This window comes from Sturnira hondurensis, unplaced genomic scaffold (assembly GCF_014824575.4).
Source record: "Sturnira hondurensis isolate 20B ecotype Veracruz unplaced genomic scaffold, ASM1482457v3 Scaffold0000648, whole genome shotgun sequence".
NCBI lineage: Eukaryota > Metazoa > Chordata > Mammalia > Chiroptera > Phyllostomidae > Sturnira > Sturnira hondurensis.
Window position 1 is genome coordinate 13379332 of NW_028073279.1, and position 135617 is coordinate 13514948.

Here is a 135617-nt window from a genome sequence, read left to right on the forward strand (position 1 = left end):
TCGTTTTATGGATATTTACTAAATTATACACTTCAAGTATGTGTGGGTTTTTGTAAATCACTCTGCCTCAATAAAGCTTTTAAAAATTATGCAATTTAAACACAGTGACTTTACCTACTGGTAATCAAAGTCTAATCAAGATCGTGGACTCTCCACAATCACTTTGACAATATTTCATCTTAGAAGTGAAGAGGAAGCTAGAAAGTTATTGGATAGAGACAAGCCTGACATTGGAGAAGTGGCTAAATATTTTCTTCCGGAAAAAAAAGAGTTTAAAAAACCAGGCTTCAGAAAGCCTGGTCACTGGGAGCACAGACAAACTGAATTCCTATCCCACTGAGAAGCAGGAAAGAATAGGAAGCGTGAGTATAATTTTAGAATCCTCCAGATTTTGCATCAAATTTGGAATTCATCAATTCTTGGTTGTGTGATTTTGATAACTTATTACACTTCTGGAGCTTCAGCTCCTGTTCTGTCAAGTGAGTGCAATAATCCTTTTTTTTTCCCCTAAAGGGTGCTGTGAGGGACACTTAATGTATTCTGTTAGGTGACAGATATATTAAACATTCAATAAACACTGGTTAATTTCCCTTCTTTTCTCCAAAGTCTTTTAAGTCTTTTCTGCTTTAAATTTTTCCTGAATATTTGCAAAGCATTATTTATTCAGCCACTTGTTAGGTACTTTCTCTAAATCATAAACAAATCAAGCATGGCATTTATCTAGAAAGAGCTCACAGTGTGGTAGGGAAGACCAGTGTATAGACAAATACTATATGGCCATCTGACAGCCAAAGAGTAGAACCACAAGGAGTAGACTGACCAATTTTGCTTGGATGGCTTAGGCAAAATTTTTCAGAAAGGGAGTTAACAGTAGGCCTTAAAAGATGGGTGGAGGCCCTGGCTGGTGTAGCTCAATGGACTGAGCGCGGGCCTGCGAACCAGACAATCGGGGTTCGATTCCCAGTCAGGGCACATGCTTGGGTTTCAGGCCAGTTTCTGGCAGGGTTCCCTGCAGGGGATGCACGAGAAGCAACCATACATTGACGTTTCCTTCCTCTCTCCTTCCTTCCCCCTCTGAAGATAAATAAATAATAAAATATTTAAAAAAAACAAAGTTCGTGTGGTTTTAAATGTGAAGGGAACACATTTCAAACGAAAATAACGGAAAGCTGTCCATCGCATTCACAGGCATTACTAACAAAGTGTTTTCTGTTAGTAAAACAGAAAAGCCTCATTAACTACAAAGCTCATGCTCCCTAATGTAAATCCTCATCCACAGACATTGAGAACTACAGAGACCCCCACAGCAAGAGTTGTTACTGAATAGCAAGCTGCCTGGAAATTCCATGACTCACCCAGCAAGGCCTGACCATTCTACACAGTCTTCATGTCCTGGATTTTGCCCAGGCTCTGGGAAGTTAACTGCAAGAAGACCAGACCCTCAGTAGTTCAATCTTGGAGAAAGAGGTTCTTCCTTCTACCAGGTTGTCCTACCCACAACCCCACAGGCTGCATCCAAGGACAGTTATGAATGTGGCCCAACACAAAATTGTAAACTTAATTTACAATCCTTTTGCCTCATCAGTTTTCATCAGTGTTTGTATATTTAATGTGTGTCTCAAGACAACTCTTCTTCTTCCAGTGTGGCCCAGAAATGCCAAAAAGTTGGACACACCTGTGAGAAATTCCATAACCAAGTTTGTGTTTGTCACAACATTAACATCATTTAAAGGCCTCTCCCTTCTTTGGCTATAGGAAACAGAAATTGCTAGTCCCTTGCACATGTCAGATATGGAAATGAATATTAGACATCATTTTTCTGAACTGTTTTCAGAGGAAGTAAAACTAGTTATTTGCCTCTAATGAAACTGCTGAGCACCTTAGTGAAAAGTACCAAATACGCATAATCATACCACAACCAGCAAATCTGAAACATCTAGAATCAGATATTTTGCAATATACATCAGGAGCTATGCATTGAATAGATCAGTAGAGGATCCTTCCCCTAAGCTAGACAGGTTAATGTGATGTACAGTCTCAGACGGCAAACTGTTCCGCTTCCATTGCCATCCCACCACATCTCCTTTCTCAAAGAGTGAGCGTTCTAATATGCCGGCTTGATTTGGAGTTGGCTGGATGTGAGAGGCGTTCATGAATATCTGCAAGCACCAAATTCTTTAGTTCAAGACTTGCGCTCATTTTACTGCAATAGACTGCTTTTGAAAGAATGAGCATGCCTTTTAGAGGGGACTTGAGGAAACTAAATCCAGGACTGTTAAATTTTGGTGGGGAAAAAGGGGTAGGATTAGGAAGAAATATGAGTCCAAGGTTATCCAAGAATGGAAGGTCCTATAAAGAAGAAACTATAACTAGAAAGAGCTAAACAGAGGCAAAGGAAAGAAAACTATGTGCTTGGCACTGTGCTTAATCACAGCCCATGATAGCCAGTGATGATATCTCCATTACAAAGATAAATTGAGACTTCAGGTAGTGAAGTGTCTAGTCAAAGAATACTATTAATACAGGATAGATAGGGATTGGAATTAAAATAAATCTGATTCTATAGCAAATGCTCTTAACCTTCTAGACTAAAACAAAAAATACAGGTAACCAAGTTATTTATATCGTGTACTCCACAGAACATACAGCGAATACCACACAATGTAGAGCCTAGTCAAGACTGAGCAAGTTACTCTAACATGCTCCTCTAACCACTTGGACACCACCTTGAATGAGTGTTAGATTGGAGTCATTCAAGAAACCTGACGGACGCAGCAAGCTAAGGAGAGCAGGGTCTGTTCGCAGGAATAAGAGGGAAAGTAAAGCCAAATGAGGGAGGTTAAGAAGAAAGTGGGGCCAACCAAGGGAGGTTGGGACTTGCTTGGTTGCTCTTAGACCAGGATTTTTAAATACAAAAACCTGTGGTTGGGGTATTAGAGTCTGATTGGCTAGATCTGGTTGCTGGGTGAAAGCTGCATCCTGTTATGCCAGACAAGCCCACCCCAGACCCTAATCTTCCTGGGTAGGGTTTGCAGGCAGCTTCCCATGGTGCCATTTTCTTGCCTGGTGATTTTCATTCCTCCTAGGCCTGCCTAGATCTAACAATGAGGAATAGAGAAGGCATTTAGAACAATGGAGCATTTAAACTAGGAATCGCTATGCAAGGCCACATACTTCACACTGACACAATTGATACACTGTGATTAGTCAATTAAAGGTGATTATTCCTGCTAAGCTCCCAGGGTTGCCACTTCTTGGAAGGATCAGATACACTGTAGAAAATGAAGGAACTACATTCTTTTCTATATGAACTTACCATGAAGATACTTTTCCCTTCATTAACTAAACACATATGGGGCCATATACTCCATGACAGAGAAACCTCAACTAACCATGGAAGTGATGTGTGAGCTAAAATCAGAAGAGTTAACTGGGAAGCAGAGTTAAAAAAATATTCTAAGCAAAATGACAACCTATACAAAAGCCATCAGTGGTAGAATGAAGCAAAGGGAAATGCCTGAACGAGACCTTGATACTATATGACAGCCACTTGTCACAGCCAAAAGCACTCTACAAATTCGTTGCATAAAAATAAAAAGAAAACAGAACTCTCAACCTTCGGTCAGCCAATTGGTTTAAAGCATTCTGCCCAGTGTTCTCTGCGCAGTCTTACAAAGTGACCTGATTTCTCTTCCCAACACTAGTTCATTATCCAGTAAAATCTGCTTTCCATATTTTGGCTGACTTTCCATAAGACCCTCATTCTGGCTATTTTAATGTCTCAACATGGTTGGAAGTTACAAAGTTTCACTCGGGTCCTGTCACTATGCCCTCCATTACCGCCGACATAAAAAGGCCATTTGATGGGGATACCGCATACTGAAAAGGCCATGGTGCTACAGGAGCACATTACTAAAACATGTGACTAATTAAACTCCTACACAAGCATTTATAAAGAATTTAACCTGTTCACACTCTCCCTTTGTGGGCTGCAGTCTTTGTATCTCCCTTGAAAGAAGGTTTAAAGATTTTCATAAAGCCATCAGTCTTTTATAATCTTCATAAAAATCTTATTTAAATAGCACTTGGTAGTTTACAATATGTTGTTAAGTCTATTCCTTTAATTGCCCCTCCCACTTTTACCAATATAAAGCAGACAAGAAAACTGCTCTAAATTCTATTTTACACACGATCAAACTGGGGCAAAGAGTTGTAAGTACTCTGTCCCATTTATTGCTGAAATAATCCCACTACCAAAGCTTAAAACACAAACGATCATATCACAGCAGTTAAGTATTTGAGCAGGGCTCAGTTGCATATATTTTTTCTTCCCACATAGCAGCACTGAGATCTCTCAGCAGAATTCACCTGGAACGCAGCTGGCGTAGAAAGTCAAAATGGCTTCCCTCATGTGTGCAGTGCCTTGGCAGAGAGACCTGGAAGGCTGAACTCAGCTGGGCATACTTTTTAATTTTACTAAGGAGTAATTGACCAGTAAAATGATACACATTTGAAGTGTACAGTGTGATGATTCGATACACATATGCATTGTAGAATGATTACCAAGATCAAGAAGACTTTCGACCACAGTGCCTTACACAGGGCCCCTCTAGCAGGATGGCCTCGAGCTAGTTCCCAAAGGGAGTGATCCAGTGAACGAGGTAGAAACCACATGACATTTATAACCTTACCTTGAAAGTCACATAGTCACTTCCCCTACTTTCTATTGGGCAAAGCAAACAAAAGCTCACACAACTCAAGGGGAGAAAGCACACACTCCATCTCCCATCGGAGATGGAAATATCGAAGGACTTGTGATGATGTTTCAAGACTGACAGGGACTCACAGGAAATATTGAAACTGCAATTTAAATCTGCAACTTTGACTCCAAACTCCACTCCCTTGATTCACTTGTCTAAGAAGCCACCAACACCTTGTAAGCCAGCAACGCTGGGCAAATACATGGGGAGAGAGGCTGGCAGGGAACTGTGGCAAACCAGAAAGCATCTAGACCTGGGGCTAGACCAAGAATCCATTGCCAACTTTGTCAGTCTGGCATGAAAATCTAGACTTTGATGTGAAATACCCCAATTTTTAATTATTAGTAAAACATTCAAAATTTTAATACACAGTTTGCACACAATTTGAATGTTTTTTGTTTTATTTTGAGGTAATTACTTGTTTTCTTCAAAGCATGAAGCCTATGTTACAAATTCAGGTTAGGAGTCAGGCAGCCTCAAGTTCTAATCCCAGTTTTGCCACTTATTAACTCTGTGTCTGATGCTAAGTCACTGAGGCTCTGAGAGCCTGTTCTTGTCTGTAATACGCAGATAATAACAGTCATTACCTCATAGGACTGCTGGGAGAAAAAATATCAGACTATGTACAAAGGAAGCCTAGCATAGTTCATGACACATAGTAGGTATTCAGTCACCCTTACTTACATTATGAAGGAAAAATATCCTCCCACACTTTCATAGGTAACAGTGTGAAGAACTTTCACCAGGAGTCAAAAGACCTGAGTTTTATTCTGGGCTCCATTCCTGGAGTAGTAATATCAGCCCTACCTTCCTCAACGTGCTGGGGGGAACCAGTACATCTGTGGTAAAACTACTCCTGATACTTAAGGCACAACCACAAATACTACGTAAGCCATCTAACATTCTGACCCCCAATAATTCGTCAGGTTCAGAAAAGCAAAGGGTGCATTCATTAGGAGCAAATCCAGGTAGCAGGTCAGCGATCAGGTAAACCAGAAGGAAGGAAGCCCCTACAAATCTGAGGTCCATCTCAGGTGGTGAATCAAAGAGTCCTTAAAAACAGCCATGGTCTATACAGAAGCTGAAGGAACAAGCAAGTAGCATGGTGGGCACTGGACTTAGAGTCAGGCCATTACTCAAATGACTGTACAGAAAGAAGTAGGTGCATGGGAACAGGGGACTAGAAAGACAGGGTGCACTATGGAATGGAGGAGGAGATGGGGAAAAATCGAGGCCACCAGAAAACACACCAAAATGGATCATTTGTTACGATGTGTGTGAGTTTCTGTGTGTCCCAGAACTCGTGAGGTTTAAAGTCTTGAAGAGCACATTTGGCTTCTATGCAGATTGGTGATTGTTTTCTTGTTTATTCAATGCACAGAAAGGTTAACTGTGCTAGTGACTGTGGTTGGGAAACAATTCTTGAAAAATGCTTTGGGAACAACAGGTTGGCAGTGTATGGAAACCATCTGCTTCCCACAAATGTTAAGGTAAACTTTCAAACTTGTGGGGTTAGCAATTACAGATTGTATAGTAGTTTAGTGGAGGGAAAATACATGCTGTGCTGGTGTAGACTTTCTGGATCTTCTTGACACCCAGCCTAAAAGGAACACCATGTTATAAGAAGGATGGTCTCTGGGCACATCAAAACTTTGAGTAAGTCATCTTTGTTTGTATGTATTAAGACTAACGGAACGAGAACATCACACAAGGGAATATAGTATTTATACTGAATGTCTCCTAAGTAAATTAAGCCTCTCTGGTTTGCTCTTGCCTTGACCCACTAATGGGAATGGGATCATAGATGGAAGATTTGTTTCTTATAAAAATATTCAGTTTACTCTACAAAGGAACATAAAATGCTGCCCCTTTGACCCCGTGGTGTGAGCTGCTCTCAAGAGCGGCAGTTGTGGTTGTTCGAGCTGCTTTGTCATGAAGTGGTGTGTTCCCCAACTCTTCTGACAGCAGAGCTTCCTGGCGGCCCCCCTCCACCTCCACTCTGGAGGAGAGAGATGGAAATGGCTAATGTGCTCCCAACTTAGCAAACTCTGTCAGGGCTGTTAATCCATCACTCTAAGAGGACTTCCCAAAGAGACAGGTTCCAGTGAAAATCATTCAGCTGAAGCTGAGAGAGAACGTTTTAAGCAGAGTGGAATTCAAAATTATGAATGGCAGCAGGGAGTGGACACAAATCATATTTGCTAATGGAAGTGAAAAATGTAATTGGCCCCTAGTGGTTTCAGCTTGAATAGCAATGCCTTATAATACGGAGGCCTTAGGTGGCTTATGTCCATTACTTAGTGAGGAATGGTCACATAAATATATGAATTAAAGTTTTAGGCTATCACAGCTCTATAGGTGATTAACACTCTTCACATAGCATTCTCATCTTGATTGACCATTTGTGATGCTTGTGCTAAGGTCCAGAAAAGCAGGGGGGAAATAGTGCTATCTACCTCAATTTGTATATGTGAACATCTTACAGAGATAGTGACAAAAAAGGAAACATAAACCCAGTCGGAGATTTCAGGGCCTTTAAAGGGGCACAGAATTTGGAATCAACAGATATTTGTTTGAATAGAGACCCTGCCACTAAATACTAAGACTTATGCTAGGGGTTGTGCTGGGCATTTAAACTCTGAATCACAGAATTCTCATAGCCAGGACTGGATGGGTAGCAAGGATATTCCCCTCATGGGATTGCTGGATGGGACAGACAGCTGCCTGTGTGTGTGATGGATTATCTATTATTCTCTTCTTCCTTATTAATCACATTCCAGTTTTGCTTAAGCACTTGTACACCTGCTGGCCATATGCTCAGGGAAAAAGGATCCTTCCCCAGGCCTAAGTGGCTTCTCTCTCAAACATGGTCACTCCATTGCCCTTGACAAAATCTGGTTTAGGCATAGTCATGTGACCAAATTCTGGCCAAAGACACCTATGAGGGGAAGAAGGCCTCTAGAAAGTGACTTACCCACATTAACATCTTGCATAGAACCCAAACCCATACAGACAAACTTCACTTTCCTACCTTAGGACAGTGTTAGCTCCATGTGACACCTGCAATTGCAGCAGCCATACGAGGACCATGAGAACAAAGCCAAGAGAATGTCAGAGAAGATCAATGATAGAATAAGTTCGTGAATTACCAGACAAAGAGCCATCGTATCTCTGGAGTTCTCATTATGTAGGATGATAAACTTACTGTGTTTCAGCTACTGTTCTGTACTTGCAGCAACCAAACGAACCCTCTCCAATGCAACATAAGAATCAAATAAGTGATGCCTCTGGAGGATTATACTCTAGATAGAGATGAACCAGAACAAATGAAGCTGCAACCCAACTTCACGTCATCTCAGTCTCACTCAAATGGTACTCACATGATCTGCCCTCTATTTACCATCTTAAGCATAGACTCACTCCAGAGGAAAACGACATTACTGAGAGCTTCTGTAAGTCCCTACACACAATGCCTTGTGTTCTATTAAACACGCCTGCCATACCAAGAAGTGGGACGAGGATAAAAACACAGACAATAGGAAAAGAACCAGAGGTGACCGGGTGTGGGTAGTCATCAGGAATGAACTTTAAATAACTATTAGTAATATGTTTAGAAAAATAGAGGACAAGTTGGAGGATGTAACCAGAGGACAGGAACCTGTAAAAATTAGATAGAAATTCTAGAACTAAGGAATATAATGATCCAAACTAAGAACTTCATATGGCTATAACAATGAATCAGGAATTAGGTCAACAGAAACTACTCAAGCTAACATAAGAAGAGCAAAAGTAGACGAAAATTTTAGAAGATATCATGAGAGACATAAGAGAGATGATCAAAAGTTCAACTATATAAATAATTGGAATCACATAAAGGGAAAATACAGAGAAATAATCTAAGACAATACATGTTTCCCTCACCACCTGAAAGTACAGCATTCCTACAAAACCTTTTGTAAGCTGAAATGGCATAAATTGAAAAGGCAATTACCATTTAATTATAATGGAAAAATGTTTAGTATTTCCACACCTAAAAGCAATCTACTACATCATACCAAATAACACACAAAACCTGAAATAACACGAACATACAGTAAAAGCAGGAATGCACAAGATAAACCAGAGAAAGCACAGATGCTCACAGGTACAGGTCAAAGCAACGACCGCTTGATGCTGAGATGCTCACTGTCGTTCCCGGGAAGAAGCTTGGCGGGAAGCTTGAGCCATTCTCCCTGCTCAGCGGATGTGCTGCCTTTATAATAATAGCTCACTGCGACCCAAAACACTCGAATGCGCTTTTCACTTTTTGTCTCTTTTTAAAAAGAGTGAAAATCTTCAGATTTCTTTTGGCTAGCAGAAACAGGCCCTAATGTAGGTCTTTCACGAAAGCGAAGTGGTGTAACACAAAATTTCAAACATGGGGGTCCTTGATTTGAGAGCTAACAGCTGAACATAAGCACAGGTTGACAAAAGATGAGAAGTCACAGATTAAAGCAGGATATATGCCAAGAAAATCATACCCCATCGTAATAAAACTATGCAAAACCATTTTAAAATCCACCAGAGGAAACACCTTCCAAGGAGCAAATAGTAAGATTCAATGGCCAATTTTTTTAATTAGAAAGTTTAAAAGCCATGAAATGATAAAAACACTATTTGGAGCAGGGGTGTCAAACTCATTTTCACCTGGGGCTACATCAGCCTTGCCTTCAAAGAGCTGAATGTCATTTTAGGACTGAATAAATGTAACCACTCAACAGTTACGTAAGAGCTCGGTGCTGCCACTGGGTAGAAACAAGGTGCAGGGCCAGATAAAACAAGGTGGAGGGCCGGATTCAGCCCACAGGCCTTGCGTTTGCCACCTGTGATTTAGAGTGCTTAAAAGAAATAACTATCAACCCCCAAAATTAAAAACCAATGAAAAATATACCTAGCAGAAATAAGTGTTCATGTTCCCACAAAGCATGTATAATGATGCTTATCACAGCTTTGCTATTAATAGCCAGAAACAAAACACCACCCAAATGGTTATCAATAATAGAATGGATAAAGGAATGAAGATATACTCATACAATGGGATACTACATGATAATAAAGAAAATGAATTATTGCATATAAAAAGTGAATGATTTCACAGACCTTATATTGACTAAAAGAAGCTGGAAAACAAGTAGATATTGTGTGATTCCATTTATACAAATTTCAAAAGCAGACAAGACTAACGCATACTTAGGGAACACAGAATTGTGTGAGAAGGAGCAACGCAGAGCTCTTTGGAGCCCTTCACACGTACAAAACCTTGATTTGGACTGGGCACATGGAAAATTCTACCAATTTCACATTTAAAATTCGTGCTTTTGAATGTATGTAAGTTATTCCTCAAAAAATTGTTTTATATAAACTAAAAAGGCAAAGTTTAAATACAACTATTTCCACAGAAGGTAATAAACAAAAATGCCTGCCAATAGAATCATACGGAAGTGTTAAATGTAGTTCTTCAGATGTAAGAAAATTATCATGGACAATAAAATCAAAATGCAGAAAGAATTAAGGTCAATTAGTAAAGACACATTAAGTAGAGACAGCTAAATGAGCATTGCCTGTACAAAACAGTAATAATGTCTTGTGAACATGACCATGCATGTAGCACTTTTATTGACAATAATAACACAAAATCCGGAAGAGAATAAAAGGCACATAAATGTTCTAAATCCTAGTAATGTCTGGGAAGTGGTAGAAGATCCATGGTAATTTATATTACACTGTAATTAGTTACGAATGCTTGTCATAATTTCTAGGGTACCCATTAAAATTACGGTAAGATAATATGTAACTGACAAACTCATTGAGGAGAAATAATAAAATGATAGACATGGCAGAGAAAATAGAACCCAAAAGTTACCATATATTAAGTGTAACTGGACTAAATATTTTAATTAAAGACAAAAGGTATCAGACTGAATAAAATGAAACACAGCAATATGCTCCTCACAACACACATTCTTTAAATATGAGGACATTGACAAATTGTAAAGGAAAGGACAACTTTTTAGGCTGGATTTCCACAAATGCAGGCCCTGACACAAGAATTTGAGTTGCAAATAGTTTAATATAGGGTAATGTCAGGATTATATGTAGGGAAGTGAAAAAAAAAGGAAGGAAAATGAACAAATACTGCACGCATGAGCAGTTTAATTCTTGGGGCACCTATAGCTGAATCCTGCTATGCATTGCTGAGAGATGGTATGGAATGTATATATAATAGGTGTATTAGATGAGGGGTGAGGAGGCTAAGGAGTTTATCCCTAAACTCCCATACTTTGTTGCTGAAAGGCTGAGCCTGGAGGACTACCCATTCTGCCTCCCTTAACAAGTAAATTAAATTAAAACTCTCAGGCAGAGTGTTGAAGGTGCCTTTAGAAGGACTCAGCCGGGTGCTTGGGCATATCCTAGAAAAGTAAATGCTGAGGAGATGTGAGCAAGAATCAATAGCTTCTGTGACAAGTGAAAGAATATACCATGAAACCCTAATTAAAAAAATAAGTGTAGCCATACAAATATTAGACAAGGTAGGCTTTATGACAAGACACATTAGGAGAAAATTTAAAAAGAATATCTTATGAGCTAAAAGGAAGATTTAGTACTGAATAATTAATGTGAATTCAAGTGTGTAGTATCAATATATGAGACATAAATTGACATAAGTAAAAGGCAAAGTAAATCTGTAATCATAGCTGGAAATATTAACACGCCTCTCTCAGAACACTAACAAAGATACTAGTGAGAAAAGAGATCTAAGAAACACAACGACACTCTAGAATGAGTTGATGTTATAGAACACAAGTGAAGGGAATAGTAAGAGAACACACATTAGTTTCAAGTGTACATAGAATGTTTATCAAAATTGACCATATTCTAGACCATAAAGTAAATCTTAACAACTTACAAATAATTGAAGTCATATACAATATGCCCTATAAACACAGCACTTTACAGCTATAAATAAGTAACAAAAAAGTAAATAGAAAATCTCTATAACTAAAGATTATGCAAATGATTTCTAAATGGCCCTTAAATACAAGAATAAACCACAATGGAAATGAGAATATACTTATACTAATTTATAATAAAAGTGCAACAGATCAGAACATTCAGAATGCTGCTGACTTAGAAGATAACGTATAGGCTTAAATGCAGATATTAGAAAAGAAATTTTTAAAGGCCAAAGTCCAATTAAAAAAGTTTAGTCAAAAAGTGGAAAGAAGAAAATTAAAGAGTAGAAATGCTGAAATTAAAATCATAGAGAACATGAATGAAGAAAAAGCAATTATTTGAACAATAAAATGAAATAAATGCCTAGCAAGAGTGAGCAAGGTGAGGGAGGAAGAAAGAGGGGGAGGGAAAAAGATAGAGGGAAAGAGAGAGAGAGGAGAAAAGAGGAGGAGGGGGAGGGGGAGAGAGGAGGGAGGGAGAGAATCCGTAATTTTTCAAAAAGTGTATCACAACATATTCTACACATTTTTTAAACAAAGAATGATGAAATGATAATATAAATAACTTCATGGTCATAAATTTTCAATTTTAAATGAAATTGTTAAATTGATTTTAAAAATAATAAAATTTTGTTAAAATGACAGAAGAAGAATAGGTAGAAAACCTGACTGATCCATTGCTATTCAAAAAGTTAAGTCTCCAGTTTAAAAACATCACCTAATGTAGAGGTCTCCTCTAGGCTCAGACTGTTAATTAAGACTCACCTGTTAATTTTACATATATTTAAGAAGGAGATGTCATCAATCTTGCACAAATTTTTCCAGATAATAGAAAAGCAAGTCCATTTTTATGAGACCAGCACAATGTTCATTCAACAATGTAGAAAGGATTTTACAAACTACAAAAATGCTGGAGAAATTTTTCTCAAGAAGCTGTAAAAATCCTAAATAAAATATCAATACATCCAATACAGTATTATGTAAAAATGATAGTACCAAAGACCAATTAGGGTTTATTTCAAAAATAAAAATTCCTGCTTGATTTAACTCTCAAAATTTAATTAATGTAATTTAGAACAAAATTGAATAAGAACAAAAGTAATATAATAATCTCAACAGATAAAAGCATTTGAAAAAATACAATACCCTTTACTCTAAAATTCCTAGTAAATTTGAAATATAGTAACTTTTTAATTGAATAAAAACTATCTTTTAAAATCTTATACCAAGTATCATACTTAAGAAAATATTGAATATTTTCTCCTTGAAATTAGAAATAAGACAATATTTTCTGCTACTTCCATTTCTAGTCAACATTGTTTTGAGTACTTGGCTGGTACAACAAAGGGAGAACAAAATTAAAAGTGTAATAATTGGAATGGAAGAAATTAAAATGTCTTTATTCAATGATGATACAATTGTATGCAATAAACAATCTAAAAGAATATACAGTTAGAATTAATAAGGGAAATTAGAAAGGTTAATGTAGAAAGTGTATTTTTATTTAGTAAAAATATGGAAAATAATATATTAAAAATAATAACATCATAAGAGTAACAAAGATATAAAATACTTAGGAAAAATTAACAACAGATGTGCAAAACACGACTATGAGACATTAGAAAAAAATGAAGAAAACTGAAATAAACGGTGGCTAAATGGGGGTACACACCATGCTGATGTACTAGAAAACTCATACTGTAAAAATGTCTATTTCCTTTAAAATGATTCAGTGGAATAGTATTGATTCAATAGTATCCCAGTCAACATCTGTAGCAGGATGAGTTAGTATTCTTTTTGTGAAAAATGACCAGCTGTTTCTAAAAATCATGTGGAAATGTAAAAAACTAAGAATAGCCAAAAAAACTTGAAGAAAACAATACTGAAAAATTTACCTATGAGATATCAAGACTTGTTCATATCTGCATTGATTAAAACATTGTAGTATTGGTGCACGGGTAGACAAATATGTCAAAAGAAGATGAGAGGGTTTAAAAATAAACCTATACATACACGGTTACTTGATTTTTGACAGATTTTCAGCAGTTCAGTCAGGAAATAACAAATTTTTCAAGAAATGGTACAGGGCCCNAAAGGTTAATGTAAAAAGTGTATTTTTATTTAGTAAAAATATGGAAAATAATATATTAAAAATAATAACATCATAAGAGTAACAAAGATATAAAATACTTAGGAAAAATTAACAACAGATGTGCAAAACACGACTATGAGACATTAGAAAAAAATGAAGAAAACTGAAATAAACGGTGGCTAAATGGGGGTACACACCATGCTGATGTACTAGAAAACTCATACTGTAAAAATGTCTATTTCCTTTAAAATGATTCAGTGGAATGGTATTGATTCAATAGTATCCCAGTCAACATCTGTAGCATGATGAGTTAGTATTCTTTTTGTGAAAAATGACCAGCTGTTTCTAAAAATCATGTGGAAATGTAAAAAGAATAGCCAAAAAAACTTGAAGAAAACAATACTGAAAAATTTACCTATGAGATATCAAGACTTGTTCATACCTGCATTGATTAAAACATTGTAGTATTGGTGCACGGGTAGACAAATATGTCAAAAGAAGATGAGAGGGTTTAAAAATAAACCTATACATACATGGTTACTTGATTTTTGACAGATTTTCAGCAGTTCAGTCAAGAAATAATAAATTTTTCAAGAAATGGTACAGGGCCCTGGCTGGTGTAGCTCAGTGGATTGAGCACAGGCCTGTGAAGCAAAGGATTGCTGGTTTGATTCCCAGTCAGGGCACATGCCTGGGTTGCAGGCCAGGTCCCCAGTAGGGGACACAAGAGAGGCAACCACACATTGATGTTTCTCTCCCACTCTTTCTCCTTCCCTTCCCCTCTCTCTGAAAATAAATAAGTAAAATATTTTAAAAGAAAAAGAAAAAGAAATGGTACTGGGTCAATTGGAAATTATTATGGGAAAAAAGTGAATTTTTATCTCTTCCTAACAACAAACAAAAATGAATCCCCAATGAACTATAAATGGAAATGTGAAAAGTAGATTACAGCTCCAAAATAAAAACAAAGAAAATGTCTTGCCCTGGCCAGTGTAGCTCAGTGGATTGAATGCCGGACAGCAAACCAAAGGGTCAGCTGTTGGATTCCCATTCAGGGCACATGCCTGGGTTGTAGGCCAGGTCCCCAGTAGAAGGTACATGAGAGGCAACCACACATTGATATTTTTCTCCCTCTCTTTCTTCTTACCTTCCCCTCTCTCTAAAGATAAATAAATACAATCATTTTTTAAAAACAAAGAAAATATCTCTATGACTTTAGGGTAAGCAAAGATTTATCAAACAGAACATGAATTCATCAATATAAAAGAAAAAATTTCAAATCAGACTATATAGAAACTAAGAACTTTTATATGTCAAAAGACAGTATTCAGAGAGTAATAAGTCAAATCACAGAATAGGAGAATATACTGCCATATGTATATATAGCAAACAATTTATATCCAAATTTTTTTAAAACCCTATAAATCAAGAAGAAAAAGAAATACTGAACAGGCATTTCATATTAGAAGATATCCAAATGGCCAATAAGCATATTAAAAGGTATTCAACTTTATTAGGCATTAGATAAATGCCAATTAAAATAAAAATAATATCACTAAATACCCAACTGGTTGGGTTAATCAACAAAAGTTCACTGACATCAATCCAATGCCAACAGGAGTCCCCAGTATGGAAGGTGGTAAAAGAAGAGATGATGTTGGTGAATGGTCTTCAAACTGAGGAAAGCAGCCTCCAAAGGAAACCAAAAATGCACTCCTCCAAGATAAAGAGGAGGTCTGCCTATACAGAGAAAGTATTCACCCTTGTCCCTGATTGGTCCATTTCTATGTAAATGAGGAATCCAAATTTTCCAGCTTGATTGGTCCACATAGCACTGTCCTGACACGTTGGAACCACATGTCCTGAATGGCCATTACAGAGGTACTCACTCTGCTTGGTGGGTAAAGATGCAAATGAGGATGGAGCTGCCTGGCTTCAATTGGACAGGAATGGTCTCATCCCAAGGGCTGAAATACAAATCCAGGAGCTCCTTTGTAAGGTTCAGCTCAGAAGGCAGGGACACAGTGCAGGAGGCTTGACAGCACAGCCTGTAGCTTTCCCCTAAAGTGCAAGGTGGTTAGAGGCCTCTGTAAACAATGCCTGCTAGACTCTGAGTATGAATTTGGGCCCAGTTACCCACAATGAGTCCTTTTGGTCACGTATATTCCTCCCTGGGGACAACAGTATAAATAAAATCTCTGACGATACCAGTTGTTGGTGAGTATGTGGAGGTACCAGAATGCTCATTCTCTGATAGTGAGAGAATAAACTGATTGAACTATCCTGAAAAGCCTGTAGTCAGTACCTAATTGAAGCTAAAGATTCATACTTTATGACCTAGCAATTCAGTTCCCAGGTACATAGCCAACACAAATATGTTTCTGTCTTACCTGTATATCCAAAGACAAACACAAGAATTCATAGCATCCCCAAACTGGAAACAATTCAAATGTCCAGTAATAGTAAAATGAATAAAAACAAATACTATACAGCAAGGAGGAAGAAGCTATTGCTACATTCGACAACATGGGTGAATCTCACACAAATAATTGAGAGAAATAACCCCCATATAAAAGAGAATATAATATAGGACTCTATAGAATAAAGTTCAGACACAGGCAAAACTAATCTAAGATACTGAAATCAGAGAGGTAATTACCTCTGACCAGGAAGAGGTGCCAGGGGATTTGGGAAGCACAGGAAATGTTCTTTTCCTTGATCTCAGTGCTACATAGGAGCACGTACTTGGTAAAACTCAACTGGTCATGTGTGATTTGTGCATAGTAGGTAGATAAAATGTATCAAACTAAAACACATGGCTATTCATATATTGTATAAAATGAATAATATGTAAAAGCAAAATGGATATACGTGAAAGTACTCTGACAAAGAGTACTGATTACTAAATTGAAGAAGCATGGTAAATGATCAAGAGATGCTTGATAAAGACCAATAGGAAGAAAGAAAGAAATGTGCAAATCAGACAAAGCCTGGTGGGGGGGGGTGGAGGAGAGAGGGAGGGAGAGGCCGACACTGCAATCTACAGGGATGTTATCCTTGGGTGACCCCTGTCCTGCTGGGCATCTGACTCAGTGACATAACCTGTACTTGCACAAAAACTTTACAACTGCAATGTTCAATGAACTCCTAAGTACCAAGCTCTGAGTTCTTCTTCAATTATGCCAACCAGGTATTTTATACCCATAACATAGGTAAGTATAATGATACATTAGAAAGTTTAGATAACTGTGCAAAGTCATAAAACTAATAAAGACAGTAGGAAAAATTTGAATCCCTTTGTGACTTCCAGACCATATTCATAACTGCCACTGTCTACCACTAACACAATAGTCAGTAGTTACCTATGTAGATATATCTTTAAAAGCCTAACTAGTCCTGGCTGGTGTAGCTCAGTGGATTGAACGCGGGCCTCCGAACCACATGATCGCAGTTCGATTCCCAGTCAGGGCACATGCCTGGGTTGCAGGCCAGTTCCTAGCAGGGGACTCACAAGAAGCAACCATACATTGATGTTTCTCTCCTTCTCTCCTTTCCTTCCTCTCTAAAGACAAATAAATAAAATCTTAAAAAAAAAAAGTCTAACTAAATCACAAGGCCTATGGATCTCCCACTTCCAAAACTGTCTTTTTGATACTGGTCTTCTTTTATCTTTTACAAACAGTGCAGATGTTACTCAAGAGAGGAAAGCTGACAAGACAGAGCAATGATTTGATTTTCTACAAAGCTGTCTGAAGTTGGTGCACCTGAAGTGTGTGCAAGGTGTGCACACGCAGGTGAATACAGTGGGGCTTTACAACAGTGCTGCCCACATGCACTAACTTCATAACTCATGAAAGAAAATATTCCTGCCCTAGCTGGTGTAGCTCAGTGGATTGAGCGCAGGCCTGCAAACCAGATGATCATGGTTCAATTCCCAGTCAGGGCACATGCCTGGGTTGCAGGCCAGTTCCTGGCAGAGGACACACGAGAGGCAACCATACATTGATATTTCTCTCCCTCTCTCTTTCTCTTCCCCTCTAAAGGTAAATAAATAAAATCTTTAAAAAAAAGAAAAGAAAAAATATTTCCTTTCTCTGGAAGCAAAGTATATCCCTTCCATCATGCAGAATGACCTCCTTCTTCTCAGCCTGGCCTTGGCCTCAGACTGACCTGACACCTATAGCGTCCACACCATACTGAAAACCTTTCTGTGCGACACTGCCCCTCTGCACTGCTTTCACAGACACACTGCTTGAGCTTTCACTGGCCTCATTTAACACATGGTCATTTGGTTTCTGGCTCTTCTGAAAATCTCTTTGAAATCACATTTGTTGTTCACTTACTGGCTGATTTTAAGGAATAATTTCAACTAACCCTCAACACATATTTTGAGGGAAGCTTATTGGATTCCCATTGTTGCAGAGGGGAGAGTGAAGGTCATAGCAGTGAAGGGGTGTGTGCAAGATTGCACAAATACTAAGGGATAAAGGCAGGATCTATCAGATTCTAGAAACCCGTCTTTCCTCTCTACCCACTGCCTCCATAAGGCCCACAGTTAAAGACTGGTATGAACTTTTTCCCCTTGACAAAGAGGAAGGAATAAGGAAAAACTAAAAAGCAGACAGAAACACATGGCGTTTTTGTGATCTGGGCCAATCCTGTGTACTTCAGTAGCCTTTAAAACATTACTAATGGAACTGCATTATAATGACTCAGGTTCATTTCATAATTATTCAGCTATACTTATGCATGCATTTGTTAGTAAGACCTTAGATGGCATTAGACGCCAGGTACTGGTCAGAGAACTGGAAACTCATATGGGATTATTATTATTATGACAGCGTGCTACCTACCCTTATTGACCTTTCCATCTAACTGTGATGATAAACAATTAAATTAGCAACATGATACAGCACACTGTCTGTTATGACAGGGGAAACTATGACCAAGATCATCAAGTAGAAAGCAAAATCATGATCAGAGTTCTGTTGTTAAGACGGCGTGAAAGTATAAAATATAACAATTTTAGATTTAAATCAAGATATTACTAATATAAGTTTGGGGCTTTCACAGGTATGTGTCTTAATAACAAGAAAAAAATTACTTTTTGGATGATACAAAATAAATAAGAGATCACTTTAACATGACTGACTACTGTTTTTGTTCTACAGTAAAATCAAAGCTCCCTAGCGTCTCTGGCTCCCCCTTCTGTGTGTAGCGGGGTATTGCGGAAAGAGCAAAGTCTTTGGAGGCACAAACACTGAGCATAAATATCAAGTGTGCCATTAGTTTTCCTAGCTTTTTATTTTGTTTCCATCAGAAAAAGCCACTCAAGAATAGTGGGCACAAGGTTGTCAGAACCCAGGAAGACTATATATACACAGTTTATATTATATAAACATATATACATAGTTTACACATGTGTAAACATGCTTTGTTACGTGTTCTACTAATCAGAGCTTCCCAGTGGCAAGTGCCAAAAAACTAATTTAAACTACCTGTAAAATTGTATTTATTGAAAACTATGTCCATACAAAACCTGCACACAGATACTTACAGCAGCGTTATTCATAATTACCCTAACCTAGAAGCAAACAAGATATCCTTCCGTAGGTGAATGGACCAGTAAACTGCAGTGCAACCAGACAGTAAAATATTATTCAGTTCTAAAAATATCTAAAAAGAAATAAGCTACTAAACCATGGAAAACGTGAGGGAAACTTAAATGTATATTGCTAAGTGAAAGAAGCCAATCTGAAAAGGCCACATACTATATGATTCCAACTATATGACATTCTGGAAAAGCAAAAGTATGAAGACAGTGGTTGCTATAGATTGGGGGAGGGGCAGGTGAATAGGTGGAACACAGAGGACTTTTAGGGCTGTGAATTCTCCGCATGAAGCTATAATGGTGGGTGCATGCCATTATAAATTTGTCTAAACCCAGAGAATGTACAACACTGAGGGTGAACTGTGGACTTTGGGTGATTATGGTATGTCAATGTAGATTTCATCAATTTCAACCAATGTTTCACTCTGGTGGGGGATATCGGGGCATGGGGGCTGTGGATATGTGAGATTTCTGTACATTTCTCCCAAATATTTGTGAATTTAAAACTTCCCTTTTAAAAATGTCACCCTGGCTTGTGTGGCTCAGTGGATTCAGTGTCAGCCTGCAAATCATGGGGTCGCTGGGGTTTGATTCCTCATCCGGGCACATGCCTGGGTTGTGAGCCAGGTCCCCAGTTAGGGAGCATGAGAGGGGCAGGTGATTGCTGTTTCTCTTCCACATCATGTTTCTCTCCCTCTCTTTCTCCCTCCCTTCCCCTCTCTGTAAAAATAAATAAAATCTTTAAAAATTTTTTTAAATGTCTACTTTATGATATTTACCCACTCCAATGACTAGAAAGGACATGGTGGACCTTACCTCATGGGCTCCGGACCTCGGGGCTTAAATGACAATCTGAGTGCTTTGCATCTCTTGCCATTGGTACTACGTCGGCTTCTTTATTTTTTACAGTAAAACAGTCTTCTGAAGTTTTCTTACCTCAGTCTCATTGACAACCCTACAGGAGAAAAAGTCTCTCTGTCTTTTGGATATATAAATTCCAGGGGCTCTGATTCGCAAGACCTTCATCCTGCACCAACCCCTTGAGTCAATTGATGGGCCTAGAGTAAGAGAATGGTTGTGATTGACTAGAACTGGTCAGACTTTTACCCGGTGGCGCCATGGAAGGGTCTGCGGGATTAGCAGCCCTGTCAGATTACTGTGGAATGCCTTTTGGGGAGGGGCGATTCTCAGAGGGAAGCAGAGTCAGTGTGCACAATTGTCAGTACACACAGTGCACTGACAATCTGCGGGTTTCTACAGACAGGCACCTGTAGCTCTAAGCCTAGATACTTCACTTTTTAATGTTCCACATTTATAAAATAAGGCACTGATAGGGCTGTTTGTAAGCAGTAAATAAACTAATCAACCCAAGATCCTCTGTACCCTAAACATGGAATTGCTCTGTAGATGGTAGCCATTAGTAATAACATTAATCTCCATCTCAAAGACGTGGGAACAAAGGCCCAGAAAGGTTGTGACTCTCCCCTGGCCACATCCACTGAACACAGCTGAGGAGATCACAAGGACAGAGCCTGGAGCCCTGCAGGCATCCTTTGTGCTCTGGGAATTATACAAGTGATTTATCAATGATGACATCTTGTCCCAAGGGATAAAAGGCTCACTTTTAGCTGTGCTTAAGGCCGATAGTATAATAATCATAATGTCTTGTGCTGCATGGTGCTTTTATTTTTCAAAGTGTTTCCCATCAATTACATCATTTTACTTTTAAATATCCCTATGAGTCAGGGAAGACATTATCACCATTAGTTGTTGTTCTTATTATTGATTTTTTTTAATGCTCTGCTTGTTATAGACCAAATACAGCCATTCCCATTTTTAAACTGTTTGTAATATATTTTTTCATGAACCCTGGTGCTTAGCTTTCTCTGACTTAATTGTTGTCTTCAAATTCAAAATGGCAAATTTCCTTGACAAACAGCAAGATGCCTTAGGAAGAGAATGACTAAGGAGGGGGGGAGTTGGAAAAAGCATTTTTACTACACACAAATGGATTACAAAAAATCTGTGTTTCCCAATCCTGAACTTTTGCAGAAGTTCAAGCCAGGAAAACCATAAGAATCTGTGAACTAGCTAACACCACAAGTCAGCAGCTGTTCCCATGCGTCCCAGGCAGTTGCCAAATGAATGCATTTCTCAATGTAAACAGAACCAATGGAAAGTCTAGGCCTCCTGAAAATCTTGAAACCTGCCAAACTACTCCAGCTACATGAAAATGAGTTCTTATCTTCTTTTCTCATTATACAGAGCAGAAAGTTTAACACAGAAAGGAGAGCTCTTGTCTCGGTAAAGGTCAGGAGCCCCAGATTCTACCATTCAGTTCTGCCACTGACAAGCTGTCTGATGTTAGGAAAGTGACAAAGGGTTGCTCCGCCTGGGAGACCACCTGAGGAATGCACCAGAGGGCCAGCATATTAATCCTCAAAAGAAGCTAGCCAGGTGAAATCAGAGGCAGAAGATTCTAGATGGAGCAAAGAGCATGTATATACGCATTAGCTTTGACAAAGATGCTAACAGGCATTCCTTAAGGTAGAACCTGTGGGAACTGACTGGCCAGAGACAAGATCCTTATTTAATTGTATAAGATAAGCAGCTACCATATAATAAAGATTGATCTTTCCAGGGAATGTAACTCTTTTTTCCTAAAACCATCAGTGTACACATCTACAAAAACAAAGCATACAGAGGCCTAGCTACTCAACTTCCTTTAGTAGCCAAAAATTCTTGAATGGGTCTCTCCAGGTAATCAGTTTCACAGCTCCGGCAGCACCTTATGGAAAACCTGATTTCACAGTCTGACTCAATCACCTCTAGTCAAATGTCTTTGAGCAAATCACTTAACACGTAGGCCTCAGTTTCCCCCCTGTTAAATGCTGACAGTCATAAACTGGTCCAGTCTTCTTTTCAACATTCCACCTAAGACCAACACATTGATGAATGGAGAGTTCTGAGGTGTCACCTCTTGCCCTATGGTTTTATGCTTTTATCATAAAGCCTGATTTTATCATCAGCCAGTCACCACTTTTTAAAAAAATGGAAACTTCCCTACATAATAAAGCTCTTGTGGGAATGGTAAGGGAATTGGGACCCACTTATAAAAACCAAGCAGCAAAATGACTTGGCTGTTGGTTCCATCCAGCCTGGGCTGTGCTTTGCATGAGAACTAGTTCATCTTTGAATGTAGCAGACTCTGCTTGCTTGCCCAGTGCTTCTACTTGAGGCACATATATTTTCCCTCAATCAAAGGAAAACAAATTGTCAATGGCATATTGCTTTGATATTTCAACCATTTGTTGAATTTCTAGCCCTCCAACATGTCTTAAACAGAAGCATGAAGCATGAATAGGCCAAACTAGAGAACCCAGTATTTATGAGCTTATTCAAACCTTGTAAAGATTTGATCAGCAAATATGCCAATTGATACACCATAATGTTTTACAACCGCAGTTGTCTTGGTCTATAAAACCTATTATAATTCTGAAGGGATTTCTGCTTTCCTTGCAGACATTTCTGTTTGTACTGCCATCTAGTGGTGTATATTACAACTGGCAGTTTTGCTGTGGGAGTTCCAGGAAGCAGATTTTTAAAGTGTGAGACACAAACTAATGATTCTGATAGGCATCTTTCTCCCCTGCTTCACTCATCTCACCATTCCCGTCCAAATAACCCCCCTTACAATGCGCACACACACACACACGCATGCAAGTGCGCGCGCGCACACACACACACACACACACACACACACACTATTCCAGCTGGAATGTATGATGCTTTAGTATGAATCATGCCCTATAGGTAGAATAGGTCCCAGAACTTTTTATGCTGAAGAGTCCTGATTTTTAATATCTACCAGAACATTACCAATGTTAGTATTTTTACCCTAAATTTGGTACCTCTTTCCAAAATCTCCACCAGCTTGAATGCAATACAGAGAAGTTTTTAGTCTTCTAACAACAGATACCCAGAAGTTGGTGATGTTGAAATGCCAGGATTGGTTCCTCAGGAGAATACTTGGCTGGGTAGCTCAGTTGGCTGGAGTGGCATCTACATCAAGATTGTGGGTTCAGTCCTGGGCAGGGGCACATGCATGATTCAGTGAATGCATGGGTAAGTAGAACAAACTGATCTCTCTTTCTCCCTCTCTCAAATCATTTTTCTAAGTTTTTGAAAAAGAAAGCAAGAAATAGTCCCAGTTATAACATATTAAAGATATGAAGAAAAAGTTTCCATTCTATAGAAACTTTATGGGTTCCCACAGAAATATTGACCCTAAGGCTGCCCAGTAATGTTGAGTCCTATCAGATCAATGATTTTCAACCTCAGGATGCAGCATGCCCACAATGAGCATTTGCTGTAGAGATGGGATATACAAGGTCTGTCTGGAAAAAGTCCAACTTCTGTTAATATAATAAAAATAGTTTGCATGGCATCAGTGTCACTTGGCAACCAAGGAGAGAGGACTAGAATGCACATTCAGGATCAACAACGACTTCACTGTACTATTCAGTGGGGGTGGTAGACGCTGTTGAGTGAGCATGTGTACTGTGTGGCTGTTGCATTCAAAATAACTCAGTGAGTAGACCAATGAATCTGCATCAAATTTTGCATTAAGCTTGAACATTCCTCCCTGGAAACTATTCAGATGATTCAGAAGGCTGCAACTATGGGCAACTGGTGATTGGCAGCTTCATCACGACAATGCACCCACTTATGCATCTCATCTTGCGCAGTTTTTTGGCAAAGCATCAAATCACCCAGCTGGCTCAGCCTCCCTACATCTCAGATTTGGAGCCCTGTGACTTCTCTTTTGTCTCAAAACCAAAATCGCCTTTGAAAGGGAAGAGATTTCAGACAGTCAATGAGATTCAGGAAAATCTGACAGGGCAGCTGTCAGATTGGCGATTGGAAGAACTGTGTGAGGTCCCAAGGTGCCTACTTTGAAGGAGATTGAGGCATCACTGTCCTATGTATAATGTTTCTGGTATCTTGTATCTTCTTCAATAAATGTCTCTATTTTCCATAGTGTGTGGCTGGATACTTTATGGACAGGCCTCATGCATTTTGAGTGCCACAATAAATGGAGTAAACTCCTGGAATCTAGTGTTCAGGGATTAGGGTTGCTCACTGCCCTCCAATTATCTGGACAGTCCTGCATAGTGAAGAATGTTCCACCCAGAATGCCAATAGTGACCCCACAGAGAAATGTAGCATTCACTTAAGGATTTGGATAATTCTTATTCCTTCTTTTATTCTTAATAGAGAATTTCCATGTCAGACCTTGGATTAGAACCTAGGGAACTGATAATTAAGACACAGCCTCCCATTAATTTCAAAGAATCCCTGTGGGTATTGGTGCATTCTGACCAACATACCAGCACTGTACTTTTGTTGATTTTCTTTTCTTTTCTCTTGAGGATGCGGTAATAGGCCAGGAAGCCACTTTAAGATAACACAGTCTTGCCACAGTTGCAGATGAGGGTACCCTCTAGGAGATGTGAATTGCTGGCCAAGGATGCTGGGGTCCAGAACACTCAAAGCATCATGTCCTCAAGAGACTCTAGCAGAGCTGCATTCTGATTCTCATGGTGTTCAGACCGAGTGGAGGGAAATACCCTCTCTTTTCTCTTTTGGCTTACGCTTTGTCACCTGCTAACCAAACAAAGCTAACATAAGATCACATACAGGCAACTGTGTATATACATTATGCATGTGTTCTACACCCTTTAAGTACAGGTTTCTCTGTCATCACCTTCTGACTAGGAGGTGTCTTCAGGAAGCTGTGGTCTATAATGGTTAGACTTCAGCTTGTAAGTGAAGTCAAACTGGGTGTCAGCTGTGTGTCAGCAAAGCCTGTGTCTCCTGTAACACATATCCACTTAAGCTACTCTGCAGATAACAACAGGCAGATTACAGAAATAAGTGCATACACTTTTTTCATTATGTGCTGTGGGTAGATAAACCATAAATAGCATTTCTTTCATTTGAAAGTAGTAAATGCAACAGATGGGAAATTTTCTGTTAATAGAATATTAGAAATCTTACATATCTCTATTTAGTTTGTAAATATAATGTTGTTCTAAATCATGGTGCTTTTTCTGCAAATGTGTGTGTGGTTGCTAGTACTATGGCTCATCGGTATCCAATCTTCCTCTCTCCCCAGGTTCCCAGAGACCATCCTTCTCAGCCCCCCTTTTTCCTTAGGTAGAGCCATGTTACTCATCTGGACAATGGGCTATTCTTTGACCACATATCACAATTTCTTGCTGCTTTTTTTACTTCCACTTATGTTATTCCCTCTACATAACATATTGTCTCTTCCCTTCTTACACGTCAAATTACTACCTATTTTTTAAAGGCCAAATTTATATGCTAACTCTTCCACAAAATCTTCCCTAATACCACTATTCTGAAGTAATTTTTGCTTTTCTTCAAATTTTTATGTTGATTTCTTATTAATCCTTTTTACTTTGTAGCTTATATTATGGTTATTTATGAGCACATTTTACCACTCCAATTGGTAATCTTGAGAAGGACATTTAAATCTGACTCATCATTTTATCCTCAGCACCTCAACCCAGTGCCTTAAAATTATGCTCAATAAACATTTAATGGATATAGATATATCAGTGATATTACACAGTAAGTTTTAGCATAAAATCCTATCAAGAAGCATTCCTTTTCTCAACCAGTTTCTTCTGCCCCCTCCCAAAAGAAGGAGCATCACCCTAACCAAGTCATGTGTAGTAGTGGGTGGGGATATTGGACACTGAAAAGTTTTACATCTACAATACACAAGGTCCCTCTTCTAGGCAACGAAGCACTATTAGTAGGTGGAACAGGCTTCCCCCTTTTCTCAGAAGAACTCAGGAACTAAGGAGCTTATGGCACATGGGCTTAGTAGCTGGCGGTAAGAAGATCGGAACGGGGAGAAGGCTAGCAGCAGCACTGATGTTTACTGAGAACATAGGGTATACCAGGACCTGTGCTAAGTGCTTTATGTATGTCTTATGACTTCCTCTTCCAAAGAACAACAGGGAGATTGCATATACCATCGTGAGTAGTGCATAGTCTGTAACCACACTGCCTGTGTTTAAACTGCAGCTTTACCACTAACTGTGTGAACTAAGACAAGGTACTTAACTTCCCTCTGTCTCAGTTTCCTTAATTGAGAATAATATGCCCTACCTAATAGAATTATGCTGATGGTAAATGTGTTAACTGAGTATAAAACTCTTAGAGAGGGCCCACATATGATGTGCATAATAGATACTGCTTTGAAGAGAGAGGGTGATATAGTTATTATTATCCTCCCTGAAGAAATTAAATTAGAATATTAAGACCCAAGGACATGCAAGTAATAAGTGACACAGTTGATATTTACACCCAAGCCTTCTGGCCTCAGAGTCAATGTTCTTAATTCTACTACCCTGCAGCCTCTCTGAAGCCCTCAGAGTCACTGAGCAAGAGTGTTACAAAGAAATCCATTCTCCCTCTGGCTGGGTGGAGGAATGGTTAGACAAGATAGCTTATGAGGTTCCTCTCAACCTTGAGATTTTGTAATTTATAGATGTTAAAGCTTAAAAGCAAGCAAGGTTCCTAACAATCCTGGGATCCAGGGCAGTAGTGACAAGGATGGTCTTCCTTTGGTTTGGAACTTCTATTCTGAAGTGACTCTCTAGAACCTTTTATTATAACCACATTTTCTCGGGCTTATTTTATTATACTATAAAGGTTAAATTCACACACTCCAAGGAGAAGATGCAATGCTTAAGAGTCAGGCAGATGAGAATTTGAATCATTGCTCCATTTATTTGCTGCAAGACCTTAGGCAAGTTGTCCAACCTCCTATCAAATTAACCTCTACCAGGTTCCTGCACCTCACAATTTTCTGGGTTCTGTCCTTCCCCATAGCTTAAGTGGATTTGTATAAATCAAGTTTGTACATGATTCTGCTGTTATCTCCCTCTCCTCAGTGCAGCAATTCATTGTTTCAGATTTTTCCTAGCCCAAACTAGACCAAATATATTTTTTCCTAGTAAATGAGACTAATAAATTCTGGGTTTAGTAGTCTCTCAAAGGAAATGATATTAAGTCATGAATTGTGAGGGGCAGCTTTCTTTCTCATGGTCTGGAGAATCGGAAAACACAAATATGTATAAAGAGAAAAGAAAAAAGGAGGCTGATTCACAAAGAGCAGCAGAGAAAGGGATTAGTAAAAGAAAAATCTTTGTATCCTTGACTGTTCTAGGGGCCTGGTTTCATTCCTACCCTTGGGTTCCATGAGAAATGCCCTTTTTTTCTAGAGTTGGCTTTAGAGGGGTTTATGCTATTTACCCAAGAGTTTTGTCTAATGCAATACCAGGCGGCCAGATTTCTCAACAGTAGAACAAAGAAAAGAATATACTCTTACAGAATCATTATTGAAACTGAATGAGATAGTATATCCAGGAAATGGCACACAGTAGACCTTGAATAAATAGTAGACACTACCCTTTGTTAAACTATGTTAACTTATTATAATTACTATTATTATACTATAACAAATTATCCAACTTACATTTATTTTCTTTCATGTATATAATATGTATTGATGATCTCATACTATGTGCCAGCACTGTGTTTGGAATTGGCTGTATGATGAATAAGACGCCCTCTACTGTCAACAAGAGCAACTGAGCAGGGGGGGAAGACACTAAACAAGTAATTACAACTGAGAGGGGTAGGTGTTAAGACCGCTGGTTGAGGAGAGAAAACCATCTGCTTAGGCACACTGAAAACAGATAGCTTCATGGAGTTTATCACACTCGGTCTTGAAAGTTAGAAATGGAGCCTTGAGGAAGGCATTTCAAGCAAAAACAGCAACCATTGCAAAGGCACGATGACTAAAACTCCATAGAAGGTTTAACTGCAGGTAACTTGGTGCACAGTCAGTTAATTAAGGGGGAGAGGGTTAGAGATGAGGTTGCAGAAGTGAGCAAGAGCCGAACCAAGCAGGCGGAATGAAGAACGTGTGTATTTTCCTAAGGAGGTACAGCTAACAGCGACAAACCCTTACCGTATACAGACACTATTCTGAATATTTGTTAAGTCACTTTATCCTTCCATGATGGTAGGCATTGGTATTATCCTAAAAGAAACAAAGTTCCAGAACAGCAAAGTGGCTTGCCTGGATAACACCATTCCAAGTGCAGAGCCAGGTTTTAGACTAAGACATAGTTGATATGTGTCTTTGTTTGGCTGCTACAAAAAAAATAATAAAAATTAACCAAAAAAAAAAAAACCATTAAGTGCCTTAAACAACAACAAAAATATTCTCATATTGTTGAAGTTTGGGAAGTCCAACGTCAAGGTACCAGTCAATCTGGATCCGGCAGAGAGCTGTCGTCTTAGTTTCTGTAGGTACAACTTCCAGCTGCATATTTACAGGATGGAGAGTGGAAGCTCTGGTCCCTTCACTTCCTTGTAAGGGCACTAATCCAAACAGGAGGGCTCCACCCTTATGACACCCTCTAACCCTCATCCAATCACTTCCAAAAGGCTCCACACTGGGAGTAGACTAGGGCTTCAACACACAGCTGAATGGTGGAGGGGGTGTGTGGAAGTGGGGAGGACATGAACATACATGGATAGCACACTGTGTGCCCAAAAAATCATATGCTGAAGTCTTAACCCTCTGTATCTGAGAACAGGGCCTTTTACAGCAATAAGGTGATTGCAGATGTAATTAGTTAAGATGAGGTCATACTGGAGTGGAGTATGCCCCTAATGCAATGCTACTTGTAGCCTCATAAAAAGGGCAAATTTGGACACAGATCTGCCTGCAGAGAGAACCCTATATGAACATGAAGGAAAGTTCTACAAGCCAAGGAATGCCAAAAGTGGTCAGTCAATCACCAGAAGCACAGGCTGAAACTATCTCCATAGGCACCAATTCTAGTGACCCCTTCTTCGACGTCTAGCCCACAAACTGTGAAACAATAAATGTCTGTTGTTTAGTCCACCTCCTTTACAGTACTTTGCCATGGCAACCCTAGGTCAATTAAATATAGGGCCCTGAATCAGCCTATCTGATCAGTATGCTACACAGTCCTATCTTTCCAGAGACGTGATAGCATCTTAAAGAGGAAAGAACCTTGGACATATTTACATTCTATTCTAAAATCAGCCTGCCCTTGCTTATCTCTTTACTTAAGTCCCTCATTAATCATAAAGATCATTGGCTTGTGTCCTGTATGTTTCTAGGGGAGGGGAGAGTGTAATGACCCCCGTTCTCTTCAACACAGCTCAATTTAATGTCAGTATTTGTTTCTCCTCTTTTTGACAGGGACTTCACTGCAAAATGTCTCATTTTTATAGATCTATGTTTAAACTGTTCAAAATCAGTGCTTTATTGCTTCCTGTTTATAAACTCATTCTACTTTGACTTATATAGGCAAAACCAAAACATTGGAGTCATTTTTTTCTCTTCCTTACTCTGTTCAATGGTAAATGTGAAATCATGAAGTTTTAGGAGAGGGCATTCTTTGGTTCCCTTATTACAGCCATTCATCTTTCTTTAGGGAAAAAAAAAGGAGAGAACTTACTCTATTGGATGAAGATGTTTCTCTGGAATCTTCCTCTGGTGACTCATAATCTAAAGCTGTTGAATTCAAGGAGGGCAGTTTTAACCACTGTATTTAATCTTATGGAGACATTTATTGCACAGCCTTTTGTTTTGCCTTGTTTGATATAAACCACTGGAGAGATATTCCCTGGTTATATCATTTTATGAAGCAAACTGTGAAAAAGAAAATCCCAGATAAGTAAAGTCCACTCCTACTTAGAATCCTGCCATAGAATGTGCACCCTCTAAGGGATCTACAACCTTAAAACAGTGCTTCGACTACATTAACAATAATAATAATAACAACAACAGTGGTTAGCTAACACCCACAGAAGAGGGAGGAGGAATGATGAAAAAGGCGACTTCTGCAGGCAGACGCACCTGGGGTTTCACTGCAGCCCTGACTCTTGTAGCTACGTTCCTTTGAGAACGTTACTTAAGTTCTCTCAGTCTCAGGTCCCTCATCTCTAAAATGGAGACATTAATTTCCTTATTTCATAAAATTCTTGGGACAATTAAATGAGATATTAAGTGAAAAGCTCTTAGCAAAGCACCTGGTACATAATAAATATTGACTAAACTTTAGCTGCTATTTTTATAAACAAGAACACGATGTATTGAATGCCTATTGTGTGCCAGAGCCTCTGTGAATGTTATCTCTAATCCTGATAGCAATCTTTGGGATGGTTACTGTTTAGTTCTACTTAAAAGAGTTAAATTGCTTTTTCAAAGTCTCTTGGCTAGGAAATGGCAAAGCAGATTCCCTTGGGTCTGAAAAAAATGTATCAAATTTCATCTGAATACCTCCAAAGTAAAGGAGGTTCTGAACAATGGAAGGCTCCCTCCAATGACATTATGTTCCAAGTTGGCAGCTACAAAGTTTTAAGTCAAGGTAAAATCAAAAGATAGTCTTTAGTAGTAGAATACCTGATTTGATCAAAATCAATTTACCCCTTCAAGCTTAATCACAGAATCTACAGCAAAACTTGGCCATTTAATTAACTGTATCCCATATATAAATCTTAACATCAAAAAACTGTGGCACATCTACACAATAGAATACCATGCAGTAAAAAGAAAGAAGGTGCTCCTATCCTTCATGACAGCATGGATGGAACTAGAGAGCATTATGCTAAGTGAAATAAGCCAGATGGTAAAAGACAAATACATATGATCTCACCTGTAAGAGGAACCTAATCAATAAAACAAACCAGCAAGTAAAATATAACCAGAGACATTGAAATAAAGAACAAGCTGACAGTAACCAGAGGGGAGGGGGGAGAGGGATAATAGGAAAAAGAAGGGAAAAGGTCATCAAGGAACATGTATAAAGGACCAATGGGCAAAGTCAAAGGGGAGAAGGATCAAGGGTAGGGGGTGGAAGGTGGGGGAGAGGAGGGCAGGGGAAGTGGTGGCAGGTAAATAGAGACAACTATATTTGAAAAACAGTGAAAAAAAATCTTAGCAACATGAAATTTAAGAGTCTCTGCATTAGTCAGGACTCTTTGGGTAAAGATTAATGAAGTCCATATCGAAGTAACTTAAAGGACAGAAAAATCCATCCCTCCTCTGTATGGGAATTCTAGAACCTACCTTCAAGCATAGTTGGATCCAGGCTCTTTGCCCTCCTCCCCTTTACCACAGAGGCTTCCTTTCCAGCTCTGACCTGGCTTCCTCTTCTCTTATTGAAAGAAAGTCAGTGAGTGTTGATATAGATATCTTCTAGTAGCCCCAGCATCTCACAGTTTAGTACCCTCAATAGATAGAATACTTCTTTTCCCTTCAATATCTGCATACCAGTCATTGATAAGAACTTTGGCTTACTTAAGACATAAGTATGATCAGTCCTATGATGAAGTGGATTTTTCAATAGCATTGAATTAATTTCCCATGGTTGCCATGATAAATTACCACAAAGTTGGTGGTTTATAACAGCAGAAATGTATTCTCTTACAGTTTTGGAGGCCAGACATGCCAAATCAGCCTCGATGGGCTAAAATCAAGGGGTGAGCAGGGCTCCTTCTGGAGGCTGTAAAGGAAAATCCATTTCCTTACTTTTTCTAGCTTCTGGAGGTGACCTGCATTCCTTGGCTCAGGCCCCCCCTCTTGAAATCACTCCTCACTTCTTGCTTCTGTGATCACATCTCCTGCTTCCTCTTGTGCAGTCAAATCTCCCACTGCCCCCCTCTTTTCTGAAAATACTTGTGATTATATTTAGGACTCACTTGGATAATCCAGGATAATCTCCCCATCTCCAGATCATTAACTTAGTCACATTTACAAAATCTCTTTTGCCACAGAAGGAAACATTAATAGGGCCCAGGGACTAAGAAGTGGACAGCTGGGGGGCCATTATTCAGCCTCCCACAAGCATAGTCCAAGAAGATACGAAAACTGATGCAAACAAATAGTCATACTTTCAGGCAAAGAAAGACACATTTTATAAGAGAGAAATCAAAAATTATACAGAGAATGGGGAAACCATTTTCGGCTTCTGGGATATGGTTTGGCTTCTTGACAGATAATTATAATAATGATGATAGCAAACACTGACATTGCTCACTGTGTGCCAGGCATTGTTTTAAGTGCCTTACTTATATAACTCAATTAATCCTCACCAAAAAAAAAAGCATCCACATTTTATAGAAGAGGAAACTAAGGTACAAAGATGTTGAGTGATTGGCCCAAAAATCACACTGAACTAGCACAGCTAGAATTTGAACCCAAGGTGACTATTCTTGACCATTTGATATGGAACTTAATGAATGGATAGCAGTGAGGCAAATGGACAAAAAGGTAAGGGGATTAAGACGTACAGATTCTCAGTTATGAAATAAATGAGCTAGAGGGATGTATAACAAGCCTGGGAGAAGTAGTGGAAGATCAAGCTAGAAATCAAGGTTGAGGTCAGGACACGGGAGACTTTGAAACCATGGGCAACCTCCATGGTTGATGGGAGCCCTTTGAGACATGTTAAAGGAAGGAGCTATCAGAATTCAGCATTGTGAGTGCTGGTAACAATGCAAAAAGACTGGGCCGGAGGAGTGAGAAGGGCGCTGGCCCATCTCCCCTACTGCCGTGGCATTTTGTGTATCACAGAAAGTGCCTGTGTATCTTGCCCACTAGAGAGAGAGCCCTGGAGGGGAGCAGACTATATCATGCCTCTCAGGCTTCATGCAGTAGATAACACAGTAAACCACAAACACAGTACAGTAGAGGGCAGGAGGCAGCTGGTGTAGATGTGGAGGCTGCTGATGCTGACAGAAACAAAAAATAACATCATTTTATAGTAAATTTAAAGTGCTTTTACCCACACTTGCTGAGGTCTTGAGCATAGTAGAAAGTATCTGGATATTTGTAATGTAGGTCTATGTTCAAATCTCAGTTCTGCCATTTGCCTCTGTAGTCCTCTGTGGGATCTTCGGAAATGTCTCAACACTCTAAGATTTGTTTTCTTAACCTTTAAGATAGAAATAAAAATTATTTTATTATAAATTTATTATAAATTTTGTTAACTTTTTAAGGAGGGATCTGACATAGTGATACAACTCAAAAAATTTTTTGCATTCTTCATTTTATCACCATCTTAACTTTNGTAGGTCTATGTTCAAATCTCAGTTCTGCCATTTGCCTCTGTAGTCCTCTGTGGGATCTTCGGAAATGTCTCAACACTCTAAGATTTGTTTTCTTAACCTTTAAGATAGAAATAAAAATTATTTTATTATAAATTTATTATAAATTTTGTTAACTTTTTAAGGAGGGATCTGACATAGTGATACAACTCAAAAATTTTTTTGCATTCTTCATTTTATATCACCATCTTAACTTTAGGTCCTTGTTACTATTATTCTCGGTTTTAAAGATGAGAAAATTGAATCTCAGGGGAAAGAAGGGATTTATTCAAAGCTCAACGGAGTAGCCTGGATTTGAACAAGTGTAAGACTTCCAACTATGCTCAAATCCCATAAAGGGAAACGAAGCTTAAGGGAAAGAGAGGGACGAGCGTGACTACAACAGGTGAGCTACCTCGGCCTCAAAAAAGGCGCTCAAAGATCCTCGAAGAAGCCCCAAAACGAAGATTTGAGAACAACTACTATGCCTATCAGCAGCCACGCACCTCGGGCACCTGTGGAGGAGGGACTCTGCCACCCCCAGGAGGATAGAAATTTGGTCCCTGCCCAGCAACAGCCCTCAGCGTCCTTAGTGATCTGAGCCGCAGCGGCTTCCAGTGATTGGCCAGAGTTCTGGGCTCCAATCCCCAGTCCCGCCTGCCCCACTTCCCGGGCCTTGGTGTGGGGCTCCTGGGGATAGTGCCTGCCGCACACCCTTGAGCTGCTTGGGTGGGGAAACGCAGCCTCAGCGGTAAGGACGCCCCCTCAGTTCTCTCCTTGGAAAGGACTCAGAACTGACTTGCAGATGCTAGGAAGAGAAGGAACCCTGCAATCATAAATTCTGCTCATTGGCGTTTCCAGGCAGCTTCAAAGGTTGCAGGTCCCGCTGGATGGGGCTACCCTTACAGAGCACGTCCTGGTGCTGACCACCCGCCAAGTAAAGCCGGGGTCTTGGGAAGAATGCTGTCTGAGCTATGAGATCCCAGCCCTGGAAAGGGATATGCTCTCACTCTCCACGGAACCTTAGTCAAACAGCGTACCCTCTCAGGGCCTCAGTTTTCTAGTCTGTAATGTAAGCGTTTGGATTAGAATTACTTCCAAAGGACTAAGGCTCTGAAAAAGGGAGTAGTCGGCCCGGGGCAGGGTTTACAGAACCTTAAATTCCCCTTGGCATGGACCCAGTTAAACAACATGTGCTTATCTAGCACAGGATCTCCATTTCAAATTCATTGGCTTGTTGCAAAAGCAGACCGCATAACAAAGCAAACAAATGAAACCCCTTCTTCCTATGTATGTTGCTTCTTCAGATGCGTTATCTCACCAGACTCACCCTGAGTCCCCTGGGCTTTATAAAAGCAGAAACTGAACATCAGAGCTGGATATAAGATCTTTGTGTGTCTCACTGAAGTCCTGGTTACCACTCTAACCTCAAAAAAAGTGCCGTTTGATGATATCAGTCACAAAGTGGGCTCAGTAGGCCAACTGTGCAGACCTCTTAAGCGGGAGTCCCAACTCTGCTAATTGCTGGTTACGTGATGCTGAGTTATTACATAACTACAGTATGCTTGTCCCCTCAACGTAAAAAAAAGAATGACGAAAGTAATTAAGAGTATTTTACTTGTGTCTTAATTGGTTGCATTAAGTGAGATAATATAGGTAAAGCATTTGTTCCACTATGTATTATTGTTAATGACAAGGGTGCGGCAGTTGCCTACTAGAAAGTCAAGGGGATTTATTTACAAGGATTTATTTACTTATTTACAAGGATTTGAGGGGTTTTGAGAAGAATCATGTCTTCAGTGTGGAAGACCCCCTATAGGTCAGATGCAATGCCTGAGACAATGGTGAAAATCATCAGAAGTAAACACTTTCGGTACCTCGTGGAGAAGCCCAAGATGTAAGTTTACTGTTTGAAAATATGTGTTCTGCCTGGACGATAATGAGGTCTGGGGCTTTTGTTAATCTAGAAATTTACATTTTAACAATGCCACTCACGGAAAATTAAGTTATTATGATGTAGGAATAGAAGTAAAATAGTGTTGATAACTTCCACACGTGCTGTTTTCCTGATATTTTTCATCTTTATAATTCCCATTACTCCTTAATTACTTGGGCTGATTTTCCAAATATATGGGAAATACAAGCATCGAGACATTTATAAATATTAATGGAGTATTGCTGCTTCTCTTCATCAGGTTTATAATCTACCACATGTAGTAATTTTGGGGGGAGGGGAAGTCATTAGTCAATTTGTTATGAATTAAAGGAGTGTAATTAATAATAAATTATAAAGTATAAGATTTTCACTTCTTATTCAATACTCCTCCAAGCAGGGGTTTCTCAGAGCATAACTAAGAGGTCTTCCTTCTCTTCCAAGCTCATCACAGTCACATTTAAGGGAGTTCACTCGTACATCTCTAAAATTTACTAGATGTTCGGCACAAAACAGCATGACTAGCTTTTCCTTTGAGACTTGCAATAGTTCACAAGGGAAAAAGAAGGTACCAAACTCATCATTCATCTTGTGGTCATGCTATTAAACAGTAGCTAGTCAATAACTGCCTTCCCCTCCTAAGATGATTTCTGTAGTCCTTTCCTCTATTGCAGAATTCCACAGGCCAAACAAAGAAACAAACAGAAAAAAAGAGCTGACCTCACTAAACACAGGTGCAGAAAACAGTGGACACCAAATCTGGCTATCAACAGAATCAACTGGAGTGTCCTTTCAAACAAAGATTTGGGGTCCAATCCAAGAGCTAATGAATCAGGATCTCTTAAGATAGAGCCCTGTTTCGGAGTGTAGGCTCTAGAAGGGCACATCCATACCATCTCCCCATAATCAGCATGTCAGCCCTGCAAGATGCCAAAGTGAGTGCTATCAGCAGTTAGTAGTGACTGCCACTGCACAGGAGTGAGCGTGGCAGCCCCTGAGAGTGTGGGATCCTGCAGAGCTAAGAGAAGTGAGTGAATTTTGGCTGTGTGCCCTCCTGGCCTTTGGCATCGCGAAAGTTAATTAATATGTCTGGCCTCGGAGTCTACAACTATCAAGTGGGGATAAAACACATCTACATAACAGGGTTGTTGTGAGGAACCCATGAGAAAAGTGTGCAAAACACCTTCCCTGTGTTTAACAGTGTATGTAACACACTTAATAAATGGTTCTGCTGTTGTTGTTGACGTAAATCTTTCCATGGATATAGACATTTCATGGGAAATCAAATCTCTTTCTATGAAACGTTTCTATCTCTCTTGTACTCTACACCTAGGAGGAAGATCACCTCTGTTTCGTAGATGTGGAAGCTGAGACACTGTGATTACTGTAAGATTTCCTGTCAAATGCTAGTTACTGTCAAGAAAATAAGATTAGTTTGTATACCCTGCTGAGTTCTCCTACCCCAAAAGCAACTTTAATACTCTACTAATTCCATTCCTCTCTGAGGTTGTGGAGGCTCTTTCATTCTAACCCCCTTCCCTTTTACAGGAGTCTAATAAGTTTCTACATTAGGTGAGTAGGGAAAGAATACTTGTCCTTTTACGTAGGGAAAATTTACCTTCATCTTATAAGAAGGTGCCTTTATTTTTCCCATTTATTCTTTAAACTAAGAATCCAGGTAATAAAAGAGTACATTAAATTAGCTACATTAATGGTGAAATGAAGGACACAGTTCTGTTTTTTCTATGACAACTGAAAAAACCCAGTTGTTTTTTATATTAACACCGGTATTTTTGTTTGCTTTCTATGGTTTGATGTTATGGATGCTGGAATCGCTTAGGACAATGCTTTGCTAAAATATTCCCATGTGGTTCAAAAATAAATAATTCTCAAAGGCCTCTAGTTGCTGAGGTAAGGGGAGACCCACCCCTGTCGTTCCATGCATGCCCCGAAATCCGCCTTAAAGCATTTCAGTTGTGCTGCCGCTGTACCTTTCAGCAACAGGCCCAATGTGGGTGTTTTCTTTGGGTTGAACAGTTGAGCCTATTAGTAAAAAATCTACCTAAGAAACATAAGTAAAGGCCCAAAACAGGAAGAATTCTCTAAAAGGAGAATCTGAATTTAAATGAAAAATCACAAATTTATAATGGATGGAACAAACAGAAATCTTCCCATATAATCACATCTAATTCAGATTCCTATAGGAGAGGGACAGAAGATTGCATATTTTGTTACACCTGAAAGTTACCTTAAATATATAAACTAGTACATTAATTTGCTAGGGCTGTTGTATCACAGTGCCCAAACTGGTTGGTTTTGACCAACAGAAATTTATCACCTCACAGTTCTAGAGGCTACAAGCGCTCCCTCGGAAGGTGTCCAGTAGGGATCTACCTGTCCCAGGTCTCTCTCCTTGCTTTAGTTATTTCTTTGGTTTGTGGCAGCTTAACTCCAAGCTTCACGTGGCACGTGTGGCATATGTGTCTGTGTACAAATTCCCTTTTTATAACCAGTTGACTGGATTAGGGGCCCTTTCTACTCTAGCATGACATCATCTTAACTAATTATACCTGCAATTACCCTACTTCCAAATAAGGTCACATTCTGAGGTACTGAGAATTAGGACTTCAACATATAAATTTTGGGGAGGATACAACTCAACCCATAACAACCAATCTTTGATTTTACAGATGAGAAGAGACAACTGAGGCCTTGATGGGCTTAAAGTGCAAACAATTATTAAGAACTAAGACTGGAATTGAGCTCCCTCCTCTCTCCATAATTTAGCCAGTACAATTATTGACAGATAAAGGGAAAATACTCAACACCTACTTATATGTTTTTTACAAGGTAGACTGATCTATAGGCTTCAAAGAGTGAAACAAGTGTCCCTTCATTGGTGGCCTCATCGCTTCATCATTTTCCCCCTGGACCACCACACCAGCATTCTGACGCAGCCCCTTGCCTCTAGTTTTCATTCTCTAATCCACCCACTAAAGCCTTGCTCCTCAAAGTGTGGTCCATGGACCACCTCCATCAACCCTGCCTGGGACCTGATTGGAAATGCAGAATCTCAGGCCCCTCTCCAGACATAATCATTTGCTAGGGCTGTTGTACGTCAGAATAAGTCAGAATCTGCATCTTTATCATTTCCCAGGTGACTCCTATGCAACCTGAGAGTGAAGGCCAGTTCTCAAGTGCCACCAGTGTCATCTCTCTGAGATGCAAGTCTAATCAGGTGTGACCACCCACTAGCCCCAGACTCACCCGTTCCCTCCCGCTGTAAACTCCCATAACCCTCTTAGGGATTATGACACTATGACAATCTCCTAGGCATTTCTGTCTCTCCCATTTAACTGTAAACTCCATGTGCACAACTGCACCNTGTTGTACATCAGAATAAGTCAGAATCTGCATCTTTATCATTTCCCAGGTGACTCCTATGCAACCTGAGAGTGAAGGCCAGTTCTCAAGTGCCACCAGTGTCATCTCTCTGAGATGCAAGTCTAATCAGGTGTGACCACCCACTAGCCCCAGACTCACCTGTTCCCTCCCGCTGTAAACTCCCATAACCCTCTTAGGGATTATGACACTATGACAATCTAGGCATTGTCATAGTCAGAACTATGCATTGCCTGTTCAATGCATAGTTCAATCTAGGCAATGCCTGTTCAATCTAGGCATTTCTGTCTCTCCCATTTAACTGTAAACTCCATGTGCACAACTGCACCCTTAGAACTGAGTACAAAGTTGTGTACATATTGAAAGGCTAATAAACAAATTAGAGCACAGTGGATGCCAAGAAACGTAAGTATCTAGAAAGACAATATTTAGTTGCTTTAAACCCATCTAAAGACCCATGTTGCTAACATAGCATGCACATGTTACTATGGAACCCTGTTGTGTTGTTACCTTTGATATCTCATTGAGAAGAGATATGCCAGGTGACAGAAGAAGACTATTCTCATTTTCTAAAAGGAGATGAAAGTAGGTGATAAAACCATAGGACTTGAGGCTTGTAGATAATCCCTGGCAAAATTATAGGCCAAAGAATTAAATATACTAGTTGTGAAAACAAAACACAAAGGTGCTGGTCACTAGACATTAGTGCATGTTGACTAAAAACAGACTATGTCAAACTGGTCCTACCCCCTTTACAATGAAGTTACTGCAGTCCAAATGAAGGGAGTGATGAAGACATGCTATTTAATTTCAGGGAATCATTGGGCACCTCTCTCTCACAAAGACTTGAAATAAGGCAGATAATTCTGGACTGGAAAGTATTAAGAATGGTGACATACCAGCATTGTGGTGATTGAACGATTGATGTAAACATTATGTGTTGGAGTTAAGGAAGTGGAGAGGATTTCTGTGTGACCCTGTTCTTAGTCAACATTCTTTAATCCACAATTGAAGGGAGACAGACAAACCACTTCAGTAAACATGCAGGTAGTAGACTGCTGAGAATGTTGATTTCATCATTGCAAAGATATATGCAAAGTCTGTCTTTAGATAAGACTACATGTGAGTGATTAAATGGAACAAACAATGGTTATATGGAACTGCTCCAGTTCCTGGTATAGAGGTTCTAAAACCCTTGCAATTTCCTAAGAGATGGAGTACCTGGAGCATTTTTGTTGTTCTAATACCTGTCATTGACCCTGGTTCCTGATACAGAGCTCTGAAGTCCCTTAGAATTTCCTAGATGATGGGGTATCTTTTGTTTTAATGGGGATATACTTAGTGGGTTCCTATATAGCTTCAGGATGGAGGCTGGTCACCTGAAAGTCCAGGCCATGATTCAAAGCTTGGAACTTTCAGCCTCACCCCTGCTCCCTAACCCCAAAAGAGAAGGACTGGAGACTAAGTTGATAATTGATCATAACCATGTAATAAAGCCTCAAAAAATCCTGAAAGAATAGGGTTCAGGGAGCTTCTAATGTGCTGAACACCTCTGTGTGCTGGGAGGGTAGTGTGCCCAGAGAGGCCATGGAAGTTCCATGTCCCTTCCCCACACCTTGCCCTATGCATCTCTTTCATTCGACTGTTCCCAAGTTATAGCCTTCTAAAATAAACCAGTGATCTAGTAAGTACAAGGGTTTCCTGAGTTCTAAGAGCCATCTAGTGAATTAATCAAACTGGAGGAGGGAATGAGGGGAACCCTGATTTATAGCCCATCTGTCAGAAGCACAGGTACCAGCCTGGGCTTGAGACTGCATCTGAAGCAGGTGGCACAGTCTTGCAGGACTTAACCTGTGGGATCTGCAGAACCCCATGTAGATGGTGTCAGAATTGAATTGAATTGTAGGACACTTAGCTGGTGTGAGAGCATCACTCAGTGTGGGGAAAACCCTGCACGTGTGCTGAACAGAAATGTGTGGTAGTAATAGAGTGTAGAGGATAAAATGGAATGTGTCCCCTTCCCACTTGTGTTTGAGCTCGTCATGAGCTGAATGTATCAAGATAGAGGGGTGTGAGAGGCCCACTCTACTCAGAACTGGGCATGTCACCCGTGGGGTCATGTGCTTCATTCTGGAGGTCATGTTTTAGAAGGGGCCCTGGCACACTAAAGGTGTGGCATATAGAAGACCCAGGGTGTGAAATGTGGCCCAGGGGAACATTTATAGAATCTGAAGATTGCGTTGTTAATTAAAAGAGGAATTGGGTGTATTTCAAAAAACTCCTGTGAGTAGAGATACTTCCAGTGAATAAAGTTGGCCTCTATAGTTCCTTCCAATGCCAAGAATCAATGACATAAAACATTACATTCCATAGTTACCTTGCTGTTGGTGCAGCATTGTTAAGCACAGGGGAAGCTGACTGCAAGATTTTATGGGGAAAAGTAGCATATATTTGTAATAATGTGCATTAATATTTATAACCAAGAAATATACACTTCTCCTGTTTTCCCATGTGTCTCTCCTAAGAGTCCATATCTTGTCATTTTAATCCCTCAAAGCCTTCATATTAATACATTATTTTTACTTGCTTGAACATTTTAAAATGATTAACATTTAAAGATGTAAAAATCAATGCATATATGAACTTCCATCAACATTCTTTCCACAAACACTGAGCACTCACTGAGTGCCGCGCCTCAGGGATACAGCAGTGTACCTGGAGTTCTGGGGCTGAGAGACACACAACAAACAGAAAAACAATGACCATTCAAGTATGGACAGTGCAATGAGCAAAAATAGGGAGGATCATAAAAGCATATCAAGCCACAGAAGGTGTTTCCAGAAGGCCTCTCTTCAAAAAGCAACTTTTCAGCTGAGACTGTGTGGAGGTAAGAGTCAGAATTACCCGATGAGAATCACCCATAGGCAGCCAGCGGTGAGCTGGCCAAGACTGGCCCCACTTTATCCCAGGGGACATGGCTCACTCGATTTCAACTTTCCACAAAACAAGCAATTTCTTCTCTCTTCTGCCTCAGAAGAGGCTACAACTTTCCACAGGCCTTGAGTTCTGCAGGTATTGGACATCTGACTTTCCTAGCAACTGCTACAAACAGCACTTAAGTCGACCACCTAGAACCCAAGCAGATTTTTTTTGCACAAGGGTGCCTTATGCTTGCTCTATAAAAAATGCGACAGCATTTCCTTCTGGGAGCACAGTGCCCAGAGATCAGCATACCCATGTAGCTGCTGCTTTCCTGCCCATGAGGTCCAGCCTGTCCCAAATGGTACCACAGGTGTTTGCCACCATCCTCGTGCCTTCATGGATCTACACGGAGAGTAGACCATGCGAATATCTGAGGAAAGAGCATTCTGGGCTAGAGAAACAGACAAAAAAAATTTGACGTGTTTAAGGAGGAGCAAGAAGCCAATATTGGTGGAACTGAGTGAATAAGGACATGAAGTCAGGTAGCATGTCATGTGGGCCAGGGTAGAAGCTTTGGATTTGTTCTATATACAATGGAGTGTTCTTTCAAGAATTGAGAGCACTGGAGGATACGGTGGAATTTATGCTATTCAAGGGATGTTTCTTGGTGCTGTGTAGAGGATAAACTGGAAAAGGCACGATTAAAAAGAGAGAAACCATTTAGGGAATCATTATGGTAATCAGGTCAGGAGATGGTAGCAAAGACTAATTACAATCCTTATAAAAAAAACTGGGGTAAATTTTGTAATTTAAAAATTCAAGTCTCCTACTTACTCATTTTTTAAAAGAAATAACTAATCATAATGCATCATTTTTGTTTACTGCTTTTCTTAATATTTAATCTACAGAAACTTAATATCCATGAACTCAATCTTTCCTTACAATAGAATATCAGAGTACATACTATTATCTCCATTTTCACAAGTTTAAAATAATTAAGTAGTTTGTTAAAATCATATTCTTCCCTGGCCAGGTAGCTCAGATGTTTAGAGCACTGTCCCAAAACGCCAAGGTTGCAGAGTCCATCCCCAGCCAGAGCACATACAAGAAGCAACCAATGAATGCATAAATAAGTGAAACCACAAAAGTTGATGTTTCTCTCTCCTTTCTCTCCCCCCTTTCAAATCAATAAATTAAAAAAATTTGAAAATCATACTTCTCTTATGCCCTTTTCACTGCATTAAACTATTCTTAAGTTTCCTACAAATGCCATATGATTTTACCTATAAATGGGACCTAATCAACAAAACAAAAAAGCAACCAAAATATACCCAGAGTCATATAAATAAAGGACAAACTGACAGTAACCAGAGGAGAGTGGCGAGGGGAGTAACAGAGGAAAGAAGGGGAAGGGTCACCAAGGAACATGTATAAAGGACCCATGGACAAAGCCAGAGGGGGGTAGGATTGAGGGTGGGAGGTGGGGCAGGGGGGAGTGGTGGCAGGAAAATGGAGACAACTGTGCATGAACAACAATAAAAAATAAAATAAAATAAACATCTTCTACAGTGGGTAATTTATTGTTATTATCATTCTGGGCGTATGCCTCTAGCACAAGACATGGGCATAAAATTACAAGGGAAGATAGCATTATATGAATGAATGCCAAATCAATGTTATAAAAAATAGGTGCTCATTGATCCTAAATATTGAGACTGTGAAGAAACAGCTGTTTCTCCCTCAGCCCCCAATCTCTCTCCTCCTTGTCCTCTCTCTAAAATCAATAAACATATCCTCGGGTGAGGATTTTTAAAAAGGGGGTTGGTGAGTTATAGTGCAGGAATCATGGGCTAGCAGCTAGCTGCAAGGTTGCTACCAACCCTAGGTCTGCAGAATGGAGAAGAGAAATATTATCAGGAAGGGAGCATTCCACAGCTCAGGCCATCCTGAGAAAAGTAGTCACTTTTGGGAGAGTCACAAATATCCTGAGGGAATCTTGCAGGGAGAAAACCTCCTCCTGCCCCCTGGCTATCCATTGGCCCAAACCGGCCAGAAGCAGAAGACCTGGGAGCTAATTAGCTGACCAGTTACACACAGGTCAGCTTTCTGGGGTCCAAAAGGAGACAAGAAAACAACAGCAAAGGAACAAATCCAGCAGAGCAGCAATCTTTAAATTGGTAAAAACTGGGGAACAATATTAGTTTAATACATTATTAGTTAAATAAACTTTTGCATATGTATAATATGCAAAATTGTTAAACTTTTGCAATATTAGTTTAACAATTATTAGTTAAATAAACTTTTGCATATGTATACAATGAAATAGTATTTAGACATTTAAATGTTCTTGAAAAGATGTAAGTATTAATGTATGAAGCAATCTCATTGTATTATTGACTGGATTTTTGAAAAAATATTATAAAACTATATAATTCTAGTTTGATTTAAAAGCAAAACAGAAGTTCCTGTCTATGAATGTAGAACATTTCTATAAAGGGATAATGTACTTTGCCACATTCGGCTTAACAACTTATAAGTTGTAGAAAAAACAGATTTATATCTGTGTAGCACACTTTTTTAGGACTATATTTTTAGAGCAGTTTTAAATTTACAGCAAAATTAAGGGTAAACTACAGATACACCACATACATGCTTCTCCCTACACATGCATAGCCTCTTCCATTATCAATGTCCCTCACCAGAATCGTACATTTATTAAAACTGATGAACGTGCATTGATACAATGTAATCACCCAGAGTCTATAATTTTCCTTAAGCTTTACTCTTGTTGTTGTATATTCTATGGTTTTGGAAAAATGTATAATGACATATATCCATCATTATGATATCATACAGAATAGTCTCACTGCCCTAAAAATCCTGTGTTCCGTCTATTTATCCCTCTCCTCCTTTCCTGTAGTGCATTTTTTTAAATGCATGATCTCTTTACATACCTCTGATTTAGTTCAACCTCATTCAAGAAAATAACAGAGCAATAATTGTTACTCTCCAGCCCCACATCTAGATCATGTGCACCCAGAGGGTGGCGCGGAGAGAGGAGCTGTTTGTGCTGCATCCTTTCACAGTACGGAGAGAAGGCCTGGCTCAGAAACCGTGCCTTAAAGCGCTAAGATAATTGGCGAAGAGGCCAGGCAGTTGCACAATTATTTTCCTTAGACTCGCAAAAGCCAAACAGGAGAACGCAAGTGCAAAGGACATTCAATTTTGAGCTGATAAGGGTTGGCTCAAAGATTTCAAAGCAGCGTATTCTGCAAAGCTCCAGGGTACAACCCACCTGAGGATATTGTGGTAATGCTTTTCTCCCTGTAAAGTTTAGGATTTTTGAAGAATTGTGCTCTATTACATCAGATTTTTAATCTTAACTACTCTGCTTTGTTTTTTGAAAGTAAGTAATTTCTAGAACTCGTATTAAATATCTTTTATCCTATCTACTGTTAAATAGATACTCCTCAGTTCCAATGTACTATAAAACTTTGATATTTTGAACTGTGGTTTTGTCTATCAATGAAGAAAGTTTGGGGGGTCAGAAGGAAAGAGCTTTCTTTCTGTGCCTGGGTGATGGGGAGGTATCCACTGGCACCTCGGCTTATGACTAATGTCAAATTACCGCTTGTCAAGGGCTGACCGAGCATAGATTTTTTTAATCTCATGGATAAAAGACTGAAAATCTTTTCCTCCTAGACGAGGAGGAATTTGGCAAAAGTCACACAAGTTGTATTTATGGCTAGGATTCAAAATCAGTATTATGTGCCTGAAGTTATGAGTAAATTTTACACATTATAGAAAAAAACCTTCCCATTTCATTCTCTATGCTATTATTTCTCAGATTTTAGTGTCTGTAAGAATCATCTGAGATGACTCCATGTTTGCTAAGACTACAGATCCCCTTGTCCTGTTTAATTCCAGTTTAATAATTCCAGAATGATCCCAGTGTCTGTTTTATTATCCAACATGCTGCATGCTTGTGACCCACCTCAGGTGGTCTGGAGTTCAGTGGTTAGGAATCACTGTCATTTTCTCCAAGAACAAGCCATTCACCCTACCTGAAATGTTTCTCCGTCTCTACTTTTCTCTTTCAACTGCCATCTTACATCTTAATTCCTTCATGGGGTCATGTTCATCCTCCTTAAGCAAGTTTGGTTTGAAACCCTTCTATGGTCCCATATCTCCTTTTACATACTTTATTTTCCTTCAGTTCTCACCTCTTTTTATACATTTTAAGACCACACAGTCTAAAGACAATGGATGGGTTGGGTGCCCACTACAACCTCCACTAAAAAGGTAGGAATGCAGAGCTCAGAGACAAGTCAGACAGAAGAAAACAGTCCCTCCGGTGGTGCAGAACTGCATGTAGTGAAGATGGAAGGTTGCGGAGGGGTAGGGTTGTTCAGGATCATTTTCTGGGAGTTAAAACTACATGACACCAACGAACAACTGCTGATTGAATTGGTTGCTAATTTTGCAGCCAAAACGACCTTCATTTGAGAAATCATTTTTATTCTGTGAAATAGTATAGTGCAAATGCCCCTCAAAACACATTTTTTTCCCCGCTGAGGCCAGAATTTGACTCAGTGTCTGAAAGAAAGAAATGGGATATGTTGAGACTAACTCTGAGAATGCACTGAATTCCTCTCCCTGGGAAAGTTTCAAACCAAAGCTGGGTGACAACCAGTAGGTGTTCTGTAGACGGACTTTAGGTCTAGCTGGGAAGGTGACCTAGATGCCTTTATATTTGTTATTTTTCTATTAACATTTTAAAAGAGAACAAAATCCCGTTGTTTCAGACACGGAGTCTGTATATTATGGGTGTGAAACTGAGGACTAATGTAGAGGAAGGAGGATGTGCTTTGGAGACTGGGTGTGAGTCCTAGCCCTGCACTAAGCCGCAAGGTGACCTTGGGCGATTAACCTCTCTGATCACCTGTTTGTTCACCTGTGCAATGGTGATAATAACACCTACTGTTCAGGATGATTAGTATAACCCGAAAGAATTTATGTAAATTCATAGGTGAGAGTTGACACATAAACATTCAGAAATTTTGGCTTGTATGATCACAAAGATGAAGAATAGAGGATTCGAGCATAGGCTTGGGAGTTCAGGTACTTAAAGTTCTGCCTGCAGAATGAATTTCTATGATGATAATACACGATGTGACTTAATGGAATTAAAAAAAGGAGAAGAAAACCCCTCACACTTCACCGCAATACTATTTGCTACATTAGCACAGGCCTCACGTGAGTGCTTCCCCGTGAAGTGTGGAGAGTTCTTCGATTGCACTTCCTCCCAAGTCCCATTTTATTTTTCATTTTGTCGTTGTCTTTTTTTTTAAAAAGAAAAGTCGGGTTGTGTTGATGATCTGTTATTACTTTCAGATAAGAACATGCTTTCATTTACTGACATTAGATCCCCATTCACTGCTTTGGCACACCCTGAGCTGTCTTCTCTAGAGGGTTTGGGCCTTGTTAGATAGCGCACAGTTGGAAATCGGTAGCATTGAGCGGCTGCCAAGACTGACGGGCCTTTAAGATGGCATCTGGTGACCTTTTTGCTGAGTCCCTTGGGTCCTCCATTTGAGATCTGATGCTCTCGACAGGGAGCATCAAATGTGAGATCTAGTGAGCTGGAGCTACATGGGAGGTGCGCCCAGTGGGGGAATCTCTGCATTGCTTTGGGAAGGGGGTGCCTCCAGATACCTTTGCAGTGTTTCTGTCTAACCCTGAGACTCTAAGCTGTAGCAGAGAGTGGCACTCAAGGGCTGGTTTGCAGAATGAGACAGGGAACAACTGGGTAGTTTTCTCTACATTCACTTATCATTCAGCAATACAATAATCCTCCATAATGGCTCTACTTCCCAGATGACCCTAAACTCTTTAGTGTGTCCCCAAGAGCAGCAGCTGAGGGTAGAAATACATAGGAGGATGTCAGCTCTGTCTTGCTTCCAAGAGAGTATTGATGTCATTTTTTTAGTCTATTGAAATTGCGGATTTCTATTTTTTTTAAGATTTTATTTATTTATCTTTAGAGGGGAAGGGAAGAAGAGAAGGAGAGAAATATCAATGTATGGTTGCCTCTCATGCATCCCCTGCTGGGAACTGGCCTGCAACCCAGGCACGTGCCCTGACTGGGAATCGAACTGCGATCGTGTGGTTCGCAGGCCCGCGCTCAATCCACTGAGCTACACCAGCCAGGGCACAGATTTCTATTTTCAGTACTGCAGGTAGACAGCACACAAGCATAGGAGAGCTGTGAGTTTGTGAGCAGCAGAACAACCAGCGTGTGTTGACAAAATGTTTGTGCTAATGTCAGACACATGCTGTTTCTCAGCTGCAGAGTCATTTTCATGATAATTTTAAATTGCTATGTATATTTTTTAAAAAAACAGGTTTTATTTTGAACAGATAACAGGTTATTTTTGGTTTTATATCTACTATAAACTCTTTTAACAGACAGGCAGATACATTTCACATTTCTCGGGCAATTCGGTCCTGACACTGCCCATAGAAAGATTTTGAAGGTCACAGACCAAAGCTGATTCATCTCCCTTGGCCTCGAAAGAGCTGACTCTTTGCCCCTCTGGCCAGTTTTGCCTATAAATCCTGCATTACCTGCTCTGGTTGCCCCCTCCTCTACTTCCTGCTCCTCACATAATCCCAAACCTCCACGGATCCTCTCCTGACTCTTCTCCGGGCAGTCAGGGCTCAGGCACAACCAGGCAGACAAGTTTAAATTCTGGCTCCATTTCTGAAAAGCCAGGTAGAATCGGACAAAGCACACGAACTCTCCGACCCTTAATTTCTTCAACTTCAAAGGAGAATAATATGAACACCTAGCTATATGGTTGGTCCAAAGGTTAAATAAACTAGTGTACGTAGCTGACTATAGTTTGACTATCATGTGGTTAAATGCTCAGTAGCACCATTATTTTTGCTACAACTGCAAACCATAGCTATTTCCCATTAAGTTTTTTGTGGCAAAATTTGTATACAAGACTATATATATATTTCCATTATACAACATTATCATTCGATATCTGTGTTCACTACATAGTCTTCACCATGGTGAGTCTAGGTACCATCCATCACCATATAGTCAATCCCCTGTGCCCCTTCCCCTCTCCTAACCACCAGTCCATTCTTTGTATCTATCAGTTTGTTTTTGTTTTGCTTTGTTTGTTTAGTTTTTTAGACTCACTTATAGGTGACATTACATGGTATTTGTCTTTCTCCATCTGACTTATTTCAGTAATTTCTCCTATGAATTTTGAATAGCACTAATTCTTTGTAACATTCACTTGATATTTATCTCTGTGCTAATTGGGTGTGTTTCATGTTATTTACAGAAATTATATATCCATTTCTTTAAATACTTCATAGAAATATATTTACATGCCTATGTATATATACATGGCATAAGTGTACTCTCACTGAATTTTCACAAACACGATGCTGCCATACAAAAATCACCCAGATCAAAAAGCCAATATCCCAGAAGCCCCCCCTGGTGTTCCCTGCTGGGCTCTGCAACTCTCCAAAAGGTAACCACTAGAAGCTATCTAACTTCTTGAAGCAAGTATACCAGTTGTTAACTTTATTACCTGTGTTATTTTTGGACAACCATATGAAATTTTTTCTTGAGGTCAGAAACCATATGTCATACATCTCCTCTCACTGCAAGAACTATTTGCTAAATATGCATGTTTTTCTTCTCCATTCCTGTCTTGCTCTGTTGTTACTTGATTGCATCTGCCTGGCAAAGTCCCAGGCCTGAGCATGCGCCACTGCCTGTCTTCTTCGCTCGCATCTCCACAAGGACTACTGGGCAATACTAGAGGAGCCCATTCACCCTCTCAGACTGACGCCACAACATTACCATTTCCTGCCTTCACTGACACTCACTTTTGCCCAGCCAACCTTTCTGCTTTTTCTGATCAGCTGTCTTCTACCCTTCACAGCAGCTATTTCAAGCCATCTACCCTTAATCAGACTTCCTACCCCAGTATTTCCCTCTTGAGAGCCAACCGGTAACCATATAGTATAAGTCAAAAAGAAAATTCAAGATGTCAGAATTTAATCAACATCCTGTCATCAAATGTACAAATAAATTTGCCTACATTCTCACCTAACTCACTACCTGAGGTTTCATTTCTGCCTCTGTTCCCTCAGTGACACCCCATTTCACTTTGTCAGGGTTCATCTTATTTTATCAATGAAATCCTCTCCTTTTCTCTGGTTCTGGTGGCTCTTCACCGTTGGGATTTAAATGTACTAAAGCCCCTACTATCTTTCAACGAGATACTAACAAAGCCCTATCTGAAACCCACATTGCTCCTCAGTCACCACCCCATTTCTCTCCCCTCTTGCCACCAAACTTCTTTGTAGAGGTTCTTGTCCTCAGAGATTCTTTATGCTTCTTGTCTCCAGTGTCTTGTCCCTGCTCCTTTCCAACCCACTTCGGTCTAGCATCACCTCCATTATCTCACTGAAGCTCCTTTATCAAGATTCCAGATGATGTCCTTGGGGCTGAATTCAATGGGCATTCTTCAAAGCCTACCTTTCTCTGGAGTACTGGACACTGTTGATCATGCCTTCTGCTAGAACCCTGGCTCCCCACTACCATACTGAGAATTTCTTCTAAATATCCTCTAAGGCTCCTCCTCCCTCTATAAATGTAGATGTTCCTCAGACTTCTTGCCTAAAACTTCCTTCCTTCTCATGCTGCCACAGTCAGTAGGATTACTGCAAACACTATGCATATATTTAAATCATTGCCTATGGTTTGGTTTTAATCAAATCAACAAATATTGGGGCAATTGCTTTATGCTCACAAAGTATAACATGCTTTACAATAGATCCTTTCTACTGTACCAGTAATAACATCTAGAATTTATAGAATCCCCTTTAGATATAAGGTATAACTATTTTAATTTTTTATTATAAAATAAGATTTTCTCATTAGAAAATTTAGAATAGTTTTATAAAGTATAATGTGATATAATATAATATAATAGACTGTATTGGGATATACTACGTTTTACTACCCAGAGATAATTACTATTTACTCTGGCATATATCCTTCTAGATATACTATATACTCTCACATATAAACACCTATACTCACATACATGCTTTGTACATAGTTAAAGTAATTGTATTTTCCACTTATGTATAATTGGACATTTCTGCGTCATTAAAATTATTCCTATTTAATGGGTCTATACAGTCCATCATATGAATACGGAATAAATATTCAACATATCCATGTATTACTAAGTATTTAGTTTTGGGTTTTTTTCACACTTCCCATCCATCCAATCATCCCACTGTTGTCCATGTCCACAAGGACACGGTTAAAGAGTGTCAACTTTCTGACTACTAATACATTCTGTTGCATCACCCATTGTATTAATTATATTTACTTATGATGCCAGTAGCATTTTTATTCTCAAAACAGGTTTTCTGTATTTAAAATTGTACCTTCTAATTGTTTTTACTTGTAATTCTTTAGTAATTAAGTAAGTTTGGGTGATTTTTTAAAAGATTTTATTTATTTATTTTTAGAGAGAAGGGAAGGAAAGGGGAAAGAGAAGGAGAGAAACATCAGTGTGTGGTTGCCTCTCACATGCTCCCCACTGGGGGCCTGGCCTGAAAACCAGGCGTGTGCCCTGACTGGGAATCAAACGGGTGACCCCTTGGTTCCCAGCCCATGCTCAATCCACTGAGCTAAACCAGCCAGGGCAGTTTGGGTAATTTTTAAATTTTGTTTATTATTTGCATTTCTTTGCATCATTCCTATAGGCTTTTTCCTTTTCTTTATGTAATATTAAACTTAAATGGAAGACTAATCAGAGAAAAAGAAGTCTCAACGTAAGGAGTTGAGGAAAGATAGAGAGCAAAACCGGAGCTGGCAAACTGCCTTGAGTTTCTTTCTCTTCTAGTTACAAACACTAAACATGCCTTTGAGACCTGTAAGCAAGATACGTGACAATCTAAAGAGTTCACTTTGGACACTGCCACTACTTACAGTAGGAATTTGGGAGCAGATGGATAGATTATCTTTATGAGTATGAGGAAGAAAATAGGGAAAAATAAAGCCTAAGGAAATAACACGCCCTGTCTCTGGTAAATGATCCACAGACCAATAACCGACATTTACTTCTTCATTCCACTAGGCTTGATCACCACTGTTCACACCAACAAACACCTTCCATTTCTTATGCCAGCCTACTGCATGCGAATCTGCCCTGTAAGTAACACAATGCAAAATCACTTCTTCACAGCAAGGAGAATGAGAACTTGAAGCCAGAAACTCAAAGAGTGCTCCAGAAATCTGTGACTGGTACTACAAAGCAGATGAGCAGAGACCCCCCAGGTCCCAGTAGCCCCGCTGATCATCAAATCAATCATGACCCAGATGACTGATAGATTGATGAGAGCAAGCACCCAGAGAAGGACCAGAAACCAGAGAACAACCAGAAACTCCTAATGGGAGCACTCAGTAGCAGATTTCTGGATGGCAGAGTGAGTGGCAAATACCTCATTTTTTCCTGGTAATTGCCTAATCAGGAAATTCAGAGTTAAGATAGAAGCATAGATCCACACTAACATATACATGGGTACTAATAGTAATTAATGTACTTTGCATAAAATACAATTAGAATGAAATTTTTCGTACTGAAGTGAATTTTGAGGTTGTTGAGTGTATTGCGTCTTTGTTGGTCACCAGTTGAGTTGGTCTGTGGCTCACTCAATGACGGTCACACTGGGGTAATTATCTCTGTACATACAAATTTGGAGTAGGTTGGTGGGGAGAGTGTCTGTCTTCTTTCACACTACAGGGAGAGATCGTTTACTTTCAAAATCCAGCGCAACCATATGTAGATATCAGACAATTACCAGCCCAGAACTATCTGGATAGAAATCTGTATCACTGCACTCTGTTAAGAATCAACCAACCATCCACAACCAACTAACTCGATAATGATGAATCTACATGATTAGCAATTTGTAATTAAAAAACAAGAATAGCAGCAATTGAAAACTGGATCCAAATCAAGACAAAACTAACAACTCATTGATAACAAAGTACCATTTCCAAAACTTGCTGAAATGACAATCAAATGTCATTTGATTTTGATTGTTTTGCGGCACTGCCAAGCATTACATGGTGGCCAGATATTCTAGTAGAATTCTGAATTAGAATCTCAGTATACTCTAACATACTATTATTAGTTTATAATTTTAATAGCCCTTACTAAATCATTCTGATACAAGCTAGTTTTAGTTATATGAGAAAATAAGAGTCTATGATTTATGACGTTTGTTCATAAGAATTCTGAAAAAAATCGTAATTTGGGGTTGTTAACAAACCACCAATAGACCTCAGACCATACTCTGAAAGGCCCACTTGAACAGTGGGACGCAGAAATAAAAGGGACTTGCCCAAAATGTCAGTGGCACAGCCTGTGCTGGAACTCAGGCTTCCTAATCCCCAGTCAATGTGTTCTTTTGTTTTCTCATTACGAGTCCTTGAATTCAGAACTTGGTTGGAGCAGAACAATGCATCTGCAGAGATATAAAAATCTACTATAAACTTCTAAAGACCCCTGAGTTTCTACCTGACTCTGGCACTAATATATTTGTTGTTGTCGCTCCCCAAGGATGACCTTGGTAAGGATATTATAGTTATAAAATACTTCACTATCGCCTGATCGCTTTCAGGTAAATTGTATCATTTGCTCCTTGGACTTAACCTGGAAGGTTATTTCTATTGCTCTGATATAGATAACAAAACTGAATCTAGAAAAAACTTGAAGTGTGGATAAGATGCTTACCCAGATTTTCTCCTCTTCTCTTCTTAAAACCTTTATTGATCTTTCTAATTACAAAATATTATATACTCATGTAGAAATTTTGGAAAGTGGAAGAATACAATTAAGTAGAAAATAAAATTCAACGAAAAAAACAGTAATATAGTTCTCTCTCTTCTTTCCCACACATACAGGTATAGAATGAGGATCATGACGTACATCCTCTTGTTATCCTGTTTGATTCACTCCGTAGCAAAACTTGTGCCCCAGCTTCAAGCAATTCATCCTAAGCCTCCTCTTTAATGGCTCTATCAGAGTCATCCTCAGAATTAACACTTAGATAGCATTTACTATGTGCCAGGAGACACTCTCAGCTCTTTACTCATATTAACTAGCTTACTACTCTCAAGCACCCAGTGAGGTAGGAACACTTATCTTCAGTTCACGGGCGACAAAACTAAGAAACAGAGAGTTCAAGTGCCTCGTCCATATCTTAAGACTGAGAAGTGGCAGAGCCATAGGTGAAGCTCAGGTTTGAGGGCCAAAGTATAGCCATCCCTTTGCAGGGCTATAACTTGGCTCAGTTCATTGATCCCTTATTATTGGGAATTTAAGGCACTTCTCGTTTTTCTGTTATAAATAGAAGTTTGTTTCTTGATAGGCCCCCTCCACAATGGGTTGCCCATTCCTACTATAAACTCTGCATCAGCCATTATAACAGGCAGCATGTTCATTGGATAAGCTGTTCATGGACCTTTATAATCTGGACTCTTTGCTATCTCTGTAGTGCCAGAGGGAAAGGAAGTGCCCCCCACCCAAAAGAAAGAAAAAAAAAACCTCGACAACATCTCTTACAAGAGGCTCAGCAAGGCTAACACTCAACCACCAAACACAGCAAGGTCTCGTGGGAGGTGTGGGTCTAATTGGTTCTGTCTGCCGACTGTGTGGTACTGGTCTGCCAGATGGCTGCCACAGTTGCCTGGTACAGAGACCCTCATTACCACCTTGACAAGTGGTAAATGAAATCAGGCCTCAGTGGGAAAAAAAAAAAAACAATCAGAACTCCTTCCAGATCCTCATCCCTCACACATAGATGAAAATAAGCTTTCCTGCATGGTATGTAACAGACAGTCTAGACTGGCTGAACTTGCTCCAAAAGAGAACTTGCCGATAAAGATAGAGCTAACACGGGTGAGGACAGACAAGTGTGAAACTCTTTTCTAAATTACAGATCCAGTTTGAAGGGTATCATTAATAGGTGATAAGTACAACAGAAAATGTTCAGCGAATCCATCATTTCATGAATGTGAGAACAGTAAGCTATCTGAGAAATGAACAAGTATAAAACTTCATTTCACAAATGAAGAGTGAAAGGCCCAGAGAGCTTAGTGACTTGTTCAAGGTCTCACAAGTGAGGAGCTTGGCTCTTCTCACAACCAGCACTAGAATCTTTTTGTCTACAAATTCTGCTCCTTATGTGTCTCTGAAAATATATGTATATATGTTGTTTACATTGTTTCTCAGAATCATCAGCTCTGCTCCTTTCAGAAAATAAAAAAGAATGTGTGACTAGCAACAAACTCAGTAACACAGTTTCAAAAATAAAATTAGGGTGTGCTTTTTGTATCTGGCAGCATGAAAATGAAAGTGTTAGTGCTTTAATTTTAATACATACTACAGTTGGTTGGTGGTGTTTTTTTCAAACTCCTTTTGTGTGTTTTATCATGCTTGTTCTGCACAATAGCCCTCTGAGGTAGGGCGAGGCACAGGTGTTATTCTCATTTAATAGATGAATAGACAGATGTCAAGGACATTTCCAGTTGGCAGGGCATTGGCAGCTCAGGTTCAACATGATCAAAGCAAACCTTGATCCCGCTCTTCACCTTGTGGTCTGAGGCTCATGGCTCTCACAGTCACACCAGCAAGAAACCTGGGTATGCTTTCCTCCTGTCTCTCCCTAACTCTGATATCCAACCAGTGTCTGAGGCCTTTAATTTCTACCTCCTTTATGTCTCTCAAAACTGCCCTCTTACTTAAGTTTCCTCTGCATCATCCTAGTCAGACCACTATTATACCTGAGCAGGAAGATTTTCATTATCTCCACATTGGCTTTCCTTTTCTGCTTCCTTCTCTGTATGGGTCAGCTATTACAATGCGTCTGTATAACAAATTACCCCAGTACTCAGTGGCTTATAATACTATTATAGTTATGCTCACATCTGCAGATGTAAGCTAACACAACATTTACTTATTTCAGTTGCACTTTCCTAAGCTTAGCTGTAGACTGCAAATTTGATTCAGGTCTGCCCTGTGTTTTTGTTATTGCTCTGAATCAATGGGCTCTTCAAGGCAAGTTCTTCTCATGGTAATGGAAACATTTCAAGAAGACAAACTCAACCACAAGTACACTTTAAGTCTTTGTTTGTGTCATGTCCATTAAACTCATTGGCCAAAGCAACCTATATGGCAAAGCACAACATTAATGGGTCAGACACATACAGGCTACCTCTTTTAGGAGAAACTTTAACACCACAGATCCAGTGTAACCCCTACTTAAAATATTTAAAACCACCATTGCATTCTCGTTGCCATAGTATAAATTCAAAGTCTTTGACTTACCATTTTAATGCAACTTTGTCTACTCTCTACTTTCCTCTCATCCCTACCTTTCACTAAACTAAACTTTAGTTTCCCATTCTCTATTATCTCCTATCTTTTCCCACATGTCATTCTTTTCATTTGAAATTATCTTCCCTCCATCTTTACTTAACCCTAATTACCCAGGGGTCTCAATTTAGATATAGGCTCTATCAAGAAGCATCAGCATCTGACCACCAAGACTGGAGCAGTGTCTTTCCCAATGTACTTCTAAATCAATCTATGCATAACTGTAGAGCAGATATCATCATANTCTCTACTTTCCTCTCATCCCTACCTTTCACTAAACTAAACTTTAGTTTCCCATTCTCTATTATCTCCTATCTTTTCCCACATGTCATTCTTTTCATTTGAAATTATCTTCCCTCCATCTTTACTTAACCCTAATTACCCAGGGGTCTCAATTTAGATATAGGCTCTATCAAGAAGCATCAGCATCTGACCACCAAGACTGGGGCAGTGCCTTTCCCAATGTACTTCTGAATCAATCTATGCATAACTGTAGAGCAGATGTCATCATATTATTTAAATAGGTTGTTTCTTTGTCTTTCTCCTTCAGTGAGTCTGTAAATCCCCAAGAATAAGATTTTGTCTTCTTTATTGTTGTATCCAAAATTTTCTCTTAATGTAGTAACCCAAAGCTCAACCTTATTTAATGGAGACATGCTAGAGGCTTTCACATTAGTGTTTGGAAGAAGTCAATGTATGTTTTATTTCCATTGATTCTTAATATTATGTTGGAGGTATTAGACAATGTAATTAAATAATAGAAAGAAATTACAATAGTTAGAAAAATAGGAACAACGGTTTTCAAGTGATAAGACAATGCACATAAAATCTCAAAATACCTAATAAACTACTAAAACAGTAAGATAATTTGACAAAACAGTTATAACGTTAATAATATACATAACTCAAGACTTCATATATATAAACAAAGACTAGTTAGAAAATAAAATGCAAGATACTATTTATAACAGTAATCACTGTATTATGCTGTGCATAATGCCCAACCATGTTTTGGGGCACATTATAGACAGGATTATTATATCCATGACACATAATAATTATACCCATGTACAATGTGCATCCTTACCTTTCCTTCAAAAACTTCAGCAAACAAGTGCACATTATAAACAGCAAAATATACCCATTCTCAGCAGTTTGGCTAAGATCAAGCATAGCATACACAGCAAAATATGGTAAATAAATAACTAAATTTATAAATCAAATGCTTAGACTTAAACTTAATAAGAAATGTCTAAACTTTTATAAGAGTAAATATAAAACACTCTTGAAGGATACCAGAGTAAATTTTAATAATGGAGAGATGTGCTTGTTCTTATACAGAAAAAGCTAACATCATCAATCTCTGTCAAAATCCCAATGATTTTTTTTGCAAGAAATATAAAAACCTACCATAAAATTCATATGGAATTTCAACAACAAAGCTGGAGAACTTACACCTTCTGATTTCAAAACTAACTATAAAGGTACAATAATCAAAACACTACAGTACTGTCATAAAGATAGACATAGAAACCAATGGAACACAATAGGGAATCCAAAATTAAAACTTCACATAAATGGTCAAATTATTTCTTACAAGAGTATGAAGATGACTCAAATAGGAAAAGATGGTCTTTTTAGCAAGTGGCACTGGGAAAACTAAATATCCATGTGCAAAAGTGTATAATTAGACCCTTACCTAACACCATATACAAAAATTAACTCAAAATGGATCCATGACTTAAATAAGATCTAAACCTATAAAACTCTCTGAAGAAAAAAATAGGGCAAAATCTTTATATTGGGGCTGGCAATGATTTCTGAGACATGACTCCAAAGGCACAGAAACCAAAATAGAAATTGACAAATGGGATTTCATAAAAATGCTTAAATGTTATTTATGAAAAGACACTATCAACTTAGTAAAACTGAAGAACACAGAGTGGAAGAAAATCATATATCCAATAAAAGAATAATATCCAGAATATATGGAGAATTCCTAAAGCTCAATAAGATAACAAACAACCAGATTTAAAAATGGGCAAAATAGTTAGACACTTCTCCAAAGAAGGTAAAGAAATGGCCAAAAAGCACATGAAAAGATAATCAACATAACCAACCATCAGGAAAATATAAATAAAACAATAATGGAATACCACATTATACACATTAAAATACAGTTACTATCAAAAAAGAAAACAGTTGATGAGAGAAAAAGTCACACAAATCCAGGAAACACAGAGTCCCAATCAAGAGGAACCCAAAGAGGCCTACATCAAGACATATCATAATTAAAACGGCAAAATTTCAAGACAAAGAAAGAATCTTAAAAGCAGCAAGGGAGAAAAAGGAAGTAACATACAAGGGAGCCCGATAACGTTAGCAGCAAACTTCTCAATGGAGACATTCCAAGCAAGAAGAGAATGGCAAGAAATATTCCAAGTAATGAGAAACAGAGGCCTACAACCAAGGCCACTTTACCCAGCAAGGCTCTCAATCAAGATAAAAGGCCAAATAAGGAGCTCCCCAGATAAAAGAAGTCTAGAAAAATGTACCTCCACCAAACCAGCTCTGCAAGAGATGCTAAAGGGACTACTTTAAGGTAAGGAAGGAAGAGAGAGAGAGAGAGAGAGGAACACAGGTATGAAAATGGCAATGAATAAGTACCTATCAATAATAACCTTAAATGTAACTGGATTAAATGCTCCAATCAAAAGACACGGAGTAGCTGAATGGCTTAGAAAGCATGACCCACACATATTCTGCCTTACAAGAGATGCACCCCAGGACAAAAGACCTACACAGACTGAAAGTGAAGGGCTGAAAACAAATTTTCCAAGCAAACAGACAGGAAAAAACCTGGGCTACCAATACTCATATCAGACAAAATAGACTTCAAAAAAATAGGGCCATAAAGAGAGACCCAGAAGGTCACTTCATAATACTCAAGGGACAAATCCACCAAGAAGATATAAACATTGTAAATATATATGCACCCAACATAGGAGCACCCAAACACATAAAGAAAATCTTAGAGGACTTCAGGGAAGATATTGACAGCAATACAATTGTAGTAGAGGATTTTAACACCCCACTATCAAAAATGGAGAGATCCTCCAAATAAAATATCAACAGAGATTGTGGCATTGAACAATGCCCTAGATCAAATGGACTTAACTAATATTTATAGAGCCCTCCATCCCAAAGAAGCTAAATATACATTCTTTTCAAATGCACATGGAACATTTTCAAAGATAGACTACATGATAGGACACAAAACAAGCCTCAACAAATTCAAGAAAATTGAAATCATACCAAGCATTTTCTCAGATCACAAGGGACTAAAACTAGAAACCAACCCCAAGGAAAAAACCAAAAACACTCAAAATCATGGAGATTGAATAGCATGCTGTTAAACAACAAATTGGTCAACAATGAAATTAGAAAAGAAATCAAAAAGTTTCTGGAAACAAATGAAAATGAACTCACAACAACTCAAAATGTATGAGACACAGCAGAGGCAGTCCTGAGAGGAAACTTCATAGCAATACAAGCCTACCTAAAAGAGATAGAAACATTTCAAACAAACAACCTAACCCGATGCCTGCAAGAACTCAAGGAACAACAACAAAGATAGCCCAGAGCAAGTAAAAGGATGGAAATAACCAAGATCAGAGCAGAATTAAATAACATACAGACTAAAAGCACAATTCTAAGGATCAGTAAATCCAGGAGCTGGTTCTTTGAAAAGATAAACAAAAGAGACAAGCTTTTAAGTAGGCTCATCAAGGAAAAAAAGAGATAAGACCCAATTAAGTACAATCAGAAATGAAAGAGGAGAGATTACAACTGATACCAGAGAAATACTAAGGATTATAAGAAATTACTACAAAGAACTGTATGCCAAGAAATTTGAAAACTAAGGTGAAATGAACAAATTTCTAGAAAAATATAATCTTCCAAAAATGAATGAAGAAAAAGCAGAAACTCTGAACAGGCCGATAACAGCAGATGAAATTGAAGAAGTAATCCAAAAACTCCCATCACACAAAAGCCCTGGACCAGATGGTTTCACAGGAGAATTCTACAAAGCATTTAAGGAAGAGCTAACCCCTATTCTTCACAGACTATTCCAAAAAATCCAAAGGGAGAGAAAACTTCCAAATTCTTTTTATGAAGCCAGCATCATCCTAATTCCAAAACCAGACAGAGACACAACAAAGAAAGAAAAATTCAGGCCAATATCGCTGATGAACATAGATACTAAAATCCTCAATAAAATATTGGCAAAACGCATCCAACAATACATCAAAAAGATCATATACCAGGACCAAGTGGGATTCATCCCAGGGATGCAAGGATGTCTCAATATCCACAAATCAGTAAATGTAATACATCACATAAACAAAAGCAAGGACAAAAACCACATGGTCATATCAATAGATGTGGGAAAAGCTTTTAATAAGGTACAATACCCATTTATGATAAAGGCACTCAGAAAAACGGGAATAGAGGCAGCATTCCTCAACATAATAAAAGCCATATATGAGAGACCTACAGTCAACATCATACTGAATGGGAAAAAACTAAAATCTTTTCCACTGAGGTCAGGAACAAGATGAGGTTGTCCACTTTCACCACTTCTATTCAATATGGTATTGAAAGTTTTAGTCACAGCAGTCAGACAAGGAAATAAAAGGCATCCAAACCAGAAAGGAGGAAACAAAACTGTCATTGTTTGCAGATGACATGATAGTGTACATAGAAAATCCCATAGACTGCGCCAAAAAACTGCTCAACCTAATAAATGAATTTGGTAAAATAGCGGATACAAAGTCAATATCCAGAAATCAAAGGCATTTTTGTATACTAACAATGAAACAGCAGAAGCAGAAATCAAGAAAAAAAATGCCATTTGATATAGCAAAAAGGAAAATAAAATATCTAGGAATAATCCTAACCAAGGAGGTAAAAGCCCTGTATGCAGAAAACCACATAACACTGAAGAAAGAAATCAAGGAAGACACAAACAAATGTAAACATATACTGTGTCCATGGATTGGAAGAATTAACATCATCAAAATGTCCATACTACCCAAAGCAATTTACAGATTCAATGCAATACCTATTAAAGTACCAATGGCATATTTCACAGACATAGAACAAACACTTCAAAAATTTATATGGAACCAGAAAAGACCCCGAATAGCTGCTGCAATTTTGAGAAAGAAGAGCAAAGTAGAAGGGATCACGATACCTGGTGCCAAACTGTATTACAAGGCCACTGTAATCAAAACAGCCTAGTACTGGCATAAAAACAGGCACATAGACCAAAGGAATAGAACAGAGAGCCCAGAAATAAACCCAAGTCTCTACGGTCAATTAACATTCAACAAAGTGGACAGCAATATAAAATGGAGTAAAAATAGCCTCTTCAACAAATGGTGTTGGGAGAACTGGACAGCTACATGCAAAAAAATAAAATTTGAGCACCAACTTACACCATACACAAAAACAAATTCAAGGTGGATAAAAAATTTAAATATAAGCTGTGACACCATTAAAGTCCTAGTGGAGAATATAGGCAGCAACATTTTTACTGATATGTCCCCTAGAGCAAGGGACATAAAGGACAGAATAAACAAATGAAATCTCATCAAAATAAAAAACTTAAGCATGGCTAAAGAAAACAGTATTAAAATAAAAAGAGAACCACTGCATGGGAAAACGTATTTCCCAATGATACCTCAGACAAGGGTTTAATCTCCAAAATACACAAAGAACTTACATGACTCCACTCTAAGAAGACAAGCAACCCAATTAAAAAGTGGGCAAAGGACTTGAACAGACACTTCTCCAAGGAGGACATACAGAGGATCCAGAGACACATGAAAAGATGCTCAAAATCACTAGCTATCAGAGAGATGCAAATTAAAACCACAATGAGATACCACTTCACATCAGTCAGAATGGCCATCATAAACAAAGCAACAAACAACAAGTATTGAAGAGGATGTGGGGAAAAGGGAACCCTAGTGCACTGTTGGTGGAATTGCAGACTGGTACAACCACTACAGAAAACAGTATGGAATTTTCTCAGAAAACTAAAAATTTATCTGCCTTTTGACCTAGCAATTCCAGTGCTAAGATTGTATCCTAAGAACCCTGAAACACCAATCCAAAAGAACCTATGCACCCCAATGTTCATAGTAGCATAATTTACAATAGCCAAGTGCTGGATACACCCTAGGTGCCCATCAGTAAATGAATGGACCAAAAAACTATGGTACATTTACACAATGGAATTCTATGCAGTAGAAAGAAAGAAGTAGCTCCTACCCTTTGCAACATCATGGATGGAACTGGAAAGCATTATGATCTCACCTTTAACAGGAAGCTAAACAACAAAACAAAGAAGCAAGCAAAATATAACCAAAGACACTAAAATAGAGAACAGGCTGACACTGACCAGAGGGGAGAGGGGAGGGAATTTCAGGGGGAAAGGGGTAGGACTTACAGGAACAATTATAAAAGACACGTGGACAAAAACTGGGGGGAGGGGGAGGGGGGTGGAAATGGGAGGGAGGTGGGGAGGAATGAGGTGGTGGGCTGGGATGGGAGTATAAGACAGAAAACTATACTTGAACAACAGTTAAAATAAAATTTAAAAAAGAAAAATAGAAAATAACAAATGTTACTGAGGATGTGAAGAAAATCTCTTGGCGGGAATGCAAAATGGTAAAAACCATTGTGGAAAGCAGTATGGTGGTTTCTCAAAAATTAAAAATAGAAGTACCATTAAGATTAAAAATAGATACCACTATTCCACTTTGGGGTATACCACCAAAAGAACTGAAAGAAAGCTTTCAAGAAGATATTTCTTTACACCCAAGTTCATAGCAGCATTAGACAGTAACTAAAATAGGGAAGCAACCCAAATGTCCATCAACAGTTGAATGGATAAACAAAATGTATATGTATACAATGGAAAAACATGCATTGTAGAAGGAATAGGACTTTTCAAATATCTATTTGATGATGTCTGCAAATTTTCATAACTTCTATTGGGTTGGCCAAAAAGTTCATTTAGTTTTTTTCAGATGATGGCTCTAATAGCACTTAGCTGTCTTTAACTTCATTCAAAACATTTTTGTTAGATAGTATTGTGACCATTGTCATATCAGTGCATTAAAAAAACATCAAAATTGATGTATTTTGTGCAGCCATTTTAATGTTGAAGATGGAAGAAAATACACATTTTTGGTATATTATGCTTTATTCTTTCAAGAAAGGTAAAAACAGAACTGAAATGCAAAAAAAGATTTGTGCAGTGTATGGAGAAAGTGCTGTGACTAATCAAACATGTCAAGAATGGTTTGCAAATTTTCTTGGTACTGTTGACATTTTGGCTGAATAATTCTTTGCTGTGGGGCTGTCTTATGCATCGGAAGATGTTTAGCAGCACCCTTGGCCTCTACCCACTACATGCCAATAGTGGGAGGTAGCCAACGTACTCAAAATATCCAAATCAATAAAGTTATTGGTGAAAATAAAAATGTGTCTTTTATTTTATGGAAAAAACTAAATGAACTTTTTGGTCAACCCACTACAATATAACTATTTTAAAATGGTTTCATATAAAAGCAATCTTAAAAATAAAAAAAACTTTGTTTACACTTGCAACACTTGCAAATTCCAATACCCCAAGAAAAGTTACTAAATTTGTGTTAAATTTCTGTGCTTCATTTGTCCCAATTCTTTTAGGCAAATAACATAAAACCAGCACTGCTCAGGAATCATTTCAGGCTATGTGATATCCGCAAGTAGTGTTTTGTGATTCAAAGTAAAGCAAATAAGAGAAACCTACAGCATCAGATATTTTATTGGTACTCTGGCAACATGAAACATGGTGATTCTTGATGAGAATTTCCCATTGTATTTTCATTGACACTTTGGGGACACTCTTGGCTTTTGAAAAATGAGAGCCAAGATGATTCATATCAGTGAAGGGACAAATATGAAACCCCACATGCACTTAGCCTGAATAAGAAAGACATCATCAACATTCTGACACTGTTTCTCCATTTGTTCAAATTTGGTCCTGGCTGGGAGTCAGCAAGACACAGAGCTCTGGCCCACACAGAGTCTACAGCATTTTGGAGGGAAATACACAAAATAACAAATGGATACACAGCATAGTTTTAGAATTTATAAAATATTTAAAAGACATTGTAACACATTCTCCATACCAGTCCAGGGATAAATATTTTCCTCTTTCATGGAGGAGACATAAAATTTAGCCCGTGATTATCTAAGCCAAAAGATTTTGGGGGCAAAAATTATATCTGCTGTGTTTAGTTGAACCTATAGTGATGAAAATAAAGATACTCAATAAATTTTGGTGTTTAAATGAGAGGGGCTAAAAAACACCTTGACCCCATTGGAATGATGAAGTATTGATAAATGCTTCTTTAGAATATTATAAAAGTATAGCAAATTCTCAAAGGCAAAAATATATATATGGCAAAAATGGAAATATTTTGTTACTCATACTCTCACTGTTCAAAGAAATATATTGTTCTGAACAATACATCTGAAATATCTAATGAAATATTTTACAGAATGAAAGTGCTCTGTGGACTGAATGTGGAATCTCTCTCATTCTAGGGTAGTGGTGAAATGCAGGGTTCAAACCTCATCTGCACAATTTACAAGGGAATAAACTCTGGACAATTTTGACTTCAACTAGGCTCTGAATGCATCCATCTCTCTCTGTTATGCACCTGTGTGCACCTATGAGATGTTCAATATTTAGTGTCCTTCTCCTGTACTCTTCCTTCTTCTCTCCTTCTCCTCCCTCACCACTCAGCCTATTCAAATCCATATGTAACTCGCCTTTCAATCCTAGACTTAAATGTCATTGCTTCCAGACCTGGACCACCAAGTACAGACAAGGTGACTCCCTGGACTGATCTGCCTGTGGCCTTTGCTGCAGGTTCTGCCATCACATGTGTTTGCTGTTCCTCTCACGATCCACCAGCTCTTGCGAAAGCAGGGGCTAGGTCTGTGTTGTTCACTGTAGGTCTGTGACCAACACTGTGACCTTCACCGTGACCTTCGCTGTGTGACAGTGCCTGGCCCAGACTAGGTAAACCATAATTATTTCTTAAATGAAGAAATAAAGTGACTTAATTTCTGCAATGCTCAGCTATCAGAATATAAAAGGGTGCTATAGTATCTACCTTATAGGATAGTGGTAAGGACTAAACTGAATGATGTAAACAAAGCACCCATGCGGTATCTATACAGAATATGTGCCCCATAAATGTTTTGTTACTCTTATGCCTGTTCTAGAACTCTCTGCCACTCCTGCTCACTCTGCCCATTCTAGAGAGATCTTGATTTTCTTTGAAATGCTTCATGACTATAAAGCACCTGTAGGTGGCTATCCATACTGATGGGTTATTCAACAGGACTTTCAATTACATATGGACATTCAATTTTCNATTTATTTATTTATCTTTAGAGGGGAAGGAGAGAGGGAGAGAAACATCAGTGTATGGTTGCCTTTTGTGCGTCCCCTGCTGGGAGTTGGCCTGCAGGGAACTGGACTACAACCCAGGCATGTGCCCTGACTGGTAATCGAACCGCGATCCTCTGGTTCGCAGGCCTGCGCTCAATCCACTGAGCTACACCAGCCAGGGCCCATAATTATTTCTTAAATGAAGAAATAAAGTGACTTAATTTCTGCAATGCTCAGCTATCAGAATATAAAAGGGTGCTATAGTATCTACCTTATAGGATAGTGGTAAGGACTAAACTGAATGATGTAAACAAAGCACCCATGCGGTATCTATACAGAATATGTGCCCCATAAATGTTTTGTTACTCTTATGCCTGTTCTAGAACTCTCTGCCACTCCTGCTCACTCTGCCCATTCTAGAGAGATCTTGATTTTCTTTGAAATGCTTCATGACTATAAAGCACCTGTAGGTGGCTATCCATACTGATGGGTTATTCAACAGGACTTTCAATTACATATGGACATTCAATTTTCAGTGAATCCTTCTGATAATGGCTCCTTTCTGTGACCTGATATTAAAAATTACCATGTACCTTGATTCATACCTGGGATTTTATTCTAATCAGGTACGGCAAGGTGACAGATATAGAGACAACTGCCTTTGACGGAAGAGTTTATTATGTATGTTTTCCAGGAAAGGGGGTCATACCACACCACGCAAGGCCACCTAGGGAAGCAACAAGGTCAGTCAGGAGATAGGAGAACATGAGGGGAAACACAGACCACAGCCTTCACTGGGGTTTCCATGAGAAAGGCAAGGGAGGGTAAGCAAATTAGGACTGGCTAATTTAAATGAGCCCAGTGGGCTTTGGGTATAGGTCCCTCGTTGTCTGGTGTCTGGACCTGCATTGATTTCAGGCAGGGGAAATATTGGTTTTGTGTGTGAGGAGTAGTTAAATAGAGGAGGTCATTAGGGATATGGACTCAGGCCTGGTTGGTTTGCATATGAAGTGTGTGTTAGCAGGCAGCTGTTCACTCTCTAGAAATTAGTTAGGCCTGGTAAAGACAGTCTCTCCAGACAGCCAGGCCCTCTAAGATGTCAAATCATCATACAATACAGAAAATAAAGACCTGGTTAATATACCATATTCCAGGGCAGGAGGGAATGGGATTTGTATCATTGACCCCTGTCCCATTATTTATTCTATTGTAACCTTCAAAAACATCATTCTTGGGATGTAATTATCTGGGCTATTTAATCCCTGCTAGTCCATTCTTTTTTTTAAAGATTTTTAAAAATTATTTATTTATCTTTAGAGGGGAAGGGAAGGAGAGAGGGAGAGAAATATCAGTGTATGATTGCCTCTGCCAAGGGCACACAATGTATCGTGTGTCCCCTGCCAGGAACTGGCCTGCAACCCAAGCATGTACCCTGACTGGGAATCGAACTGCGATCCTCTGGTTTGCAGGCCCACGCTCAATCCACTGACCTACACCAGCCAGGGTTTCCCTACTAGTCCATTCTTGACAAAGCTCTCAAGAGCTTTGCTTCCCTTTCTAAATTTGCTAATTAAAAGAACCTGAAGATACCCTTATCTCTAATAAGAACCCTACTTTGCTTATAAACACTTTATGTTTGACCTAATTTTTCTCTCTGTACAAATACCTTCTTTCTTATACAAATGAAATGGTATCTAGTTATTAATATATTTATCAAATCCTTATTAATTACATAATGCTGAAGATGCCATTGAGGCAAACTTTCTTCTTTGGGGCTCAATGGCCCAATGACTGCATGGGCTAAAGTCATCTGGAACTGGGAATATATTTTAAGGAATTGGTTGGCTCACTCACACTCTCTTCTTTCTCTTCTCCTCTTCCCTTCTGAGGCTTATTACCATTTGTCTTTGTTTCTTTAAAACGCCCAACCAGGCAACTGTCCATTGCAGCTTTGTACCAGCTGGAGACCGGTCTCTGCCCTATCTCCATGGCCTCTGCAGGAAAAAACTCAGAGACTGGTCCTCAGAGACGAGAGCAGAACTCACCTGGAGTGTGATTCCAGAAATGTGTTTGGGCAGTAAACTCCTGGGCTACTACTGGTAGCAGCACAGACAAGCTTGAGCTATAGAAATCAATACTCCCCTCACATAAACTTAGGGGAAGGAAATGATTAAAAATAAAAATAGGATGTGAGGAATATCACCACAGATGAGATACAGTGAAGCATACTAGTTTCTCCATTTCTAAGAAAAAAGACAAAATGCAGTGGTTAGGAGCATGACCCCTTTGCCAGAAGCCTGGGCTCAATTCCTGTCTCTGCCACTAAGTGGCTCTGTAACCTTGGGCCAGTCACTTACCCTCTCTGTGCTTCCATTCCCTAACTGTGCAATGGGAATGATAATAGACTTCACCTAACTCCAGAGATGTGTACCAGCGACTGAGTTCATCAATGCAAAGGTCTTGAGAAGTCCCTGGTACATAGTAAGTGCTATATAAGTGTCTGTTACTATTTTCCAACTGTCCTTCCAGAAGATACTCTTTTTGGTTGCAAAGAATATAACATCTTGACTAGGAGCCATGCAATAGGAAGTTACCTCTTTAAGATAGAGGTAGGGTGTTCTGTACAAATGTCCCTGGGCCAAGTCACTCCCACCGTGTTCCCTTGTTGACTCTGATACCGCATTCAACGAATGCTCATTGAATACCAGCAGCTTGCCAGACATACTTGCTGGGTACAGTGGGTTCAGAGGTAGGCAAGTTCCAGTCACTCCTTCAAGGGCTCACAAAGAAAGTGATGCGGCCAGGCAGACATGCCAGACAAATATCACTCTGGGAGGAACTGTCCTACTGAGAGCCATAAAGCCCTATAAATTTTTAATCATCAGCAACTACACTTCATATAATATAGACTGTGAGATTTGGGCCCTGAAAAGTAAGAGATTATGTACCAGAAAACCTGGCCACTCATTGGCAGATATGGGTCTTATGAATCCTAGACAGGAAGCCTCTCCAGAGTCCTAGACTAGGTCATGTCTCCTCGTCGTGTAGGTCCACGGATATTACCCACCATAACAGACACTTTACTTGTAATTACTTATTTGACATTTGAGGTTAAGAACTGTGTCTGTCCTTCCCAACTCAGTGTCTAGCACAGTTTTAGTGTAGTTCCTGGCACACGGGAGATGCTCAATAAATATATGTTGAATGTAATTGGCACCTCCAATTATCCAAAGAGCTTGCATCACTTCACGTGCAGGGACATCTGGATATCTACCCTATAAAAAAGGTGCATAAAGAGATCAGTTTGAACTCATTGGAGAAGGTGCTGCTTTATAGAAACCAGACAGTGTGTGTGTGTCGAAGTGCAGGACTAATGGTCTGTAATGAATCCAGGCTCTTTGTTAATTAATGTGCTGCTCAGGACAACGTCCTCTGTCGTGCCCTGTCAGGTAGAGCTTTTAATGAGGCAGCTCTGTGATGCTTAAAAAGCCTCCAGCATCACTAGTGGAACAGGGGTGGCAACAACTCTCATCGCTTAAGTTGGACGAGATGAAATCAACTCCTGCAGCAGGTTTTCTAAGAACCCCCACCAGCTGCAGCAAATGGGTTCCATACAGCACCTGCCCATTCAGTAATTGGTGCATAGAGATGGGGGCTGCGGCCTCACAAATTCCTAACCCCAGAAACCGGCATCGCAAGGAAAGAAAAGAGGAAGAAAAACTTCTGATTTGAATCTGGAACAGACAGATACATCTGCCTGACAAGGCCCAAGTCACATGTCCCAAGCAGCAAAGAGAGGCTGATAAAGAAAATAGCTGGTATTTTCCTCTGCTAGAGTGAGAGGCCGACTCCTGAGCTGGGCAACTCCCTGAACAGCGAGGGAGAGACGGTGCAGAGCTGGGTGACCAAAACAAAGACATATAACCACTTCTCCTTTCCTGCACCAAACTTTTGGGAAAATATTAGCTATTGTGAAGTAATTCTGATAGTTTGGGGCCAAAGCTCAAGGAAGAGTTACAGAGCAAAAAGAAAATGCAATAGGACCTTTAAGAAAGTTAAATATATCTGAAAATGGTCAAATTGCAGGTTCTACATAGCATTGCCCAGAAATAGTAAGGCACAAAACAAACTCAACCCACACCTATGGAGCAATCTACTAAGAAAGTCAGACATGAAACAATGAGTAGGAAAATAACAATGATACTGCAACATGAGGGAGACTTAGCAAGGAAAAGAACAAGGATCTATGAAAGAGTGTATGAAGCAGGAGGTGCTGGAGCATCCAGTGGGCCTACTGGGTGCGTCAGTTCCCAACTCCTCATTCAGTGACAACATATTGGTAGCTTTAAATACTCCCATGGTGGGAGTATTCACACCATGAAAATCAGGAATGCTCCAAATCCGGGCTTTTATCTTGAGGAGCTGGTTGTTAAAGATTTACCAGCACACCTCTGCAAGTAAACTAATTTGCATGAGTAGGGGCTGGGGGACACCAGAGGATGTCTCTCTAGGGAAGTGGCACTTAAGCTGAGACTATGGACATTAGGGAAAGCTTCACTGAGGAGAAAATAGTTTGGCCAGATCTGGAAGGACACAAACCTTTGAGCACTAAATAAGTAAACATCTCAAACTAGTTTCATAAAATAAATGACACTCCACCACTCTACTATTTTCACCTGTTCTGTAAAATAATAAAAGCCAGTTAGATAAACCATTTGATTAATTACATACATTTGAATGCCACCCGATTAATACATAATTACTCCCAAACTCTTCTGGGTTTTCTAGATACAAATAGCGAAGTCAAGGATAATGCAAAAAAGTTCACCTGGTTCTAGATTTCTTCCTATATAGGCTCCCTAGGATCTGCTTTGCTTTGCTTTGCTTGTGACAATGCACAGTTTGGAAATTTGATTATCTGAGCTTAAAAAAATAAGATCAAGCAGGTAAGTAAACTACTATGAACACTTCTAATTTTTTCTGTCAACCTGGCAAAAAGAGGGAGTAGATTACAAATTTGGGGCTATATTCTAGTCGAATGGGTTGGTTCCGCTAGTGTCGTGCTCCCTAGAATGGAAGAGATTTGAGTAAATCTATGACATCATCACATGCAGTCCCATGATCAGGATGCCGAGGTTGAGAAGGCCATACTGGGTGCATCCCCTGGTCCCTGGTGTAAAACAGAGGTGAGGGATATAGTATGAAAACACACAGCAGCTTCGAGTGGATCATCTTTTCACAGACTTTCCCCTGCCCCTCCAAGCAGTACTGCCCCTCGGGACTCCAACTCACAGTCAGACGTGAACAAGAGCCCATTGAAGATCTTAAACATGGTACTGAGGACAACCAATGGCAACCTCAGCCTAGAGAACCATAATCTGAGTCTTCGAAAAGAAGATCGCTCATTCTCGGGCTACCTGCCCCCACCCAAGGTAACCAAAATTAGATTTCAGATTTGTTCCTCTCTAAAAGTTCACCTCAGAGCATTGGGTCTACAGTAAGGAGCCAAAGTTATGCTCTGGGTTCTTCCTGTGGATTATATTAGACAGTTTTTTTGTTTCTTTGTTTTCTGTGCTAGAGAGGAGAAAAACAAACAAGGAAAGGAACTGATAAATGTGCAGAATTGCTGCAGGAATTACGTATATGGAGCTGTGTTTTATGTTAACAATATAGAATGTGAAAATACCCAAATAATATTACACAGTGAAAAACAAATATTTTTGCCAAGGCCAAATGTTCATTTCTCACATCTTCTACCAGCTTCCATGAGGTCAGTAGGTGGCGTTCCATTCCTTATGCACGTCAGACTGATGTGATATATTGCTGACAGAGAGGAATGTCCTTTTTTTGGAGCATTAATTAACAGTGGCGGTGTGTTTCATGGAAGGCAATCCAGAACCACAAACCCCAGTCAGGAGGCTACCCAGGATATAGGCAAAATAATAATTACCATTAATACTATCCTTCTATTAACAACTCATCAACACCAAGCTTACCTGAGGTCTCACTAAGTACTGTGCTAAATGTTTTACCTACATCATCTCATCTAACACTTACAAAATAACTATAAAATCTAAGTAGTTGTTATAATACACACTTAATAAATTTTAAAAACTAAGTCTCAGAGAGGCCATCTGAGTCACCCAAGGGCCTCAGCTAGCAAATGGCAGAGACAGGATTCAAAGTACAGAAACAAACTGGAAATTAGGAGCCAGAAATGGAACACCATTAGGCAGAAAATATCTGGAAGATTCCATTGAGCTCAGGACATGAAAGGTAGAATTCCAGAGGAGAAGAAGGAATTGAAAATTATAGGGAAGGGAAGTGGGTAAGTCTCATTGGAAAGACTGAAAAATACTAGGTAAATAGGGGTTAGAATTCAGAGTCCGAAAATTTAAAAGAACAAGTGATGACCCCAACTGGTGTGACTCCGTGGATTGAGTGCCAGCTTACAAACTAAAGGGTCGCCAGTTTGAATTCCAGTCAGGGCACATGCCTGGGGTTGTTGGCCAGGTCCCCAGTAAGGGGCACGTGAGAGGCAACCACACACTGATGTTTCTCTCCCTCTCTTTCCCCCTCCCTTTCCCTCTCTAAAAATAAATAAATAAATAAAATCTTTGTAACAAAAGAACAAGTGATGTTTACTAAGGAAGCAAGGACACAGTATGCTAAAAGGGGGTCCTTATTCCAGCACAGAAGTAGCTTTCTCTGTGCTTTCATTTATCGAGTTAGCTAAGCGTGCAAAGGCGAAGCTCATGATAGTGTATGTGTGTTTATTATACCTGCAAGCATATTTTACTGGAAAAAGAGACAGAACTCTACAGGAGATTCCACGTCTCCTAAATAGGCATTTTTATATTCAGGATGCAATCAGTGGGAATAGACTAAGAAGCATCAATTACTTGTATTGGAAACTACATAGCACCATCAGTGAAGCCCGAATGTTCGAAGACGATGCTGACAGAATGGAGCATAAATGACTTGAAAATCAAAGTCAATTTCCTTAGCTTCTTTGAGTCTCAGATTTTCATCTGGAAAAACTGGGTTCCAAATATCTGCCTCCTCTGTTGTTAAACAACATAAGTGTGTGAAAGCACTTAGCACACTGTGTGATATCAGAGGACTAGCTATCAGAGCAGGCCTTGACCTTCTCCCCTCCCACGGCTGGCCCCAAAAGCTTAAATTTGTGATTCATTTCCAAGGAAATGGGACACATTTTCCTGAAAGCTTGTCTGCCTCTCGTGAGCCATCTGGCATCTCTTAAGACATCTGGAACACACTCAAAGTATATTACAGTTCTGGGAGGCATGTAAAATACAATTCTGTTCCTCCAGAACGTGAGACAAATTGAGGCCCAAGGGACAGTGGATACAAGCAGCAGCAGTTTCAGCCCAGCATCCTTGCTCTTGGACACAGGACTTCAGAGTGATCTGGGCAGGGCCATCTGAGTTAGAAGGGGTTTTCTTTTTGTCCAGTACTAAATCTCTTTGGGGTGCAGTACAAAGAACCATGGACCTCCTTCAGTTTCTTGCAAAATCTATGCACCCCGTGCTGGACAGAAGTGGGGGCCTGAGGCACATCTTCAAAGCCAATATTTCAGAGGGTTCGCAAATAATCTATAGATTCTAAGATAAATAAATGCAGTTTTGAAGGATAATATATTAGTCTTGTCATTCAAATCAATGGCATCAATTATCTGTCATCCTCATTCTATGAACTCACTCATCTTGTTCCTCTAGCCCATCTTTGATGCAATGGTGGCTTCTGGAAGGATGGCTGAGGCAGCGTGGATCCCTTAGCACATGTGTTTACTAACCTTAGTGATCATTACCCAAGTAGATTCAATAGGTCTGTAGAACCTAAAAAGCTTCCAAGCACACAGGCTCAGTTTATCACATTATAATACATAATATTGTGCATAATATGTATTCTTCATCTCCTGGACTCATTCTCTTTCCACGCTATCTCCCAAACTATTCCCAGACCGTCCTCCCAGAAGGAGCTAGCTAGAACACAGGCGGCTGAACTTCTAATTACTCTGCTTCATTTTCGTGCAACTTCCTCCTTATCATCAACAGGAAGTCCCATTACTGAGGAAACCTGGGGTTTGTGAATGTGAGGTTTGTTCCAAGACTCCAGCTGTGACACTAGTGTACCTAGTGACTAGTAAGACAGTCTTCTGCAGTTTGTCAGCTCCTCTTTTGCATTTGGTAGTTTCTATATTAGTACACTCTGCCCTAAAATTATAAAATTATTTTTGTTTCCTTTTTTTCCAGGTCAACAGCCCTCTTTCTGATCAATATGGCATGTTTATCCTATGCCTGCATTCAACATGTTATTCACTCATTGTGTTTTGGGAACTGTGATAAGGCTGAGGAAAACAGACTATTACGATTTCAGGAGCTTGGGGGAAAGGCAACCTTTTAACATGTTGTCACATTTCTATGTAACAAATGGAGTGACAGCAGTAATTTCAAACACAGACAAGAAACACCAACCTAGCCTAGCCCAAAAATTCTAGAGGAGAAGATGCAAATACTGAATCTTATAGGGTAGGTGAACTTGTCAGAGAACTGGGGGAAGGAGCAGAGTAAGAAAAGTCAGAACAGTGTTGTAGGTAACAGCAGCAAAAAGAAATGGCCCTGCAATGAGAGAGAGCATGGCTAGGTCAGGAAGCTGGAAGTCATTTATAGGAGCAGAACATAGTGAGTGTACGGTGGCTGGGGATGGTGGGAGATGCTGCTCAAGTTGAGGCTAGAATGGCAAGTAGGAGCTAATTTATGAAGTTCCTATGGGGTGTGAATTTTATCCTGAAGGCACAGAGGAGTCATCAAAGGATATTAAACAAGTGAATGATGTGACCAAATTTGGAATTTTAAAAGAGCATTCTAATAGAATATGGAGAATTAGAGGCAGAGAGACCATCTAGAAGGCTGGTCCAGTAATTCAAGCAAGATATTAAGAGGGTTTCAGCCAGGGCAGTGACAGGAGGGAGGGGGCATTAAGGAAGTACAGAAGTCGGCCATGATGACTAATTGGATGTGGGCCCCAAATTAGGAAGACTCAAAAATGACTCCCAAGGTTCTGGCTTTGGCAACTTGGTAGGTCGGGGTACCGTTCTGTGAGATAGGAAACAGAAAAGTTTGAAGGAATATAGAAGGGATGACAAGTTCAGTTTTGAACATGTTGATCTCGGTTGAGAGATTACAACTATATAATGATTTAAGGATCTTCAATACAGAGTTGAAGCCATGGGACTAGTTAGGATTACTAAGGACATAACAAAAAGTGAGAAGGGAAGGCTGAGGAAGGCACTCATGGTTAAGGAATAGACAGACAAAAAGAAGCTAACAAAGGAGACTAAAAATAATTGAAAGAGATGTGGGAATGATCAAGAAAGCCAAGAGATAAGTCTTGTCTCGTGGTGAAGGGACCATGTATAATTAGAACTGAAAAGTATGAAGTATTTATTAAATTTGAAACCATGGAGGTTACCAGTGACTTCGTAAACACAGTTTAAATACAACGATGGGGTAAAATGCAAATGAAGCCACAACCGGGAGGAAAGGAAGCTGAGAGAGCCTCTGTGCACCACCCTTTCCAGGAGCATTTTGGGGAAAAGAATATTTACTTCACATGCCATTTTCTAAATAAGATAAACAATTTATTTACATTTGATTTTTAAAAATCCCTTATTAAACGGAAGAAACTTCACACAATCGCTTTCTTATTGAACAAGAGTCATCATTGTAATATTCATCTTTTAAAGGATTTTAATAACCCAGAATAACACTAAATTGCCAGGATTTTCTGGTAGAAATTTCTACTTCTCCTCCACAACTGTCAGCAGTGATCAATCAATCTGCTTCTAGGAACCCTGATGTACTACTTCTAATCTGCTGCTCATTTCAGCCTTGAGCAAAACTCAATATTGCCAGAGATAAATAAACTATTTTTAGGATAACCTTGTAATACTGATGTTTAAAAAATGCATTAATATGCTATAATCATGGTGATAAATCAATTCTTATTTATGGAGTAAAATGATATAACGCAACCAATCCACCACTTGAAATTTATTTTTTGCTAACCCCTGTTCATACACACTCCACTCTTCAGTGTCTTCTCATTCATTCTCTTCCTCATTCATCCATGTATTCATTTATTCAATAATTATTGAACTTTTATTTTTTAACAATGTGCTAGGCAGCAATGATAGGAAAATGAAACACCGTTCCAGTCCTCAGTAAGCCACTATCTTGTAGAGAAGCTAGACAAACAGATAATCACTGCCCAGTATGGGAAGGGTTATAAAACAGTAGTAGAGTGAATAATGTCAAAATACATGCAACTTCTACAAAGCTCTTTCTCGCCGGTTATTTACAAGACTTGCCTTGTGCCTAGCACTTCCCTTCATCTCCTGGCAAACTCTTAGCCATTCTGTATGTTTCATATTGATCTTTTTGTCCTCTGTTAAGCTTCCCTGACACAACTCCTCTACGCCTAGTAAGATTTGCAAGTTTCAACTCCAGATTTATTGTTTGTTCCCTTCCATACAAATGAAAAGTGTCTCTTTGTCACTGTTTCAAAGTCTAGGTTTTATTATTATTCAAGTGTGGTCAGACCAATGGGTCAGAAGATGATTCCCATCGAAAAAATAGTCATTATTCATTTTCCCCAATAGGAGGGGGCATGGCAAACCACACAGGCCATGTGGGAAAGCACCAGGGTGTATCAGGAGGCAGAAAGGATACAGGGGCAATGGGCAAAGCAAGGTAACCAAGTTTAGAACTGACTAGATTGAGTAATTTGGACCCTGGGTCTGCCCCAGTTTATCTGGTATTTGGCCCTGGGGTGAAAAGGGCAGGGAAACGGTGACAAGTATGTGAGTTCCAATTAAGGACACGGTTGGTTTGCATATGAAAGGCACACTTTCAAGCCAATCCTTTACTATATCTAGGAATTGGCTAGCTCTGGGAGGAGCAATCCCTCCAGAGTCAGCAAAGCCCCAGGATGTCAAAGTGTCAGATCAGAATAAAAAGATGGGCACGATGCAGCTATTATACTGAAAATGAGCCCAAAATAATAATAGTAGCTACTATTTAGCCCAAACACTAAATTAGACATTTCTTTTTCCTTCCTTCCTTCCTTCCTTCCTTCCTTCCTTCCTTCCTTCCTTTCTTCCCTCTGTTCTATTCTGTCTCCCTTCCTCTCTCCCTCTTTCTTGTTTTCTCTACCTACTTCTTTTCTTTCCTCTTCTCTCTTTCTCCTCTTTTTTCTCCCTTCCTTCTTTTCTTCATCCAACAGATATTAACCCAATGTGTACTAAAACCTGGGTGCTATTCTAAGTGCTTATTTTCTCATGTAATCTCCACAGAATCCTGGGAAGTAGAAAACACTAGTCATATTTAGTAGATACAGTAACCAATCATAGAAAGGTTAAGTAACTTCCTGAGATCACAAAGAGCACAGGTACCAGATCTGGTGTTCGGAATAAGTCCTGTTTTTTTCCTAAAGTCTACATGCTTAAACATTGTGCTAAATATATGGGATATTCCATCATACCCCCAAAGTCTGACATGTTTGAATCTAAGTATCAGGTACACACCAACTTGAGAACTGAACTGGTTTGTCAGCTAGACTCAGAAAATAGGGACGACTGGCCTAGTGGTAACCATCAGCCCTCCTGGAGCCTGGAGGTCTGGGTTCAAATCCTGATATGTCTGATTTTAGGTGAACTATATAACTTCTTGGTGGCTTAGTTTCCTCATCTGTAAAACAGGGTAACAATAAAACTAATCACACACACATAAAGAAAATATTAAGTACATGGGAAACTGCAGTGACCATTAATTCATCCCACAAATAATTTATTGAGCATCTGGCTTCTAGACTAAGTTCCATGATTTATTAACTAGGGGACATTGAGGAAGTTACTTAAATCTCTCTAAATCTTGGTTTCCCCAAATATAAAATACAGATAGTAATATTACCCATGCTGATACAGCAAGCTTGTTTTGTAAATCAAAGTAGATGTACAAAATATTGTGCAATTTACCTCTGGAACAAGGGTATGTAATTTCTAGGCCTTTTTTTTTTCTTTTGAATGTTTTTTATTGTTGTTCAAGTACAGTTGTCCCCATTTTCCCCCACTGCTCCCCCCCACCCCAGCCATCCCCACTCCCCACCCTTCATCCTACCCCTCTTTGGTTTGTGCATGTGTCCTTTATCCGTGTTCCTAAAAACCCCTCCTCCTTCCCCCTTACCCCCTCCTTCTAGGCCTTGACTACCAATTCTGTGGTTGATAAAAATGTAAGATGAGAATCTTAAAGTTCAGTGACGTCAGGGTAATGAACTCTATTTCTGTATCAACCCTGTAAAAACTTGCTGTGGTTGAGCACTCAGTTGGACATTCTTATCTTGAAAGGTATTTGAATGGCATTAACACAATGCACTCTGGGGTATTAATTCCTTGTCAAAATCATGCAGATTCTAATTATGGGATGGAAATTCTCATTTTAATTTTATTGCAGTGACACGCCAAAGTCTTTCTTATTTACAGGTCAGGCTTATACGTGGGAAACGAGGATTATGAGTGACTTTGAGCCTCCTGGAAACATTGCTTAACCATCAAGATTTGGCTCACCAAAGTGAAATAAAGTAAGTCGATCTTTATTCACTGAGTCCTCTAAAGGGATGCCAAACACAGAGATCTGTCTTTAATCTAGACGTTTTACATGTGAAACCATGAATTCCATCACCGAAAGACCGAGTTGAGAAATGTTTGCTCATATTAAAACCAGTCTTCTTAGCCATAGAAAAACCAAAGCAGTGAACTTCCATTTCCAACCGTTATAGACTATCAGTAATCAGATTTACTACCTGAAACAACTGAAAAATAGGACAAAGTATATGGAACAATGGTTTTCAGATATTGCACAAGAGGCAGCACAGAGCAGTGATTCTTGAGAGAAAAAAAACAAAAAAGGAGGTAAGTTCAGCTTATTGAGCAAGAATGGAGGACCCAAACTGAGTGAATGAAGCACTCTCCTGAGCTACAGAGATAGAGTACGAGGTCAGGAAGGCCAAGGAGGCTAGAATGCAGAGTAGCAGAGAGGAGAGATCCCTTCAGACTTCTTTCAGGAGTTTTCCAAAGAGTTGCCCTACAGTCTTCATGTGAGTACTGGCCAATGTATGCATTTGAGGAAACTACCCAAGTACAGAGAAAGAACAATCAAAAGAAAGAAGTGGAAAAGTGCTTGGATCTCACACAGCGTTAGGAATAGTTCCTATTTTCACAAATCAAGCAGGAACACATGTGGCACTGAGCAGAGTCCTCGGAAGGATATTGTGCTGGAGTGAGGCCAAATCACCCCAGACATTTAACAAATTTTACAAGCCCTAATAACGCTTAAAATGATCAAACTGTTTCCAACTTACTTAACTGCACCCGAGAATAAAGCCCTCAAACTTCCAAAAGATTTAAAAAACATAAAAAATATAAAATTTACAATATCTGGCATTCATAAAAAATGAGCAGGCATGAAAAGATGGAAAGGTATAATCTATTATTAGGACAAAAAACAATTAGTAGAAGCAAATTCATAAACAGAGATGCTAGAAATAGGGTAAAAAGAGCAATTACAAACACACTTTACATGCTCATAAAAGCATGAACACAATAAGAGATATGGAATATATAAAAAGAGAGCCAAAACCAATAACCCTAGTCTAATAATATACTTTTAAGTAACCTGTGGTCAAAGAATAAATCACAAGGGAAATTATAACATGTGTTGAGCTAAATTAAAATGAAAACACAACATACCAGTAATCTTTGGCTTTCTCTTTTCTCACATTTCATCTCCAATTCATTGGTAATCCATTAGTAAATCAACACTTTGTTCAGAATATGTCCAGAACCTGGTCATTTCTCACCACTTCTCTCTTTTTTTAATTTATTTATCTTTAGAGAGGAAGGGAAGGAGAGAAATATCAATGTATGGTTGCCTCTCGTGAATCCCCTGCTGGGAACTGGCCTGCAACCCAGGCATGTGCCCTGACTGGGAATCAAACCTCGATTGTGTGGTTCACAGGCCCACGCTCAATCCACTGAGCTACACCAGCCAGGGCTCTCACCACTTCTCTTGTTACTTAATTATATCCCATCCAAGTCACCATCACCTTTCTCCTGAATTACTATTAGTAGCTTTTAACTGAACACTCTTCCCCTGTCCCCAGTTTATCCTCAATCCAGCAGCTATAGTGACCTATTAAAACCTAAAATAGCTCATCTCATGGTTCTGCTCATAACACTGAAAGAGCATCTTATTTTGTGAAGAGGTGAAAAAAAATCGAAGTCCATATAAATGTGTTCTACATGTTCTTCTCCCCCATCACTTCTCTGAATCCATCTACAGCTTTCTTTGTTCATTATCTTTCAGTCACACTCTCCTCTTTGTCTTCCTCTAACACACCATGCACACATCCACCTTAGCACCCATCCTCCAAGGATTTCCTCTACCTCAAATGTTCTTTGCCCAGATATCTTCATGCTAATTCCTTCACTTTTTAAGTTTTTGCTCAAATATCACCTTATCTATGAAGCCTAGACTAACCATCCTTTAGAGTTGTAGTCCCCACTCATTCTTACCCTTAACCTGCTTTCCTCTTTACTCTTCTATATAGTTATCAACTTCTAATGTATTTGATGATTTCCCATTATGTGATGTTTATTGTTTTTTGTTGATTTCTGACAGACTGTAGACTATAGTGTTATAGGGCAGGCAGGATCTTTGTTTTATTCACTGATGTATCCCAAAGGGCTAGAGCAGTGCCAGGCACATAGTAGGTATTCAATAAATATGGTATTGTACTGAACTAGAAAAGGAATAGTCTCAAAAATACTTTTAAGGATAGAGATGCATGAATCCTGCCTACTTTCTAGCTCATGGTCAAATTGAAGGCCTTCCCTAACCACCTCATCAAAGTCAGGTCTCTTGTTAATATATTTTCTAGCCCTTAGCACTATTTGTGATGCCGTATTTATTTGTGTGATTTGTTAGTTTAATGATTAGATAGCGATCTTCATGCTGGCAAAAAACATGACTAGTTTCCCACACACTTTACTCTCAATATCTTGTAGGCTGGTATCTAGCACATGGTAGGTACACAGTAAATATTGATTAATTCATTAATTTAACTATTTAACAAACACTTATTGAGTGTCTGCTGTACACCAATCACTATTCTAGTCATTGGAAATATAGATAGGAATAAAACAAAGCCCTTTCCCTCAAATCTTGTATTCTAATGAGGAAGAAGAACGAGCTAGAGTATGTGGCCTACCACACAGTGGTAAGAACAATACAGAAAAACAAAGAAGGCTAAAGGTTATAGAAAACATCAAGTGATAAACAAATGATGATAGCATGTTGTGTTTAGTCAAAGAATTTCTGCCAGACTGGCTTTAGGCTTGGAAGCTTCCCTTCTCTGAAACCTTGTGGTGTGGTTGGGTGAGGGTGGACAGATGCGGTTAAACAGCGAAAGCAGAGAAGTGGACTAACAGCCAAGTAGAAAACCAGGAAGATAAAACTGGAAGGTTCCAAAAGGCAACAATATAAAAGAAGAATATACAAGTATCAAAGATCACATTATACCAGGTATTATAATACAGTTGATTAAAAGTCTGTGTTCAGAAGCAAAATTCTAAGAATTAGAGATATCAGAATAAGAGTGAGTGGGGAACAAACTAGGTTAGGCTACTTATATCAATATTTTCACTTTCCCCTTGTTTAATGTTCATATCAGAGAAGCACAATGATTTCTCTATTCACCTGTCTTTGACCTTTGAATGTTCAAGGACATTAAAACCATGAAACCACAGAAGAATTGCATGTTTAAGTGATAAATCTGTTTCATCCTTAAACAGACATTGGCTACAGCTTCTTCTGGTGAATGAAATCCATTCCGTTAAGGGCTTTGTATGCAAACCTATATCCTTAAGAGATTAAAGACGTAATTTAGACACACATTTCAGGAGCTGAATGCACGAATCATTATTTTAGTACATATTGTCCATTAATCTGCTGTTCAATTGGGAACCCACTTGGAATGTGGTTGCTTGCTAATTAGCATGATTCTAGTGCTGAGCTGCTTCCTGATTAAACGTCCTTTAGAATCAATAAAACACCAGGAGGGATTATGGTGATGCTGGATTAGCCCTGTCTAACCAATAAAATGAATCGTGTTCTCTTCTTAAACTGTGACATTGTGAGAGCTGATGAGAAGAGCAATGCCGTGAACGCTGTTGCAAAGTTGTCGCTTTTTTGTGTGCGTGCTTTTTTGGTAACACTGAGATTTTGTGTTTTGCAATTTGCCTACCAATTAGCAGAGACATTACTGAATGACTGCCAGGGTAAGGCGATTTTGAGAAAGACTTGATTACGATTTCAAATCTCTACTCTGAATCACCCTTATGTAAAATGAGTTCAGGTTGTGTTGGATGGAAATTATTATCCCTGTTCTTGGCCAGGAACATGTAAGTCAGAATTAGCATTTTATGTTTCTGTGTGACTTTGCAATAAATGGTAATTAAGGAGGGCAGAGAGAGAACAGGAGGCAGACTAATATTCTAAAATTGTATTGGCAAAATTAAATGCTTCAAGCCCAGTTTAAAACACAAGCACACAAGCCAAATTGTGTTGGGCTAGGGGATAAATAATGAAGCTGCTATGGAAGCTTCGTAAATAGAGTGGAGCAATTGACACAGCCGTGAGTAGGACTTACCATACACATCTGGCCCATTATTGAGACTGCAATTAGGTTGAAAAGGACTGGTTTGATAATCCCAGGACCAACCAGAGGATTTTAGGAGATAAAGGAAACATGAGGTGTCTGATTCAGCAATTACTTTTTAATGAGAATAGGAAAATTGTTAGGCAGCGAGCTATTAGAGATGTGGTTTGGATCTACCCATTGATTCAGTCTTGGAAACTGGACCTGGCTTTTAAGAGTTTATTAATTCCAGTCTTCTCTTCCAGAAGGCTGTAATTCATATGAGGTGAAGATAATAATAGTAATAACAACAATAATGAAGTTATTGTTATTATTAATAGCCAACATTTATATAGTGCTTACTATATTCCAGGCAACATTCTAAGTACTTTAAAAAATTGACGCTTTTAATCTTTGCAAATGCCCCATGAGGTAGGTACTGTTGTTTTTCAGATGAGGTAGAGAGGGGCTGAAATCTATATGCAACTGATAAATTAATTCGTCAGTAGGCTAAATCAAATGCAGGCTGTCTAGCTTCAGGGTCTTGGCTCTTAATACAGCATCCTGACTCTCCTACAAGTCCTGTCAAACTCACAGTTTATAGCACAGTGGCTAAGGACAGGGTCTTAGGCAAACTGCCTGAGGTCCAAGGCCAGGTCCACCTTTGGGCTTGATACTGAACACAGTTCTAGAATGAGGAGCTGAGCATCTCCTGCCCTGCCCTCTAGGACCCAGGAGAGGCGTGGGATACAGATACAACCACAGGGAGGCTTTTAAGTGCCAGGAGCAGATTGGATCCAAAGCAGGGCTTGCAGGGAACTTCTCACTGATTTGAAACGGCCACCAGCCCTTCAGCCCCCATGCAAAAAGGCAGCAGGAACTCTGGAATCACATAGGCCAGAAATGCACTGGCTTTGGGAACATGGGCAAGTAAATACTTTCTCTTAACCTTTATTTTTCATCTGCCAAATGGAAAAAGTATCCTTTTGTCTGAATTTGAGTTCATTGCCTGCATATTAGGGAAGGGCTCTGCTCGTTAGAAATAACTGCAAGAGGAGAAGAATACAACTTAGGCTACACAACCGCTAAGGCAAAAGCGAAGGGAGACAGTGCAGTTAAATGAGCACCCCAGCAGGTGAATTAAGTAAAACCACCAAATAACCCCTGAACAGAGGGTGTAAAGCATTGATGCAAGGCACCTGATGTGTTCCAGGCATGGGTCTAGGTGCTTTACATGGGTTATCTCTTTTCAAACTCCCCAGTCCCATGAGTTACGTTTTTCATACCCACTTCACAGAAGAGTAAACTGAAGTTCAGAAATCTTAAATTATTCCAAAAGTGGGGCATCTTTGACTCTTTGTTCCTATAATGGGCTGAAATATATCCCCACCCCTGATTCGCCTGTGGACGTCACTACCCTAAGGGCCTCAGACTACGAGCACTTTTGCAGATAAGGCCTTTAAAGAGGTTATTACATTAAAATGAGTTCATTAGGGTAGGCGCTAATTCAATCTGACTGGTATCCTTCTAAGAAGAAGAAATTTGATCCTCTAGAGAAAAGACCATGTGAAGACACAGCAAGATTCCTGCCATCTACAAGCCTTCAGAAGAAGCCAACACCCTTGATTTTGACACCAAGGTGCTGACACCTTGATCTTGAACTTTTAGCCTCCAGGACTATGAGAAAATAAGTTTCTTTTGTTTAATCCCCCTCTCTGTAGTATTTTGTTATGGCAGCCTGAGCAAACTGTGCAGCCTCTAAAGGCTAACAGTCTTCTCCCCAGGCTCCTACCTTTCTGCCTCCTCCTTCCAGCAGACTTCTTACCCTCTCAGCTGGAGTGGATTACAGGTTCCCAAAGGAATGGGCAGAACAATTAAGCTCTTCAAATCATGGGCGTTAACCTTTGAGCAATCGGAACAGCCCTTCTCTTCAGCACTGTTCTACGTGTGTCGGCTGAACTCGGTGGCACTTGTAGGAACTAACGGGAGAGTTGGGGAACAGTATGTCAGAGAGAAAAGGAGCAGTATGACCAAGGCAAGAAAGCAAGCAAAAGCATAGTGAGTCTGGAGAACTAGACTGTTGTTATGACCGGAGCATACATTTCACGGGGAAAGAAAAGTAAAGGGCTCGAGAGGTAAGCACCAGCACACCTTTGATTTAAGCCTATACAAGGCTCAGAGCAACATGCCACTTACAATTAATTTCACCAAGATGACAAGGGCATTTCTATGAAATAGCTCACATTTTGTGCGTTTGATGTATTTAGGCTTTTGTTTTGTTTCAATATATAAGACATTTTGTATAAAATGTCATCTGCTTCACAATCCCTGATTAAAGGTCCCATGAACAAATAAAGAGAAAAATAAATACAACAGTAGCAAAAACGAATAGTGCCATAATCTAGAAGGAATCTCTAACACCTATAAATAAATGGAATCTGGTGTTGGTGAGTTGGTTCCCCAAGCTTCACTCTGCCTCCCTAAAGGAAGTGCATTAGAGAATATTTTGAGCCTTCACCAGGGCCTTTCCTTTGATTCGGAGGCCCCAAGTCTTAACCAACCAGAGAGCAACAGACGCTGCTGTCCTGAGCTGCGTGAGTTTTGTTCCCGCCCCCTACGTCCCCAACCCAAGGATATACAAACACACGCTTACCTGCTACCAACGAAAGGTCACTGCCACCAATTTAAGGCCAACAGGAGTTCCAAATTTCGGGTTCGTAATAGGAAAAATTTATTCAGGTAAACTGTTTACAAACCAGAGAGGCGCAGCCTCCAGAGGAAATCGAAAGTGATCCAGAGGAGGGTAGAGGGAAGACCCACTTACATAGTTTCCAACCCCCTCTCTGATTGGTCAGGATCACACATTCTGGTCGGTATTGGGATCCGCGGGAGAAATCTCCGGTAACTGTGTCAGCTGAGGAATGCATCGATTGTGACATACTACACCAATTTAATGTCTGATGTTCAGCAGGTGGCGTGAGAAGATCCTGCCTCTGAGGTAGTCCAACGGAGGGACCCCAGGCATCCAGGCGCTGGTTGCAGTTGCCACCCACCCTTTAAATGCAGGATTAAACGTGCCGTGGGTAGGCCCAGGGAAACCTGCACAGCTCATCTGTTGTGTTGTGCTGAGTGGGAATAGTTCCTCATCTGACCCTGAATAAAGAGAAAGACCAACATGTAAGGCCTAATTTTAAAAAAAAATATACTGCAAACACAGACTCATGATTCTGCAAACTCCAAGTAACACCACATTTTTGAAAATGGTTGACTCTAGAAACTAGAAAACATTGAGAAAACCGCTTGTGTTCTCTATAAGATATAAGCCATGTCCTCTATTAAAATGAATTGGAAAATAATGAGCATAATCAGATGAAAAGGCTATAAAATGGTATTTAAAAAGCACAAAAACTAAATGAAAGAAATTAGAAAAACCTTGGGGAAATTTAAACACTTTCAAGCAAACAAAAATTTCTACAGCAGAATTAAGAGGTAACAAGGACTGTAACAATGTGTGGTGGTGGATGTTAACTAGAGTTATTTTGTCATTTCACAATATATTCATATATCAAATCATTTTATTGTACACCGGAAACTAATACAATATTATGCAAATTATATCTCAATAAAAATATGAAACAATCAAGGAAATCTGAACACTGCTAGATGTTTGAGGAATGACGGCATTTATGTTAAATATTTACATCATCAAACCTTGTCTGTAACGGGCCAGATGGTAAATATTTTCGGCTTGGTGGGTCTCTAGTCTGTTGCAACCACTCAGTTATGTCACTGTGGCCTGTAGGCAGTCTGAAACAGCACAAAAATAATGGCTATGGCTCTGTTCCAATAAAATACTCTTTAACAAAGACACAGGTGACCAGGATTCAATTTTAAAAAAGGAAAACAACACAAAATATATCTAAAACATAATATCAATTTTGAGAGGTTCCCACAAAACCTAAAGAACAAAAAAAAAAACTTTAATAGTGGATATAGAAGAACAAGACTGGAAATTGAATGCCCAAAGCCTTGGTTTGTAGAATAAGAAAATACTGGATTGGCCAGAAAGTCTGTATGATTTGTTCTACAAAATAAGACACATTTTTCATTTTCACCACTAACTTTATTGATTTGTATATTTTGAGTATGTCAGCTATCTTCCACTATTGGCTTCTGGTGAGTGGAGTCCAGGGGTGCTGCTAAACATCTTCCAATGCATAAGAGAGCCATAATGGTACAGAATTATTTACCGAAATGTCAACAGTACCAAGAAACTTTGCAAACCACTTTTGACACATTCAATCAGTCACAGCACCTTCTCCATACACTGCACAAATCTTTTTGTGTTTCAGTTGCATTTTTACCTTTCTTGAAACAATAAAGCATAATATGGCAAAAATGTTGAGTATCTTCTTCTACCTTCAATATTAAAATGACTGCACAAAAATTCACCAATTTTAATAAGTTCTTTTTTTAAACACACACTGATATGACAGCTGTCACAATACAATCTAACAAAAATTGTTCCAAATGAAATTAAAGACAACTAAACACTACTAGAGCCTTCGTAGGGAAAAAAACTAAATGAATTTTCTGGCCAACCCAATAGAAAAATTGGACAAGAAGTAAAAACAAACTTACAAGTGAAAAATGTTTTCAAAGATGGGGAAAAAATTCTCTTGGTGCACATTAAAAGGATTCACTATTCTCCAAATTAAATTAAGAAAAAATGTATCCCTGTCAATCCTGACAAAACTTTTGTATTACAAAGACAAAGAAAAGTATTTAAGGCTCCAGACCAAAACCAAAATAAAACTAAACCAAAGCAATAAAAGGCAAAGTTTTATTAAAAATGAACAAAAATAAGACTGACTTCGAACATCTGCAATAATGAATGTCAGAAGACAGTGGACCTGTGTTCATGGAATTTCATGGGGAAAGAAATGTAACTGAAGCCAAGTTATATTACGTGCATGTGTAAGGCCATATAGTACACAGGTCAAGGGCAAAGGATTTGGAGTCAGGCCTCCAGGGTTTGAATTCTGGCTGCTCCATTGATCCATGCCCTTGGACTAGCTACTTACATGTCTCATACAGTGGTTGTTTAAATTAAGTGAGAAATGCACATAGAGTACTCAGAATGCTCACTGAAGGCCATTTTAAGTTACTAAATTAAATTAAAGTTAGAATTTGAACTTAGATCTGTCTGCATCTAGGATCAGGCTCACGCACTGTGTCCTCCAGTCCTGATTTCTTTGACTTGATATTGGAAGTTTGGCACTTGCTCCTGTGATTAGTATTATAGTGCCTATTGTGGCAACCAGAGCCGCTTCTCACACTTCAGTTGTCAATGTCTTTTTTTGAAGGTCTCAAAGTCAAATAAAGAATATGGAAGGTTTGACTTTGGGTGGTGGGCACAGTGCAATATACAGATGATATACCATAAAAGTGTACACTTGAAACCTATATAATTTTATTAACCAATATCACCCCAATCAATTTGACTTAAAAAGAATATGGAAGAAAGAAAATGCTTTATTGGAAGGATCTCAAGATTTGCATTGTCCATATCAGTCCTATACACCATTTAAATCAGACAACATCTAAATTCAATACTTAGAAAATAATTCTCTCAGTCTACTAATGATGCATAATCAAGAAAAGGCAAGAGAGTTTCCAGTGCCATTTCATCCAGAGACCTTTTCTCACACTCGATAACTCCTACCCATTCTGAAAAATAAATGTTATGCAAACGTGAGAATATCAGTGGATCTGGGTCTTTGTTGTCACACTGTTGTTTTTCAGAAGGTCAGAAGATGCTCTAGGCATAAGCCTGGTCTTCCCGAGGGCCTAGAAACAAACCGCAGCAAGTATAGAAGACAGGGGCTACTTCTATTGCAGTTCATGTCCAGATCTGAGCTAGTATCACATCCTTGGGAGTGCTATTTCACCTTCTTCCCTGCCTATAGACTTCAGCAGCTGATACAGTCATCAGCTTATCTGGCTGGCAGTTCGACATATCTATGCCTTATCTTTTCATGTGACCAAAAATAAATGAGGCTCTGGGGACCATATTTTGGTACTGACCTAAGAACTTTGCTGATTTGTGATATCATGTACAGGAAAAGTCTTATGCAATATAAGCAAAGTAAACTAGTTGTATATCTAATGAATTATTTTTATTTAAGGAGAATAAAGCCACATGATGCTAGAACTCTTCTAGAAAACCTAAGGCATATATCTCACAACTTGGTCTTTATTTTTGCTTAACTTCTGGTGGGCAAGTAGAAGATAAAAATTCTTTCAGTAGCAATTCATTTGCTAGCAACAGAAACTGCCTTTTGCTAACATAAGCAAAACAAACATTTTGAAAGGATGTGGAGTAGCATACAACATTAGGGAAAAATAAAACTTCGGGATGTACCAAACCAAAAATTATGAGACACAGAGGCAGAGACAGAGAGTGGGAGAGAAGGAGGAAAAGAGGTAAGGGAACAGAGAAAGTGACATGGTAATTAGACAAAGTAGGTGACAATATCATCTAGGGAAGGGTATGGGACTCTGACTGTGGTCCATTACCCCACAGAAGATCATATTTATATATAAATAAAGGAAGGATGAACACTGGGCAAGAAAATATAAGTAATTTTTTTTTGCTACCGAAGCATTCCTAAAGTATCTGTGAGCTTTAACTGACTCCCTCACTGCCACGTGCAGATGTATTGCTGAGTGCAATTTCTGCTTGGGGAACTTCACTAAATATTGTCCGTTTGTACTCAGCATTTGTTTCTACTCCCTTCTATGTTCTTTCTTGTGTTGCAATACTTCCCAATCTTGGGAAGGCTAAAAAGAGCATTTCCAAAACTCCCTTGACACCAACACTCTGGAATTGATTTAAGTTCCATCAGAGAGATGCAATTGCATGAGATTTGAAAGATAGAAGGGAGTGGGAAGAGGGACAAAAGTATTTTAGGTATTTATTTATTTGTTTGTTTGCTTGCTTGTCCATTTATTTTTTTATTTTCCTGCAGTAGTAGGAACCCCAGACCCTGGCAGGCCTCAGTGTTTCCAGTGTTTCCAAATGCACTTTGTATTGCCTTGTCACCAAATTCATGGTCAAGGGCAACTGAGAAATGAGCCAGAATTTCCCACAGACCCCTGGTTTCTAGACTGTATCTGCCGAGGCCTGACCCTGAGGCTCACAGCAGACATCAATCTTCACTCTACTGGCCCTTGAAGTCATTTTGTGGTCATCTAATTCCTTATGTTAAAGCTCTTTCTCGTAGAGATACTTTAAAAAGCTTCTGTTTCCTGCATTGCACCCTCAATGATACAGGTATCAAAAAGCTCCTTCAAAACCATCAATATAAACTTTGGGCTTTATTGCACATCCTTCCAGAAAAATGATATCAATCACCAATATTTTGTCTCTTTTGCTTGCACAGGTGGCAGAATTTTGTTGAGTTGTTGAGCAAAGCTTCCTCAGATCTATCCTCTGATTTGCTACAGGTGAGTTCAGTAATCTTGTTCCTTGAGGGACCTCCTGTCACCCAGAGCTATTGTTGACGCGAGGGCTCAGCCTAGCTGGTTGCTTGTTGGTTTGATCTTATTGCTACCAAAAATGTAAATGACTCACCGGTGCAGAAAAAAATCAGTGAGAATTACCTTAATGACTATATTTTAGGCCAGTTGGATCATAAAATGCATAACTCTCCAGCTTTTATTACATCACGAAGTGTTCTCTAGTTGATAGTGCTTTATGGTGAATGCAGCACACTTACAGAAGTGGGTATTATTTATTGGAACTTTAGCCACCCAGTCCCTTAGCTTGAGGAGTCCCACAGTTGTGTACCTATCCAACTGATAGCTCAGAAAAAAATCTCTCTAAGATTTATATATGTATGTTTGTTGAAGCATTTCCTAATGTTTTGATGAATGGAAGCAATACAAAGATCCTTTAGGGACCATTTACTCAAATTACAGTCTATCCAATTGATAAAGCTACGCAGCTGTAATAGCATGGCTGGCCTGATACAGGAAGATCTCTGGGACATACTATGAAGTGAAATTATAAGGATGATATGGGCGAAATATTTAGCAATTGGCATATTTTAAATATGACAGATGAAAGAATATGCACTGATATTAATCTGCTGTTGCAATTTCTCTATTTACTATATCTATCAACTGTTTACTGATTACCTTTGAATCAACACACAAGGTATTGAGAGTTTGGGGATGGGAGAGCACATCAGTTTTTATTCCAGCAGGAAAACAGAAACCTTACTAGGTGTGTCAAACAGAGGGACTTCACAGCAGGAAACTGGGGCGTTGGCTATAGGAATATCGGCATGCTGACAGCAGAAAGAGGATGGTGAGTATATTCATTTCCACAGGGCTGCTGAAATAAATTACAACCTGGGTGGCTTAAAATAATAATAGCAATTTATTCTCTCATCATTCCAGAAGTCTGAAATCAATCACATTAGCAGGAACATTCTCCCTCTTTGCCCTCTCCGGGTTTGGGTGGCCCCAGGCACTCCTTGTCTTGTGTCTGCAGAACTCCAAACTTTACCTCTGTCTTCACACGGCCTTCCTCCCTCTGTTTCTAAATTCTCTCTTTTTCTGATAATGACACCACTCTTTATTAGATTTAAGACTCACCCTTGTCTTCAACTATTTGAGGCCAAGCATGAATCTGAAACATTCCTGTGAGACCACAGCACTGGAGTGGGGAAGGTGCGGTCCACACCAAGCAAAATACAGTTGCAATCACTATAAAAGGGTAATGAAGGGAATAAATACCAGAGAAGGAATGAATACTGGGAAGCCAAAAAATACTGGGAAGCCAAAAAACCAACTCCAGACACATGCATGGCCCATGAGGCCCTTTAGTTCTGTGAATACCTAACCCATTTCTTTTTCTTTTTCATCCTGGGTCAGCTAGATTCCCTTCTCAGCTATTGCTTGCACGCATTAAACACATCGTCTTCAAGATCTTTGCCCCTGCTATAGCTTTTGTCTAGACTGCTCTTTCCCCATTTTCATGACTTTCTCTCTTATTTCTTCATTCATGGCTATATTTATATGTCACTTCAGAGAGGACTTTGGCGAGTTCCCTATTCAAAATAGCAACTGCCACTACTTTCTATGCCCATAATTTGTTTTAGTTGTCCTTATAGTATTATCACTACTTGACATTATTTTATGTGTCCATGTGTTTGCTCCCACCACCAGAATGCACACTCTGTGAGAAGATTATGTCTTAGTCATTGTTGCATCAGAGTGCCTAGAGCAGCATCTAGTATGCAGTAGGCACTATTGGGATTCCAGGCAGATCCCTACCTCCATCGTCATCAGCAGGTAACTGAAACTTTCATTGCCTCCATTTCCTTATCTGTCAAATGCAGGGGGTTTCTACCTCACAGGATTATTCTTTAAATAAGTAAGAAAATATGAGGAAAGTGTGCAGGATATACAGATATTTGACATATGAGGTCTGTCCAGGAAAAGTCCAGCCATTGTTAATTTAATGGGAATGTTATGCACAGCATCAATGTAACCTGGCAGCCAAGGAGAATGGACTGGAATATATATGCATAAACAATGACAACTTCACTGTACTAGTCAGTGCGGGCAGTAGACACTGTTGAGTGAGTATGTGTACTGTGTGGCCATCGCATTCAAAGTGACTGAGTGAGTAGAGCAACGCATCTGCATCAAATTTTGCATTAAGCTTGAACATTCCTGTGTGGAAACTATTCAGATGACTCAGAAGGCCACATCTATGGGCAACTGGTGACTGGCAGCTTCATCACACAACGAACCTGTTCATGCATCACATCTTGTGCAAAGTTTTTCATGAAACATCAAATGGTGACTCAGCGCCCCCACAGCCCAGATTTCAGGCCTTCAACTGCTGGCTTTTCACAAAACTAAAATCACCTTTGAAAGAGAAGAGATTTCAGACCATCAATGAGATTCAGGAAAATATAACAGGGTAGCTGATGGCAATTAGAAGAACTGTGTGAGGTCCCAAGGTACCTGCTTTGAAGGGGACTGAGACGTCACTGTCCTATGTACAATGTTTCTTATATCTTGTATCTTCTTCAGTAAATTTCCCCATTTTTCATAGTGCATGGCTGGATACCTTCTAAATAGACCTCGTATATTAGTTTTTTTACTCACAAAAACTTCACTCAGTTGGTCCAATAAGGCCAGAAGCTGTTATTTACATCAGTTGTTATCTACTCTGGCTTAACTTTAGACTTACCTAGGGAATTCTTTAGAAGTCCTGAGCTAGGTTCTCACCCTAGAAATTCTGATATAATGGTCTCATGTGATGCCTAGGCACTGGTAATTTTTAAAGCTCCCCAGGTATGAGCATATTAGCAGACATCACTGAAAGGCACTGATTTTAAGTCATTACTGAGGGGTTGAGGGGGGAGGGGCAGGTGGCGGGCAGGAGCCCTGGCCTTATTACTACCAGAATCCGCTGGAAGCCCTATAAGAACCTGGCCCTTCCAACACCTGGAAATCTCTAGGAGCCGGCTTGGCTTCTTTCCTCCAGTACAAACCTTCAACTGGCAGACTAGACAGATGGTTATTATTTATCCTTCCTGCTGTGTTAGGAAGAAAAAAAATAGCTCTGTCTTGGGGTTTATCAAACAATTTTTACATGTGCAAATCATTACCTTTTTATAGGCGGGCTAGGTATTAGGAGAAAGACAGGGAACCTGAAAAGAGACCAGGAAGACTAGCCTGTGTTTTTTCTTAATAGTACTTCTAAAAGTGCAGACAGAAAAGAGAAATGAGAGTAGGACAAAGTCTAGGTTCTAGATTTCATACTAAAAGGAATAATGCATATGAACAGTGCCCAGAAAAATTCTTGGCTCATTGTAGTTACTGTTAAGTCCTCTTCTCTGGGGAAACTAAATTTGCTTAAGGTCATAAAGTTATAATAACACAACAACAAATAATAAATCCCACATCAAGCATCTTCCCTGTGATTTTTTAAAATCCCCACCTAACTGCGAATTGCTGGTATTATTTTTTTTACAAATGACAAAACTAAAATCTGCAAGCTTACGAAGGAAAGAAACAGGATTAGCTCTGGTGTCTGACACCCAACTTCATCTTTCTGCCTGTATGCTGTACTCTGTTTCTAGAATCTCTTTAACTCTCCCACTCTGGGATTCAGAGTCATTTGAACGGTTTTTTCACTTACAGGAAACAGAAAGCTTTCTTTCACATTCTGGGTGATATAAGCAGGGGCCATTGCTACCAGGTGGTGATGGGTCCCCGTGACAACTTAAATTTTCTGCAAATTAAATTAGATCCACCTAGGTGGGACCGCCCTACCTGGTTGCCATCATGATCCTCGTTAAGCATCTATTAAGTTCTACTTTGTATAGCATTTGGGTTAGGTGTGTGAGAAGAAAGAAATACAGAGAAAAGTCCTTCTCTTCTAGGGCCTGCAAAGAAATGGGAGAAACAGAACTATGCATTTTATTTTCCAAACTTCAAATGAAGGAACATGGTTATTCATCTAGTCAACAAGTATGCATTGGGTCCTTATTCTCATGCTGAGTGCTGGGGCCTCAGAGAAGATTACAAAATCACATTGTTTTCTCCACCAAGAACCTGAGGCAGAAGATTCATAATGATTCACAGGGGCAATATTAAAAGTCTAACAAAAGGCATTTTGATCTGATAGGTGAATTTATTTATATATACATCATTACATAGGTAATGATATTAGTTAACATTCATTGAGCACTTGCTATGCTACAGGTATTTGCTTCACATTTTCTAATTCATTTAATCCTCACAATAACCTAGAGATGGCATTTATACCCATTTTACAGAAGAGGAAACTGATACACAAAGAGGACAAGTAACCTGCCCAAGGTCATACACTCAATAGAGAAAGGAGTTAAGACTCAAACCCAAGGCACCTGGCTTCAGAGCCTCTACCCTCCACCACTACAGTACACTGCTGCCCTCCACATTTTGATTAAAATATATTGACTGAACCATTTTCATTGAAAATAGCGAAACCAACACATAAGCGATACGTATTTCTTAATGGCACATTTGAATCATGCATTGAATATCGAAGCTGAAGTGCCCAGAAATCTGTGCCATGTGGTCATCGCACAGATTTGCAAGATCAATGAGTTTCCAGCCTAACAGAAGATACTGAGTGAGGAATGAGTGATGCCCACAATGTGCTTTAGAGAATTTCAGCAGAAGGTCTTCATGGTTTTTTTCCTGAATCCTAAAGAAATTTCTTCTATCCATGAAAGCAGCCAAGTGAGCAAGTTGCACCTGGACAGTAAAATCCCTGGGTTAAGGATGTTCTTCAAACCTCCTCCTGCACAGGACCTCTGACCATGGAAAGGAGCAAGGAAGGGAGAAGGAGAGAGTTTTACCTGACACTTCAGGCACACACTTATGTGGAGAGAAGGGCAAAGTGCCTGCTTCTCTGTTAAGAGACAGGACCACTGGAAGAGGTCCCGTTCCTCTCCCTAGACTGTAAAAGCCCTCCTGATTCAGGGTGGTACTACAGGCTGTTGCCTGTGCTTACCCAGAACTCTGTGCTCCATGTGCACCGCCACTATCACCTTTACTGAGAAACTCCTACTCATCCTTCGGGTTCCCAGTTTAAGTATCACTTCCTCCAAGAAGCCTTCTTTGATCCTCTACCATTCCCACACATACTCTAAACTAAGTTTAAATATCTTCACATTTTGCTTTGCTGTGTCTATGATCCTTTGTAATTAAATGACAATTTTGAGTAATTATTTAGCATCTGCATCCCCTTTGAGAGCTCCATCATGACAGGAATCAGATCTTTCTCATCCACTAGTGTATCCCCACCACCTAACACAGTGCCAATCATACAGCACCACCACTGGTATTATTCTTTTTGCATAGGCTCTGCAAACAGCAGAGTCTCAGCACCTTCTTTGCCTGGAGGTTTGTGTATAGGTATTAAAATGAAGAGGCCAAACTAAATCCTTCCAGTTTTTCTTTCTTGTCTAGGAAAAAAAGGGGAAGGAAACCTCAGCCACTTCAGTGCAGGCTGAAGTTCCAGCTATGTCTCAAGGCAAAACTGAACTTATGGTATGCACCTGGGTATGCAGAGCTGGGGCAGGGCTTCGCTGATCCTTCACCTTCTGTTCTCTGATGCTGGGTGGGGCCCTGGTGGGGCCCTGGTGGGGCCCTCCACTCTGGGTTTTTCTATTTCCACCAAGGCCTTGAGGTCAGACTGTCTTTGACTTTGAGACTCTTCGCCCGCAGAGAAGGGAAGTGAAAGAATCAGACTGTAGACTGGTCCCTGTCCTAGCTGGTACGCATGCAGAGACCCTCATCACCACTTGTTGACAGGCTTGCTTGCCATCTGCCCAAGAAATTGGACTTGTAGCATGTGTATGTGTCCTTCCAAAGCATGTGACCAATCCACCAATGGCCATCAAAGTAAAGGGTGGTTAGGAGACCTGTATAAAATTGTCAGTCCAGCTTCCAGACACTAGGGGTGACCTTTTCACCACACATCACACTTTAAAATATAATGGGTTCTTTCTCTGCTTAAAAAAATCTGGCAAGCAGTTAAAATCTGTTTTAATATTCCCAGCACTTAGCCAGGAGAAGATGCAGACAGAATTGAAAACCAGCCTGAGTTTTTCTGTTGTTGTTGTTTTTTAAATGCCCAGATTAGAACATAATTCATCTGAAAATGACGGGAGGGCTCTTCATGCACTTCACACTTTGAAATATTTTAGAAAAATAGTATCCATTTTGGCAAGCCGCTTGCCATGCACGAAACAACAGCAAATGCTTTTCTCCTAGAGTGTTAAGTCTGTTGTGATTAAGAATATAAAAAATATACTTTGCTCTTTTATTTTGCCTCTTGTTGGAGGATTTTGCTGCATCTCTGCAATAATTGATTCTCCTCACATTCATGTATACACAGCATTCATTGTCTCACTTTCCAGAGAGGGAAATTGGAGCAGAGGTTTGGTAAAGAAATTTTCCTATTGCTCCAGAGAAAATCATTCATTCATTCACTCATTCATTCAGCAAATTTATCTTGAGAACCAACTGCGTATTCATCACTAACCAGGCCTTGAAGACACATAAATGACTATGTCACAGGCCCAGTCTTCAGATCTCTGATAGAGCAGAGATGTGAACAACTTCAACAACTATTACAGTAACCCATGGTAAGTGCTGTGTTGGAGAAAGGCGCTGCAAAGCACCCAGCCTGGGGCTGTCAGAGGAGGCTTCCCACAAGAAGGGAAATAGGACTGGGGTCTTGAAGGGTGAGTAGGAGGAGCCCAACAATCAATGCATGCATAGCAAGAGGGAATAGCACATACACAGCATAAAACAGCCTCATTTTTTTCTGGTTGTATGTGACTGGAGAAAAAGGTGTATACGTAGGACTACAGGAAGATAAACAGGAACAAGAACTTGAATGTCTTAAGTGCCAAATGAGAAATTTGGGCTTCATTTGGATACAATGGGACCAACGCAATATAAAATGTGTGAGTGAGAGAGTGAGTGAAACTTAATACAGGTCCACACAAATCTCCCCTCTCCCTGTCTCTAGCGGTCAAACAAAAGATTGAACTATCTGAAGAGATATAAAATTATTTAAAATCAGTTTCTCAGATCCAAGGATCTCTTTGAATTTTCTAAATATCCACTGCACTGTATGTGAATAGGCATCTACCTGGGTAGATGATCTAAAGCTGCCTTTGGATTTCTAAAGCAGTCAAAGCTGTAAGACTCACTACTCAATTTCTTTTATGAAACTTTCAGCTTTTCTCGCCATTGATTTTATCTAAGTGGAATTTGTATATATTAATCTCTTAAAATGTACTGGTTGCTGGTCATCCATATGGGTACAATTTCACATGGCATTCCATTATTTCAAATGAAACAATTCTTCACATCCCTAACAGCAGCTAGAGTCACATTTGCGAACAAACTCAAAACTTGGTTTCTTACTGCAATTGCTGTTCTTTTGACCTATGGGTTTCCATTTCTTATAGGTGCAAAGTTTGAGACAAAGGTACAAATGTTTAAAAAATCAGGTATTTGAAACTTGGGGAAGCACAGATGGTATACAAAAGTTAGAGGCAGAATTCTATGGTGAATTAGTTAAGATTATTTGCGTTTCAATTAAGAGAACCAACTCAGCCAACATAACTTACTGGAAGGACAGAGAAGCACATTGTGCTACCTAAAGACAGAAATATAACAATGAACAGAAAATCAGGTACCCAAACATCGTCATAACTTCCTATATCTTTTCTCTCTTCGTCATCAGCTTCAGATTTCTATTCTGGCTCTTTCTTTCTCTCTTTCTTTCTTTTTATTTCTCAGCAGACCATCTTCTTCTCATTTCTGGTACATAGTGGAAAACCTGCTAGAGTACCTGCCTCTCACACAGAATGATCTTTGTCCATCTCTCTGTCTTTACCTTGCACCAACACTTCCAAAATCCCTGACCCATCTTGCATTAGATGTCTAGGCTTATACTAAGTGTTTAGATACCTGCTGGTTCTCTCTACAACAATGTGGACAGCAGCAATTCCTGGAAAGGTGGGGTTGGGTAGATCAAACCATAGATGCCCTCTGTCTCTACATGGTAGATGACAGAATGTCTTATATGGCCCTACTGGGACTTATCCATTTATTCTTTACAAAATCTCTATTTTGTACTGAAAATGGGGTTATGATACCAAAATGAGCCAGACATAGCCTCTACACCCCGTCCTAGTCTTGTGTCTACCATTCACAGTATGACCTTAGTAAGTCTCTAGTGCTCTCTGAGCCTCGGCTTTCTTCGTTCAATGAATAAGACAGGTAGAACTAGAGGTGCTTTAAGGTCTGTTATAACAAGCCAATTGCCTAAGGTACTATCACTATTGTTTCAATCACTCTTTGTCAAGAAACTCACATTTATGATTCGTGATCCAGAGATTTTTCCACCAAGAAGTTATAAGCATTTCCTGAAGCCTAAGCCTTGTGGACACCACTAATACAAAACAGAGTAGAACATCATGAAAATCCTCAGCCAATTACAAAAACTTTGCTTTGTGTAAATCGAAAATGCAAACAATAAAATCATGATTTCATCCTTCTCCCTTAAAAAAAACACTCAACATAGTAGTTTACATCCAAAAAGACTTGGCAGATACGGTCCTATGGCACTGAGGACTTAAAATTCGCCCCCCTAGCTTTACAAAGCTAGACCTTGCAATAAATCTTCCTAGTTGTGTGGCCTCATCTTTGGCCAGAAAACTGGAGGACCTCTGGGTGGTGAATGTGTTGCCAGTGAGATGCTTGTGTTGTTTTGGTAGAAATCTCCAGAAGAGGAGCTGTAGCCAGAAAACCTTCCCGCTGAGACTTCAGCCCCCAAGACCTGCTGGGCTCTCTGATGATTAGGCAAGTTTCACAGCCTTTTGTGAGTCCAACAATGAACAATAAGTCTGCAGAATGTGAGACGTGGATTGACAGGTTCAGGAAAGCTAGAAAATGTCCTCTACCTGTGTGACCTGAGTAATACAGGTGAAGTGTGCGAAGTTTGCAGCTGATATACATTTCTCTGCATGGTCTAGTCTAAAAGGACACATTTTCTTTTACTTCTTCACAAATACAGTTTGTATATAAACCACATGCCCAGCACTGTGCTAAATACAATCAAGAAATACGATGATGAATCAGATATTGGTGAACCCCTCACCAGGTGGCTCACAGTTTCTTTGTGTCTGTGAATCTTCCTCCATTCTACTACCTGAGTCTAACTACAACTCCATCTTATTCCCCTAGTTGAAATACTTCGACATGCCTGCCAACAGGCTGAACTCCAGACTTCTTAGGAAGGCGAAATCTGGAACCTGTCTGCCTGCTGTGTCTCTTCTCTCCAACTGGTCTTTCAGAATATCTTACCCAGTCATAGTGAATAACCTGCTTTTCTCAGACTCGCCTTGCTTTCTCCTGGGGCTTGCCTTTTCTAACCTTACACCCTCCATTGAACTGTCTGCCTTTCTTTATCTACCCCACTCCTGACAATTCTCTGTCTTGTCCACCTGGCTAATTAGTGCCTAAACATCGTATATATTGGAACTCAGCTCTGTTCCGCTGAGACTCATCTGATTTCCCCAGACGGATCTAAGCAAACCTTTACCTGGCCTCTCAGAGTTCTCTAACTTCCACTGTCATGTTTGATATATTGTATTTTTTTAAACTATGGGCTTAGTCCCACCTCACCAGTAGACTACATTCTTTTTTTATCCCCAGCACCTCATACAATTCTATTTAACATATTTTTGAGTCAACAAAGGAATGAATGAATGTATATAAATAACTAAATCCAAGATGGAAGGTGGTAAATTCCAACAGAGTTTGCTAGGTGGGCGTTCAGAGAAAGGAGAATTCCTTCCTAGTGAGATGACCAGGGAACAGATCATAACATGAAATGGATCATTAAAGATAAAATGCAATTTGTATACAAAGGAATGAAACAGAAGACCATTTCTGGCAAACGTGCAGGTTGGCCAAGCAAGGTCTTATATGTACAACTCAATGCAAAAAGTTTGGATTGGGTAGGCTATAGGGGCTATTAAGAAGAACACTAATTGAATGTCAACTATAATTTAAAAATAAAAATAAATAATGTAAGAATACAATAATAGAAAACATTTAAAGAAGAATATTAAATGATTAAAGTAGAGACATGTGATGGGACCATATCTAGGAAGCTCTTAGATGTTGGACCAGAGAATTGGGACTTAATTCAAAGACAGTGAATAGCACTAAAGGTTTCTAAGCAGGGAATATATGATAAAGTTGTATTTCAGAAAGATCCTTGATGGCTGTGAGTGAATAAAGGAAAAAATGAAAGCAGAAAAAGGAGAAAGGAAGCCATTGCAATGTTCAAGTGAGGGAGAATGAATTCCAGAACTCAGAGACTTCAGGAATAGGAAGGAGGGTGCATACATAGAAGCACATGGACTGAAACCAGTGTAATCACATACTGTAGTTCACGAAGGGTTAGTGTATTATATGTGGAATCTAAAAAGGTTGAATTCAAAGACATGGAAAACAGAATTGTGGTTGCTAAAGGAAATGGGGAGATGTTGGTCACAGGGTATGAACTTTCAGTTATGAGATGAATAAGTTCCAAGGAGCTAATGTATGGTGCTCCTTGGAAGGAGCAGTATGGTGACTAGTTAACAATACTTCATTGTGTACTTGAAAATTAGTATGAGAGTAGAGCGTTAATGCTCACACTGTAACAGGAACAAGAACAACAAAATGGTAATTATGTGAAGTAGAGGATGTGTTAACTAACCTTATTGTGGTAAATATTGGGAACCACTCTGCCTGGTTTCGGGAGCTGTAACTGCCCCCCATGGCTAAGACTGAGTGAGCGACCTCCAGAATGTGAGCCACTAAGGAGACAAAGCTTGTCTCTGGTAGCAAACACTGCTTCTGCTTCATCCCCCTGCCCCCAATGCATGGTGGATAGTCCATGATGCGCAAGACTCCTAAGAGGAGGGGCAACCTAAGCCAGACATGATCACTTGGGAGGCCATCATGGAAGGACTTGGGGGGCTCCAACAAAGAGGGAGTGATGGACCTTCAGCCCCCTCCCAGCTATTCCGACATAGCCTGAGTCCCCATGTTCTCTGGAAGAAGGGCTTCCTGGCTCTAATCCACTTAAGCCTAAAAACCTATGATGGGAAAGGTGATACAGCTCTTTGCCAGCTAGAGCAGTATCTGGGGTGATCAGGCCTAAGAAAGAATATGTAAAATCCTGTGAAACCTGCTTTGTTTAGAATGTTCTCATTTAAATGATAAGGGCCCAAGCAAGAAGTTTGTTCCTCAAAGTTTTATGACTCTTTAGCTATCTGACCTTGACTGAGAATAAGCCCTCATAGTTCTTTGAATGCTATCTATTGTTTGATCCTTACCTGTATTCTTGTGCAAATGAACCCAATAAAAGCCCCTTGAGCAGGAGGCTCTTGACCCTTCCCCTTTGAGGGATTGGCCACCTTTCCTGCAAGCAGATCACGTCTTAGTAGTTTCACTTTCATCCGTGGTGGATGGGGGGACTTTATGGACAAAGTTGCCCTCACGGGTAAACATTTAGCAATATGTACACCTATCAAATTATCACATTGTACACCTTAAACTCATATACTGTTGTATTTAAATAAAACTAGAAGTAATTAATTTGTTAAGAGAGTTTGTGTACATGCTAGTACTCTCTGGAAGTAATTATATAATAATAGCAACGCTTCTCATTTTTTCTGTGTGTTTTTCTTTTTGCTTTGCCTTTTCTAAACAAATTAAATATAGATCACATGAAGTATAACTACCCTAAGATACTTGAAGACTTTTAATAATTATACCAAAGAGAGGCAAAAATAAAAAATTCAAATATAAATGTGTTTAGCTGAATTAGAAAATTATTTATTAAACATCTCTTATGAGCTAAGCACTGTGCTAGAGGCTGGACCAGGAGGAGAATGAGAGAGAATGAGGGTATGATTTTTGGCGTCAAAGAGCCTTTAGATAAGAAGTAAGACACTGAAACTAGCAATAGTTCAATACCAGGCTTTTTAATAAAGACAGCATGTAGTAAAGTGTTACAGTTAAAGACACAAATAAAAGTTAAAGAGTCCAAAGGAAAGAGGGAGCAGTGAAAGGAAGTTCACTGTCTAATGTGAACTGGGGTACTCAGAGAGGGCTCCACGCAAAAGAGAGCTTGCAATTAGCCTGAGGAAAGGTAGACTTCAGGTGGCTGTGGAGGGCATTCCAAGTTTGAAACCACCTTCTGCAAAGACTAGAAGGTGGGAATCAGCCTGAGCTGGATAAAAGTAAACAGGATAGAGCTGGAAGTTTATGTTGGATTGGATAGTTCAGTTGAAGTTGAGACCCTATTATGAATCATGGAGACCTAAGTAGGGCTTCCTTCTGTACTCAGCCTTCACTAAAAGTTCAACCAGAGGAGAATCAATGAAAGTTGAGATAGATAATTTAGGGATGATATTGGAGAAAAGGAGATTAAAAGGTTATTGAAATAATCATGAGTCTAGATATTCCTACCAGGACTGGGAGAGTGGTGATGAGGTTACAAACAAAAAAATGAAACAAAATTTTTAAAAACCTGAGTAGAAATAAAAGACATTTTTAAAACAACAAATGCTGATTTACGATGATGGATGATGGATTATAAACTTAGTTGCTAAGAGACTCCCCAAAGACCGAGACCTTTCTCATACTTCTGAACTGTTCTAAAGAAAAAGGGACTTTTGTTGACTTTGGAGGCAGATTCCAGCAGATCTGTAATGCCTTTCTCATGGCCTCTTCACTATTTATGCCTGTTTTCTCTGTTTCTATGAAATTCATTAGTTCCTCAACAGCCAAGGAATGTGTCAGCTGGGTCTGAGAACATTTGTTACTATCTTTAATGAGGAAAAAGGATTAACTGAAGTCATTTTGTTGGTTTATTAACCACAGTATTTAGCAGACCACCACAGCCCTATTCTAGACACTGGGCAGGTGATACCTACTTTGCCCACTGATGAATCATTGCTCTTTATTATGTGCAAGGAAATATGTAGGCCATAGTGTTCTTTATCCAGGATGGAAGCAGACTATCCATCATCAAATTAGTGTTTCTGGGAACCCACTTTGTGTCTGTTCTCTAATGGGGATGCTGAAGAAAGTATCCTTGTGGAGAAGGAATAAAGAATGACTGAATAACTGGTCATGTGAGCTAAAGAAAAGGGTGGTTAAGATAAATATTTGGATATGAGGCAGGTTTGGAGTTTTCCCAGTGAACTAAAGGCTAGGGGAAAAAAAGGTATTGTAGAGTTCAAGGTGGTAGAACGCAATGAGAGCCCTCAAGGACATTCTCTCTTGAGCCCAGACTTCACATGTGCTGCATCACTAACTCCTCACATCAGCCACATGCTGAAGGGATTAGTGTCCTTATTTACCAAAGAGAAAGCCAAGTTCAAAGTGGGAGGTTGAGCCCTAATTCAAACCCAGATCTATGAGACTTCCTACTACACCAAACTTCCATGACATACCAGAAAGAGCATGAGGTTTCACTTGTTGCTTTGTTTTTACCAAAAAATCTAGATTCAAGTCCAGATGTTACCAATTTCTGAGTCCTGAAAGCCAGTCACTTCTATTCTGTGAGCCTGTTTCCTCATCTATAAAAGGGGACCGGTTATAATAAAACATGCCTCCCAGATTTGAGAAAGGATCAAATGAGATTTGAAAACTATAAAATAAAGATTTTTGTGAGCTATGAAATAAGTGGATGTTAAAAAGCTTCTTCTTACTTGTGCACTTTCACTCGTGATTCTGGTGGGAGAAAGGTGAGTTTTCCATCACTAAGGTGGGTCATACGGTTATTTTATGCAGCTACCCTGGGAAACCTCTAATGATAGCAAATTAGACAGATACAAATTCCAGTTAATGGACTTTTGTTGACAGTAAGGATCCCCTACCAACCGTAATGCTTAAAAGATAGTAGAAAATCCCACACACACACACCAGCAGTGATTCCTAAGTGTTTTTTAACATTATTTTTAATTTTTAATTAAAATATTATCAAATAAATTATATATTTTAAAAATAATTTCTCCTTATTAAAATATATCTTTATATATTTTAAATCATGTTGATAATATCATCAACATGATGATATTATCTATCATCAACATGATAGATAATAATAGATAGATTATCTATCTATTATTATAGATAATAATAATAATTAATTATTATTATTATCTATAATAACACCTGCATTAATGAGGGCTTTCTAGTCCAGGACATTCTGCTAAGCATTTACTATTTTATTGATTTTTTATACAATTTCCTTTCCCAGTTTAAAGTCAAAGACAACAGAGGCTCAAAAAGTTAAAGTAACTTTCCCAGGCAGACACTTGGGGCAAAAGCAGGGTGTGGGAAAGGGTCTGGACAGCAGCCACCCGATCCAGAGATCTGAGAGATACAACTGACCCTCCTCAAAGAGAGATTTCTGCAGAGAAAAGGAGCAACATTCTAATAGAAGAGATGGGCAGTGCACAAATCTAACTAGAATAGAAACAAACAAACGGGGGGAGGATAGGGTTGGAAATAGAATGGGACTGGACAGGACAGACGTGAAAGGAATAAATGCATTAGGACCACCAGTCTGTAGCCCACTGCTGAGAACACCTATCAGAGGAAAAAGTTCAGAGGGGAACATCTTACTCAACAATCCTTGCACATTCGAATATGAACAGTACTCGGTAACTGACATGGAGATGACAGGTATTTACTAGACCTAACTCTCATAAGCAGGCAGTGGCTTTCAATAAATGACCAGGGGACTGCCTCTGGATTCGTTGAGAATGAATTTTACAATCATTATTATAATCTGTGTAAGTACAGGAAAGTAGTAAATGCAGGGGGTGTGTCTTTCATCCATATAAAAGATATTTAAAATCTCTTCATTGACACTGGTAGCATAGAACTTCACAACAAAGAAACATATCTGGTAAACAATGTGAACCTGACTAGAAACAATCTCTTCCCCCTAATTCTACATTCCAGTGGAGTGATTTAATACAGAACTTGAGCAACCTTGGAGAAGGGACATACCGTCTCCCGTGTCTCAGTTTCCCACTCTGTAAAATGGGTTCTCGTGAGGACTGCATGGATTATTATTGGTAAAATGCTTGCAGGGGTGCCCCAAACATGAATTTTTATATATGTGTGTAAGTACCAGTCATAATTGTTATCATTGCACTTTAGTTAATTTTTGCATATCTTTTTTTTTTTTTTTTTTTTTGCTCTAACTGGTTGGGGCGGTTCCTGAGGTAATAGACCATTTGTCTAAATCCTCTGTACTTCCAAGCACTACTGTGACATATGTAAGTTCACCATTAGGGGCACATGAATGAGTTGTTGATCTTGGCCGGTGCCGTGTTGTACACTTAAATTCTGTAGTTATAGAAATCTACCTAACCTTAACATGGAAAGCACATTAGCACTGGCACCTACAAGATGTGGGTACCAGAGTAAACCCTGCAATGATAAACACAGCCCTCTCTGCTAGACAGATTCAGACTCTGAGCCACAAGAGGTTTCACGGTTTACCTGTGATTACACAGCAAGCTGGAGGGAGTCATGGTAAATACATTTCCAGAAATGCATTAAAGTGCACTGTTTGAATCCTGCATATTTAGGAACATGTTTGGATACTTCACAGATAAAAATAAACCAGAACAATTAAAAACTGTTTTTAGTAGGCACCCCATCTGTTTCAAAAATTGGCTTTTGAAGTTTTATGGCCACAAAGAATAAGCTTAAATTGCTTTCGAATCTATCTATGGATTTAATTGGACCTTCATCTTCTCTCCCCAAAGTCACCCTCAAAATCCTCCTAATATCCATGATGCATACCTGGACTGGAAATATCTTTTTAGGGTGTCACTTGATTTTTAAGGAGCTTAAAGTTTTAAAATATTAGCATTTCACGCTTACACTGCAGTCATTCAAGCTAAGACATTTTTTAAAATTCTTTTATCGTTTTCTCCTCTTTTAAAAATTTCCCACCAACCCAACCTAATCACAGGAGTCCTGGAGAAGGAACGAGCCCGGCACCTCACTCACAACTGCAATCTCATTTACAATCTGTCCCTGAGCCCTCAGAAAACCGACCAGGCCTTGAGGAGGTTTCGTTCGGAAGAAAATATGCTGTTGGAACCAGCACTCTGGTACTTAAAGGAGCTATGATAACAAGCCCATATTGTGAGAACAGATGTTTCCTTTATCTCCCTTTCTACCCAGACACGTGTTTATCTCCAGCCTGGGTGTAGTGGTGGAAGCAGGCACTGTCAGAGTTGAGGCCAATGCAGCTAACGTAGATGCTTTGGATTTGGACTTCGTGTCTGGCTGTGATGCTCGCTCGTAAGCAGCTCAGAATGATCCCAGAAAACCAGGTTTTCTCCTCTGAGGTGGCAAGAACCCAATTTCTTAAAATCCCCTTCTATTCAAATAAAACGTATTATGAATATTGTGTACTTCTCTACATTGCTGATCAAACTTTGTTCTTGCAAACCCTGCGATTGCATAGAGTAAAAAAACATGCCAGATACTGTCAATTCCCCAGAACGCCTGTCATATAATAGACCTAAAACATCATTGTTGAATGAGGAAGTCAGCCCTTTTTCTAGTCACTAGTCTGAGAAGGTGTTCCATGTTATAGGGAAAAGAAAAGTATTAACAATGTATCATCTTAATACAAAGAAATGGGCCCTGGCTGGCGTAGCTCAGTGGATTGAGCGCGGGCCTGCGAACCAGACGATGGCAGTTCGATTCCCAGTCATGGCACATGCCTGGGTTGCAGGCTGGTTCCTTGCAGGCTAACTACCAGCAGGGGACGCACAAAAGGCAACCATACATTGATGTTTCTCTCCCTCTCTCCTTCCCCTCTAAAAATAAATAAATAAATAAATAAATAAATAAATGGAATACCAAGTGAGGTTTTCTGAATGTGCCCAATATTTTCTCGGGTACAACACTGCATGTTACACTGTCTCCAGGGATGTCTTCCCAGAGTACTGGAGAGAAATTTTGAGAAGGGTCTCCTGGGACAAGGGATGCCGGAAACAGGTAGCATCTTCTTCACTTCTTTTGGCATGAAAATCAAGCAAAACTTTCCAGTAGTTTCCATAGTTCTCTCCTTATGATCCCCCCTCAACTTCGTACTTGCCTCACAACACACATTTAACATACATCACGCCACACAGGTAGCATGAGCTCACTGAATGAATACTAGTCCGGGACTTCGGATACAAATGTTCCCATTAATGCTGAGTGACCTGGATCCTGGTTTTCTCAGCTGTGTGAGAGACAGCATGGCGGAGTAAGGTTCAACGGAAAAAGCAAACAGAAAGCCCTCTGAGCATCCTCTTTTATCCATTTGGTATAGGAGAGTGTCTCATAAAATCTTTTGAACAAAAGCTTAAGAGAAGAACAATTTGGACCCACTAACATACATGATCTCTAAAGGCCCTATGGTCTAACCTGCTTTAGTTTTTCTAGTCCTTGAATTGCCCAGAGAAATTCCTCTTGAGACAAACTGATGACCTCTCTAACATTCTAGAGCTCTTAGACCCTCTAGCTGCCTTTTAGGTTAGAGAAGTAAGCCAACAGATGTGACTTTCTCGTGCTAAAAAAAAAAAAAATGAAGAAAATTAGAATGTTAGAGCAAATGATTTAATATACATGGGGCAACTACTGTGTGCCAGGAACTTGACATATTTTGGTTCATACAACTCTGAGAATTCCATAAAGCACTTTATACAGTTCTGTTTCACAGATAAGGAAACAGAGGCTCAGGGGAGTGATACATAAGAAAGCTGCTGGGCTGTGCCTATTGATAATTGACCAAATGGATAAGGCATTGGGGGATCACCAGTCACACGATACCTCAGAATGTCCTGGTATGCCCTGCATCTCTATAGGAAAGTGGATTGGAGAAGGTGAAGGAAGGTGAACATGAAGCTGGGGTTCTCAGACTAAATTATAAGGTCCTGAAGGTCAATGATTTTACCCCACTTGATTCTTTACATCTAGCATCTGGTATAGCTCCCAATAGGTAAGAGGTTGAGCACCCACCAAGTCAAACTGGAGGGGGCTCCATTGATACAGCATGAAAGGTATCCCCAGAGCTATGTGACTACAGGTTGTCCATGCCCAGCACTTCTGTAGTGATGACTGAGTAAATACTTCTGTAAGTGGGGCAGCCACGGCCAGATTGGAATCCGCAGTCACTGCCCCCACCACCACACACACTTCAATGGAGAGTAGAATACAAATAGGCTTTAAAACTAGCCCAAACCCAGCTCTGGCAATTAGTAGGTGGTAGCCTTTGCAAGGTGTTTTAACCTCCCTGAGCTTCAGTCTTTTCATGTGTTAAACTTTACAGAGTAGTGCTATAAATGCTGAAAGCCATGTCATTTGGACAATTTCTTGCACATAGTAGCGATGGACCTTTCTTATGTCCCTTCCCTTAGCTGCTGAGCATCGGGAAGCTTGAACAACAGTCTGTGTGAGATAGCATATGGAGGTGAGGTTTCTGCTACAGCAAAAGCAAATTTTGAGATACATCTGCCTTGTAGAGCCAAGCGATCACTACTCTTGGATCATCTCCTGTCTGGGACTCTCCACTACTTTTTCCAAGATCTGCATGTGTGTGCACACTCACATGAAACTTGCACATTGCAGAAATAAATGCTCGTTAGCATTAGTTTTTTTGCTAAGTGAACATTAAAAGAACTAAAATTCAACTTCACTTGTAAAGAAATCTTAGATGTCAAGTTGACAGTGTAGTGGTATATGAGACTAATGTAGTGGTTACCTGTGAGATAAGCCACCTAACACACACAAGAAAATGCCGTGAGGTCATCACAGTTCTGCTAGGAGTTCTCCATGGTTTGCTGATGAAAAAAATCTGTTACTTCTCTCTCTTCTTTTCCTCAGATGAGTGGTGTTTTGTACACTCCCCATGTCTGTTTCATTGTGAACATCTAATGAACACTTGGTAGGGGTTTCTGGTGTCTGTGGTCTTGACCAACTCTCTCTAGTAAAACCTGTCTACCACTGTCTAATGTGCAGTGGACAGGTTAACTTCCAGGATGCCCTGCAGAGACATGGTGTCAACCAGTTCTTTCCCAAGTGTTCAAAAGCCACAGCCTCCAAAGATAGAAAGAACACTGGAGACAGAGACTGGATCTTGCCAACTGGGCAGACTTTCTCAGATGTGTGATGCAGAGCTATTCACTGCCTACCCCACAGTCCTTCAAACTGAAGGGGAGAATGCTTGCAAATTGCCTGGCACTACACCTGGCACACAGACAGGCTTTATAAAGGAAAACTGACTTAGTACTATATTCTTATTTAGGACTTACCCTATTCAATGTGCCAAATTGTTAATTGCTTTTTCCAGGTACAGACATCTTCCAAGCCAACGGCTGGCTCACTGGTAGTAGAATCCTGGAGGGCAGAAGCCATATGCTCCACATTCCTGCTCTTCATTCTCACCTGCACTTACTCTTCATTATAACCCAGCTAGGTTGGTATTATTATGCCCATTGTACAGATGAGAAACTGAGGCTCAAGGTGGTAAATGTACTTGCTTAAGGACTTACAGCTCATGAATGACTAAGTCAGGATTAGAATGCATTGCACAATTCAAGTTCAACAGAGCTCTCTAGGTAACAGAAAGAGCAAATAACCCACAGAATTTTATTTAGTACATGTGGTCTGTCTCCCTGGTGAGTTTGAGGATCCTCCAAGCCAGAACCAAGGTCTTGCATATCTTTGTCCCAGCACAGAGCCCAGATTCACCAGCAAGTGGGCACCTGGAAAACGTCTGGTGAATAGAGCTCTCACATAAACATTTTTACAAACTCAACAGCTTTTACCCTCTTCTAGTTCTCCCAGCCTCCTGACAGCCTTCTGGGGACTAGAATAAAGGGTGTTTTCAGGATGCTTGGCATGATCTGTTCACACAAGCAGAAGCACAACTGTACAGATCATGCCGTCCAAAAGGTTTGCTAAGTGCTCACTGACTCTTCAAAGGAATTTCCCAAGATCATTAAGAAAAACAATAACGGGGTTTGATATTCTAATTGGGATCAGAAATTGGACAGCTTTGGCGCTGGCCAGAGAACTGTTAAGCTCTGAAAACAAATGCTCCCCTTTCTTCTCTCTCTCTCCTTTCTCCCCCCTCTTGTCAGAGCCTTTCAGCTACAGTTCCAACGCTCCTTAGCAACAAAGGCGGGGTTCCCAGAGCCGGGGTGCCTCAGGAATGCCAGCCGTTCCCCTCATTAGCATTCAGGGCCCCTCATCTGCCTGCACAGTTGGTCCAGGGACTGTGCAAAAGGCAAAGTGGCTTGGGGGAGGCCCAGCATTTAGCGTGGCTTCTTGGGAAATGGGAAGCCTCCACAAAGAGTTTCCAAACAAAAGGCATCAATATTATTTATGGAGCCATCAGACTGCCTGGGGCACAATATGGCTCTGGCTTACCCACATGCTCTCTCCCCAAGCTCAGTCTGAAGGCTTCGTTGGGCCTCCCCAAACACATCTTGGCCCTGAATGCCAGTGCGTCGAAAGGTCTCCCTTCTCCTCCCTTTTCTCCTGCCCAGTCTCTCCCCAGACTCAGTTTACCCAGGTTGGACAATGGGTGGACTCTAACTGGCAGTAGGAGGGTCCAGGGGAGGTGGGTTGACAGAGGGTAAATGGTCAGATGGTAGGACAATTGTGAACAGATGGCTCTGCTGGAAATGGACTCCAGAATAACTCCCAAGCAGATTGAGCCCTGACAAAGACTGATCTGATGGAAAGCAATTGGCGCCTTGTCCCAAGCCCTTGCTCAAAACACACATCCCGTTCTCCCACACAATCTTCAACATTTCCATAAGGGAACCCCTACCCAGGTTCTGTCTCATAAGAATTGCAAAACACTGATCAGTAGGCCAATTCCTGGAAGATTCCAACCAGCAAAGCTATTTCTCAACATACTCATAGAACCAATGTTTAAGGAGAGCATCCCTTAGCCTTTCTACATTTAAATATGTCCAGAGATCTGTACCTTACTACTCATCATCTTTTCCTCTCCAGACAGCTCCAGCTCCAATCGGTTCTGCATAAATTGGTCCTTCCTTTAATTCACCTTCTACCATCTCTTGTGGCCAAAGAGAATGTCAAGTTTAATCAATAATTGCAACAATGACTGTACTAACTCTGGACCTTCTAGGGATCGGGGATATAGGAGAGAGGAACAAAGGAAAAAAGGAAGGAGGAAAAGGGAAGGAAAGGCGGAAAGTGGGGAGGGAGAAGGAGGGAGGGAAGGAAGGAGACAAAGAGAGGAAAAAAAGGAAGGAAGGAGGGAAGGAAGGAAGGAAGGAAGGAAGGAAGGAAGGAAGGAAGGAAGGAAGGAAGGAAGGAAAGAAGGAAGGAAGGAAGGAAGGAAGGAGGGAAGGAGAAAGAGAAAAAAACCTTCCTCTAGAACTGAGTCGAGATGGGGAGGAGGCTCAGAAAGGGGGAGGAAACTAGGGGAACAGAAGTGTAATCAAGATTATGAGATTGCTAGGACTGCTGTAACCAAGTGCCACAAAGCGAGCAGCTTAAACACCAGAAATGTACGGCCTCACAGTTCTGGAGACTAGAAGCCCAAACTCAAGTGTTTCAATGATCAATTCCTTGGACTGAGGGGAGTCTCTTCCACGTCTCTTCCATAGCTTCATGTGGTTTGCTGGCAATCCTGGTACTCCTTGGCTTGTAGTTGCATCACCCTTATTTCTGCCTTCAACCTTGCATGGCACTCTCTTTGTGTGCATGTCTGTCTCTGTGCCTAAATGGCCCCTTTTTGTAAGAACACCACAATAATGCTATCCCTTTAGCTTTAGCTTGGTTACCCCTGTAAAGACCTTAGTTGCAGATAAGGCCACGTTCTGAGATACTAGGGATCAGGACTCCAACATATCTTTTATGCAGGGATAAAATGCAACCTATAATAACAAGTATTCAGTACATAAATAAGTGTCTGCATGTGGTAAGTCTGTGTTTTCAGATTTTCCCTGGAAATAAGGGGGCACAACCAGGAGTGAATGCCTTTACTTCAGTGGATTAGTGAGAGCTTCCTGTAGGAGAAGACACCTGTGCTCACCCTGGGACGCTGAGACAGATTTTTCCAGGGAATGAAAAAACACCAGATTTTTCCTGGTGTTTCCAGGAAAGCAAAGCATCTCTCTCTCTACTTACAGTTTTTCAGGATTTTCTATCCTCTCTTCCCAACACACACACACACACACACACACACACACATACCCACTATGTTGTATACACACATGTGTTCTCTCTCTCTCTCTCTCTCTCTATATATATATATATAGAGAGAGAGAGAGAGAAGATGTATATATATATATATACATATATATATATATGTAAGGACATCTATATACATATATATACATATATATATGTAAGGATATCTATATAAACATGTCCCTCCTAACAGGAGCTTAAAAAGGCATTGTGTAGTTCTTTCACGTTCACTTCTTCTTCAACTACAACCAGCAATCTCTCAGAGGGCAGCCTAGGGTCTAGAGTAAAGGCAACATGGAGCCCAGTAGAAATCAACATATGTATATACATGATACACACACACACATGCACACACAAATAAACCTTGAGCACAAACAAAAACTAAGCCACTAAGAATTTGGGGGTTTTTGTTACCATGGCAAAACTGGGTTAAGCTTACCAATGCACCCTGGGAAGTAAAAAGAAAGGGGAAATAATTCCCTATAGCAGCCCTTGGAACTCTGTTGTGTGAAACTGCACATCCAGACTCTTCTGGTTTTCCGTCTCCAACTCAGCCATGTAGTCTTTCTGTTTCCTGACCCACAGTGGGGAGTTCAAAGTGGAAAATAGCCATCTGGCAGAGACTACATTTTCCAGCACTCCTGGTATCTACACACAGCTTTGTGACTTGTTCTCTCCAGCGAAATAAAACTAAAGTCATATATGTTACTTTGTGGCCAGATATTTTAACAAGCATCTGGGTCTTCTCCACTATCTCTCTGTCCCTCCACCATGCTCTTTGTGACGAAAACCATTCTTCTTCCTTCCTTCCTTCCTTTCAGATTCCCACAGGTCTGTGTTTCCCAGAATGTGTTCCCTGGAACACTAAGACCAGGTGGTGCCCCTCCAGACAGGTGTTTCATAGTCACAGAAAGCTGGGAAGCCCTATAGGCTATATCTCTTCTCCCCTGATGAGTCTGAATGCACAATGAACATACAATTAAAACTGAACAAAAACTCTCTAATCCTGATTTATTTCAAACTTATTTCAGCGAAGTACTTTTATCTTCAAATAACATTTAGTCATATAAGCCAGCAACCATGCTTATTTATTCAGCACATAAATACATACAAAGTATATACTCTGTTCCAGGCCCTGTGCTGCTAAAGCATCGGGGTTCTGAATAGGACCTAGCCTATAGAGAATATCAGATAAAGATTTTTGCGTAAATAAAAAAGTGTCATATGCATAAATAAAAAATTATTTCTTTATTCTGCATAAATAAATAAATAAACAAAACTGCATAATGACTAATTGGCTTCCCATTACCTACTAAATGAGATCAACTGTAGCTTGCCTACTTCCTAGCTAGAAAGAAACGTTTTGCCACATTCCTTTGTCTCACCACTGCCCGTCTCTCCTGCCTCTTTTGCCTCTATTTCCTCATCTTTATTGCACTGTTTCCTAAAGATATTATGCATGTTTGTGATTATTTTTTGCCTCTGCACATGCAATTTTCTCTTTTCAATACTCTTTTTACATACTTTTAATTGTTGACTTCCTTTTCATTCTACAAGATCAAAATCACATGTTCCTTACTTTGTAATCTCTACCTTGACCTACACCCTCAATTTTTAACTGCATATGAGTGTGTCCCTAAAGAAATAGCCCATCCCAAATAAGCCATCTCAACCTCAGAACGCTCCCACAGAACTAACAACACTTCACGTTATCCAATGAGTGCTAGCCAACACTTGTTGGCCAACGACACTTCTTGCTCCTTATTCAGCCATGGTACCACCTGCCCTTGTAACCAGCATATGGGATAATGAGGGAAGGATCAGCAAGGCAGGTAAGGGAGGTATTCTGTTCCTCTTTCGTTCTAAGAGTTGAGAGAGGAATGGGGAATTATAAGGTCAATTTTGGTTCGACCTGAGAAAAGATACAACTAGCAATTACAACTGATGACGTGGACTGCTCTATAAAGTTGGTAGTTCTCTGTCCTTGGAAGCACTCAGGATGGATGACAATCTGTCAGTGATGGGAAACATAAATGGTTGCTTCCATGTAGAGGATACAATGAATCCCAAAATATTTTACTTCATGAAGCACTTGGGAGGTTCCATGTCTTGGCCACTTTATATTAACGGCAGAAAAAGAGAGAGAAGGTGCCCCCACCCCTAGATTGGATTTGTCTCCTCTGCTCTTTTGTAACAATCACACTTGTAATCATATCAATGTCTTTGGTTGACTTGAGGTATATAAACCTCAGTCTAACCAGACCCCTGCTATGTCTCAGGCAGACCTAGAATAAGGTCCTGTGCCCAATAGGAGCTTCCAGAGCCTGAAATCCAATCTATGTCCTGCCTCTAAAAGGAGCATCTGCCACTCATTATTTCCCCACTGCCTCAAGGAATGCACTACTTTCCAGGTCGACTGTGATGCATTGCCCTAGGGCATGTTTGCATGTATGCCCACTATCCTCAGAACAACACACAACAATAGGCCAAGGGTAGGGTGGGTCTCCATCTTTCTCTTCTCACATGAGAAACATGGTGACCATTTTGCAGACCAGGATGTTGAGACTCAGAGAAGTTCTGTACTTTGCTAAAAGTACAGCAGGAGTTAAAGATAGAGATGAAGCCTTGCCTATCCTCCGTGTAGTTCTTAGTGGTCTTTCCTTGCCAGAACTGCCAGTCCTACTTTCTCCTGGCTTATTATCCAGCTGCCAGTAGTAGATTTGCCCCATTCTGAGAGCTAGCCTGGCAGGGTGCAAGGGACTGTGTTCTCACACACCAATGCAGCTTGGGAATTGTTTCCTGCTGTCTTACACCAAGGTTCACTGAACCAAAGGGAGCAGGAAGAGGATGCTCATGACAGCCTCCAGAGGTGGGAATTATGAGTGAAGAGCTGAGACTCAGAGGTTTAGCAAAAGAGTGGTAGGTAAAGTCATAATCTAAACACAACCCTTCCCAGCTCCAATCTACCTGGGGTTGCCTGCACAAGCCAGGGAAGGACTGGGTTACTTTTTCCTAGAGCTTCTAATCACCTGGGGTCTCTTGTGCCTAAAGAGGAAAGAGAGAACCTTAGATCTCTACAGTTCTCTCTCTCTCTCTCTTTCTTTAATTTAAACATATTTACTGAGCACCTACTATAGCCAAGCCTCAGTAAATAGTTTGAATGGATTTCCTAAGATTTTTCCAAATTTCCTAGATAATGCTTTTGTCCAACCACCAACTAACTTACACTTCTTTCCAATACTGCCCCCTGTCTGGAATTGGATTGCTGTTAGCTCCCCTCCCTGGAACTGATCAGGTCAGAAAATGCATATCTACTCCCAGCTCAGTCCTTTTCATTCTGAAAAGACCACTAAGCCAACACCATGGTTTCTCACAGTCCTCTCTGGGATCCCACTGAGGCATTGGTGACTTATTCCTGTATGGATGACTTGTTATTTGTTTTCTGAGGCCACCATGAATACCACAGGCACACCACATGAGTGCATGAGCAGAAAGCACTTGTCATTCTCATCCATCTAGTCACTCTTTTACTCACTCATCAGCATAACAAACACAAACACTCCACTGTGCTTGGGGCTGTGCTGGATACCAGGCATCCAGAGATGATTCAAGCAGGATCCAGAATCCATTCGTGAAGGCAGATACTAAAACTGTTTAGTGCAACAGAGTATATCTGCTATGTGAGAGGAAAGCCAGGAGTACTCCACTACAACATAGGGCACACAGCTCAGCCCAGTCCCTGGAGCCTTGCTGCTCTCAGGAAAGACTCCCTGCAATATTTGTAACTGAGCTGAACCTGACAGAGGAGAAGCAATTGGTCAAATAGGGTGCCGGAGTCAGGTGTTTGAGTGGCAGTAGACCACACAAGATGAGCAAGGCCCCTGGGACATGAACCCAGTCTTTGTTCTGGGTCCTGAGCACTATGGTGACCTACACCAAAACCTGACGTGAAGATGAAGGAAGGAGAAGGAAGCTGGAGAAGGAAGGGTCAGATCTTGATGTCCTTCCTGAAAGACTCCATACAGACAGCCAAAGGGTTATGATATGACTGGAAGAATGTTTTCATTGCTGGGGGCTTTTGGGGGAAGAACTCTGAGATGCAAGAATAGAGGCAAGAAAAACTCTTACAGTCTATTGTATGACTTGGGTCAGTCACTTCATTGCTGAATTTCAGGTTCTTTGTCTGTAAGGTAAGATTTAAAGTACCTCCTTCGCAGGTTCATCACAGGGCTGCATATGAAGTGTGGAAAACACCACACACAATGTGTAACAATAAACAGGTCTCATAAGATGGTAGTGAGATATTTTATAATGTTTATATTGTGTAATAACCTGATCACAAACACAAGGACCTTGTGTGAGAACAGCCTTTCTTTGGAAGGGCATGAGGGATAACACCATCAGCAGAATAGCTTCAAGGGAGCTATTGACACTGACACACACACACACGAGTAAATAATTTATGTGTTTGGACCATTTTTTAAAAGCCCCATTATTATTCGTACTCCCTGCCTCACAGTGAGGCTGGTAGGCGCAGTGCATTAGTTAATTTCATGGACCTGTTGTGAATCTTACAATATTTCATCCTCCTAATTCAAAATATTCATTCCAAGTGGCTCCAACTTCACAAATAAATAATTCCTGTTGGAAAATGGAGTTTTTCCATCTGCCCGGCCCATTTTCCATCTGTTCCTACGAGCTCATGGTAGGACGGAGCTGGGTCTTGAGGCCCTGTTGATGAGTCCTGATTTAAGAAGAAATGACTTCCTCCCAGATGGATTGTGCATTAGTGATAAAGATTAGTTTTCACTGTTATTAGTTACTATGTTAGAAGACAGCTTTAGAGATCTGGAAGAAGATCAAAAAGCACATGCTACATAGAAAGCAGGAGAGAAAGTCACATTGACTTAGTTCCCATCATGCACATGACACCCTTCCAGGCACTGTACCACTGCAATGACTCAAAATGCAATCTTGCCCATCTGACAAGTGAGGAAACTGAGGGTCAGAGGGGCTTGAAAACTTGCTTAAAATCACATAATTTGTAAATATGGCAGCTAAGACTGATTCCAAAATTCCAACTCTTTCCACAACCCGAGAGATTCAAATGAGCACCATGTTTTTTTAATGAAATGTACATTGACCAAAGGATTATGATTTTGTTCCTTTTAATATTTAATAGAGTACCCATGAAGTACAGATAAACTGCTTTTAGGTCCTTACCCTGTCTCAGAAAAAAAATGGTGCACTTGATTTTGGATTCCCAACTTACCCTCTTAATGGCAACTCACTAGACTGTCCGGGCCTTGGTCTCCTCAACTGGAAAGTGATACCTACCTTGTGTTGCCTCTTCAGTAAACTTCACAAGGTCTGGAGAAGAACTTCTCAAAGAAGCACGTACGAATATAGAAGGGAGTACAATCTGTCAATGGTAAAGTTCTGTGGAAATATTAGATGACGTTTTCCTTTCTGCGCCCGCTTGTAATACTATGTTTGCCTGAAATGAGATAGGGAGCTTGTGTCAGGGTCTCCATCTATGCAATGCTTCCTTCGTTGAGAAAGTCTTGCTACAAAAAAATACATATTACCTGAATTAAATGGTTTGCACAATGATGTACTTAATTTACTTCATCATGGACTACAAGCAAACAATCCACAGACTGACCCCAGTTTGTGATGCAAACAGTGAGTCTTGCTATCTAAATCATCTTGTGAACAGAAGACACTGAATGCATTGAAGTCTCAGCTCACTGCTTATTAGCTTTGTGTGACTTTCATCAAGTTATCTAATCTCTCTGTGCCATAGTTTCCTCTTCTATAAAATGAAGGGAACAACACCAAATTCATAAGGTAGCTGTGAGGATGAAATGAGAATACATTTGACTGTGTACAACAGAACCCAGGACATAATAGCCAGTGAAAATGTTATTTATAACTATTATCATCATAATCATCATCATCAACTTAAAGCATCTGTCCTGGTTGACCATAATGTGTGCATTCCCACCAGCATAGGTGTTATGTTGGTTGTCATAAGTGAAGGAGGCTGCAGTGCTACAGGTACCTAGTGAATGGAGGCCAGGGATGCTGCTAAACATTCTACAGTCAACAAGACAGTTCCCCCCAGCATGGAATTATTCAACCCGAAATGTTAATAGAACATTGCCTTAGAGTCATTCCTTTGCATTGAGGTACCATGCTATCAGATCAAGATTTAATAACAGATTTAAGGTTTTACCTAAACTTGTTTCTTAAAATGCCAACCCTAAAGACTTTTGCTATCAAGGGGTCCAAATACGTGTTTTACTAAAAGTAAACCTCAGAGGAGCAAGGACTTGCCTTCTCCCCGTCCAGTAGCAAAAGTGATTATTTCTGCCTCTCCTGTCTTTCAGCCCTACCTCCTGAATGCATGCTTCTGCAGCCTGAATACAGAGACACAGTCTCAAGGTCACTGAGCTGCCAAGTGAGAGTGCTAAAATTGCACGCCATGTTTCCAAGTCCAGTGGCTGAGAGTCTCAAGTATGGGTTAAGTCACTGCAGCCCAGGACACCTGTAGCTCAAAGACTAGGCTTTTCCATCTCTTGACTCCCTTACCCCCACAGAGCCTGGCACAGGGAAGGGAGGAATGCAGGAAGCAGTGTAGTAGTGAAAAGCACTGGGCTTGGAGTCAGACTTTGGACTGAGTCCTGCTTTCATATGAAGCCTAGATTACCAGCACTGAGAGTATATTTAGAACACTTCAGGGCTAAATTTATAAAATTAACTCTCTCTCTCTTTCTCTCTCTCTGCCTCATATTTTCCCTAATAAAATCATGGTAATAAAATATACTTAGTACATAGAACTGTTTGCAAGATCAAATTAGATCAAAAGTAAGCAAGGCATTTTCCTGATAACGGTTAAGAGTGCAAAAAATTATTAGCTGCGTGACCTTGAGGAAGTTACTTCATGTCTCCATACATAATTCTTTCTCTCCAAAATTGGCATGGTAATATTATTTCCTCTCTTACATTGCTGTTGTAAGAATTTAACAGGTTAATATACATAAAGTACATAAAACAGTGCCTGGCTCATAGCAAGTTTCATGCAAAGTGTTTGCTAAAATTGTAACTAACCATTCCTTGCCCTTTTGGTTCTTCCTAGTGAAGTCTAAGAGACAACCAAAGTAATTTTTCTAAGTCAATCATGGAACTTCACAACAGCCAACAAGAAGAAGCAAAGTTTCTTCCAGACTCCATGATAATTTCCTTCATGCCAAATCTCTTATTTCAGGATGAGGAGACAACAGCACCCTCTGCTGCCTAGAACTGAAACAGCACTGCCATCCTCCCTGATAGCTTCATTATTATTCTGTCCTTTCTGCCCTGCCAATCTTGCGTCCTGAAAATGCGCTTCCCAAACTGATGAAATTGCTTCTATGTACTAATATCATCAGCAAAGCATTTTCCTAAGCAGCTGACTCATGACTTTTTTTCAATCAAAAGGAACCATACTTCTAGGCTTTAGTTAGAATTTGAAGAGCTGCCTGTTCTCCAGTTGCCATTAGAAAGCAACGCTCTGGAGCCTGGGTAACTGAGCAGGGCATTCTCCCCACTGGGAAGGAAGCAGTGAAATTGGAGCATTATAACAAATTGTTCCCATCCAGCAATCACTTTGTAATGTGACTGTTTTCAAGGCAAACTCATTTGTCTTGTTGAACAGATGGTGGGGGGAGGGGGACGGGGTGTGGGGAGGATGGACCAAACCTCTGTCTTTGCATTTCTGATTCCCTTCAGAAACACCATTCCAGATTCAGAGGTGAGCAAACAGGCTTTTCATCCAAACAGGTCCCATGGCCAGAGTAAAATGGGACAGGATGTTCCTCAGAAAACTAGTGTTCAGTGCTCGCTTCGGCAGCACATATACTAAAATTGGAACGATACAGAGAAGATTAGCATGGCCCCTGCGCAAGGATGACACGCAAATTCGTGAAGCGTTCCATATTTTTCAAATGCAATCTCATCAAAATAAAAAGCTTCTGTGCAGTTAAAGAAAACAGCATTAAAATAAAAAGACAACCAACTGTATGGGAAAACATATTTGCCAATGATACCTCAGACTAAGGTTTAATCTCCAAAATATACAAAGACCTCACACGACTTCACTCTAAGAAGACAACTAACCCAATTAAAAAATGGGGAAAGGACTTGAACAGACACTTCTTCAAGGAGGACATACAGAAGATCCAGAGACACATGAAGAGATGCTCAATATCGCTTGCTATCAGAGAGATGCAAGTTAAAACCACAATGAGATACCACTTTACACCCGTGAGAATGGCTATCATAAACAAAGAAACAAACAACAAGTGCTGGAGAGGTTGTGGGGAAAAGGGGACTCTGGTCCACTGTTGGTGGGAATGCAGACTGGTACAACCATTATGGAAAACAGTATGGAATTTTCTCAGAAAACTAAAATTGGACTTGCCTTTTGACCCAGCAATTCCACTGCTGGGATTGTATCCTAAGAACCCCAAAACACCAATCCCAAAGAACTTATGCACCCCAATGTTTATAGCAGCACAATTTACAATAGCCAAGAGTTGGAAGCAACCTAGGTGCCCGTCAGTAAATGAATGGATCAAAAAACTATGGTACATATACACAATGGAATTTTATGCTGCAGAAAGAAAGAAGGAGCTCCTACCTTTTGCAACATCATGGATGAAACTGGAAAGCATTATGCTGAGTGAAATAAGCCAGGTGTTGAAGGACAAATACCATATGATTTCACCTTTAACAAGAAGCTAAACAACAAAACAAACAAGCAAACAAAATATAACCAAAGACACTGAAATAGAGAACAGGCTGACATTGACCAGAGGGGAGAGGGGAGGGAATTTCAGGGGAAATAGGGGAGGGATTTAGAGGAACATATATAAAGGATACATGGACAACAACTGAGAAGGGTGGAAATTGGAGGGGGGAAGCACAGGGGTGGGATGGGATGGGAGTAATAGAATGTTCTATCTAATGTTTTTCAAGTACAGAAAACTGTACTTGAAAAATAATTAAATAAAAAATTGGAAAAAAACATAAAATTAAATTTAAAAAAAACAAAGGAATGCTAATAACTTACAAAAGCACAACTAAAATTGAATTTGTATGAAGAAGTGTTTGTCTATGTCTAGACACCAGGTAATCATTAATGTCCACATGTTTCTTAGAAATAATTAGAGAATTTCATTGTTTTGCCTAACCTTTGGCATTTCAAGAATGCCATATAGGATTAAAATTTAAAAAATAACCAATAAATCCTAATTTTTCTCTAAAAAAGAAAAAAGAAAAGAAAACTAGTATTCATTAAAAACCTACTATGCCAGACATTTTTATGTATTATCTCTTCATTCCTCATAGCAGCCTTGTGAGCTAAAATTTACCACGCCCCGTGAAAGATGCAGGGATGGGAACCTGAGGTCATATGATGGATGTGTGCTAGAGGTGAGGACATGAGCTGTTTTCACAATATCACACTATTTCCCAAAGTTTCAAAATCATTCTGTGAAAACTAAGGCTGACAAGTTAGTGAGATAACACCAGCAATGACCAGGGAAGAGGAGCCTCCCATGTGTGATTCTGAGAAAAGTGGTTCCCCTACCCCTCTATTCACAGGGAGCTTCTAAAGGACCTGAGGTGGGACACCCCTCCAAACTTTTCCCTAGAAGGACCCTCAGGTATCCTGGGGGTGCCTAGGATCTAAGAATTAACCTTCAAATATTTAATATTCTACACAAACTATTCCAGAATGTAGAAGAGGAGGGACCATTGCCTAATTCATTTTTGAGATTATCCAGATACCAAAACCAAAGACATTGAAAACAAAGAAATTTACAGACCAATGTCCCTCGTGAACATAAACTCAAAATCTTTAACAAAATACTTGCAATTCAAATCTAACAATACATTAAAAGTATAATACCTGGGAATGCAAGGTTGGTTCAACAATCAAAAACTGATCAATGCAATTCACCATACAACAGACTAAAGAAAAAACATGTGATCCCCTGAAGAGACATAGAAAATGATGGAGCTTGGACCTGGTGTTCTCCAGATGAGAAGCTTGAAAATAAGTTCCCAGGGTTACAAGCTGCTAACAAATCTGGAGTTAGAGTTCAGCTCTCCACGACTCAGAGCTGTGTGGTGCTATCATCCCATGCTGGGAGCCAGAGTCCTGATAGTATAGCTGAACGGTAACCCCAAGGCTTCACTCACAGTGATCACATGACTAGCTGAAGTGAGGAGGGGAGCACAAGCCAACTCTAGCCCACAATACACTGGGAAATGCTTCAAGTTCATGGTCATAAGTGCCAAAGGTAACATTGGGTTAGCGGGGAGGGATTGTGTATCTGCTAGAACTTTCTGAAGAGAAGGAAATTATAAGTGTTCCAATTTTTTATAAGTGATATAAAAAATCGACTTTATAATTTGAGAAATATGAGTCACAGTTATATTTCTCTTGAAACAGAGTTTTTTGACAGGAAAAAAGGGCTATGAGCATTTTGGTAGAACTGAAATGACAAGGACCCCTCAAGTCCATCATTCTCACCAACCAGGGTCAGCTCAGCCACTTCACAAATGTCCACTTTTGTCACTACCTTTCATCAAACCACTTGGTAAAAAAAAATCTTATTCTTTTTTTAGAAACTTGATTATCTTGGTCACAGTCACAGAACTGGTAAACCAGAACTTAATTATGAGTTCTGATTATTTGAAAATTATGTCAAACCAAAGTGTCTAGGTGTCTTTTTTTTCCCCTCCTGGCAAATTCTCAGTTGTTCTGCCCTTGGAAATCAATCTCTCTCTCTCTCTCTCTCTCTGCCATTCCTCTCCCCAAAACACACACACACAAACACACACATACACACACACCCCTCTCCCTTCTCTGCCTCTTTCTTTACCTGGTTCAGAATTTACAGGTGAGGTGAATATAAACATTGTCACCAGGGCAAAACCAAATGTAAATTAGCCTCAGCCCCAGCATTACTTTACTTCAAAGTAAAGCAGAAATTGGTATCCCTTTGCTCCATGCATTTCCTTTCATGCTACCACCTTTAAATTAGCTCAGATTGTTTTTGAACTTTACAGCTTAAAAAAATACTCAAAATTTAATGCTCCCAATGTTCTCATAACCCCAATTACAGACAAGGCAATGGAGCTCAGCAGGGGGAGTAAGCTTCCTTCACTCTCCCCATTGCTCGGGGTCCGGCAGAAGTAACACCTTGAGTGTGGTTGGTAGGGTAATAATACAGGTGTAATAATTCATAGTTTAAGTGGAACATTTCACCTAAAATGTCATATGGTGTGCTTGAGTGTGCTATTGTTATGTTACCAAATGACATGCTCATGATTTTCTAGTAAAAGATGTGGTCATGAAATGGGGGCCTTATTTGTGCCAGGCCCTGTACTTGACAGGAGCTGTGAGCTGGCACTGACTGTTGGGTGTGCACAGGTATCATGGTACTGACTCCAAGAAGGGCAGTTGCCTTGGTGGCATCAGAAAAATATATAAATAGTGACTTACTAATGACAGCCATTTAATGCGTCCTTAATGTTTTCCATGCACCGAGCTACACTTTTTTTCCCTCAGTGTCTCATTTCATCCCCACGGCTACCCAGTAGCATAAATGCGATTTTACCCACTTCTGTAATGGGTGAAATGAAGCTGAGAAGTCATTTAACATATCCAAAATCACACATAACAAGCAACTGGCAGACTGAGGACATGAACTTGAGCCTAATACCAAAGCCTGGGCTCTCCACCTCTCTTAGCTGTGTCTTGGAAAGTTTAGGGCCTCAAAACAGATGCAAACAGTATGCTGTGGGGTTATGTGTGCAGCAGAAGTCGGGGCATTAGGGGAAAGGTTATGGTTGAGAAGTGATTAAATTCGCTTGGGGAAGGGTATATCTGAGAAACTACATAGCAGCTAAGAGCTGCCTTGATTAATGAGCAGAATTTGAAAAGGTAGAGCTGCATGAGAGAAGGACGCCAGGTTTCCCAATGGAGGCAACAATGGGAACAGAGGCTCGGAGGTAGGAACCTGTGCCTTGTGTACAGCTAATCATCATTTTGTTTGCAGGGAGGTCATGGGCACTTGCCGTCCTGGCCAGTTGTGAGGTGTTTTACAAGAAATGTGATACTAATGATAAAGAATAAAATTTTATTTCATGTAATTTCACATAAATTATAGTCAAAATTATAACTGTAAATATTTCGATAAATCTACCCTCTAATGGGAAGATAAACAATTAAACAAGTAATTACAGCTCGAGAATAAATTCTGCAAAGGAGAAGGCATAGGGTGGTTCTGCCCACTTGGGCTTCATGGAGGCCCGCTAGGGAGCGAGGTGCAGCTGAGAGCAAGGGGCATGTGAACATCACCCCCACGACGAAGGACCAGGTTCTGGACGGAGGCCACAGCTGGTGCGGAGACCCAGGCAGGAGACAGCCTGCAGCTTGTTGGGAGGCTGCAGGTGTGGAGCTCAGCAGAAGAGGAGAGAGCAGGTGGGAATTGAAAACATGCGAGGCCAGAGGAGCTACAAGGGGTCAACTCATGATGAGACTGTGTGCTGTGTTAGAGAGAGAGATGTGATAAGGTGCCCTGGCCCAGCGCGGGCACGGGCTGGCTTCCCACTGCAGTCAGCAAATCAATTACGCCCTCCACCAACTTTCGCCTTGTGTATTTAGAATGCAAGGAGTTAGCCTGCCAAACATCTGCTCTCGCTATTAAGCATGCCATGGTAACCATTGCACTCCCGTGCGTCAGCGCCACCAGGATTGGTAATAATCACAAGTGTCAAAAACGAGAAAGAATAGAGAAGGAGAGCTGTGCAAAACCCAGCAGCAAGATGACTGGGCTGGCAGCTCCACTCTGGGGCCCCGCCAGCTGCACCTTCTGCTGCCCCTGTTGGGGGCAGGGGAATTGATGCGGCTCTGGCCTCCTCTTGCCCCTTCTGTTGATCCCTCTCTCTGGATTATTCATCCACTGCTTCGACCCACATTGGAAAATGCGTCTTGTCTTTGCCAGAACACCATATGTGCCCCTGCGTCATTGTGTGTGATGGATAAACCCGCCAACAGCTCACCAGCCCCTGAGGCCCTCTGGGTGAAGACCCCACGTTGACACAGGCAGGCAGCAGGGTGTCCTGGCTCGAGTGCAGCTAGAAGGACAGACAGACCCAGCTTAGGATTTCCACACCCAGACTTCACAGGCTGAGAGCCTGGGCAAATCTCTTATCTTCTCTGACCCCTGATGGCCCCTGTTGTAAAATCAGAGTAGGAAGGCTCACTTCGCAAGGTTGTTCAGGGGCTGAGAGATGAGGGGTGTGGGGTGGCAGGATGCCTTTCACAGAATAAGCTTTCAAGGTTAGCTCCTACAATCTTTTTTTTAAAAAACTGAGCTCTCAAAAAATATGCTAGGCACTACGTTGAGCACTTTATTCAAATTTTTAACTCCACACAGCAGCCTATAAGGTTGATGTTATCATCCCCATTCTACAGATAAGAGGACAGAGGTTAAGGAAGGTTATGTGACTTGTCCAAGACAGAGAACTAAGGCAGGTCAGAGGATGAACTCAGGGCTTCCTCCACAGCCCATGCTCCTACTGATTACACTGCCCACTGCCTTCCACAGGCACAAAGTTCTTCATAGGTCGAGATGAAGTCTCTGTCTTGATTAATATTATTTATAGGTCCCACCCATCTCTGCTGCTAGAGATGCATGAAATAAGCCTGGTCTCTCTTCCAAACAAAAGCCCTTCGTAAATGCAGAGACAGTTCCCATCACCCCTTAAACTTCTTCACTCCAGACTAGTAAGTAAGAGGTCCTGAGCCCCTCAGCCCCTGCACCCTTCCCCTGCTCCTCAATCTCATACAGCCTGGCTCCCTTACAGCCACACTCTTCCGGATAAACTCCAAGCTGGCCAATACTTCTCTCAAACTTAGGTCTGCCTCCCTCCTCGAGGTGCTGGCTGCCCGGACAGAGTTTCTATCCTTCCTGGGAGTCACTGCATCTAGGGGTATATATACACAGAGTGCCGCACCCTAAGCAGGCAGGGGTAGTGCCATCTTCCGGATCGCAACCGGATGGAAAGCTTTTCTGCCTTTCCCTGCATCCTGTTCTCCAAACAGAGAGCGCAGTAACACGGACTCGGGCGCCCTCTTGTGTGAAGGGAGAGAATGAGGAAAATGAGCACACCTTGAGGGTGAAAAAGAAAGAGGGAAGAGGCTATTTAAAAACAAACAAACGAACAATGCCCGCCCGGACCACCCTGAAGCTGCTGTATATTTGTGTCTCTGGCTTGAATAGCTCACCAGGTTATGAAGAGATGGGGAATTTCCCCGCAGGGGTCCTTACAGAAGCCTAACTCTTTTGATGTCGCCATCCTTCAGGAAAGAAGGAAATATGTTCCCCACCTTCCCCGCGTTCAGTCCAACCTCACTCAAACCCCTACGCACAGCATTCTTTCAGCTATGTTAGGACAGAAGCAGCGGGACGTGCTGCCGTACCTGGGCCCACGCCTCTGAAGTGGCGAGGCTACGGAGCTGACAGGAGTAGAGGACAAGGGAGTGAGGAAGCCTGCGCCTGGGGCAGTACTGGGGAGCCTCTAAGAGCACCGTTAGGTCAGACAGGTCCTTGGACCGGCTCTCAGGGCCCCTGAGATAGCCACCCTCAGATCCTGCCCTCCTGCTTTCTGCAAATGTTATCTGGGAGGGTTTGCCTAGTAAATCAAGCAGCCATTTATTTCCCTACCAATACTTCACTGGGGGTGGCTGGGTAAGTCACTTCTCACCCGTTCAGCAAGGTGGTGGCAGAGGTCTCTTCAGTTCTAAAACTTCATGGGCTCTAACACAGAATCGTCACCAGATGCGTGGCAACTATCTAGCAAACTCCTGAGAGGCAGGTCCCAGGATTACTAGGCTTTTATAGTGAACTAAACAATATAAAACGCATTTCCAGAAAACACTCAACAGACACACAGTTGACGTCATTGGTTTTCTTTCTTCATAATAACCGCTCACTCTTTGATAAACTAAGAATAAAGGAAGGGTTTTTTATACTGTCTTCATTTAGCTTCCTTACAACCAAGGGAGCGTGGGTGTAGGAATCGAACTCAGAAATTACAGTTATCTTATCCCTCCTACAGAGGGTTATAAAACATCTGTTTTCCCTGCTTAAAACTTTTCAATAGTTTCAAAACTTTAAAAACATAGCATAGAGCACGGAGTTATAACCTTGGATGGAACAGCTGGGAGAGGCCCATGACGGAGTTGGCACAGAACTCCTGCCTTAGTATCTGCATGCTCTGGGCCCCTGGTTGTGCCCCTCATCCCTGCCCCTCATCCCTGCCCCCGCCCCCAACCCTGCAGGTCCACTCCACCCTGCAGCTCTGCTGGAACTCTCCACAGGGAAGACTTCTAGAATGAGAACCAGAACCAGCTGCAAGGGTCAGGCTGCACCCCTCCCCCACCTCTTCTCCCCAAGACTCCAGGCTACACATGCAGCCTGCCAGTGTACCTCTTCTAGGAGGGTCCAGTTACTTATTCGTGGGAGAAAACCAGGACCAAGAGGAGAAAGGAGTGCAGAGGGGAGGGCAGGACAGGAAAGAGACACAGAGAGGAGAGGCAGCATGGGAAGAGAAAAGGCGTAATGAAAAGGCTGCAATATAACACAATCCCAAATAGTTTTGCTCAACTTTACTCAAATAATTCCACCTCTCATTTGATAACTTTGAAGGGTTTTTTTGAACAGATCTTTTTGGGGAAGAAAGGAGCAGTCGCCTCACGAGAGTTATATGGAGAGCTATAGTATTGGTTTCAGATAAGCCATTTCTAACTCCTCTAGGTTCACTTTAATGTTATCACCTGCAGGGAGAATTCCCAGTGAATGGAGGCTTAACTGCATCACTGAGAGAGCAGATGATTATTATTATTATTCTTATTATCATCATCATCATTATTATTTTGAGAGGATAGAGAGAGATTTGTTGTTCCACTTATTTATGCATTCATTGGTTGATTCTTGTACGTGCTTTAACCTGGGATCAAACCCACAACCTTGGCATATCAAGAAGACATTTTAACCAATGAAGCTACCTGGCCAGGGCTGAGAAGAATTCTTCTTGCAATAGACGCTTTTTAAAGTATTTGATATATTCTTTTTAAAAATATTTTATTTATTTATCTTTAGAGGAGAAGGGAAGGAGAGAGGAAGAGAAACATCAATGTAGGGTTGCTTCTCGTGCATCCCCTGCTGGGAACTGGCCCCTGCTGGGAACTGACCCCTGCCGGGAACTGGCCTGCAACCCAGGCATGTGCCCTGACTGGGAATCGATCCATGATCATGTGGTTTGCAGGCCCGCCCTCAATCCACTGAGCTACACCAGCCAGGGCGCAATAGACGCTTTTTGATACCATGACCTGGGAGTTTCATGGGAATGTGAGAATCACAGACCTGATCCCGCTGATAGACTGTCCAACAGTTTAGTCCGTCTTTTCAAACGTGTTGAAAAGTTGAATCTTTGATCTTGAACTTAAGACATGAATGATTCAGATTTTAGATTTATAAAAATACTGATAAAACAGTATTCTGCTGCGGTATAATGCCAGTATATCAGTACTTAAAAACATCACAGTACGGCATAATCCCAGCCTGTCTACACCCAACACAGCCCATCTCTCCTCATGAGATAGGAGCACGTAGTAAACGTTGCCCCACAACTTAGACACAGGAGGCAAAGGCTGTGCTGAGTGTGTTTTCCATCTCATTCAAAATTAAAGCTCAGAAAACTGAGCCTTGCTCACAGATACATGCTCAGAGGTGGCACACACAAAGACAGGTCTCATCTGCAGGAGACAGATAACAAGGCAGGTGCAGGCAAGCAGAAGCCGCTGCGGGCTGGAAAGGAAACACCAGCCCAGAGAACACACTGATAACAGAATCCCCATCTCAGCTGCTCGTGGTAGGCCATGTTAATGCCATTTAAGGATTATTTTCTCCTTTAAAGAATAGGTCGAGTTTTAAAACCTCATCTTCTTCCAGCCGACAGGCTCATGCTTTGCCAAACTCTGTTATACATTGACTCATTGGAAAGGAACAACCCTTTCCAAAGAGGAAATTGGATGTATATTTGTGTAAACCTCCTTTAAGATGTTTGCATAAACCCCTGTGATTACACGGCCTGGAGATTTGTTCCTGGCTTTGTAGCTCCTCCAGCAAGTGCTTTCTTTAGTGGTTGTCTCAGCTCATTCTTAAAACTTGTGTAAGCTTTTGTATCTGGAGTTCTCTACCTGAACCATAAGACTACATCTGTGCAAAGATTGGCTGGTTCAAACGTGGAGGCCAAGGCCATATTTCAATGGGAGGAAAAATGGGGGAACATGCATGCATATACATTGTAAATGCAAAATAGTTGATCTGGAGAGCAGTTTTGTCTGAAGAGATTAGATTTCCTTGATCAAAATACTTTGTCCCTTTCAACCACCCATCAACACTATCTGAGACATGAACACTGTGACTTCATGATGCATAAACAATTAACCCATAAAGTAAAAACTTCAATCATAGCTGTTTGGGTGGGTGAAGTGGATGAAATTCCATACTACCTGCCTTTTTTCCTCCAAAGTGAATTCAGCCAAGTTAGTTGATGTCAATGACAGTCACATCTGGAACTTTCATCTGCTTTTATTGTCATTCTCCTTTTGGCAAAGATGTTTCTACTAAAGCAATTCAGCTGCTGTTTTCAGTTTTGGTTTTTCTGTTTTGTTTTGTTTTAGGGTTTTTTTTTTCAGCTCTACCTGCATTTTTTCTAGTAAAACCTACTTAGCCTTCATCAGCAATCATCAGCTGTCTTGTTACGTGTTTTTACTTAATATATAAAGGATATTGTTAGCAAAATGCAGTATGATAAAGCAGAAAGCATATGGGTTTTAAATTCAGCTTTGCTATTTACCAGCTGCATGATCTACCTGAGCCTCAGTTTCCTCATCTGTAAACTGGGAATAGTAGAAATAGAAAAAGATCTACATCATAGGGTTGTTTTGATGATCTAATTAAATAAAAAATATTTTAAGGTACCTAGGATGTAGCAAACCTTTCATACATGTCTTGGTGAAGACAGTCGAGGAAGGCCTTTGGACAGAGATGAAGATGAGGAAGGAGAAGAGAAGAGTACTGTAATGAAAGGTTGGGGCATCATCCTCTGGAGACTAAGCTGAGCTTATATTACACCAGCTGAGGGCTGAGCTTAATCAATGTTACTTCTCTCTGCCACCATCTTGCTTCTGGGTCGATTAATAGCAAGACACATAAGACTCTAAGATACAGGTCAGAAGGTAGCATCAGATCATGAACATGCCAGCTCTTCCAAAATAAATAACCCTCTCACACACCAAAGACATGGGAGCTTACTCATGATTTTACAACCTACCCAACCAACATAAAATCACAATACCTTGTGATCACTGGCATTCACACATACCCAAATACCACTATAACATCCAGGGTACCACAGCTCACTGCCATTGTCATACTGAGATGCTGATACCAGGAGAACCACACAGCAGGCGCAGGGATGGGATATTTTGGGGATCCATCCTGCCAAACAGATAGAGGTTGGGCCGCTTTGACACTGGGTGACCACTCACAGTATCTCTTACACTCTATGTCTTTTCTCACAAACATTGTAAATCTTTTCTATGAATGGCACAGAGAGCAGCCCGGAGCTCAGCCCTCTGAACTTGGGCATCTACGCACACTCTCTAGTTCACTTAATTTCATCCTTGGCTTTATGCACTAATTACAACCAATGCTTCTCAATTTATATTTCTAGCCTGGCCTAGTAGGCATCTAATGTCTCAATGTCTTCAATGTCTGAGTTACCTCAAATTTAACAGTTCCAAAAATGAATCGTAATTTAGCCACACATCACCACTCCAAACTTGCTCCACCCTCTTTCAGAAAAACGACAACTGAGTCGATTAAGCCAAAACCTAAGAATCATTCTTGGCTCCTCTGTTTCATATACTAAGTGTTCATGCTATCAACAAATCTTATCAACTCTCATCTCAAAATATATCCTCAACCTGACCTATTCTTATATCTTTCTAAATATCACATGGGCCTAAATTACCGCCATCTTTCACCTAGACTATTAGAATAAACTCTAACTCATCCTATGCTTCAGTCATGCCCCCTCCTGATACAAATCTTCTTTCTATATCACATGAAGTTATTCACTAAAACGTAAGCCAAGTCACATCATTTCTCTGCTCAAAACCCTCTTTTGGCTTTCCATAGCGTTCAGAATGAAAGGCAATCCATCAATTTACCATCTTTACAATCACTCAAATTTTGCTGCATTAATCAGATGATAATTTTTAAATAAATTCATAATTTGGAATATTTATTCACATTTTCCAGAGGGAAGAAGTCAGGAAAGAATCCATGAAGTTTGGGTCTATTTACTGAATTTGAGGAACTCCCCATATTGTGCATGCCACCTGCCCAGAGTAGAAGACAGAACTTCATTTTCTAGTCTCCCTTGCACCTAGGATATAGGCACATGACTTAGCCTCTGCCCATAGTTGCAGCCTTGGCATGACTTTCATTCACAACATAAAATGGGAGGAAGCAAGCATTGGTTGGATCATTCCTGGAGTGGGCAGAAGGCAAGCAGTGGTGATGCGAACTCCTATGGACATCAATGCAGAGTCCTAGTTGGAGTAGCTACATTCCCTATCTCCGCACTGCCAGAGCCTGGGAGAGGTGAGGCTGCAATTAAAGGCATCCCAGAAAGGCGACTGGGTGTTATTCTGGCTGTGTAGCCTCTAGGCCCTTTACCACACATGGAGGTTCTTTTCTCTACCTGCATCTTTTCATACACTTTGCTTAAACCATCTCAAATGGGTTTTGTTTCTTGCCATGCTTAATCAGAGACCAAATCTCTCAGCACCTTTGAAAAACTTAGGACAGCCTTGTGCTTTCAGAAAGAGACACATTAATGTGTGAAATAGATATAAACTGTCATCAGTAGACTCTAATTTTATGTCTTGCATATTAAAACAGTAGACATTAGGGTCATTGTTTTGCATTATGAATTTGAATTTGTAAAAATATTTGTACCAGTAGAAAATAACTTTTATGTATTTATTTTTACGTGCAGTCTTATATAAAATATTGACTTCTAAATGTATTTTAATAAAAATGTTACAGGCTGTCTCATTTACAGATGAGAAAACTGAGCCCAGTAGAAAGTTATCTGTTCTGGACCTCACAGATGTCCATGGACAGACCCAGGGCTAGACTTGAGGACCTTTGACCCCCAATTTCATGTACTTTGTATTTCAAGAAGGTGTCTCCATTGAAAGCAGGGACTCGAACAGATGCCTATACACCAGTGTTCATAGCAGCATTAAACACAATAGCCAAAAGGTAGAAAAAACCCAAATGTCTACATCCATATGAATAGATACTGAAAATGTAGATAGACACACTAAAATATAATTTACTCTTAAAAAGCAATGAAGTTCCAATATATGCTACTACATGGGTGAGCCTTGAAAACACTATAATAAACTGAAAAAATCCAGACACAAAATGATAAATATTATACGATTCCCCTTAGGTAAAACATCTAGAATGGGCAAAATTTTAAAGATTGTAGGTAGATTAGAGGTCACTAGGGACTAAGTACGTGGGGATGGGTGATTACTACTTAGTGGGTGTAGAGTTCCTGTTTGGGATAATAAGTAAATTTTATTAGTACTAGTTATGGTGGCAAAACATTGTGAATGTTATTAATGTTATCAAACTGTACACTTAAAAGGGTTAAAATGGCAAATTTTGTGTTTACATATTTTATGACAACTGAAAAAATTTTAATAATGTAATACCAAAACCACAGAATTGTATGCTTTAAATGGGTAAAATGTGTAAGTCCCACTGTGAGATTCTTCATATAGGTATGTGAATTATATCTCAATAAAGCTGTTTAAACACCAAATGTACTGAGTAAAAATGGAACAACAACCAAAAATGTTGGAACACTGAGAAAAAGAGAAACTGTCTCATAAGTTCTTAGTCATTAGAGCCATTTTTCAATTCACTAGAAAAAAAAACACGAAAGAGTATCCAAAAGCTGAATAGTTGCAAAGAAATGGAATTAAGTTTCCTCGGAGATTGATGAGATAATTCATGTGGTTAAATACTCCAGAGTGGAGCCGAATTCACTTTTAAACGTGTGAAATATAGTGTCAATATGCTATTAGACACTAAACTCAGAGACACCCAAGTTTCAATTCCAACTCTACTGTTACTCGGTGTATTGCACTGTCTCTTGACAACTGGTCAACAGCAATTGTGTCAATAGCCAACTATAACATGAAGACTCTAACAGCTCCTGTTCAGAAGGCTGTAATCAGGTCTGCTCCATGGCTGACACCCTCGGGTTTCTTCCTTTGCTGCTGTCTCATATTAAAGTTCCAGAATGATGAGATGGGAAAATTATATAGGTTTACATTGTTCTAGGTTTATCCCACTAATCAGAACAACATATCCTTCAGTAGCCTTTTAGGCAGGCATTTTTATGAAGTAATATTTTAATAGTCTGTACTCCTGAAAGGTCTTCATTTCTCATTACACTTTTTTATAACACAGCGTTACTGAAACATAATTCATAGGCCATACAATTTACCCATTTAAAGTATACAGTTCAGTGGGTTCGGCGTATTTACCAAGGTGTGCAACTTTTGTCATAGTCTACACTTAAGAGCATTTCATTACTGCCAAAAAGAACCCCTTATTCATAATTCGTCACCTCACCCCACGCCAATCTCTGTGGACTAAGCTATTCTGGACAGTAAGTGGCCTTTTGTGTCTGGCTTCCTCGAGGGAGCAGAGGATGTTGGGGGTGTATCCACTGTGTAGCACGTGTCAGTAAGCCATTTCCACTGTTTGCTTATTCCTAGTGATGCCTGTATGAACGGGCAGTACGAGTTTGCGCATGAACACACGTTTTCTTTTTCCAGGCATAAACACCTAGCAGTGAAATGGCTGGATTACGTGATACGTTATGTTTAAGGTTTTGAGAAATTGCTAGACCATTCCCCAGAACAGTTTCATGGTTTTCAATTTCCACAAGCTATATGTACGATTTCATTTCGTCCACATTCTCACCAATACTTCAGTTGTATGTTCGTTATTATAGCCATTCTAGTAGGTGTGAAATAATATCTCACTGTGGTTTTGACGTACATTTCCCTAATAACTAATGCTGTTAAGCATGCTTTCATGTGCTTATTGGCCATTCATATATCTTCTTCAAAAAAGTGACTATTTAAGTGTTTTGCTCATTTTCAATATGCTTATTTGCCTTTTTATTATCAAGTTTTAGAAGTTATGTAAGAAAAGGAATCCCTCATCAGGTGTATTATTTGCAAATATTTTCTTCTATCCTGTAGGTTTTGTCACTTTCTTGGTGGGTTAATTTGCAATGCAAAGTTTTTTTAATGAATTAGTTCATTTAAATCAAATTATTTCATTTATTGCTGGTGCTTTAGGTGCCATCTCTCAGAAATCATTGCCTAACCAGTGATTGTGAATATTTACTCCCACGGTTTCCTCTAAGAATTGTATGGGGTTGACACTGGTATGATACTCTTTGGACTAATTTTTCTGAACGATGTGCAGTAAAGTTCCAAAATTCAACTTTCTGCCTACAGATATCCAATTGTTCCTACCTCATTTGTTGAAAAGACTGCTTTCCCCATCAAATTGCCTTGGCCCCTTTGTCAAATCTACTTTTATTCTTAATTGCTAGTTTGGCTAGGTGTTGATTCCAAAAATATCTATGGAGCCCTCATTACTTTCCAGACAGGCTCTGCTCTCTGGGCCTGCAGTGGTCAAACGACTGAAGGAGGGCCTGC

The 135617-nt window shown here is 40.0% G+C and overlaps 1 protein-coding gene and 1 non-coding gene across 2 annotated transcripts; both read left to right on the plus strand.

The window, feature by feature from the left end:
- Positions 1-35477: 35477 nt before the first annotated feature.
- Positions 35478-106561, plus strand: CUNH1orf87 (chromosome unknown C1orf87 homolog). The gene is given in 12 exon segments (XM_037044119.1): positions 35478-35584; positions 52243-52483; positions 67895-68061; positions 70306-70419; positions 71205-71394; positions 78525-78622; positions 90184-90247; positions 95786-95866; positions 99115-99175; positions 99178-99278; positions 99280-99322; positions 106401-106561. Coding segments are annotated over 12 exon segments (1428 nt in total).
- A 13977-nt stretch (positions 106562-120538) lies between these two features.
- LOC118985697 (U6 spliceosomal RNA) lies at positions 120539-120645 on the plus strand. The gene has a single exon (XR_005066175.1). It is a non-coding gene; the product is annotated as a U6 spliceosomal RNA (small nuclear RNA).
- The last annotated feature ends 14972 nt before the right edge of the window (positions 120646-135617 follow it).